Below are 126,039 nucleotides of genomic sequence, written 5' to 3'. Positions count from 1 at the left end.
GTGTTAGGGAGGTCAGTGCTGCTTGCTGAAGGTACAGGGCAGTGTGCTGCTGCATCTGCTTGATGGGAGGAGGAGAACCTATCTAGTGAAAAGTGAGTAAGAAGCAGCTGAGCCTTTTAACTCAGCAGCCCTGGATACAAAAGCGAAATCCTGACAGTATTTCAGAGCAGCAGACAGGGCTCTTGAGCGAAATCCCAGTGCCCTGGAGCCAGCCCTGCCCTTAATTCTGTGATGGCTGAACAACAGGGAAAGTGCTGAGTAACATCCCTCTGCCCTGGGCACCACTCCCAACTGTGTCTATTAACAGCAATATGGCAGGAGCTTCTCTTGAAGCTGAGTAACAGCCAACCCTTGTTAGACCTGGGCAGAGAGTTTGCCGTCGGCCAGTTGCCCACTGCCGTGAGCTGTGTCTAGTCTCGTGTCTTGTAGTTTATTGCTCGGCTTCTAGGCTTGAGTTCTGTGTACTGACTCCACCTAATCACAGTAAAAACATTTGCCCATGTTTTAGCCATGACTTCACAGTGTTTTTCCTGCTCCAAAAAAAAAAAAAAAAAAAAAAAAGCAAACATTGGGAAACTGCATCTTTCAAAACGTCAAATGATCACACACCCGGAATTAGCTTTCACATTGAGGGAATGGTGACTGACCCATTCTCTGTCATCCCATGGAGAAACTTCCCCAGTCATTTTGTACCATTATATAAATATATATATAAATATAAATATATAAATACAATATGTGAAGACATCTTATTGGTTTTTATTTGAAACAATTTTTAGGCTTGTTTTTGGGTATCTGTGCTGCCTGTAATGTATTGACCTGTTTTATAGGTGCCTTTTTATTAAAAAGACAAATTTCAAAACCTGATCCCTGTGCCTGTCTTCAGTGATCTGTGTGATTTTCTCCAGGGTCACCAGCAGGAGTGCTCAGCCCGCTCTCTCTGAGATCTCGTGTAGTGTCACTTGCAGCGGGGCGGCACTGACTGGAAGAGCTCAGCTGGCTGCAACACCAATACCTCTCTGTCAGTGAGTCGTTGTGTTTGAGAGGTGAGGGCCTCTTTGGAAAGGAGTTGTCTGTGCCTGAGTTATTCTGACGTGCATCAGGCTGAGCTTTTATTGCAGCTGAAGTTTCCTTCCTATGAAATTCAGGGCAGTGACTGTTCTTGGCAGCATTTACTGTTTAGTGCCACCTGTGGTCTGTGAAGGGTGGATGATTTGTATCGCTCCAGCTGTTTGCATGCTGGCTCCCTTGGGATCAAACAAGACCCTGCCACGCAGCTCTGAGTGGACTGTTACTGTATTGTGCTCAGAAGCTTGGGCAGCAAGTCTAAGCTGCACTGGCTGGACTTTCCTGTGCTCCCTTGCACCAGCACCTTCTCTGGCTTCTGTGCCTTGAAGTGGTTCATCTTTAACCAGCTGCAAACAAATAGCAGCCACGAGAGAAGCAGTCTCCTTTCCGCTCCTGCCTGCTGCTGGCCCCTTCCTCCCCACTGTAAATCCTGTCTCTCCAGTTCCTGAGCACACTAGCTCCTGCCAACCGGACTCCACAAGAGAGCTGCAAGCCCTCCTGCAGGGATAGGTGGGGAGGTGGGCCCAGCCGCCTGGCTGAGATACGAATGCCGCTCCCGGTGCTCATGGTCACATCTGCCGCAACTTTCAAGCAGTTGCTATGTGCCTTGATCTGAAGGAACGCTCCTGCTCTTCACGAGATGCTGTGGGCTCCTTGGGGGAGCTGGGATGCCTGCACTCTGCCAAGACCTGCCTGCGATCGCCATGAGGCTCCGTCCTAGCACAGCAGGGAGCGATCATCCCTCGTGGGTGGTGAGAGCCGAGCTCGGACCGGCCCTTCACGTGAGGCAGGGCAGGACAGTCCCTCCAGGTAGGTGCAGGGGAAGGCATGAGGCTGTTGGCATGGACAGGGACAGCCAGGCAGGGGTGGCTGCACCTGGAGCAGCCACACTGCACTCGGAGGCCTTGGAAGGACTGCGGAGCAGGGAGATGACAGAGGTAGGGGACGTGCTGCCAAAGCTGCCTGCCGGTTTCTGGAGCCACGCAGTTCCACATTGCTTCAGGCATTTTGGGCCCTGAAAAAGCTTGTGTGCTCCCTGGCCACTGCATGCTTGCAGAGCACCCCATGACACCAGTGGGGCAAGAGGGCTGGTTCCAAGGGTTCATGGGACCTGCCGTGAGGAACAGCAAAGGGCTCTCACTCACTGCCTGCATGCAGAGCTGGGGCAGTGCTGAGCTCTTCTCCAGGCAGCCGTGGGGGCACAGGGTCCAGGCGCAGGGCTTGGCACCCTGCCCAGGCTGCATGGCGCATGGCTCCCCTGTGGCACCGCACTTGCTGGAGGGGACGGGTCCAATCAACGCTCACAAAGTGCTATGAGGAGCTGCACAGGGCCTGTCAGCGCCAGTAACGGAGACAGGATCCCCTGGATAAATTCCCTGGGGAAGGGACAGTGTGTTTCCACAGAGGCACTCCTCAGGCCCGGGTGAGTCCTCAGCAAGCTGGTGAGGGTGGCAGGTGCCTATCAGGAGCAAGGCAGCTTCGCTGGCACACGGCCCAGCAGACGCATGGGGCTTTTGGTTGTACTTCTCTCTCACAGGCCATTTGAGAAGCAAATGGGAAGTTAGAATAGGCAGAAGATAAGCATAACTGGTCAACAGCCCTAGGCAACACATTAAACTGAGTGCAAGTTGCTGCAGGCCAGGTTCTCAAGGGGTTCGAGTGTGCCAGGAGATAGGAAATGGAGCCAGGTCCGGAGGTGCCGCCGTGCCTCTGAGCCAGCGTGGAGGCACACCCTGGTAGGGTGCTCACGGAGCTACTCCCAGCCCCTTCCGCGTGTACGCTGCAGCCCGGCAGGCGCTGACCCCTGAAGCTCTCTTGACTCAAAACTAGAGCTTGTGGCTCGGTGCTGTGCTTGACTAACTCGCATCTAACAAACCTAGCTGGGCTTATGCAGCTCTGCTGCGCGGGTGGGCCTGGTGGCAGCTAGAGGCCACCGAAATATGGTGCCTGCTCAGGTGGTGGGGAGATGGGGAAACGAGCTGTCTGCTTGTGAGCTGCTGCACCGTGCTGTAGGGGTGATACAGCTCCGCATGCTGTACTGGAGCCCGGGGCTCAGCCACCCCCCCAGCCCCTTAGTTTGTCCTTCGACCTCTCTCGGATGCACGTGTAGGGTTCTGTTCGCGGTAGCTGCAGGAAGGTTTTGTTCACAACTGCAGCAACCTTCGTGTTGTTTCCAGGTGACTGGTGAACCGGGGTTACATGGGGAATTTTTAGTGACAGAAGGCTGCGGGAGCTGTCTTCAGTGAAATGTGAGTTGTATTTCACAAGTTCTGCCACAGCTTCCTGCAGGACTTGCCCTATCCTGCACGCTGCCCAGGACCTGAAAACATGGGCCTTGGCAGCAGCAGTAGGGTGTGTGCAGAGCCACCTATGCTCAAAATAAGGAAGATATGGTGGTCTGCAGTACAGACACTGAAACGCTGGAGCAATGGTTTGGGTCTGGAAACCTGGGGTGAGGAGGTTTTTCCTTTTTCTTCATGAGGAAAATGGAACCGTGTTTGAGTCACAGCAGAGGGGACTGTCACATAGCAGAGTTAGAGCTGTCAGAGGGAGGGTGCAGGGAGAGCCCCTTCTACGCAGCACTCCCAGGCATGTGCTCATTCATGCATTCCCTGGTTTGCACTTGTTTGTGCACGCTTCACTGCCTGCCTGGGCCACATGATGACGGTGGGCAGCAGGATGCTCTGCTGAAACGCTGCAGTTATTTCTCTTAAGAGTCTCAGTTGCACCACAGGAAACACATGGCGCATCATATAGCTGTGGGAGGTGTGCTGGGACTGCTTCCTTGGGGTAATCCTCCGTGGGCTCAGGGCTCTCACTAGGCTGGCCGCTCCAGCCCTGTTTGCAGAGCATCGCCCAGGCCCGGGGTCACGCGGGTGTAAGCAATGGACTGCAGTGACACCCGCACCTCCCCGCTCCCTGCGGGGCTGCATCAGAACTGCTGTCTCCTGGTGTTCATCACCCCTTCCTGCAGGGAGCAGAGCCTCCCAGTCTCTCTCTGTGGTGCTGCGCTGGGTTTGGAGGCTGACGGAGGCTCCACGAGGGAGTTGGGCCATCTGTGCAAGGGCTGTGGCCGCTTAGGCAGGCAGCAGCAGGCCGACTGCCTGGGCAGGGAGTCCGGTGTGGGCCAAGGCACGCAGTGTGTTGAAAGCCTTGGGGAGACGCCGAGGGTTTTGCTGCATAGAAAGCCATTTCCCGCGCGGCGAAAGGAGAGTTCCCCTTGCTTTCTTGTTGCCTCTGTATGACAGGCCGGCTGCAGTTCTTCAGGTCCAGACCAGGACAGAGAGCAGGATCATAGTGTGTTATAGGAATTTGTTAATGAGAACTAAGACGTGGTCTCGTCTCAAGGTCCTTAACAAGAGCGCCCTGGATGTGGGACTTTTACTGCATGCCCATTTCTCCTGTAACTGGAAAGGGAGGCTTAGTGCTGCCGCAGGTTCCCATACACTCCTGACTTGCGGTTTGCTGCAGGAGGAGCAGCTGTGCACGCTTCCGCTGAAGGATCTACCTGGCCCTGAGCTAAGTCTTGCCACAGGCTGCCAAACCCAACTGCTCATTCCAGGGCAGGTTCCCACTATGGTTAGTGGATGCTGTAAAACCATGGCAGGAAGCGCTGCAGTCAGTGGAAGAGTCTCTGTAAAACAGAGCGCTAAATGCAGGTCTTGAGTGTCTCCTAACCTGAGCGGAAACCTGAGGAAGTGTTTTGTGTAGCCGTGCAAGGTCTGTGGTCTCTGGGCGCGAATGGGCACGCTTGTCAGAACCGTGTGATCAACCTACTTAGTGCTCTCTGATGCATTTCCCGTTCAAAAGTGACACAACTGCAGCCAACTGCTTACAAGCATGATACACGGGAAGAAGAGAAAAGACTTTATTTGACTGTTTATTATAGACCACTTAAAAGTTTACCAGGATGCCAGTACTAAGACCTACAGGAAAAAATAGATGCGTATAACCTGTTTACCCAGCTTTTGTGTGCAGATTTCCCTCTTACTTCATGGAAGCTGTAATAATTTACACTCTGACTGTTCATTTTCCAGTAACATTTGTGTGTAGACCTAATTCCTGTCTGAACCAGAGGGATGAGTGAGGTGCTTATGATGATACATCTGCAATTGCTTCACTGGCCAGTACTAACGTGGCAGTAGACAGGACTGACTTCGGAGAGCTTTTCTTCCTCTGCTGTGCATGCGCGTGCTTGGACAACCACAGCCACCATTACCCGAAGGGTTCAGCATTCAGAATGCAGCACTGCAGGAAATGGTGGGCTGTTCCTGGTTTGTATAAAACCCTTAAACATGGGGAGTTTTCTCCTCACGTGAGAACTTGTAAGCAGCTTACTCAGATCTCCACTTGAGCTGCCCTTACATAACAATTAGTTTTCTAGAGGGCCCTTGGATTTGGCGCAGTTAGACTGTGAGTGAGCATTTTGTTAGTAGGCTGAGCTACAGAAGTGATTTGAGCACACGACTCTTGTTGCCACGGTAGAATTAATACCATTCGGACTTGCTTAAAAGGTGAGGTGACGTGCAGGGCTGCTTTTAAAGCGTGCTTGTGATTCGGTTCACGCTACTGTGAAGGCTTGTACCTGTAACTATAACAGAGTTTGGGCCAAAGTCGTGTTTAGCTAAGGAGAAAATGTGAGGAAGTAACACTGTACACAAAACACCTAATAGGAAGCCGCAGGCTAAACAAGTCTGTTAGGGCTGCCCAGTATGCCAGCTTGCAGTGGGAAAATTTATGATGGCGTAAACCTGCCACCCTTATTGTGGAGCCAATGGTTATCATGAAGCCCTGATCTGCGCAGCTACGATACCCATGGTTCAGGGCAAGATCAGCACCCATGTTTGTTTTGTGCAAACCTGAATGTACCAAACTTCTAAAAGCCTTGTAGATGCAGGTAGAACAAGATTACCTGAAAGCACAGCGCAAAGCAAAGCAAAATTCCCTCTCTGCCTGTGAAAAACAAACAAAAATGATACAGATTAGCTCTTTTCCTTCTGCGTTCTGCCTTACTCTGGGGTAACGACACTCCTTGCTCTGAGAACCCACAAGAGCTGTTCAAGCTGCTGCAAAAGAGATATTACACCTTCAGCCGCACAGAGATAGGTGGTGCATCTTCTCTGTGCTCAGTCACAAGACTGAAGCCATCTGTTCAGACAGTGTTCGTCCTTAAAGGAAAACATCTGCGTAGCAGGCATTCACTTCAGTAAGTCCACTCACTGGAGCTGTTAACAGCGGTAAAACAGAGAAGGCAAGCAGGACGGGGCAGGCTGACATCAGGAAAGGAGTCTGTGGCAGTCAAATCTCTGAGTCGGCAGCAGGGCCTCTGGGCATGAGCCATGCTGGGAAGGTCAATGCGCCACAGCTGGGGGCTGCTGTGTGACAGGGCCGGGAAGGGGGACATCGTGCAGCGGGAGGAGCAATTTTCCAGCCAGAAACTGTCCAGCACCATGTGCCTAAACTACTGGAATTAGCTCTATGGCTCCTCTGGTCCCACCTGCACCCCTCGTTCCAACTACCTGTGGTAAGTGAGCCATGCTGCTTCCTTTGCACACATTTCTAATGGCCTGAACAGAAGAAACGGGCACCTGCCTTGCGTTTGTCCTCAGGCCTCGCTCACTGACACAACCCCACCTTTCCCTGGCTGCTCCTTTTTCCAGCTCCCTCATGGCCCAGTCCTGTGTCTGGCTCCACGTGCAGGGCTCCTGCAGTCAGTTCTTTGAGGGAGAGGTGGCAAAATCAAGTTTAACCTGCCTGGGTTCACCCAACTCTGTCAAAGTGACTGTCAGACAGAGCCAGCATTTGCCAAGAGCTGCCAGGCAGATTCCTCTGTGCACTTGAACCAGGGAGAGTGACTCACAGCAGTTTGGTGTTAAGTGGCTATTAAACCTCAGTTTCCTGGGGAGCGAAGAAAGTGGTGGGGACACTTGGGAAACTCAGGACTGAGACCACAGCACATGTGCCATTGGGAAGGCATGACTCAGGTCAGCTCCACCCCATACCCAGCCTTTCTCAGTTAGAAAGTGGAGATAGAGGTGGTATTATCAGACTCAATTCCACTGCCCTTCCTTGTCACCTCCAGAATCTCCTGCAGGGTCTCCTGGCTTATGCAGCTGAGCTCCTGCAGGATCCGGAAGAAGTCGTTGCGGAACTTGACTCCGATGAAGGCGTAGAGGATGGGGTTGAGACAGCAGTGGGTGAAGCCAATGGCCTCTGTCACCATAATGGCCGTGTCTAACTGGTCTTCCAGGAGGCAGTCCTTGCTGAAGGTTTCCAGCTTGGTAAGTGTATTCAGAAAGATGACGATGTGGTACGGGCTCCAGCAGAGCAGGAACACGCCTGTCACCAGAATGGCTACTCTGACAGCCTTTTGCCTCTGCAGGCGCTGGGACTGGCACAGAGTCCTCACAATGGCCAGGTAGCAGTAACACATGACAAGCAGGGGCACAAAGAAGCCCACTGTGTGATACAGGAAGCGGGTCGCTAGCCATATGTTGTTGCCATGAATCCCAGCCTCTGGAAAATAGCAAATGCTGCGGTTGCTCTCATCTGTCCAGACTTCCATGAAGATGAGATCAGGTAAGGTCAAGAGCAAGGAGCAGAGCCAGACGCCCATGCAGGTGAGGTGAATGGAGCGAGCTCTACGTTTCCGGTAGGTGTGGATTGCGTACACGATGGCCAGATAGCGGTCCACGGCGATGCATCCCAGCAGCATGCTACTGCAATAGAAGTTGATCTTGTGCACAGCGCTAAGGATCTTGCAGAGGAAAGTCCCAAACACCCACCCAGCCAAGCTCTCTACCACACTGAAGGGGAAGGTAAGCAACAGTGCCAGGTTGGCCAGGGTGAGGTGGAAGAGGAAGTTTTCAGTGGTAGTGCGAGACCGCTTGAACCTCTCTAGTATGACCAGGACCAGGGCGTTGCCTACAGTTCCCAACACAAACATCAGCAGATAAACGAGGGGCATGAAGATCTTTCTGAAAGGATCTCTCTGGTTGCCAACCACAGATGAGGCTGGGTTGAAGCAGAAGTAGCCGTCCAGAGAAGGGGTGGTGTTCTCAGCTTCATAGTAGCCACTTAACTCCACCTGGCTCTGGGGAACAGAGAGAGAGTCTGGTTACAGGAGGGGAGCTTCTGTGCAGAAAAAGTCCAGTCCATTGACTGCACCTGACAGGACTGGCAGGCAGGCATGGAGCACAGCATCCCCCAGTCCTGCCACCTGGCTGTGCTGCCTGTTGGCAGGAGGAGATGGTGCTTGCCCTCAGTGCAATGGCCTGGAGGTTCCTGCAGTGCCCAGTGCCCGGCAGCACAGTAGTGCGTGGAGAGGGTTGCCCTGATTTCTAAAAGTGGGGCTGCTTCTATCCCCTGTTGCTAGGCTTTTAACTAACATATTTTGGGATGTTCTGGTAGCTAGAGAAGCAGTTCGTCTTTTGCCTCTTGCCGAGCTGGCCCCTGGTGGCAGCCGCCTTGCTGCCCAGTGCAGAACTCTGCTTTTCTCAGCCTCCCCGATTTGTCCAGCTGCCGGTGGCACAGGCTGGGCATACCCGACTCACTCAGGTACTCTGATCCCTTCCTTTCTGCTGCTCCCTCTTCGCCCTTCTCTGACCGCTGTAGGGACTTTCTGAGGAGGGCTGTGCAGTACCAAGAGAAGCACACTGGGCTGCCGCAGTGTGCTGCCTCGCTTGCTCTGAAGGGAGCTCTGCTCGGAGAGGTGACCCTGGGGACCTCAGAGCTGCCAGAGGCAGCACTGCAGAGCCAGGACAGCAGCTGCACGTGCGCAGGAGTGCTAGGAATTGCTCTCCACCCATGCAGAGAAAGTCCTGGCACAGGTGTTCAAGCACGGCTTGGAGCAGTGCATCTGAGGTACCTCAGCTCCATGGATGTAGCGAGGAGAGAAATTTGCTGTCTTGGTAAACCCCGTGGTTGGGCACCAATCACAGACAGTGCAGTAAAGGCAGTCTGAAAACAGCCCCTCAGACTTGGGTAGACACCCGGCAAGGGAAGCGAGACGGAGCTGCCGCAGCTGGGATTTGCACGGGCCTGGGGTAGCTCCCAGCCAGGCAAAGGGTGTGCACTCCGAGCTGCGATGAAATGCGAGCCCAGCAGCTTGGTGAGCTGGCTGCCATGCGAGGCGAGACCACCACCAGCCGGTAGGTGCAGACCCTAGGCACTTTGCAGAAGCTGAGTACCCACAAAAGCAAAGGGCTGAGATGTCGCCAAGCAGGGAGAAGAGCAGCACTGGAGGCTCATGGCAGGTTCAGATGCTACTGACAAAATGGGAAGAGCTCCTCAGCAGTTACTCTGAGCTCCCCCACCCACACCCTCTCTGGAGACTAGCACTGAGACTACAGCTTCAACCACAGCGGAAGTCTCTGCTTGCTGCTTTCATACCTTTCACTGCCAGCTGTAGCCGCTTGCACCTGCTGTTCCTTCCCCCATCGGCCAAAGTTCCCAGCTAAAAATATTAGCCCCCCCTCCTTGAAACAGTTTTAGATCTAATTTTATTTATTTATGGGCACTTTCCCCCACCCACCCCAACGTGTGCTGGCGAGCCACATGACTGAAGAGCCTTGTGCTGCCCCAGCTGGAAAAGGGTGATGGTGTGCATCTCTCTTAGAAGGTCTTCCTTAGGCAGTGTGCTGGCCACCTCTGCATATTGTTGCCTGGGGTAAAGAAGTGGCATTGCTGAGGCAGTGTTCACCTCTAACTGCTTTGTTTTGCTAGAACCACTTACATGCTGCAGTCATATGCACAAAGAATAGCTATGTTTCCAGTTCATCTCATGCCTGTGAAGACTGGGGATTACTGCTAAAGGGAAAAGCCTTGAGAAAACCCTCCCAATCTCTTCTCTTCCTGTGCTGAGAGTGTTTCCTATCTAGCACCTACATAGGCACTGTGTTGGGAGCTAGCAATACACACAGAAATGTGGTGATTTGTTGGCCAGGGCAAGATCCTTGAACCCGAAGCAGGCCAGTGCCAGGGGACTTTCTCAGTCATCCTGCAGCTACATGACCTGTGGCTTGATAGAGGCATCCTTGGTGCAGCAGGGGCTCCTGTTTCTAAGCGTCTTTGGCCATGTGCAACAACAGCTGTTATTCTATGCTTGCGGTATTGTGGATATAGTGCGCCCGCAGCCGAGTGCCTTTGAAGTTCCTTCTCAATGATGTCCCCTCCCACCGCACAAAACCTCAAACCAAAAATCTTTGCAGTTTGGCACGGAGAGCTGCTCAGAGCTCGGGGGTGACCATGCTGAAAAACACCAAAGGAAATATGTGCTTGAATGAAAGCAGAGAGAGCCTGGAAGGTTCAAGGTCTAAAGGGAAATGGGAAAAGATGTGCAGTGGCTGGGCCAACTGCTGGAGTGATGCCCGGTGTTGCATCGGGCGCTTCTGTAGCACAGATTGCTAAGCGCCTTCATCTACGGAGCGTTTTGCAGCATCACCTTATAGTCAGAGCGGGAGAGGCACAGGCTCAGTGCCACTATCAGGCACCATCTGATTGCTGATAAGATGACAGGTAGGGCTTTTACTGTAAGCTACTCGCCTCTGTCAGGGGAAACGTGCACTGAGCTGTGTCTAAGACGTCCTCTCATGTGCATCTCCGAGCGACGAGTGTGGGTGGGAGGGGACAGACACTAACTTGAGACAAACATGAGACTGTAAAAAGCAAGAGTCCAGGCTGAGATGGGAAGGGCAGGGATCGAAGTGGCAGGAGAAACCCCGACCGTGACAAGCCAAGGCTTTGGTGCTCTCTGCTGTGATTCTCGTTTCTAGGACTGGAAGCAGGGGGTGGCTGCTGCTTGTGCTTGCCACTCGCTGCTGCTTCAGAGATCTGCTCTGGGATGGATCATACAGAAGGGAAGTGTGTGCCTGCCAGCAGGCTTTGCACAGGTCTCCTGCAATACAGTAGCAGCCAGAGACCGGGGGGGGGGGAGGAGGGGGCGCAAAGTATGGCCTTTCCCTGTAACCGAGCAGCACCGTGTATGCCAGGAGCCATGACAGTGGGAAGTACGTTCTTCCATGCTCTTTGTCCAGGGATCCTGTTTTTCCCCTCCAACCCACATTTCCAAGGCAGTCAGGTCTCTGAATGTCAGCTCTTTTCCTCAGTTCCCTGCAACTGCCAACAGCCAAAGCAGCTGGCTGTAAAAGAGAAGCACCTTGCACACTCTTAGGGATTTTCCACGTGACTCATTCCCTTCTAGTCGGTGCCAGGGCCTGGAGAAGCATATTTCAGTCCCAAGGAATTAAAATTGAAACTCCTCACATCAGCATGGAATGCTGCAAGTTACTGACAGTTTCTGTTCCTCGTGTCCCTGGCTGTTGAACTAAGGGAAATGGATGAAGAAAAGCAAAGCTTGTTGCAAAGCCACATCCCTGAAATGCAAGTGCCTGCATGGCTCTTGAGTCACGTCAGTCTCACCAGAACAAAAACTGACCTTCAGCACCTCATGGCACATTGTGAAGCTCTCAGTAGTCTTTCTGCAATTTGATTCCCTAACGTGCAGCTGAGAAAGGTTAAACTGGCAACAATTTTTTTTCTACAGAGGAATGGAGGTAAAGGTTTTGGTATGTCACATCTCCATAACGTTATGTGGATAACTAGTCCTGTGTAGAACCCGATTTTCAACTCGGCCCTTGCTGTATGTGCTGGGCAGTGCTGAGGTAAAGGCGCTTCCATTACAGCTGCTCTGATCGTTTTCATTCCACATTTGGACTATTGGTCAATGGCTCCTTTGCTGCTGGCATGCTGGGAGCCATATGGGGGAGGTTTATATCGCTGCCGTGATGTAACTGGCAGGAGGCCTTTGCTGCAGCCCTCTCAGGATGGGCTGTTGATGCAACAACAAAGTACAAGTAGGGCAACGTACAGCACTGCCAAAGCAAATGTGGCATGGCTCATGTGTGACCCACATAGCCTCTTCCAGAGAGGGAGACAAACCAGGTGCTCTCGGGAAAGGGAGAGGGGAAATGGGTGTTGCAAACTCCCAGCCTATGAGATCTGAGAAAAGATATGGAAATGTGCTTAGTGCAGCGCATGTCTGGTCACCCTTGGCCCCCAAATTAGCTGAATTTCTCCTTTCAGGTGGGGTCTCTTTTATAATTTGAAATGATTTACAGTGGAGGAAAAGCTGCTAACCTAAGGTTCTGGGAATATTGTACACAAGGAACAAATCCCAGCATTGCTTAATTTCCCTGTGTTCAAAACTACATTGTTTTGCCACGAACAGCTTCTGGTTTTCAGCCTGTGACATGCTGATGGCAGATGGACAGCCCAGTTAATCTCAGCTGATTTTCTGTTTGCAGGGCAGATTCCAGTGGAGAGTCCAGAGGAAGGGATGAACCCACATGGAGATGAGAAAGTGGGTTTGGGCTGAACCTCTCACCAAACAGTGCTGCCACTGAATGGCAGCGGAGCTCAGCAAGGATGCCCTCCGCAAAGAACTCCAAAGGAAACACGAATGCTTCACAGAGGATTTGTAGACTAGGTGAATCAGAAAAAAATGATGCTTCTAGGAGCTTCTTCTCACTCTTCTCCAGTGTGTGAGGAAAAAGAAGGGATAGAAAAACTGGGAAAACTTAAGATTACCTTTTTTCTTTCAACAGAAACTAAACAAAATTTGAGGTTTTCTGCAGAGAGCCACTGTATTAAAATACAAACTCTGAGTTGCCACATTGGACAGACAGCCTAATGAGAGCATGGCTGCATGCTTCCCCTTGGATAGCATGATATTTTCTAGAAGATACAGCTGTTGTCTTTCACTTATAGACTTAGGGGAGAGCACTACAGGGCAGACGGTATGGTGTTGTCAGTCCCGATGAGAAGTATTTGCAATTTATCTTCCCCTTTAAAGTTCCTCTCTTATAAATGCACTGTGTATTCCTCTTTCAGCAGGATCAAAGGCAGCCTGCTCCTGGAGAAAGCAAGCAGGGGTAGGAGCGTATAGAGTCACACAAAGGCTTTTCACACGCAGAGGGAAATCACTGTGGCTTGCCCTGTTATTCCTGTTATTTAAAGATACTACATGAGATTTCCAGGGCTTTGCACTGTGCACAGTCATTTATGGCACTGAGAATCGCTACAAAATGCTAGCGACTCTGAATCTGAGTGTTTTACGCCCACATTGTGTCGATGTGAATGACTGCACAAAGAGCAAGGCGACAGCCAGCGAAGACCACTTTCTCCGTCGGATCCTGAGGAGGAGCTCTCTCAGACAGGCTGGCAGCACAGGACAGAGCGTCCGGCCGTCCACATGACCCTTCTGGCCCTTCCGGCAGGGGCTGCCATCTCGGCCCCCACACGAGGACAGCGCTCGGGCTCAGCACATGTGAAAGCACTTTAAACATATGGTTCCAGTAGCTATGCAACTTCCTACAGGGGAATATCTTACATCCTTAGGCCATGCTAGCTACCACGGCATTACACTGGCTCAGCATCATTGCTTGCAGTCCCTCATCAGCCAAGTCCAGAATTAAGGGACACAAGCTCCAGTAGCATGGCGTGACTGGCTCAAGGTCCATCTCTCCTAAAAGGATGAGGCGGAAGCCAGACACGCAGAAAGTCTGGTCCCTGAGGCCACCCAGCTTTACCTGCTCCCCCAGCTATCCGCTCTGCCGAGCAGAACTAGGTCCGACTCACCAAGTCGTAGGTCTCTGAGGAGTAGCTGACAGGCCCCATGGTTTCAGGGGCAGGATCTCTCTCCTCCAGCAGTTTCAGCAAAAGTTCTTCTTTTCTGGGGTGGAGTTAGTCATTTAAGTGAGCGGGGAGGGACCCAGCCTGTAAGAATGGAGTATTTGCAAGGCAAATGAGCTCCACACATAGAGTGACCTATCATCTGATGAGAAGGTTAGTATCTAGCTTGATCATCTTTGGTTTAAAGTGTTGTACGTTGAGTTTTAGGGTAAAGCGTGAGGGTGAGGCGTTGAGTTTAGGGTAAAGTTGAGGTGATGCTTCCTTTGATCTCTAACAACGAAGCCCCAAAGCATGTGTTAGCTCTTCCATGCAGACATCAAGGGCTCATGGCAACTGCCTTCCTCAGGGCCTAAAGCCAGAAAAACCCGGCAGGGTTTGCAGAGCAAGGTGCTGAGGGGACGATATTACAAGAAATCTGCCCAGGTTCGGGCAACTTACTTTCTGGCACTATGCAAGATGGTCAAAATGCCCAAGGAAATGCAGAAGTCTGCTCTGCATGGCCATTGCACTCTGCCTCTGGCTCCTACTATCTGCTGGAGCCTCAGGGACCTGCAGCTGTTTTTCTTCTCCTTTTCCTGATGGGACTTCAATTAGCGGAGGAGGGAGCTCCTCTGGGGAGCACCATTTGATTGGATTTGTTCTTTGGGGAGCCGGTGACCCTGACCTGGCAGAGGAGCGCCCTGAGGCGGCTGTGAGCAGAGATGCGGCTGCCCTGGGGATGGTACCATCATTCCTCCCTGTGTCACGGAGGGTGCTCCGCGGGCACTTGCCCGTGCTCTGGGCAGCGCTCCGGCATGGGAGGACACGGAGCAGTGGCAGGAGGGAGGACGTGGGCGGCAGGTGTGCTCGGCTTGGCGGGGTGCCCTGCCTGAGCCAGCCCGTGGGACTGGCGTGCTCCACACAGCCCTTCCTTGGAGGGGGAGCCCATCCCAAAGCGAGAGGCACGAGCAGTTTAAATCATGATCACACAGTACACGGACTAGATGATTGCTGCCACACAGATGTGACCTAGAGGATCCAGGTGTTGCTGCGATGTGAAATGCAGGAAATGGGATATGAAAGAAAGAGCATGGAAGAAAAATAAACAAAGAGAAAGGAAGTTCAGATTTAAAGTCATGTCACTTCAGAGGATGCCAGTGGGTGGGCAGCATATTACGGAAGAAAAGCTTACAAGGGTTCAGAGGTAAATATCTGAGGGATGCTTTGGTGTTTGCCCGTGGGAGCTCCTGGCTGAGCTCTGGGTCTGCACCGCAGGTGCCTCTCATTGCAGAGCTGCTCTAGTGTTCCCACTAGCACAAAACTATGCCACCTTGTGTAAGGTATTCTGCTAACGCTGAATTACACAGATTGGAATAAGGAGGATAAACACACTCTCAGCTTGAATGCAATTGTTCCTCTGGGTATAATTGACACACATCTACTGACCAGCTTACGGCAACCTCCGTTGTCCTCCTGAGCTACGCTCAAGAAGCCCAGCTCGCCTCTTGCTGCTCAGTCTCCTCACACCTGATGGTTTCTGGTCATCTTACTCGCTGTTACCCTAACTAAGCAAGCCGTGCGCTGCCCACGCATAGTAAATATGTTACTCATATTTACTAATGTGCTACCTAGGTTGTCGTTTATTCTTTTTCTTAACATTACTGCAGACTGTATTTCCTGTAAATCTCATGGCAAAGTAGGATGCTTAGACCCGCCAGGAGTTCAACTGAAATGCTGCGCTGGCCACAGCAGGGTCTGGAACGCAAGCAGGCCCTGGAGAAATCAGCAGCGGTCCTGGGGGAAGAGGCCGCACGGTTCCTGCTGCTGGGAACTGGCCCCCAATGCATCCCTGGATTCTGCTTGGGCAAGGATCAGGCCACCAGGCAGCCAGCTGGCATGGTGTGGATGAGGTGAGGTACAGCCTGGCCTTCAAAGGCACAAAACCGGTCTTTTCAGATTTCTTTCTCTCTTGTGCTGCTTGGAACAGAGGCTTTACCAAGACGGAGGGACAAGCTCAGCTCAAGGGAGGCTGAAAACGCCCCTTCACACTACGGGAGCCCTCCGTACTCCAGGGAACGATGTCTGGCACCTTCCTCCAGCTGCAAGAGCACGCGGCAGCAGCCAGCTGAGGGCTCCTGGGGCCATGGAGTTGCCTGGGTGGTTGGCTGCTGCGGAAGCAGGGCTTAGTTCACACTGCCCCTCCTGCATGGCGCCCAGAGCTGCTGCTCCTTCCCAAGAGCAGCGGCTAATCCCGAATCCCAAGGAAGCTCAGCAGCTGGAAATCAAAGGGCAACAGGCACGAGCTGGGGGCACGTCCCATGCACAGAGGCACTCAGAGGCACCATTTCTATCAATACACTGGAGGGGAGCAAGAATTTTGGCTGCATGGTTTTGTAAAATTGATCAAAGACAAGCTGCTTCCCTTTGCATTAAAAGGAAATACAACAGAAGAAAGTCTGTAACTGAGATTCTCTGCTTCTGACTGACACTTTCATGGGGGTTGCACCTTTCTGGAATCACCATAGCTTGGCCCCAGCTACACTTGGCAAGATATACTAAAATACTTAAAAAAAAAAAAAAAAAAAAAGAAAGAAAGAAAAAAAAAGGAGAGTGAGAGAATTTTCATTGTTGTTATTTCACAGGGAGAAAACAGAGCAGCAGCACACTGTGCATGTGTTTTCCAGTTGAGCATAGGGACAAACACAGATCTAAAAATGGCTGTAAAATGTGATGGTCTGGAAAAAAACAGCAACATGAAGAAAACAAATGGGTTTCCATGTTTCTTTGTGTCAGCTTGGAAAAATTGAAACAAACATTTGGCAGGAAAAGACTGAAATAACGTCAGAATTGACAGAATTTTAGGCTAGTGTTTAAGATTACATTAATGCTGTGCTTCAATTCTTCAAAATCTTTGTATGAATACTAAATATAACAAAAAGAAATAACTATTTCAAACATGTAATATCTGAGTCTAGCTCCCACATGCTGTGGGTTAGTTTCCTATCATTCTAACAACTACATGATGAAGTCACATGAGGCTTTTTCTCAGGAAACAGATTTTTTTGGTAGCTCTGATATTAGGTCAGCGATAGAGTCTGCTTCTTTTAACCAGAGAAGTCATCAAGGCTAGTGGTTTCTGTTTTTGGTGTTACATTCCCCTCTCCTCCCTATTTTAGGGATCTGTAAATAGACAACAATACTTTGGTAGCTTCAGATGCAAGTGCAGCTTCATCATCAAAGCACTATATGCATGTGCAGTGCGTATAGGTGTTTCTCTGCTGTTCACCCCACCCTCCACCGCCTTTAGTCTTTTGGGAAGTTCAGTATCTCTGGAAGTGTCCCAAGACTGAATTAACCTTTTGCGTTTGCTTGTGGAAAGAATAGGTACAAAGACAGGATGGCTAATGAGAAGCGAGGATGTGGAAATGGAAATTACCATATCTGAGGTGGAAGCAAAATGCAGACTAACGGCTAGTGACTGTGTAATCTCTCTGCCAGAACACCGGAAGAATTGGAGCACAAAATTGCAGGTCTAGTAGCGATGATCCGTGTACCTCTCCGTGCAGGAGTGCTGCCGTGGGAGCCAAGAATAACAAATGAGAAGGCAGGCACCGTGATGTGGTCCGCCACAGACCTGTCACTCCAGTCCAAATAACACGTGCTGCTCAGAACATGTTTTGCAAACCGAAGAGCAGGGAACTGAACCAGCAGCAGTATCAAACGTGATCGACGTTTACCAAAGGTAGACGGTCACACGCTCACCTGCTGCTTCCTGCTTCCTTACAAGACTGACAGCTTCATAGCTAAAGGCAGTGGGTCTGGTCTTTCCAGATTTTGGCTGAACAGTGGGCACAGAGCCGTTTGGGAAGTTACTAGTTAAGGGTGGTAAAGCAGGAGTAGGGAGCACTGCTGAAGGAGAGGAAAGTCGATGGTGGCAAGAGGTGCTCCAAAGAGGCGGCTAGCGATGGCATCTCAAAGGAATGAGTTTGGAGCCCAGTCCTGCTTTGCACCTCCCCAAGGAGCGCAAATCGGTGGGTGCCGTTGGAAGAGGTCGGGCCAGAGTCGTGTTTCGGGAAGAACTGGGCAATTCAGAGGACTGGAGTACTGCATGCGGTACAGGACGCGGGCAATAAGAATTTCTGCTGTGAATAACAGGCTGGGCAGCTGGAGGCAGCCAAGGACATGACCGAGGTGTGCTGCAGGCAGGCAGAATGGCTGCGAGCCACAAGGGAAAGCGGCGGTGCCGAGCGCCCGCCCGCGGCCGCGAACCCAGGACCCCCGGAGCGGCGGGGCCGGGCATCCCCGCCACGCCCTCGCCACGCCCCCCGCTGCCGCCGGGCTCCGCCCCCTCCGCCCCGCCCCGCGGTGACGCAGCGGGCAGCGGCGGGGTGGGGTGCGCGCTTGCGTGCGTCCGCGCCGGCGGGGCGGGGCGGGGCGGGGCGGGGCGGGGCGGGGCCTGGCCTGGCCTGCCTTGCCGGGAGGGGGAGGGCGCACGGGAGGAAGGAGGAAGCCGCCATCTTGGAGCGTCGAGTCGCCATAACAAGGCATCAAGGGAGAGCGAGAGGATTTTATACCTGGGCGAGGGGGGAGCGCGGCTGGTGGCGGTGAGGACAGGCCCGGGCGCCGGGGCGGGCACGGGCCCGCGGGGAGTGCTGTGGAGGCCGTCGCCGCCGCCCGGCCGAGCACCGCGGCCTGCGCCGCGTCGCGGGGGCGGCGGGCCTGGGCCGGGCCTGGCGGCGCCGAGGGGCCGCGAGGCGGACAGCGGCGGGGCGGCGGCGCGCGCTGCCGCCCGAGCGGCGGGGGCGGGCGGCGCCGCGCTCCTGTTGGCGGGCGAGGGGTGCCGGTATGGCGCAGCCGCGCTTCGCGGGCGGCGCGGCCTCGCCGCAGGCCCGGGCAACGCCGCACTGCGGGCAGGCCGCGGGGGGCGGCAACAATGGGCGCCGCGGGGGCTCCGCGGTGGCGCCGGCTGCGCGGGGGCTTGGTGCCGCTAGCCGGGGCGGCGGCGCGGCCCCGGCGGCGCGGGGAGCGGTCTGGGGGCGGCCGCCGTGGGCTGCCTCGGCAGGGGAAGCCCCGCGCGCGGGGGCCTCTTCTGGGCCGTGCCGCCGGTTTGCGAAATGGTGGCGCTGCCCGTGTGGGGACGGTGAGGTGTGCCGGCCCCGGGGAGGCTTTGTGTTGCCTTCCAGGGCACGGGCACGACAAGGGACTGGAAGGCTCTCTCGAGTAAAAACATTGGGGAAACTTGTTGGTGTGTCAGGGGTTTTTAGGTGACTTCGTGGTTTCTCTTCCGACTCCTCCGTTTTGGTACAAAAGTAAGGTTAAGAGGAGCGTTTTTTCAAAGAATGTCTTGAAACCGTGTTTCTAGCCTGGAAGTGAACTGGGGGATCTCAATTCTAATAAGTTTAAAATTGCGCTATGAAACTCTAACCGATATACTGGGACAAGGTTGGGAGATTTGAGAAGAGTTTGAGTTCTTTTTCTGTCTATTTGACTAGAAGTGTAGCATTTCTACCGCTTCAAATTTCACGTACCACTATTGTTTGAAATCTGTATTTTGGCTGGTGAGGGAACATATATCTTTTTGGACACGGAACTTGATGATCAATAGTCTGCTGTTTTTCTGTTTGCATTATCCTAAGATGCAGATGCTTTGTAATGAGAAATTGTATGTGCAAGCTTACTTTTTGTTCCTCTGAAAAAGTTCTAGACTAGGAGTGTCTTGGCTTACTATTACCATCATAGGGAGAGTTTTTCAACATATATGAGATGTATGCTCTGTGTGTAAGATGCAAGCTTTATATTATCTGCTTACATTTTTGCCAACTTTTTTGTTAGGTAATGGCGTTAGCGTTAAGTTACGTGTTGTGAATGTTGTTTTTTTGGGTGCGATATGGATTGTTCAGTGACAGCTGGAATGTAACATCATGCGGAACATAAAAGCAGGAAGCTGCGTATCTAGTGTACATATGTTTATTCATTGTTTCGGACTGGAGATGAACCAACAGTTTAGGTGCAAACATTTAGGCTTAACAAAACAGGAAGCTGCTGTCAGTTCAGCGTGATAATGTCATTAGTTTCACTATCCTGAATGACTTGTAAACTTTTAAATTGGATATCAGTTTGAAGTAAGCTCACTAAACTAATTTTGGGGGGTGGTGGATGGAAAACTTCTGTTAGTTCTATGTGGTTTTTTTCTTTGGGTTGTCTGTTTTTTTTTTCCTTAAGATGATGTGCCATCTTTTCTACTTCCCTTCCTAGTTGAAAGGATGGTCAGAGTATCTTAAGAATTTCTTGAATTCTGCCTTTAATATCTGTTTGATATTTTGCTCTTGCTTTCTGTCATAAATGTCTGTGTAACATGGTTGTTTAGCATTTTATGGCTACTTTGCTGTGTCCCGAAGGTGGCTGCATTTCAAGGATAGGCAAAACAGCTGGGGTAGTTGATGCCTACTTTATAAGGGGGCTGGGTAGTATTTTTCAAATGATTAGTCACAGCAAGGCTACAGAGTGATCTCTGGTGACCTGTGATGTTCTGCTCAGCTTTATAGCAATGGAAAACAGTTTGGTGTGCTTTTGGTTCTTAAACTGAGGAAACAAAAGAGCGGGTACTTTGTGTTGCATATTGCCTGAGAAGAAATGATTTTTCAGTGCTATATGTTGTTGTAGGCCATTTTACAATATAAACAGGTAAAAATTCCGTAGACAAAAATTGCGTATTGATTGTTGTTGTCTGCTTCTCTTTCAGATTGAAGCAAGTGAATTCTGATATAACTCAACTTTGTTAGAGGGCTTTTTTTAAAAAAAAGTTGATCCACAGTGCATCAGAGCAAGTTACTACTTTACCTTTGAGTGACTTACGGGTGCTTGCCTGCATTGCAATAAAGGACTCATATATTGAGCAAGACTTATTTATCTCTTCATTTTGGAGAGTCTAATAAACTGTTATTACAGTTTCTGTACTGACTTTCAAAGTTTTGAAGTCTAAAAAGACATCTTTAAAAATAAAAACATGAGCACGGCCAGAACAGAGAACCCTGTTATAATGGGTCTATCCAGTCAGAATGGGCAGTTGAGAGGCCCTGTAAAACCCAGCGGGGGCCCAGGAGGTGGAGGCACACAAACTCAGCAACAGATGAACCAGCTGAAAAATGTCAACACAATCAATAATGGCACTCAACAGCAAGCACAGAGTATGACCACCACTATTAAGTAAGTATGTGTGTAAATACTGAATAACATCAGCGGATATAAAATAACATTTAAATTTAATGCATGGGAAGGTTTTTTGTTCTGTTTTATGATATTGGTGATAGGTGTCCTGTGACATGCATCTAAAAAAAATGTATTTTTCAGATGCAAACTTCTCTCTGACAATGGTCATAGTAATCTGTTAGTTGTGAAAATTGAATTTGGCATTTTGCTTTTCGCAGCATGTAGCAACTTGACAAAGGTAGCCCTACTGCACAGCATCATCCTGTTCTCTTTCCTTGTTGCAAGCAGTAGGAGAAGAGAGTTGGGGAATGCGAAGGAGCTGAATTGAGACTTAAAACAGAGGAGAAAATACCATGTAGCTTTAGTCCAGTTGTGTATGGTTTTCATTTGTTTGCTGCAGATGTGTCTCATGGTGAGAAATTCTTTAAAATCAGTTATCTTTTCTCATTGATCTTAAAGTCACTTTACGCATTAACTTGTGTGAGTTAAACAGTAGTGTGCACTCTCTGCGATTTAACCGTATGATTTTTTTCATTAATCAAAATCTGAGTCAAGCTAATGTGCTACCATTAGGCTATCCTATGTCACTTTATCTGTCCTCCCATCAAACTGTTCTCAGAGCTATAGTAATAAAACATGAATGTATTGGTTGGAAATTCTGACAAATTTGAAAGACTCATGCTGTAATGAGACTTCTTCTCCCCTCCCCCCACCACAACCCATGGTTATGCCCCAGAACAAAAAAAGCTGGTATTCTGTTTCTCAGGTATTTGTGAAAACAATGCCTGGTATAATTTTAGAGCACATAATGTAATATTCCAGTTTGTAAAATTTGCTTGACCTGCTTCCTTGGTTTTATGAGTTAATCTGAGTAAACTAGTGGGTTAAACTAATCAAAGCTCATCCTCATCTGGGAATGAGGAAGAAAAGATCTTGTCTTCTGTACATTACCGTGCAGTCTCTTTTGAGAGAGGATGAGTATCTAAATGCAATTGAGAGCAGAAGACAAAATTGATGAACTAGTGGTGCATGTGTGTTGCTTAATTTTCTCCCCAAAAGTGTTTTTATCAATATATACTACTCTTACATAAAAACTAGATGATCCCTGGGCAAGAGATTTTTGTTTTTCAGGGGTGTTTTTGTTCGTTTCCAACTGGTGAAATACTTACGTGGAGTTACTATAGCGAGTTTCTTTTGTATGATTAATTCAGTGCTCCATTTTACATCAGTGTTCTACTGTACTGATATAGTGCCCTAAAAATGGGACTCATGACTGGATAAAGATTTCACAAGCTTTTTTGTATTTGGCAGACTGCTGAATTTCTTTGGTTTCCTCCTTGTTGCATCCTGCTTAGCTCAGAGAAGACATGAGCTCATATATGTAGATGCTTTTAGTCCTCCAGAGGTGAAATACTACTTTTAAAACTGTTGCTAATGAAAGCACACACACACGCACACACACAAAAAAAAATATTTATTTATTTTGCTATAGACCTGGTGATGACTGGAAGAAGACTTTAAAACTCCCTCCAAAGGATTTGAGAATCAAAACTTCGGTAAGGATATTTGAATTGTAGGAATATATTTTGGAAAAAAACAAAAACATAGAAACTACACTGGCAAAATATTTCTTCTAAGCAGAGATTCAAAAGCAATTCATGTCTTGCTATTTTTAAATGAAGAATTAATGTGTTCCCCTACAGTTGTATGGGAGAGATGCTTTCCCTGTAAAGCTTCAAATTTGCTTTAGATTTAGGGGGGGCGGTTGTAGCATGAGATTGATTCTCAGTGTCTCCTGTAAGGGCAGATCAAAAGGTGTCGATGTATATTCACAGTTACCAGAAAGTTAATACTTTCTTCTCCGTGGTATGGTGTTGCATAGATGAGTGAGAATTTTTACATAGTTGTGGAACGTGCGTTGTGGTCTTCCTGCGTAAGTAATCTCTCATTGAGTCAGACCAATCTACAGCTGTAGCTTCTACGAACTAATCTTATCACTGTGCTTTTTTTTTTTTTTTTTTTTGATTATTCAGGATGTGACCTCCACAAAAGGAAACGAGTTTGAAGATTACTGTTTGAAACGGGAGTTGCTGATGGGAATTTTTGAAATGGGCTGGGAAAAGCCATCTCCTATTCAGGTTGTTATAAACAGACTAGTTATAAGTGACAGCTTAATTTGTATTAATTCATTGAACCTTTTATTCCCCCTTAAGAGTTGGGTAATCATGTCATGATTTGGAAAAACTGGGGAATTGAACAGTAAAGCTTGGCAATACCTTGGGGATGGGGAGAAATTCCTACACCAAACTAAATTGTAGCTCCTAAGTAACATAGAAATGGGACTGACATACACTTTAAAGAAATTATCTTGTTTTTCCTTTTTGCTGTAGAGGCATTAGTATTTTAATCTCCTAGTCAGTAGCATCCTTTAAACAAATGACTAGTCCAAGTGGTAACAGTGCTTTTCTGTACATTTTTTGTAAAAGTTAATGACTTGCAACCTATGGCAAGTCAAATAAATTTCCAAAGATGTCTGTGCAGCTTTATCACAGATGTGTTGTTTTTTTGTTTTGTTTTTTGTTTTTTTAACTCTTAAGCATCTGGAAGTATGCACAGTGGAAGATGGAAGACTGAGGTTAATATGTTAGCCAGTTTACCTTTCTGTACCTCCATCTGGCTTTTACTTTTAAGACTTGTTCTTAATGTTGCTGACTTGCAAACTTTGGGAGTTTTTGGAGTCTCTTTTAATTGCTCTTTGGAGGATTATTGTTGACACAGCTGTTCCATTTTATCTGCTTAAGGCACAGAAAGAGCCATGGCTGTTACTTAAGTGCTTTAGCACAGATTCTGAGCTCCTGCTCTTCTGATGTGACAGGGTTGAGAGGCTTGGGTTGGTTAGATCTTACTGTAAAAGAAAGCAAAAAGCAGAAGACTTAGGACTGAGTTTGGATGCCTGAAGTTTCAGAAGGAAAACCTGCTGGTTTTGTGGTAGGTATGTCCCAGAAACATGCGGGTTTGAAACTGCATGGGCTGATATGTTTCTTATATCAAAATATAGATGGTTATCCTTCTCCGTAAAAGGCGATAATGACTCTTTGCTGCCTCTACTTTTTTTTTTCTAATTTTCACTTTTTTCTAATCCATCAGTATGGGTTTACCATCCTTGTGGTATCTGATTGCTGGCTTTCTTATGACCAGATGACACAAGAATAGTAATTGAGATAGTGGGAGCAGAGCTATGGCTGTGTGGGAGAACTCTTTCCTGATAGACTTAGCTGCTTTCTGCCAGGAGGATAGAATACACAGCTGTAGGGTATTGTGTTTATGGAAAAGACAGCCTTAATGTGATACTGTTAGTTAGAGGAGTTAAGGACAGCCAAGCTCTTAAGTGAGCATGGCTTATGATTGCTCATGCACCAAATGTCATTGCATTTCAGGAGGAGAGCATCCCCATTGCTTTATCTGGTAGGGATATCTTGGCTAGAGCGAAAAACGGAACAGGCAAGAGTGGAGCCTACCTCATTCCCTTACTTGAACGGCTAGACTTAAAGAAGGACAATATACAAGGTCAGTTGAAATGGATTTTGTTTAGCTCCATCTGGGTAATGGTATCGGTATGTATTTAGCACACTTGAATCTAAAATTGCTTGTGTATATTCTTTTAGAGATGTAGGTTGTCTTCTTCTGGTATTTTCCAAGAAAGCTGTGGGGAATGGTTGAGGGAAGGAGGAACTGTAAAACTTCCACAATTGTGTTCACAAATCTGAAATGGAGGATATCCTGTGGACTTTACTGTCTTGTACTGGAAAGTGAATTTGGAGTAGTAAGTGTGGTTGGTGGCTGGGGGCCTGAGGCAGAGGGGGAATATGGAGAAATGTAGCACTCTTCCTGAAGTATGTATCTGTTCTAAGGATAAATGCTTAAGATACAAGGTGTTACTAGTAACTCACACTGAGATTTTTAACTTTCAGCAATGGTGATTGTTCCCACCCGTGAACTAGCCCTGCAGGTCAGTCAAATTTGTATCCAAGTCAGCAAACACATGGGAGGTGCCAAAGTGATGGCAACAACAGGAGGAACCAATTTGCGAGATGACATAATGAGGCTTGATGATACAGGTTGGAGCATTTCTGCTACAGTAAAGTTGCTGTTTGTTTGTGGTTTTTGAAGTATGGCAGTGGAATTTCTGCCTTTGAGTTATTCATGTGTTATTGTTTGCCTGTCACAGAATGGACTGTAATATCTCTTATTTGCTGTTTGTATGCAGTCGTTATTCTCTCAAACTGTTCATATAAAACCTGGCTGTGAATGCCAGAAACTCTTTGCATTGTTGTAGTCACCTAATCTTTTTGCTCTTCCAAACTTACAGTGCATGTGGTGATAGCTACCCCTGGGAGAATTCTCGATCTCATCAAGAAAGGAGTAGCAAAAGTTGAGCATGTCCAGATGATAGTACTGGATGAGGCAAGTTGCTCATGTTAAATGTTTTGGAATTTTTAACACTGAATTAAAGAAATGGTGTATTTCAGCAAGCCTCCTCATCAAGTACAACAAAAAAAAAAACTTTGGTTAGAGACACTACAAAGTTAACAATTTCTGAATTTTTTGAGGTGGTGTGTTGGCAGAAACTTTTATGCATCTGGATCTTCTGGGTGAAACTTTTAACAAAATAACTTAGAAAAGTTTGCCTTTCATGTATTCTTTGTTGTTATTCTGGAATAGGTTAACAGCCTGTTCTGAAGTGATGGAGTACACTTCACTTGGCTTCGGGTTATAAAGAATGAGTTGTGCTTGCAACATAATTTTATGAAAGCTGGAGTAGGAACATCCAGTAGAGCACAGGTTTCTGAATGAGAGATTGAGAAGGTAGCTCTTTGAATCTATTAGGAATCCTGGGGGCTGCTTTCAGTGTAGTATCCCATGCCATTTGTTTTTTCTCATTGATTCTGTTTAAATCCAAGTGCTGAGAACCAGGAAATTTAAATGTTTTTTTTTTTTTCTTACTCTGGGATAACCAAGAAATGAATCCTATCTGTAGGAGCTATTTTGTTTTTTGGGGAGGGGGGAGGGCGGGGGGAGCATGTTACAAGGATTTAGGGCTGTTGCTTCATAAAGACAGGTGGAATACTGTGTGTTTTTTTTTTTTCCCCCAATGAAATATGACTAGGAGATTGTTGCTTGCACCACTAATTTACTTTCTCTTCTCTGACAGGCGGATAAGTTGCTGTCTCAAGACTTTGTTCAAATAATGGAGGACATTATTCTCACGCTACCTAAAAACAGGCAGATTTTGCTCTACTCAGCCACTTTCCCTCTGAGTGTACAGAAGTTCATGGTAGGTATAGATATATTCATAGACGTACTGATTGTGATGACTTGTACATGAAATGTACAAAGGAACAATGCATAATTGTTAGTGCCCATTTACTTACGCATGCAGAGATTACCTGCTTGCCAGCCTAAATCTAGAACAGAAGTGTCAAATAGCTTTGGCACTTTATTAAAGAACAGTAATGGGAAAGCTAGACAAGCACAGTTCTTACATAAAGGGCACCATTTCACTTTTTATGTGGTTGTTACATGCAGTCTTTAGTGATTTGCTTCTAAGAGGTACCACTGTCTGGCCTGATGTGTTGCCTTTGATTTATAAATAATCCTTTGTAAAATTTTGCCTGCCCTGTCTGTTTTATGCATAGCCTGAGAGTGGATAGGTGGTACATACTTGCCAGGCAGGAGCTTAATGTGCTGAGGGTGAGAAGTCCTTAGCTGTTTGCACATGGCTATACCTGCTTTATCTTTAGCTTGAAAATCTCTCTTTCAGAATTCCCATTTGCAGAAACCCTATGAGATTAATCTGATGGAGGAGCTGACCTTGAAGGGAGTTACCCAGTACTACGCCTATGTAACTGAACGTCAGAAAGTACACTGCCTCAATACACTGTTTTCCAGGGTAAGCAACAGGATTTGGTAAGGAACACGCAGAAGCTTTTTCCTTCAAAACAAAGAATAAGGTTTACGGTAACAAAGATTGGCTAACTATGTATTTTTTGTTCTTGTTTTTTTCCCCTGTGCCAAAAAAGTGCTGATCTTACTGTATAAACTGAAGCTAAAAATACATGCTTCTTGTCCTGTAATTTCATGTTACGGAATGATACTAATTTTTCTCCTCTTGTGCAAAAATATGTACTGTTTAGGTTACCTGCAGTGTAACTGTTTTGCTGCCTCTTGGAAAGGATTTAGAATTCTTATGTTTTGGACTGTTCATTAGTAAAATGCTGCATTTACTGAACAAGCTACTTTTATGTTCAGCTCCAGATTAACCAGTCGATCATTTTCTGCAACTCTTCTCAACGGGTTGAATTGCTAGCCAAAAAGATCTCCCAGTTGGGCTATTCCTGCTTCTATATCCATGCTAAAATGAGGCAGGTGAGTATGAAGTTAAAAGTTTTTCTCCCTCCTCCCCTTCTAGTCTGTATCCGAGGTCATTCACTTTCCAGACTACTTAGTGTAGCAGGCCAGTCAGCATTTAGGAGTTCTTCAGGTCAGGTTACTTGAATCCCATATAAACACAAGCTGCTGCCAGAAGGCACAGTTTTTACTGCTACTGTTTTCCTGTTGCTAGCATGAGGAGCTGTCATGGATGACTTGGTGCTTGGTGTGGATGTGCAAACAGTAGATTTTGCACAATGTGTAAAAGGGAATCAAATAAGTCAGGGCAGTGGCTTTGATCAGAAATTTTGGTGACAACCCCTACACGACTTACACACATTACTTTGATATAAGCTATGCAAAATACCAATGCAGCTTAACTAGTGCAAGGGATTCCTTTTATTGGAGATTAGTTCTCCTGTTCTCTAGCTTCATACTCAGCTACCTTGCTACCAGCAAGTACACTATATGACACTGGCAAAAGGTTGAAATGCCACAACGCAATAATACTTTGAAGTATTTTCGTGTTTATAAGCCAGAGTAAATTTAAATGAGCGCTTCAGAGGAGATCTAGCTTGCTGTTCACTGGACTGACAAGCCAAACAAATGTTTCCTGGGCTGTAAGCAGACCAGTAATTAGTCAGAGGAGACACGGGTATTAAGAATTTAAGAATGGTTTTCTTTTTTTGGTTAGTCATTAGTTGATCTTTATGGCAAAACGTGTGAGGTGTATTTGCTCTTGAAGGCTGTAGTTTGTTCATTTCAGGTGTTTATTTGGCTCTTTCAGAGTGATAGGATTTAATCGTAGTGTGGTCAAAGTGACTTGTTTGTCAGGAGGGAGAGTCTGTAGAGACAATTGACTCCTCCCACCCCAAATTCTGAGTCAGTTGTAAAAAAACACTCCATGGAAAACAAAGTTAGTGCAAAATTTGTTGTTGTTTTTTTTTTTAGAAGAGAAATATTTCTATATTTAATGCAAATGGTCACAAATTTAATTCTAGGACATAAAATGAATAAAGCACATGGAATTTAGCAGGGGGCTGGAGGGGGCAGACAGTAGTCAGAATATCAGAAATGAAAATAAGATTTGGGTGTGGGGAAACTTCTTTGCTAAAACTGGATTTCCAGGGAGCTAAGTGTCATAAAACTCCTAGCTGATTTCTTGTGCTTTCATGTATGCTAGTTCCTGTACCTAATGCTGGCAGAAATTGGTGTAAGATATTTCTTACTGGGAAGGAAAAAGGCAGGGTAGTTACTATAGAGGCCTGTTTGTTATTTGATGCCATTCCTATTAGTACAAGTTTTCAGTTACTTTTATGTACGTTTAACTGAAAAGTTAAAATAATCCTATTTTGAGATGACTGACGGAAATGTACGAGGGTTTCGAACCAATTTGGTGTCTTTGTCTCAAAGTGGTACCTACAAGGGGCTCTTTAGCCTTTAAGGCATACTGATGATAAGTCCTAAGCAATATGTGTTAACAGCTTTCTTGCAACTCAGTTGTTCTCAGTAAGGACAAAGAGTAAGAATGCACTTGATTGAAATTCAATGTTTGCGACTTCAGTATCTACCTGAAAGTTATAGCTGAGCTTTTCTTTGTTTCCAGGAACACCGCAATCGTGTGTTCCACGATTTCCGAAATGGCTTATGCCGGAATCTTGTTTGCACTGGTAAGAGTTCCTAATTTTTTGGGAGAGGGGGGAGAGGAAGGGGGAGAAGGTGGCAGTAAAAGGTGAATTAGCCATTAGCTTTTACATAAGGGATAACTTGATTGAAATAAAGCAAAATAAAAGGTTTAGATAAGAGAATATGGTCAAGCTTGTGGGTAGCAGGGTGAAGCTATTCTTGAGGAATATACACTGTGTTTTTTTTTTTTTTTTGACAAACAGTGAAAGTGCAACTTGTTAGCAAATCTTGTCATTGTAATAGTTCCACCTGCCATCAGTTATGTACTGTGTTTGTTTTCACTTGTGAAAGCCCTTTAAGTTGTTGGGCTGAAGCTTTATGAAACAGCAGGACTGTAGGCAGGACTCCTAGCCTGTGACTAAGATCATCAGGGTACACTTTACAGTTTCTTTGGCTGTTTACAGCTCATCTTTTCTAAAAATCTTTGCGGTTTTGATTGGCTTGTGTATTATCTGATTTTTTCGTTGCACAGCCTATTTGGGTAATAACATGGCAGTGTGTGCTGATAGCTACATGTATCTGGGTGATCTAAATAAAAATCATTAGTAGTGTGTGTGTTGGGGGAAACAGTTTAGCTAGTTGCATGTAATTCAGATCTTGAGCTTGTTTTAACAGTGGCAATGTACCTCATGGATGAGGAGATGCTTTTATTTTTTAAAAGCTCAAAAATAATCTAACCTGGAAAATGGACTTGGTGTTACTTACTTTTCCTGTGTACATGTGAAAATCTGGCATGTATATTGTTTTTTTTTTTTCTCTCCTGTTATTTCTGCCTAAAAAGGATAAAGAGTAAGAAGAAGCCAGAACAGAATTCTATGGAAAATGTCATGATACAAGAGAGGTTTATATTTAGAAACTAGTGCAAGCTACTGTTTGTTGTTGTTGATCTTTCCACCTTAAATCCTGCCACCATGGGATCTTGTTGAAATTAACTTTCTTCATGACCTGGATTGTTTTTCAGATCTGTTTACCCGAGGTATTGATATCCAAGCTGTGAATGTGGTAATAAACTTTGATTTCCCAAAGCTAGCAGAGACGTATCTCCATCGTATTGGCAGATCAGGTGAGAGAAGAAGCATCTTTTAGGGAAAACTTGACCGATCACTGTGACTTTCTTAGGCTTGGATTGGCTTTTGCTTTCTATTACCGTATCTGAGAATTATTTTAAGCAGTTCAGATTCTCGGGCAAAATTCTGGCACCATGCTTTCTTCAGAGGGACAGCAGTTCGTATTTTCAGGTATTGTCTCGGGTGATTATTTTCACAAATAATCTGAATAAACGCTTGAAACTGGCCTGAAGAGCTTAATGCAAAAATTAGATATTTTGCTTTAATCTCAAGAGACTTACTGGTGCTCCTGTTTGCAGTTCAGGAAAATTCTGTACTGAGAACTGAGCTGCCTGGTATCTTAAGCATAGTTTTCTTCTGCAGGTGTTCCAAAACGCTTCTAATGTCTGGACAACGCCAAAATGCTTTACTGAGAAAGGCATATTTGTTAGGGCAGAAGAGGTGGAAAAAGAAGAAAGCACCTTCTGAGAAAGAACAACTTTTCTGTTCAGTGATTATGTTATATAGCAGACAAGAACACACCCACACTTTCTTGCAGCAAGAGTACTTGCTGTGGGGTAAAGGCTGACCTTGCATACTCTGGTACTGGAAGGCTTTTAGTTTGTATTTAATGGGTAAATTCCATTGGAGCATCTGTAGCCTCTGGGTTTTCGCGTTCTTACGGCAATGTGAAACTCCTCAGCAACAGGTAATGTGAAACTTGCAGAGCGCTGTGGTAGAGTCTGGATTTGCCCTTATCATCAGGGAACGATGACAATCAAGGACTCTTTCAATGAAGCTTTTATTCAGGCTTTTTGTTTCTCTTCCCAAGGTCGCTTTGGCCATCTTGGCCTGGCCATCAACTTGATCACCTATGATGATCGATTCAACCTGAAAAGTATTGAGGAGCAGTTGGGAACTGAAATTAAACCCATACCAAGCAACATTGACAAGAGCCTGTATGTGGCAGAATACCACAGTGAACCTGTAGAAGATGAGAAACCATAACCATGTGCGTATGTAAATGCCTTCCTGAATGCAGAAGATGTGTTGGATGAAAGAAGAGCTGACAAATAGGAGTGTTTTGGGGAGAGGAGGAGGGGAAAGTGATGTGCTAAAGAGGGTCTGATTATGAAAACAAGTTTGAGAGACTGTATCAATGCAAGGGATTCTGTGAGTGTGGTGAGGGGAGGAGGAGTAACTTTTAGTGGCTTTAACTGAAATGCTGAGCATATATTAAGGATTAGACTAAAAAAGAGGAGGTGAAAAAGCCAGGATGATGTCCAGTAGCCTCATGAATTCTTTCTCTATGGCATAGATAAAAGGAGAAATAGCTGAGGGACAAGCAGTCATGAGAAGGGTGATTAGTGGAGGCTGCTGGTTTGAGAACATAGCAGCAGCAGCAAAGCCTAAGCACCTTATCAGTTAAAAGGAACAAGTTCAGGCTAAAATGTGCTTATATCATTTGACTCGGGCTTCCTGCAAGTAAAGGATGGGTAGCAAGGGTGGGTAGCAAAGGTGTAATTCATCCCTGTTGCCACTTGAGGTCTACTTACCTTGAAAAGATTGTGAGGTTTCACCATAGGGTACTGTTAAGTGTGACTTCTGATAACTTTTGGGCAAGAACTGCTGAGTCAGTTCCTTTTTATTAGAAGAAAAAATGCCCTGGATTGCAGTGAAGCAAAAAAAGTTATTGAGGGTGTTTCAGCTTTTTTTGGTTAAGACACTATTGTGTAAGATGATTTAGCTTGGGCTAAAAGAATTTTGTGTGTACTTGTTTATTAGAAATCATGAATCAGAGAATCCTGAGAAGGCTGCTGAAATTTTTGTCAACTCATTTTTTTTTTTTTTAAAAAAAGTTCATTTTAACTAAATTCAGCAGCCTGCTTTTGCAGCAACTTATGTCCTTCCTCTGGAAGCCCTAGGAAAGCCCTGGGAAAAGGGCTAAGCCCTTTAGGGGAAAGCCCTAACCAGTCATGCCAGGCTGACTTGCAGCCTCTGCTTTGCTGGTTGAATTGTCTCTGAGCGTTTTTCTTTCTTTTAATTAAAACAAACTTGAGAAGGGTTCAAAGGTTCTTGGGTGCCTTACTGTAAGGACGGGGTGGGGGGGGTGGAGCGTTATGACCTTGTCTGAGAATTAGAAATATACTGCTTTCTTAAGGAGGCAGATGAGTGAGTGGTCAAGTCCCATAGGGTATAGTTGGATAGTTGCTCTTGTTTGAGAGGGCCTTTAAGTTGTAAGGTTAATTTTGTCTTGAAACAGATTTTATTGCTGACAGACTTGGCCTTAGATATTGTGTCGTGCTACAAAAGTTCTTCTTGTATTCGTTGACTTGGCTGCTGGGCTGCACTTGCTGTGCACAGTAGCATCCCCTCTGTTGGCTGGAAGAGTGTATCCTCAGCACTCACTGTGCTGTGATTCTGTGGGGCAGGAAGCATTGTTGAAGCCAGACTGTTCCAAATGATTCAGCTTCATTTTGCTTTTCCAAAGCTACTGCATATGTAGACGATGTGATTCATTTCTTAAGTTCCGGTTATAGATAAAAAGGATTTAACTGTAGGTGTTGTGGGTTGTGTTGTTTTTGTTTTGTTTTAGGCTTTGATTACACATGCCAGAAGGTGAAGCCCTTTGATCCAGATCTGTGACACATCGTTTCTTTGGGGATACCCTTCTCTTTGTGGGTTTTTCTTCGTCTTTTCATTTTGGAACTATGAAGACTAAAGAGCTTGGCCTTTTTTCTTTTTAAATTTGGCAGCAAAGAAGAAAGAAGATAAAAGGAGGAATATCTTTTTGTTTTTTCCACTTGTTTGCACTGTGTGCTGATTGAACATTAGTTGCACTAACTGCTGGTTTTAAATTCTTTTTCTTTGGGTGGGAGGGGCAGCAAGGGAAGAAGAGAAACCCTAAAAAGAGAAGAATCTTGATGAACACAAGCTTGTCTGCTATTTCAAATTCTCCAGCCACCGACTGAGTGCATTTCAACTTCTCCCTGGTTACTCATCTGTTTTTAAGCTAAACAGCTTGTTACTTATTCGTGCAAAGTGCCTTATGCTATGAGACCATTCAGAATATTCCCCTTTCCGACACAGCCCAAGGAATCAACAGCTGTTTTTTTTTTCAGGTCAAAGTTCCCATTTCTTCCCCTTCTCCTCCCCAAATACTCAAGCCCAGGGCTGGGAGGTGAAATGTATTGGTAATACTACTTTTCTGTTCAATTTTTTTTTATTATTATTGTTTGGAGGAGTTGATATGCATCTGCAGTTCACCCACACTGTAAATACCTGTATTTAAAACAAAACCAACTAAAAATCTGGGCTGATTAGGTGCAGTATCATAGCTCCAGAAGGAAAGAGTAGCCTGTTATCCTTTGCAGGAGCCATAAGAAAAGCCCTATGCTCTAGCAGAACACTAAAGACTGGTTTCCATAAGTCTCCATTAGTAGTTACAGCACTTGATATGTAGACTTGTTTCAGAGCCATGGCCCTCTTTCCTCTGGTGCAGTGTGTCCCATAGAAAATCAGATGTGTATATTGTACAAACTTTGTAAATACGATTTTTTTTCCTGTTTGGGTTCATATATAACTTTTTTGATGAAGGTTGCTGGGGTTAAAGGGATTTGACTGATTATGGGAGCAGCTAAAGATGAGAGGGGCTCAGTTTTCTGCAACACTAAACAACAAGAAGTGCTCTGACCTCTGTGAAGAGCAGACCTCTACAAGTGTCCCTTGTCAGAGTGGGTTTGCTCAGATGTTGGCAACACTGTCCTGTACCGCTCTTACGGAAGAGATTACTTGCAGGCCTGCAAGGCCTCAAACTCCATAGCTCAGCCTGTTTGTGATGCTCTTCAATTTCCCCCTTAGAAACTTCAGGAATTTTTACAAGCTCTGAAGGGGGCCAAGATCTGTGTTCCACCATGGCGTGAGGGAAATCCAGCGGGTGTCAGTGTTGCTGAGCAGTATACGCATAAGACATGGATTTGGGTTTAAGAGAAACCACAGAAAAACCAATTTACATGCATAAACTGACAGTTCTGGAGCTTTATGGAATTGATTCACCTCCTGCAGTGTTGTGCATTTTCTGCCCAAAACAACCTCTGTAGAGACTTGTAAGCAGGTTAGGGCGAGCCCCTGTTCATGTCAGAAGCTGCAGAAAGCTGCTTGCCATGTTCTTTGTTTTGGCATGAATTGCTCTCTGTCATTCTGCATTGTATATTGCTGGAAAATGCTTTCTGGTCAAGTAGTGTTGCTTTAAATTGTGCCCCTCCCAACATGCTTGATGTTTGGCCTGATCTACAGGCAAAAGGAGTGAGGCAAATCAAAAACCGTAAACTTTTTAAATTCCCTTTTAGCCTGTTCAACAACACTGTTAGGAGGCACCTGGTGAATGCAATCCCTTTTGCTCAGTCACTTATTGTGTGTACAGATGCTGCACTCACACCATGCTTGCTTACCTGGATGCAGGAATCAATTTTCTTAATTTCTCCCCACTTTGACTTTTTTTTTTTTTTTTTTTTTTTTTAATACAAGTAAAGCTGGAACTACCAGGCAGACTTACCCACCAGTTTCCTTGAGGATCATAAGTAGAGACCAGGTGCCTCCTGGCAGCAGCTTTTCAAGATGGAAAGGGTTTTTTTTTGTTGTTGTTTTGTTTTTGTTTTGGGTTTTTTTTTGTTTGTTTTGGTTTTGTCAACAGTGACTCCATAATTGTAGCAAATGCTGCACTAGAGTACAAACTCAAGAGCTTGGTCACAGACACTCTGTGAGCCACACAGCTACGTCTGACTGGCAGGTACTAAATGTATACAGTTTTGGGGTGCTTTTTGGGGTGGGGGGGTGGGAGTTTGTGGGTGGTAACTTTGACCAAAAGTAAAATCTTGCTCTTGTACTGCAGCCAGCTTATGATTTTTCCAGTGAGAGAGAAGAGGGATCATTGTAGTGCAACAAAGACATGGAAAATGTAAATAAAAGTTTTGTATCTTGTCAGGGCATGCACATATAAGAACAAGATAGCTGTGTTGAATCAGATGTATGTGCTCTGCTTGGATTTGTTGTAGGTTAGCCTGGTGCCATGCTTTGATGGTCCCTCTTGAAGCACAGAACTTTTCAATTGAAAGTATTACTTTAAACTTGGCCTCTAATTGAGGATTGGCACTTACCTAGACTATCGGGGGCACCATTTTTAGGTGGCTTCCAGTAAAGAAGGAAGCAGCCTATTTTTGGTGTTAATAGGCTATCTCTAACAGATGTGATCTTGCAAATGGAAAGATGCTCCAGATGACTGGGATAATCCTAGTCTGTTTTGTTTTGTTTTGTTTTTTCCCTCCCTTCTCCCCTTCCCCTTGCCCCTTACCTGTATAAGGAGTTGTGTATAAACCTTAGCTTCCTCAGAATCCTGGTGACCTCCTGTTTCTGCTTGTCACCTAGCAGCCATTACGTTTATGTATTGATTGGAACCAGTCTCTGCCTTCAGTGATGAGCCCAAGGTCAAATATTTCCTCTGACCAAGATGAAGTTGATCAGATTCTGATGTACTCTGCATTTCTTCCCCTCAGAAGGCTAAAAGTGTCACCCAGTGAATCTGATGAAATGGAACTTCACAGCTGAGTGAAATGACTGTGAAGAGGGTGATGCAAATCTTCAGTCAATTTATTCTAGATAAACTATAGGCTGGCCTCTGGGTCCATGCTCTCAGAGTGCACTACAGTTGCTTAGAGGACTTTTACCAAAGGGAGGGGGGTGGGTTGGTCTCAAATACGTATTTTAATTTCCAGAATGAGATGGGAGCATCTTTCCTTTGCCCTCTGACATTTTAGTGGGTAAAAACATGGAAGCTCAAACAAATGTTGTGTACGTGTTGGTATCAAATCATCTCATTCTGATCCTATGTTCTTTATTTTTACTGTGGGATGGGGGAGGGTGTCTGCACCAAGAATTTAAAAATGCTTTGCACTCTTGTGGTTTCCATATGACTGGATGCAAATGTGAGCAGGCGGCTGTCCTGCATCTGCTCCTGTTCTAGAGGTTACAGAACTAGCATGCCGCACCTCCAGTGTCACCTTCACGGTGAGTCTTGTGTGGGCGCTAGACTGGGTAGTGCTGTTGAGGTCAAGCAGCTGTAGGTTTCTGATGGCAAAGTGAACTTTGTTCCCAGGAACTCTAGCAGGATGACTGCCGTTGTAAGGGCTGGCAATAGTAGTCTGTGCAAGGAATGTTTTGATTGCTATGAACTTCCAGTCTTCTTTTTGAATCAGGATTTTTCTTCATAGTAAGCCAAGTCTCTGAAGTCTCTGGAGCAGAGCATGCATCCAAGCTTAAAAGATAAGGCTTTGGTGGATATTTTCCTTAGGTTTTGCTCAGTTCACTATTGCATTGCTAACACATCCCCATGTGAAAGCATTGTTAAATTCTGCTGTAGACAAGTCAGGGAAGGGTAAGGAGGGGTGGGGGGGAAAGGGGTGGGTTTATTAAGATACAGCTTTGCTGTATTTTAACCAATAATTATGGGAAAAGGGTGTCAGGAGAAGAAAATAGTCACTGTTCCCTTTATTGAAAGAAACTGAAACTTTATTTCAAGAAGAAAAAACTGTGACTCAAGTGAGATGTTACAATCCACTGGTCCCTAGTCAAGAAGTTGATATTTTACAGATAACCAGTGAACAACATGGACTAGTCCTTCAGAACATTCAAGGGAGGGAGGGGAAAATTGGCTTTCTGTTAAATCAGTAATTGGCAAACTCTCCAGTGGAGCTGGAATTCTGTTGAGAAGGTGTTTCTGTGGATGTACGTGTGTCGCAACACTGACTTGTGAAGAGCTTCATGAGTTCAGAGTGCAGAAAAGATGAATGGTAAAATCCTGATTTTGTTAATGAAACTCAATAAAAGCTCCCTGGAACTCCAGATTGGTTTGAGTATTCCTTTCTTTTACCTTTGCTAAGCAAAAGGCTTTTTCACCTTTTCTTGGTGCAGAAAACCTCCAAACCTGTCTGTGAATGTTCAGAACTGACTCCTCTGTCTGACGCATCTCTCCAAAGCTAATCTTCAGAAAAGGAAAGGCTCTGCTAGCTTGAGTGATGACACATCTGCAAATGGAATTTGTTCTTTCTTTGTACAAGCCATCTAGCCTAGATGGCACATGCCCTTCCAAGGTACGGTCCCTAGAAGGTACATGCCCCACTGTATTAGCCCTAGCTTTCACAATGTGAGACTTCTTTTTTTTTTTTCCTTCCCAGAGGTCATTGCATGGTGCTCGGTTTGTGAAATAGATTGAATTGTAGGGGATGGGATGGCTGCCTCAGCTGCTAAACCTGAATAAATAAAAAATGAATTGCCCTGAAGCAGACTCCGCCAATCTTACAAAGCAGCTGGGTTACACATGTGAAATAGACGTAAATCCTGGTAAAACTCCATGGCACCTCTTTAGGCTGATACACTGTACTCCTGGCCACAGACCTTGTGGAGGAGCTGATTTGAAAGTGCTGAATGGAGCTGCTTGACTGGAGAGGGAATGGGCAAGGGGCTCTGGGTAGTCACTGAGCACTTCCCCTTGGAGGGCATCGGGACCGAGGGGGGCTTCTGTGGTTTCTACCTCAGGGCTTTCCAAAAGGTTGTGCATGCTGGTGCGCTAGAGTAACGATGAGAGATGTGGACTTAGCCCTCTGGGGGAAGGTTTGGGCACAGAGCACACTTGCCATCACCTTCCACAGAGAGTTGTTCTCAGCCCTATTAAAGCTGCTCTTGGGCCATGCCCCTCTAGAGAGCAGGAGCAGCACTGCAGAAGTCTTGGAGCTGCTTCTTACCTTCACTGGTAGTTGCCCCGAGGTCTGCCCTGTTGCCTGTTCATGCTCCAGGGAACTTTACCTGCTGTGGTGTGCAGCCCTGGCCATTGCTCATACACAAACAGGACGGCTGTGTGAGTTGGTCTCCTGTGGATAAACAGGGCAGGGGAGCGTACTGGGCTATTTCTGGCTAGTGTGATGTTAAGAAGAGTAAATGTGCAATCTCAACGTAAATACTTCCAAAAAGTGCACTGCTTTTTAGTCACTTCGTATAAGAGAAACCCAATTAGAAAGGGCTGAAAAATTGTCGCCAAGATTCAGCACGTTAATAGCAGATTCCCAGACCATTGTTAGATCCTTTATTCCAACCAGAGCAGATGATTTAAGCAATTTTTTAAGTTTAAAATGTATCATCATTTAAACAAAGAGCCAGGTTAAAAACAGTCAGATCTCCTTCTGAAAGAGGCCTTATACCTGATGTGTGGAGATGAAGTGTGGTGTGAAAAGGCAGGGCGAATTTCAGAAGCAAGGCTGCAGCTTTTGCTCTGTGACCTCTTTAAGTGAGCAGGTAGAGGGGAAAGGGTTGTCCAAAGCCGTATGTGAACCTTAAACTAGCAGTGCTGTGAAGGCTCTGAAATAGTTTGTAAACTGAGCTCAAGTCTACGTGAAATGCAGTAGTGTGCGGCCTTCCTAATGCTTCTCAGGTATTAACATGTCAGCACAAACACAGCAGTAATTCTGTATGTTGTGGTGTTTGTAATTTAGTTAGGTCCTGGATTTATTCCATCTGTTGGATTCTTGAGCTAGTACCAGCTTAAACTGTGGTAGCTGTACTCAGGGAGCGTGGAGGTGTCCATTGTGCTGCTTGTGGGAAATGAGGGGCTGTGCCACAGCGAGACAGCATGGGAGGGAGGGGGCTACCACCTCCCAGCAAGCAAGTGGAGGAAGGTGCTGTTGGGGATTGCACGCTGTGCCGCTTCCCCGCAGCCCATAGTAGAACCCAGTAGGGAGCATCCCCACGGCTGGCAAAGCTTCCCCCACCGCTTTGGTGCTTACTCTGTGCAGGCAGCACAGCTGATGGGGCTGCGCTGTGCCAAGCTGCAGCCATGGTCCAGGCCCAGCAGCCTGGGAGGGGAAGAGGTGTCTCACAGCAGAGCCTGCCACTGGTTCTGCTTCAGGCTCCTTGGGCCTCTCATCCCTGGATGTTGCTAGGTGGGGGAGAAGGGAAGAAACTCTTCCTGCCCCTTCCACTGGTGCAGTCTCCAGCTGGTGCCACCCAGGCCACATGTGACGCCAGCACCCCGTAAGTCACAGGGAGGAGGCTCAGCAGGAGAATGTCCCAATGCCTGCCCAGCTCTTGCTCTACAGGCACTATCCCACAGGGGCAGGCTTTGATTGCAATACATGGTCACACTTCAAGGCACAACAGCCCTCCCTTCTCCCTCTTTTGGTGAGCTTGTGCAGGTTATAACGGGCAAGCGAACCAGTGCCGCCGGGCCAGATCATGCTTCTGGGCTGTGGGGCATTGGTAAAGTTAGTGACAGCTGTGAAATCAAGCTGGAGTCAACACATGCCCTTTGGCAGGTGACCTCTCAAGCAGGGCCAAATCCAGGGAGGCAAGGGGAGCTCCAGGAAACAGTGGGACAGGGTCTTGTATGCAGTTTCCCATCTAAAGCTCTGGCACAGTGCGAGTATGCACCCCTGCTCCACTACATCACCAGCACCCACTGGGGCCAAATGCCCTCACATTTGTCATGGGCCTGTTGCGGGCAGCATGTCCACCTGTGGTAAAGAGACACTAGCTACAGCCAAGACCATGCTGCTCCCAGGAAAGGCCCTTGTCATTACTGGGAGCACAGCTAATTGGCAGTGGCGAGCCATATGGGCTGCCCGCACCTCGGCCTCTGCTGAAGAGCGAATGCGGCCCTGCACCCGCCCCTCCAAGCAGTTGGTGTTGGTGTTAGTGTTAGTGATGTCGCTGCTGCTGGACCAGGCGCCACCGCGGCGGCTCCGCATTACCCCCACCCCCGGGGCCCCCGCGCCGCACATGCGCAGTCTCAGCCGCGGCGCGCGCCCGCATGCGCCCTGCCCCGCCTGTCACGTGAGAGGCGAGGGGCGGGGGGTCGCTCACGTGACCGCTACCAGGGCCCCGCGCGGCCCCAAGATGGCGGCGTATCTGCAGTGGCGCCGTTTCGTCTTCTTCGACAGGGAGGTGGTGAAGGAGCCGACGGGGCCCGATGGGGCCGGCGGGAAGCCCTTCGTGCTGCCCCCGGGCATCGCGGTCTGCGACTCGGGCCGAGGCAGCCTCGTGTTCGGCGATATCCTGTGCTGCGCCGAGAGGCGCTTTGCCGGGCGCCGGGGCCTGCGCGGGGATCGGGCTGCCCCGCGGGGCGGCGGCCCGGGCGTGCTCGGGCGGCGCAGCCCTGGCACTGCGGTGGCTCTCTGCGCTCTTCCGGTCCCTGCACGCTCAGAGCTGCCGCTGGGTGTTCGGCGCTCTTTGGCTGCCCTCAGGATGTCAGGCTAAAGGGATGTTGTGCCTGACTGGTGCAGTCATTCTCGTAGTGTCCAGATGCCAGGTGCAAATTCACAGCTCTAGGGTGCCAGTCAGTCTCTTAAATATGCAGTGATCTGCCTGCCTGAGTGCAGTACCCCTTTGTATAAACAAATTGCGCTAACCGTGTTGGATGCAACATGATGCCAGGGCCAGAATCCCTGTGAGATCTAGAAGGGTCTGTTTTCTGTAAAATAAGTCTATTAACGATGCTATTTTTCCTTTATTTTATTCAAATAGCATATTCAAATAACAAGCCTACAGCTGGGAGGGGGGTCAGCAACAGGGAAGTATGAAGGTTTGGATTATGACATGCCTAGAGGTGTGTTTTTTTGTCTTGATGTGACTTAACTATGACCTACATATGGAAGGTCAGATCTGGTTTTTGCCCCGCTCCCTTCAGCTTACTAGTTTCCAAGCTTACAAGCTAAGGGTGACGCACCTGTACCAGCTGAAGCAGCACAGTATCCTGGTTTCTGTTGGTGAGGATGAAGAAGGCATTAATCCTTTAGTAAGTCAAACAGCTAAGAGAAGAAAGCTCATTTGTATTATGAGTCTTTATAAAGACTATTGTGATTCCTTTGGCAGAGCTTCGTATCTTAAATAGTTTGCTGATCCTTGGCTCTGTGAACTCTGATGCACGTTCTTCGCTTCCGAACACCTGATGTTTTGCCTATGCCTCTTCTCTTGTTTGTAGGTTAAAGTGTGGAACCTGGAGAAACGAGATGGTGGTAATCCTCTTTGCACACGGATTTTTTCAGCAATACCGGGTAACAAGCCCACAGTTGTATCCTGCTTAACCGTCCATGAGAATCTTAATTTCATGGCTATTGGTAAGTAAAACTTAACAGGAATAGTTAAAGAAAAATCTTATGGTACTAAGATGCGGGAAGATTGAATGGATGACATAAAAAGTCAGGATTGAGCATTCTGACTACTTTTTTTTTTTTTTTGTTCTTGTCCAGTTTTTACTTGCAGAGATATTGTGTATCTCACTGCTGGAGAGCTTGAGAAGATAAATGTATATGTTTAGTGTGCATCTATACATATTACTGTATTAACTTTGATATTTGGAAGAGGGGCCTGTATTTTTAGTTAATGTAGTTTTTTCCTATACATCAATAAGGTTTCAAGTGTAAAGAACTTACTATGAAATTCAGTGTTTATGGTGGCACAGAAAAAATCATGGATTGCCTGATACCTCAGGTTGCAGAGATGTTTGTTTCTCAGTTACTGTGTAGAAATTGTTTTTTTTTTTTTTTTTTTAAAGAAAGAAAGAAAGAAAGAAAATAGTTTCTTTGCTTGGATTTAAATGCTGCTTTATAGTCTTTGTTGCTTAAACACTGACAGAATAAGACCAGCAAGAGTTGTGAGTCTACAAGCTATTTCTATGGGTCGATCCCTACACTGAAATCAAAGTTTCCGTATGTGTATTGTGGCCTTTCTTCTTGAAACAATTTGCAGGATCAGGGCCCTAAGCAAGTTGTAGAAACCTAGTGTTTTACTCAGTTTCAGGAATTTTTTTTTTGAGTGTTTTGTATATTTTAAATGAGCAAATTAATTAAACTGGTAGTTAGAATTGGTGGATGAGATAGCTGTTCTTTTAAAAATAAATAAATAAATAAGTACAAAAGAACAAAGGAAAATAACCTGCAAGTGAAGAAGTTTGTATGGGGAAGACAAGTTGAATGTCACTGAAAAATGGCATCACGTGTGCAGCCAGGAGACAGCTATGGACTATATAATAAGACTAATCAGGGATAGTCTGGTACGTGCTGTTTGAAGTGAGAACCTGCGGCAATCCCATTCTTTAATATCTTGCTGGCTAGCAAGGTGTTGTTACTCGCCAGAGCTGCCATTACTCACACTGAATAGTATTTAAAGTGTGCCATTTGAGTAAACAGTTTTGTCCCCTTCACCAGGTTTTGCAGACGGGAGTGTCGTACTTACAAAAGGAGACATCACTCGAGACCGGCATAGTAAGACCCAGATCCTCCATGAGGGCAGTTACCCAATTACTGGCCTTGCTTTCCGACAGTCTGGCAAAACAACACATCTGTTTGTGGTGACCACAGAGAACATCCAGGTGGGAAGCTATGTACTAAAAATGAGACTCTGACTTGCAAATTGCATTGGCTTCAGGGTCGAGTTCAAAGTGATTCCCAAAATCTTGCATCTCCTTTGTAGTCTTATACACTCTCGGTGAAAGATTATCCTCATCTGGAGTTGGACAGTCACGGTTGTGGATTGCGCTGTTCTTCTCTCAGTGACCCCTCCCAGGATCTTCAGTTCATTGTGGCAGGAAATGAATGTGTGTACCTTTACCAACCAGATGAACGTGGCCCGTGCTTTGCCTTCGAGGGACAAAAGCTGATTGTTCACTGGTATCGGGGGTACCTCATCATTGTCTCCAAGGACCGAAAGACTTCTCCAAAGTAGGGCTCCTTGGAACAGATGAGTTCTTTTCACTTGTGCAGTTTCCTGATTTCCCTTCTTCCCTGTGAGGCTTCACGGTAGGGGCTGATTGCAACTTTGCCAGAGGCTGCCAAAATTCATCCAAACCCCATACATCATTAACCTCTATTGAGGGAGCAGCACAATCAAGTATGCTGAACTAGCGGGATTTTTTTTCCAGTCATATGAATTGGTCTAACACGCAGATGAAATTATTGCATAAGTATGGGCCCACTAAGTTTAATCATCTCAATGAAACCCACTTGTCTTTCTCTCTGGGCATTCCTAGTTTGTATAAGTATCCAAAACAATCAAGTCACATTCTCCTGATTTTCTGAAACTTTCTTCTGCTCTCTAGGTCAGAGTTTGCTGGGAGCGAGGCACAGAATTCAGACAAACAGATCTTGAATATCTATGACTTGTGCAACAAATTCATTGCGTACAGCTCAATCTTTGATGATATAGTAGATGTCTTAGCAGAGTGGGGGTCTCTGTATGTACTGACCAGAGATGGGAAGATTCATGTCCTGCAGGAGAAGGATACACAGACCAAACTTGAGGCACGTAAATCTATTTTGTTGTTAGTCTCTGCCTTATATCTGCAAGATTGTACTGCCTTCACAGATTGAAAAGTTGAACAGCCAATATTCAGGTGAGTGACATAATGAATGACCAGATGGCTTCTGTGCATAATCAGTGTTGTAAGCGTTTCATATTTAAAAGCCCGCATGCACTTACATGTGCAGCACTGGAAAGAAGAAAAAAATTACTTTCCAGGCATGTTTTAACCTTGTTTTGGGAATGATGTTTCCCTCATGCTGCTGTTATCCCATATTTAACAGATGTTATTCAGAAAGAACTTATTTGAAATGGCTATTAACCTGGCCAAGAGTCACCACCTGGATAGTGACGGTTTGTCAGAGATTTTTCGGCAATATGGAGATCATCTGTACAACAAGGGGAACCATGACGGAGCCATCCAACAGTATATCCGGTAAGCAGGGGTTATGTGAAGCCAAGATAATATAGTACAGATAGGTGGTGCAGAAGCCTTGATATGTGCCTCAGCCCAGAAAAAAAGACATTGGCTGAAGGTGAGGGATTCTGCTGGTGGAGAGAGGCATATCAATCTGATTAAAAGTCTCAGAAGAGTTACTTGGAAGTGACTGCCTGCACCTTAGTGTGAACTACTTCCCTTTGATTGTATCATAAATTGTATCAGTATAAACAAAGGATTGTCTCATCTGGGATTTTGTGTGCTATTCCAGCTATCTTGTGTCCAAAAGCATGCTGTCAGACTGTAGAGGCTCACAGAAACGTGACAAACCAGATTTAAGGGTCTGTCAGGTCTTGCCACTGAGGCAAATACAAAAGATGAGTTTTTCGTCTCCTACTGAGGAGAGGAGAGCAAATGAGCAAATGCTAATGTGATGCAAGGAAGGTGTAATAGAGAGTGAGTGGTTCAGGACCATCTGTTCTTGTTATCTCAAAGCAGAAGGGGACACAATTCAGTGTAATTTCAAGATGGTATATTATTTGACTGATAAGAAAAAAGCTTTTTATGCAATGCAAAAATAGAATTCTGATAACCCAGCATTAACTTTCTTTGCAAATCGTGGCATAATTGGGTACTCATGTAGCCACCAACACTATCTGGAAAAAAAATGCTATTTTTAAATGTAGGCAAAGCTTTTGAAGAGCTGACAAGAAAACTGTGTAGTACACTGAGCCTTACAGCTATCACAGGAGGCAAGGATGAAATTTTCTTCTGTTGCTTGTCTTATATCTTTCTTGGAAATACTAACTACTGGCTGTAGTCAGAGCCAATGCAGTAGATAAGATGGATGATGTGATCTGATCAGGAATGGCAGTCTTGGAAGACGCTCAAACAGATCGACTGAAGTCTGTTGTAAAGTTTCTCAGGTTTTACAAAACTTCTGACACTGTTTTGGGGCTTGCTAAAACTTAACATCCGGTCTCTCTAAAATGTGATGAAGTGCAGTATTCATCTATAACTGAAACTTTGCTCTGTGGAGTCTTAACCTTTGGTAAGAGTTGGCATGTATTTTATTGTGGATTTGTGTTAAGCGTCAGTGTAACCATGGCTAAACTGCTCAGATGTCAGCAAGAATTTTGAATGCAAGGCTTTGAGTGTCAGTCTGAAATTAAGGAAAATGTGGCAGCTGTTCCCCTTTTTGGGGCTTCCTGGTTGGTTGTGGTCAGCGTAGTCTACTGTTTCACCCTTTCCTTAAAGGAACATAAATTCCTCGTGTGCTGCCACCATCATTAAAATTTGCAACCTTTGTTGCAGAGGGGATTGGTTGTTTCACTGTACATACAGATGAGTGGTCTGGTTACACCATAACTGGTTGTTTCTTCTGATATGTAGCTGAGTGCTCCCTAATTGGTTAGTGTCTACTGAAGTTGTGTTCTGCCTGCTCCATTATTAATTTCTTCATTTGTGACTCACTGCCTATCTGGACTCTTGTAAAATGACTCTTTCCCCTCCTCAGAACTATAGGAAAGTTGGAGCCATCTTATGTTATTCGGAAGTTCCTGGATGCTCAGCGTATACACAACCTCACTGCTTATCTGCAGACTCTCCACCTACAGTCCCTGGCCAATGCAGACCATACCACACTTCTGCTGAATTGTTATACCAAACTCAAAGACAGCTCCAAACTGGAGGAGTTCATCAAGGTAATTATGGAAGGCGAACTAGTAACTATGCAAAGTTGTTTGGCTGCCATGGTAAGTGAAAAGTGGTAATGGTGACAGAGTAAATTGGATCCGGCTGTATTTATTTAAAAAAAAAAGGGGGGGGGACAGGGGGAAGGCAGACGGAATGGGACTTGTTTCTCAGTACCTTTGTCTTTGCTCCTTTATTTCCAAACTCTCAGCTTCATTCTGGGTTTGGCTGGCTTGCCATTTAAGTTTGGAGCATGCTGGCTTCAGCCAGTGTGACTAGCAGTCTGCTGAGAGGTGGTTAGACTATCTCCTTTCTGCGTATGTGACCTTTCCCTTGCATGAGAGGTGATGAGTCTTTGCTATTTTGGTTTTCCTCCATCCACGTAAATGATCGCTACTTGCGGATTATGGGAATAATGGGGGGGGGGGGGGAACTCCCTTCCTGCTTCTGTTCTCATAGACTAGTGAGAGTGAGGTCCGCTTTGATGTGGAGACAGCAATCAAGGTGCTTCGTCAAGCGGGTTACTACTCCCATGCTGTGTACCTGGCAGAGAAGCACGCGCATCATGAATGGTACCTCAAAATCCAGCTAGAGGACATCAAGGTGAGGCGATGACACTGCTCAGTTTCTTACACCCCTGATAAATCGTATTCTCACTAGTGAATTCTCTAGGACTCCATGGATATGGACTCCTATAGGATTATTCAGGCAGCAATGAAAACGCCTGCTGTTTCTTACGCAGTGGTTCTCTGCTTCTGGCTTGTACATTAGACTCTTGAGAGTGGAAATCAGAAGAGTTAAATGTTTTATCTCAGAGATGACTTTTTCTGAACCACTTAAGAGAACAGAGGATCTTTAGTGACAAACTGATCTAAATCACTGTTGTCTTCCCATGGGCCATGGCCAGTATTCCTCACAGAGGAATCAGCAGGAAAATCAGCAGGAATAGTGAACTAAGTGGTAATTCGGAGCAAATTCAAAAATGGAGTATACCTTCATGGTATACTTGCAGCATGTCTTCAGTGCTCTCTGTGGCCCAAGGTGAGGTGTGACCTTGAAGTGGATAACAGGTGCTAGTGTCATGTGATTCTTGCTGCCTGCCCCCACAGAATTACCAGGAGGCTTTGGGGTACATTGGAAGGCTGCCTTTTGATCAGGCAGAGAGCAACATGAAGCGGTATGGTAAAATCCTGATGCACCATGTCCCTAATGAGACCACGGAATTGCTGAAGATACTGTGCACTGATTACCGGCCTTCAGGAGACAAAGAAGGCCTTGGGATGCTGGAAGGAAAAAAGGTATGGTTTGCACTGGCTGAGAATTGTTGCTCTAGAGTAGCAAGTTTGCACCAAGTGGATGTTTCCACGTGCTTTCTGGTGCAGGCCTGATGTCTTCAGTATAATGAGCAGACCTGCCCTGGTGTTACCACTAGAGACAAGAGACTCCCTGATGCTATTGCTCAGTACTGATTTCTGTGTTAATTGGAATTCTGTACCGAATAGTCGTCTTGTGCCAGAGACTCTGGAAATGAGTGCCTTATGTATTGGGAAAGAAGCATCTGTCTGTCTGTGGCTGGTCTGGGTGCTTAACCTTTTCTGGGCTGTATTACAGGCTAATTCTGAGGAGTTCATTCCGGTCTTTGCAAACAACTCCCGAGAATTAAAGGCTTTTCTGGAGCACATGACTGAAGTGCAGTCTGACTCCCCACAAGGTGTCTATGACACATTGCTGGAACTTCAGCTTCAGAACTGGGCACATGAACAAGATGAACAGGTTTGAACTCCTCCAGCTTTGTATTTTGAGAGGGAACTTTGGTGTCTGGTGAAGCTATTTGCACTCCTGCTGACCTGTAACTTTTCCATGGGGGGGAGGGGTTAACATGAAGCGATAAGTGTGCTGTCCTGGACAAAGAAAGAAGTGAGAAAGCAGTCTGCTGGGAGAGGATACCGTTTAATAAGGCTGAGCTTGTTTTCTGAGAGTCTCATTCAGACATGGATGCCAGAGAATACAGCCTCTGTGAGCATCCCACAAAACAAGCTGTGTATGCTTGCCTTGGCCCCTGAGAGTATTGGTTATTTGGGCCAAAGAAGTTGTGTCCTGTTTGCTTAATAGGGCTAGAGGATGAACGAGAGCACTTTTCCTTTGCTTTAGAAGAGCTTCAACTTGTCACTGGGTCTTACTGCAAAGCGGTCCATGTGTGTATTTGTTCTGCCTTGCCCTGTTTCTCTACAGATAAAGGAGAAGCTGCACAATGAAGCCATCACCCTGCTAAAGAGTGGAAGGTTCAAAACGGTCTTTGACAAGGCCTTGGTCTTGTGTCAGATGCACAATTTCAAGGATGGTGTCCTCTACCTCTATGAACAGGGCAAGCTGTGAGTGTTGCTCTTCTCCCCATGTTTTTTCTTCCCTGTCATGGGGATAGCTGAGCCATAGATAAGCCTTCCTGCCCTAGAAGAGTGAAAATCGTAGATCGTGGCTTAGTTGAAAATCTCATATTGTTATAGCAAGGCACTTATGCAGAGAATGAATGACAGACCAGTCTTGGCTTCTGTGGCAATGTCTGGAGATTGCATGGCAGGGTGAAAACCTTGCATCTCCATAACAATTCAACAAGTGAGGTGATTGTATAGCTGATCTGCTTCCTTTTCCTTTAGTTTCCAACAGATCATGCACTACCACATGCAGAATGAGCAGTACAAGAAGGTGATTGAGGTGTGTGAGTTGTATGGTGACCAAGAGGCTTGCCTCTGGGAACAGGCTCTTGGCTACTTTGCACGGAAGGAGGAGGACTGTAAGGAGTATATTGCTGCAGTGCTAAAACACATCGAGAGCAAGAATCTTATGCCTCCACTGCTCGGTAATACTGAGATGTGGCACCAAAAAACTTGGTTTTATAGTGTTCTGTGTACACTAGAAGTCTGAGAGCTGTCAATGAAGTTTGAGTCCAACATTCAAATTACTAACCTGCGCTGTAGGGAACAGTGGTGCTAGTGACAACTCCCTAACTGGGGACAAACATATGCAGTTTCAAACACATAAATGCATGTGCATCTCTGATTTGCCCTATCGATGTGGAGAGGTGAAGGACTTGCCTTAACTCCCGCAGTGGATTGATTGGGAAGTAGGAACAGAAGCTGATCTGACTGGGGTTTGTCCCTTTGATCTGAGCTATCCAAATGTGTTCCCAGTCACCTGTTTCTGGAAGCGCATTAGTTGCTGTGGCCCTCAAGTGGTCACATTTAAACAAAGTCTTTAAATGAGGTTTGTGATCTGAACCTTTTTGCCTGCAAGGGACCTCTTCAAATAAAGTGGTCCATCCAGGTAAGACTAATGTAGCTGCAGCTTTTTACTCACATTTAAACTAACATGTTGGTTGTCTTCAGTTGTGCAGACTCTGGCTCATAACTCCACAGCCACGCTGTCTGTGATTAAGGATTATCTTGTGAACAAACTGCAGAAGCAGAGCCGACAAATTGAGCAGGATGAGCAAAGAATTCAAAAATACCGAGAAGAAACCACGAGGATCCGCCAGGAGATTGAAGAGCTAAAAGCAAGGTGCAGGACTTTGTGGTGTCTTGTCTTATACAGGGTAGAAAGTTATTTCACTTTATTAAGAAGAAAATATACCTTGTTTTTTTTCACCCTTCTTCTTTTCATGGTCTCAGTCCCAAGATTTTTCAGAAGACCAAGTGTAGTATTTGTACTAGTGCCCTGGAGCTGCCTTCAGTCCACTTCCTGTGTGGTCATTCCTTCCACCAGCATTGCTTTGAAAGTTACTCTGAGAGTGATTCAGAATGTCCTACTTGCATGCCTGAAAATCGCAAAGTGATGGACATGATCCGAGCCCAGGAGCAGAAGAGGGATCTGCATGACCAGTTTCAGCATCAGGTAGGGTAGCATGCTGTCTGTCCTGCAAGTTTAAATAAACAGGATTTAGCTTTCTTTGCAGGCCCCTAAGGCTGGTAGAGAAGGGTAAGGTAGAAAGTTACTCTGTAGACGAGGTTCTCTTGACTGAGAATAATGAGGCATTAAGAGCTGGAGTGACTGGCTTAAGCATAGGGTAAGAGGGATTCCTTGATGCTCTGCGAAGATGGAGGGGAAGCTGTTTATCTCAGCATGTGGACAGTACTGCTCCAATGCATTAGAGGCAGTGCTTCCCTGAGGACTAAACAGTGTTCAGAATGGGATGTTGGCTGGAGCATGCTTGTGCATTTGAAAAAAGCTAGAGCAGCTCAGGCAGTGTGCTTTTGGTAGCTTTTGTACTTAGAATAATCTGTCTAATAAGCTTCTCTGTGCATGGCTCAAATGGAAGAGGGAAGCCAGAATAGCTGACTTCATAGAAGTTGAATGTCCCAGTGGATGGAGGAAAACCAAAATAGCAAAAACGCAAGGGACATGGTCATACTGTTGTACCTGTGCACTTTAAGTGCTGCAAAGTGTACAAGTGCACCTGTAACGCGAGGGGATGCAAAGGAAGGCATCCGGCTGCAGCCTTTTCCTGATTATGCCGCTTTGTGTCCTGCAGCTCAAATGTTCAAACGACGGCTTCTCTGTTGTCGCCGACTACTTTGGGCGAGGTGTCTTCAATAAGCTCACCCTCATCACGGACTTGCCCGGGAAATCGGCTACGACGATCGAGGCCGGCCTGCAGCGGGAGCTGCTCGTGCACGCCAAGCGCAGTACTTAGTGCCGCGGCGCGTGGCTGTGCCCCCGCGGCACCTGCACCTTCCCTCACTCTCCTTGATCCCCAGCCCCTAATAAAGCGGCCTGCCCGGCGGCGACGCGGACGGCAGTGTGTCACGGGGGCGGGGCCGGCGGCGGCGGGCGGGGCCGGCGGCGGCGGGCGGGGCCGGCGGCGGCGCCATGGAGCGGAGAAGGGAGCGCTGGGAACGGAGAGGGGAGCAGCGCTGAGTGCGGAGGTGGTGCGATGGCGGCGCCGGGCCCCGTCGCTGTGAGTCGGGCCGCGGGGTCAGGGCGCGGGGAGCCCGAGCAGGAGCGGCCGCTGCCCCTGACGCGGTTGTTGCCGCAGGACGCGAACGGCGTGGGCGGCAGGGCGGTGCGCGTGGGCACCCGCCGGAGCCAGGTAAGCGGCGGCGCGGCGCGGGCGGCCGAGGCCCGGCCGTGCCCGCCCCGGGGACGGGGCCCTCTGGCCCGAGGCGCGGGCGGGGGTCGCCCCGCAGTCGCCGAAGACGCGAGCTGTGCGCTTGCGGCCACCGGGAGGGAGGCCGGGCTGCCGCCGCGCGGAGCGTCGGCGCTGGGCCGGCGGGAGGAAGGTCCGCCCGCCTCGGTTGCTCCGGCGGGGCTGCGCGCGGGCCTCGGGGCCCCGGGCGCGAGCGCCTTTCTCTGGCGACAAGGGTCCTGCTGTGCACCTTAGGTGTGCAGGGCTTGGGCAGCCCTTAAAGGAGGGCAGGGAAGGAAAAGGCAAATTGCTTCGACTCCCGCAAAAGTCCGGGAGGAGGGAGGCCCGAGATAGCCTGGGTATCTTTTGCCATCCAGCCGCGGCAGGGAGGAGCAGACTTGCCAAGGGGAGATAAATGACCCTCAGGCTTTTGTTCCGAGATAAACTTACTCATCCTGGTAGTGAGTTCTAGGAAGAATTCACTACTTCAGAGAAGGCATTACGTGTGGACTTCAGGGCAAGGGGTGTAGCACTGCATGTGCACTATCTCCATTTCCAACCTGAGGCTCCTGTGGCCCTTTACAAAGGGAAACAACTACTTAAACTCATTGTGTATGCTAGCGCAACTGCAGTCTTGTGGACAAAAAGTTAATTGCCCTAGGCTACATAGCTCGTCATGCCAGAGCCTAAAACGTCCATTTTCTATGCAGCTGCGATTGCTTGACTCTAGTGCTGCTTGTATTAGTACAAAGTTTCTCTGCTAGTAGCATACTGGTTCTATTTTACTTCTGCTGCTATTGTATAAGGAAGAGGTCTTCCTGTATTTTACTGGTTTAAGACCTGTTGCTTGCTCTGTGTACAGACTTGAGCTGTTACTTTCTTTTATCCATAGAACCTCCAAACAGCTTTGATCTTACACAGCACAAGTAACTCATATTTGCCTGCAGTACAGACTTTCCACAGGCAAAGTGAAATCCTTCTGGCTCTTTACAGAACTTGCAGCATTGGTAAAACTTACACTCCTAGAAAAAGCAGATAGTACCTTCCATGTGATATGACTTGTTCTTTTGTCAGCAAGTGGCAGCAGGATGGTTTTGTTTGCTTTTCTGCTACTTGTATGCATACATCTGAAAGCAGAAGTTTTTATGTACCTTAACTTTAAGAGTGAAAAAATAGCAACATATCTTTAGCATCATTCTTTCAGCAGTGACCTTCCACAGAGAAGAAACAAGGCGGCCTAAATTTAGGTACATCTGCACGTAAGGATACTGAGATGGTATACAGAAGTAGGATGTCTGATTGAAGGGGAACTACTGACTTAGTCGACACAGCTGAAAGTAGAATGTGCAAATCCTGACATGTAGTCATTTGCTCTAGCTGCCGTTTTTAGCTAAATAAATTCTTTGCTGTGCCTTGTCAAGTACATGCTTAGTATATGGAGTGGGGTGCTCTGGCCATAGTACAGATTCAAAGGGTTTGTACATATGGGCTATTTTGCTTGATGCTACTTGTTTTTAATGCTTATGTTTTAGGGGATGTAATGGTTATGAGTGACTCTCACAGAAGGCTAAAGACCTCCCTAGCTACTTTATCAATGATGCACTGTTTGCTTTCTGCTTTGTTGCAGCTGGCCCGGATTCAGACTGACAGTGTAGTTGAGATGCTCCGTGATCTGTATCCTGACCTCCACTATGAGATTGGTAAGTTTTCTTGGATGCTGCTCTGAGGTAGACAGCTGCAGGAGCCCACTGCTTATCTTTGTGTGCAAAATGTGAGTACAGAACACTGTCAGGAGGAGGAGGATTAGCCTCCACTTATCTAGGAGTCCAGTCTGAGTTTAATTAGGTTGTATGGGCGAGCAGCTGCTGCTGCTGTCTTCCAAGGAAGAAAGATGTATTTCAAAAACTACCAACAGTTGAGGATCTGACTACATAATGTAGATGGCATTACATTGCTGCAGTTTGAGAACCTAGTGTCAGTCTGGCTGCACCCTGGACTTCAGTGTATGCGCTAAGGATGTTTTCCTGTCTGGGGCTTGTGGCGTTCATCAACATAGAAAAAAACTGGGAGTCCAGTCTTGCACTGCAGAAAGCTACTGAGTATCTGCCAGCACTCCAGAGAAAGATCTGAGCCTGCTTTTCCCAAAATATACTCCCTTTTCCTCCTCTGCATTTTTCAGGATAGTGGAAGAAATCTATTTTTTTGCTTGCATTCAGTACAACGCATGCTTAGAAGTGAACTGCTGTCATATTTGTCCTGAGTCTCTATTCACACAGCAGTGTATAATGCTATACTACTCTGTGTCGTGTTACGTGGGCATTCCTAGTCCAGGCCTACATGTGCTGACCGTGCCTTACATTTTGCCTGTGCTCTCTTGCTGAGCAGTTGCCATGTCAACAACAGGAGACAAGATCTTGGATACAGCACTTTCCAAGGTAAAGGATCTCTCTCTCTTTCTTGTTATTGTTGACTTTTTCTTTTTTTTGTTTTGTTTTTTTTCCCTAAGTGCATAATAATTGTACGTGATGATACATTTGCAAATTTTTTATTGTGCTTCATGTTCCTTCATTCATGTTTAGATTGGGGAGAAGAGCCTCTTCACCAAAGAGCTGGAAAATGCACTCGAAAGAAATGAGTAAGTCCAATGTTTTCTCCTTTCTTACCTGGCATTCATGGTGCTCTTTGGACATCTTGGCCTTGCTGCACATGCAATCTATTTTTTTCCTTTTCTGCCGTGCCTTAGTCTAAGAAAGAGGTCCTTTTGGATAAGTTGCTGTGTTTTTTTTACTGCCTGCTCTAGATTTAAGCTGTATGTTTTGAAGCAAAGCTGTTATATTACAAGGCCTGTCCAGTTTAGGTTGGTTCACCTATGTGATTTGTGTGTTACATTCGCATCAGAGTAGATGTAATCTGATCTGCTTCCTGCTTACAACTACGTTATTTTGAAGCCACTTGGCCTAGTAATTTTACTTGTTGATAAGCATGCTGGAGAATTGGACATGAGGGGGTTGTGCTGGTTTTTACGGTATCTTCTTTCTGCCGAAAATCTCAGTTCAGACTCATATTGGTGCTGAAGGAGGTTATTGCTTTTTTTGTAATATCCTGAGAAAAGTTGCTGTGGTGCTTGTGGCTTAGTTAAAGTGGGTTTAAGAACAAAGACTTTCTTTAGCATCTCTTACACATAGACATATGATAACATTTTCCAGTAAGATCAATGAAAAAAATTCTGTAGGCACAATCATTTATGGTTTTGTTCATCGTCCTTGTAACGAGGCAGATGGCTTGTAGTTTGGCTAGCAGTTATTTTCACACTGAAGTGTAATACCAGTGTAATACCTGGTTCAGTGAATTTCTCCATGTGCGCTTCTCCATCGTCTTCCCCTGATTCAACCTGATTGTTGTAATGTGTCTTGATGGGAGGAAGGTGTTATCCTAATTTTACGAGTGGGAAAAGAGGGACAGAGAAAGGTGAAGTGAGCTTGCTGATGTTACACTGTCATTCTCTAGTAATTCTGGCTGTAGAATCCTGAAATCCCCCTCTCTTTTTCCAAATTAATTCTCAGTGTGGATTCTCACTTCTCTGTACATAACCTGCAGGGCTCTCGTAGGTACTCATGGCCCTGACCATCTCATCAGTACTCTGATTGCTGTCCTCTGATTTTTAGAGTTGACCTGGTGGTTCACTCCTTGAAGGATCTGCCAACTTCTCTTCCTCCTGGCTTTACCATTGGCGCTGTCTGCAAGTAAGTGTGGGCACAAGGCTTGAGTCTCTGAGGGACCTGCGTTTTAAAGTGTGGATAGAAAAGGCAGATTGGGTTCTGTTTAGGAAAACAACAACAAAAAACAAACAAACAAACAAAATAACGCAGCTCTGTCAGGCCTGGCTCTTGCAAAGAAAATTGACTATGCAGTTAGTCCCATTAGTTACTTCCTTTTTCTTCACTGCCATGCTTAAGCTATTACAAAGATGTCATGTTTGGCACAGGTGAAGCATTGCTCCCACTTAAAACCAGTGGGGAGCAATGGAGCAGTTGTGCCTAAGGGCTGGCTTGCACAAGGCTTGGCAGTAAGACCTCACTCTCATTTAGGTCACTAGCTGGAACCTGCTTTGTTTTAGTAACAATTAAAAGCTGTTTTAATGAAACATCTTCTGGGTTCTTGTGCCATGGGGTGATTGGTGTCCATGTACGTCACTTTGCAACAGTGCTTGTTACCATTCTGGCTGACTTGGGAATAGGCAAAGCGGGAAATGGAGGGAGCATGAGCCTGTGAGCATGCACAAGGCCCATAAGAGATATTGTTTCCCCTCATCCTTCAGTGAACCCTTTCAAGTAAGGATTAAGCACGTCAGCAGGTTATGCCTGCCTCTTTCAAGTTCACCCTCTGATTAGTCTCTGAATTGATGGAACAGCTATAGCTTTCCTAGAAATATGTGGCCAGCTTTGCCTTTACAAGGATAGGGGGCCTATTTTGGAACAGGGGACAGCTCCTGTGAGGACTGAGAAAAGAACAGTTGAAGTTTTAACAGCCTTCTGTTAAATGATGGTCTCGCTTTGTTTTGCAGAAGGGAAAACCCGCATGATGCTGTTGTCTTTCATCCCAAAAATTCTGGGAAAACACTCAGCCTCCTTCCTGAAAAGAGGTAAGCGGAAAGAAGGGGAAGACAGTAAAGTGTAGAAATGAAAAGCGGTTTCTTGATATTTCCCACTGAAACATTGATGTACTCTTTGTTTTTTTCTTTAGTGATTTTATGTTGCATTAAATTAGCTTTTAATGTACATTATATTGAACTCGCTTGCTGGAAAGAGCAACACTAGCTTGTGAATATGCTGTAGAGTAACTGAGTGAGGTTGGATCTCACCAGCCATCCTTGAGATTCAGTGTTTTCTCAGGTTAGACCCTTCCTTATCATGGCCTCCAGAGTGAATTCCTCACTTTCTCTACAGTGCTCACTGCAGGGGAAGGCATGCAGTCTGGACAGTGTGTCAAGTGCATCATTAAGTTTGTACTGGCCTGAATCATGCTCTTGTTATTCTCACCCAGGCAATTCTGATTTCTTCATTGGTTGTTTTGCCTCCCTTCTTTGTGGTTCTCTGTGAGATGAGCAATTTCTCTGTTTTGAGTTACTTGACTGTTTTTTTGTGCCTCTTTATAGAGGTTTGGGGATTTGTTTACCTGAGACTGCTGAGTGAAATTACTCATATTAAGATAACTGTGTTAGATTTTTTTTTTTCTGTGTTAAAGTAAAAGAAACAAAGTGGCAGTGTCGCAAATGTAGATTCACACTTCTGTGCAACTAGGTAGCTAGAAGATCATATCTGGGTTAGATTCCAGGGTACCAAGAAAAGTGAATAGCATATATCATTGGAAAGGAAATACTTACTATCCCAACTGGCAGCTTTCCATGGTGTCTGGTTATGCACATTGCTGTTTCCAGAGGTTCTCCTCTGGTTGTTCTCAAAGGTTCTCCTCTGTCATCTTGTGTCATTTAGGTTGGCTGGCAATGTCTGCCTCACTTTGGGACAGCTGAGTCTGTCCTCGGTGACAGCTTTCTTCGTGGACTGCCACTGGAAATGATTTGGTTGGAGGTGGTCATGTTCTTTAAATGAAGTTTCATCAATCCCTGATGCTGGCTAACAGCTGCCTTCCAGAAGCATCTCCTGTAAATCAGTCCCTTGGGAGTGGCCTTCTAGTTTCAGCCAGACTTTGTACTAAACCTCACCAAGTAGTTTTTTTTTCTGCCAAGAAAATAAAAATTGTAGGCAAGTTCTCAATATCTTCATTTCCATTAGAAGTTAAAAAGAAAAAAAAAATTGTAGGCAAGTTCTCAATATCTTCATTTCCATTAGAAGTTAAAAAGAAAAAAAAAAAAAGTATGTTTCCTTGAGACTTCTGACATATCTTTGGCTGCAGGAGTATTCTGGATTTCACTGATTTGATTTTCCCAACAGTGTAGTTGGAACCAGTTCACTTCGGCGAGCGGCCCAGCTCAAAAAGAAGTTTCCTCACTTAGAATTCAGGGATATTGTATCCTTTCCTGGCAAAAAGCGGGAGCTGTATAAAGCTGCAAAAAGGAAAATAGAACTTACTGTAATGCTAAGTTTAGAATCAAGACTGATTCTTATTGTCTGACCTACAAGAACAAACCCCTTCCCCAAAGGCTGTCTCCTCCAATGTATTCTGAAAGCAGTATATAATGTACTGGAGCCCACTCTATCCTCTTTCTTCTGAAGCTGTAAAGGGGGGGCCTGGCCTTATTCTAGCTTTGAAGATGTAGAAGCATTTCACAATAAGTAATGTTCTTGACAGATGCCTACTGTGTGTTTGTTGCAGTGGTGGCCGGCTGCTGTTTGGTCCCCAATACCTTAGACAGGACTTGAGCTACTGAACTAGTGGTAAGAGGCAGTGTTATCTCGGTCCTGGTAACCCGGTTCTTTGCCTTGCAAAATGAGTTGGTGTCAGGTGCCAATAATGCATCTTCTTAAATGACATGGATATCTTTCAAGTGTCAGTGCATGGATGAATATTCCATAACACTGAGGAAAATTCTATTTAAAGATAATGGAACAACTGTCCATGCTTAACATTTGTTTCAGAATGGTACCCTGACTGATTCTCATTTAGAGGCTGTCAAGCTCTATGCATTCTGTAAACGCTCTCAAGAGAAGGGCTATAGGACTGTTGGCGTGCTGTTTCTATACTTGCTTAACCACTTCTGCAGAGAGGGAATTTAAACACCCGCTTGAAGAAATTGGATGAGAAGGAAGACTTTGGTGCCATAATCCTGGCTGCTGCTGGGCTGAAGAGAATGGGCTGGGAAAATCGCATCGGCCAGGTAAAGAGCAGCAGACCAGAAGATAGCACTCTTCTGAACCGTTAACTGCTTCTCTTTCAGGCCTAGTACTAGTCCCATCGCAGATGAGCACACAGCCTGCTGAGTCCATTTCCACCTTAGCCTGTGGTTTGATGCATTTCAGGCATTTTTGTTTCTTTACGAGTACAAATTCACCATGCATCTTCCTATGGCGCAGAAAGAGTTTGCAGTCTCCCAGCATGTCACAATACTTGTGTCCAGCAACAGAGCAGTGAGCAGCCAAGGTATTTTTGATAACTAATTAATGAAATGTTGCAATCCAGGTGAAGGAAAGTGGGTTATCTCGTATTAGGGATGGAAACACTGAGGCACAGGAAAGAAGAGGTGATATTTTCATGGTCAGGCACACAATCAGCTGATTTTAGACGTGAGCATAGAATTCAGCTCTCACTTTCTCTATTTTAAACAGTGCAACTTGAATTAAGTCTGACTTTACTTTCCTCCAGATTCTAAGCCCAGAAGATTGTCTGCATGCTGTTGGACAGGTATGTCGCAACTTCTGTGTCTGAAGCCTTACTGTGTTTTGAAACCGAACAGCAGTACAATGTGTCAGAGCAGGTAACTGTGACAGCCAAATTTTCCGTCCTTTGTTGCCGAAGAGCTACACTGGTCTATTCTGGTGGCTGTTAAACTGCTTATTGACAGTATCATCAGCATCATCAGTAATGGAAAAATTGTTAATAAAGGCAACACGTGACACAATTACACTGGGGTGTCTCTGCAAAAATTAGGGAGGCCCTGGCAGGGGTAGTGCTGAGCTATACCAGGCTAATTGCGGAGAGGCACTGAAGTGCCTCTGCACTGTGACTGCCCCTCCTCTCCCCCACCAGCTCCCAGTATCCTAACCCAGCAGTGTGGAGCTGAAGCATGTGGCTTGGTACGTGTTCCAAGTGCACTTGTTTCTAGGTGGGAAAAGTGTTCCAGCCCATGCTGGCCACCTGGCTGTGTTTGCACAGTCTTGCGCTGCAGGCATCGAACTTGCTAAACGTGATGGGGTTATGTATTCGTGACTGCAAGTATTTCTGCATATGTGGTACACTTATCCCCCAGTCTGGATATGGTACCAGGGGGACAAGTAAGAGTTGGCCGGTTACTTCTAGGCTGGAAAAGGTGGTCTGTGATGACAGCCCTCCTTTAAAAGAGTCCCAGAGAGTCTGACAATAAAGAAATAGTCAGTTAAGAGGAAGCTGCAAAAAATCAGTCTAAAATAGTGATTTTCATCACATTTGTCAGGTATTGTGCTGTTCCTCTTTTTTTTTTTTGGAGGTGGGGAGGGGTGGTTTGTTTCTTGTTCTCACTTTCAGTTTGGGAAAGAATTGGTTTATTACTCATTCAGCATTTGACCTGTATCTTGAGCAAAGGTTGGCGAGTTTAGCTGTATTTAACCTTTCCTATACTGTAGCGAGGGGACATTGGGGTAGGTGTTTGTATACATGCTCTCCCCACTGGAATGGGTACTGGCATGATTTGGGACCAAAAAAAAAGGATGTCAGATGACAGCTTGATCTTGAATACTTGGCTGAGGGAAGTTCTAATCTTCCCTTTGGAGCAGCTACTTCAGTACCTTTGCAGCCAGTGGATTGTGCCCAGATTTATTTCTATAACTGTGCAAACTTTGCTACCTAAGTCAAATGCATCCAAGCCTATGAATTTTGTTTCATGACCATGCTGAGTCCACACAGAGGTGCATATATATAAAGCCGAGGATTTCTTTTTTTGTTATTATTTTTTTCTTGTAGGGTGCCTTAGCAGTGGAAGTTCGTGCCAAAGACCAAGAGATACTGAATATGGTATCTGCCCTGCATGATAGAGAAACTGTGCTGTGCTGCATTGCTGAGAGAGCCTTTATGAAACATTTGGTATGTGTGGCATTGTTGGTTGTTCCCATCCTGCAGGAGCAGTAAATATGGCTCCGCTACAGTTAACCTGAAAATATAAGACTTTTACACTTTCTTCAAACTGCCAAATAGATTGTGTGTGTAAGTGACTGAAGGGCGATAGCTAGTTGTGTGCAGCACAAATTTTGCAGAAACTTCTGTTTTGAATGTGTCAGGTAGGAACCTCAGTGTCAGCTGCTTTCTGTTTTAGGAGGGTGGATGTAGTGTTCCTGTTGCGGTCAACACCATGCTGAAAGATGGCCAGGTAAGGAATACTTTGTATTTTTCTGGGACTATTCCTGATAAACTGTTCCAGTGTATGCCTATTCTCTGATACTCCCGTGAAGCTAACTCCAGCAGACATCTTTACAACTGAGTAGGGCAGATAGGGTCCTGCTTCAACTTTTCCAGGTTGCTGACTGAAGTAGGTCTATGAGAAGGAATCTAGTCACTGAAACCTTGTTTGTTGGAAAATGCCCTTATGATCAGACTTTTCCTTCTCTAAAGGTAGTGTTACCCTTAGGTCTGAAAAAATCTTATATCTGACTCCTGAAATTGCTGTTTTTACACAACAGTATAATCATCAGGAAGACAGAAAGCTGGAAAAAAAAATCTCGGCCTTTTCCTCAGGAGGTCACATCTTTCCTAATGGATTACTTTCCTTACAGCTTTATTATATTTCTATTCCTGCTAGTCCCAAAGGGCTATGAAAGCATTCTCCTCCAGATTTGGCTGCATATTTTTTAAAGGAGATGCTTGGCTCAGGTTGTTTTTGTTTTGTTTTGAAGTATTATTAAGCCTTTCTGTGTGTCTTTCTAAGTTGTACTTGACTGGAGCAGTCTACAGCTTGGATGGTTCTGATAGCCTGAGGGAGACTATGCAGACCAGCGTTAATTATCCCCAACAGGTATGTGAACTGCGTTTTGGCTTCAAAATCCAAACCTGAAGCTGGATGACAAAACCAGACCTTTAGAAATCTGTTGCTTTTGAGACTCTTTGAAGTCTCAATTTCTTTTTATACTCCTTCCCTGCCTCGTTCTGATAATGGGGTCCTGGAAATTTAACAGGACACCACTGCTGTAGACTCTTCAGACCACACATTTTACCCATTCAACATATGGGTTAAGCAATTGACTGCCTGCTGCCTTACGTTGAGATATTTGTTTTTGCAGAATGAAGATGGACCAAACGATGATGTGCAGCATGTTGGCATCACAGCCAAGACTGTTCCTCGTCAGGCCCAGCAAGCTGCAGAGAACCTTGGTGTTGAACTCGCTAGTTTACTTCTGAGCAAGGGAGCTAAACATATCCTTAGTGTAGCAAGGCAGCTCAATGATGCCCTCTAAACTTGTGGTGCAGTAGGCATGACTGCTACAACTGTTGCTCAGGCTGCTGCAGCTACTGTGTCATCATCCTTTGTGGGAAGGGATTTATTTAAACATTCACATCAATCTCATCTGATGTGTGGTCATAAAAACTTGAAATAGAAAGTTAATTTGTGAGGACTTAGCTTTTCAGGGATTTCATCCCTCTACGTTTCTCCAACTTGCAAGCTATCTCTTTGAAGCTTGTTTCAGTGATTTGATTGGGTTCCTAGAAAGTCAAAAAGCTTGGGAAATGTTCTGCAGCATTCAGGAATAAGGAACTGAATACAAATTATAATCAAAGACTAAGTTGTGACAGGACTAAAGAAAATAATTTTGGTAGTTATAGAACTTGCACAAACATTTGAATACTATTTTTGAATATTATTTCAGCCTGTTTGCTCATCAGAGTGTACTGGGTTCCTAACACAGGGTTCTTCATAGTAGAGCTCCAAGGAGACTATGTTCATCATAGGTCTCAGTTAAACCACTAATTAAGTGTAATCCGAAGTACCTTAGATGGCCAATTTATCCCTGGATAGATGTAGTCTTGAGACAGTCACTTATATACAATAACCAATCAAGAGGGGAGAAAATGGGCTTATCATGCCTTTTTCTGTAACTTGTTGGCTACTTCCTTATGGTGAAGAGGTGACATGTCCAGTTCCATTTGCAGATTCTCTCTCTGAAGAGAGGACTTCTGTATTAGTGCCTTGTAGGAACGCTGACATGGCATCTTGTTGGGGTATTGTTTTGGAAATGAAGCATTGTTTATTCTCTTGGCAAAGCCCAGTAAATGTAACAGCCAATAAATACAGTTAACTTAAAGGATGCAAGTGGCTTCAAGGAGCACCGCTTGTATTTACAGTGTATTTAATTGTAGGGGAGTGGCGGGGAGCGGGTGTAAGAGTTTCACTTCGTTATTGCCAGGGGCCCCCACTCCCCCCCACCCCCGCGCAGAGGCCAGGCAGGCAGAGTGCTCGGGCCTCGCTCCCGCGGGGCTCCAGGCAGAGGCGGTAGGTGGGGCGAGCGCAGCGAGCCCCGCGGCGCCCCCGGCGGCCGGGAGGGCGCCGCAGGCCGCCGGGCGGTGTCCCACACCGCCTCCAGGCACTGCCGCGGCCACAGAGGCGCCCCTTTCTCCCCGCGGATCGCAGCTCTCCCGCTGAGCAATGTGGGTGGCCCTGAAAAGGGCCTTTGTGTGGCGTCGGTGGGGCTCGGCCGCCCGCCCTAGTACTCCTGCGATTGCTGGCCGCCGCCCTTCTTGCCGGCCTTGGCAGGGCCCGCGCCGCCGCCGCCCGTCTTCTTGGGCAGCAGCACAGCCTGGATGTTGGGCAGCACGCCGCCCTGCGCGATGGTGACACCGCCCAGCAGCTTATTGAGCTCCTCGTCGTTGCGCACCGCCAGCTGCAGGTGACGGGGGATGATGCGCGTCTTCTTGTTGTCGCGGGCCGCGTTGCCCGCCAGCTCCAGAATCTCAGCCGTCAGGTACTCCAGCACGGCAGCCAGGTACACGGGCGCGCCGGCGCCCACCCGCTCCGCGTAGTGCCCGCGCCGCAGCAGCCGGTGCACGCGCCCGACAGGGAACTGCAGCCCAGCCCGGGACGAGCGAGACTTGGCCTTAGCCCGGGCCTTACCGCCGCTCTTGCCACGGCCAGACATGGCGTCTCGCTACAGTGTCGCCTCACGCGCTCCCCGCTGCAGCTGTGCCGCGAAATGGGTCGCGGGGCCCCTCACCCAGCCTCTTTATAGCCTCTGCCAAAGGAGGGCCCAGCTCATTGGACAGCGCCACGGCACCTCGCTATTGGTGCGTCGCCCGGAAGAACCTTTCTGCTGACTGGTCGGTTTTGCGATCTGATGGGGCTCGCCTCGAGTCCATTGGTGGCTGCGGCAGACCAATAAGGAGGTAAGGCGCCAAACTCGTACCGTGCGGCGGCGGTTGGGCAGGCCGCTGGGGGAGGGGCGCCGCGCAGTGTGGAAGCGCGCGGGGGCAGCGGCGGCCCGGCAGTGCCCCCCAGTGTAGGGACCGACCATCTCGCCGAGCGCCGTTTGTGCCTCTGGACAGCCCTGGGGCAGCAGAAGCATTTACTGCACAACCGACAGTAGCCCCGAGAAGAGAAATGTGTCAGGTTTATTTTTGGTCAGAGCTAACTATGGCACCTTGCCTGCAGGGAACAGTTTTAAGATCAGTGCAAAATAACGGGCTTTAACCATGTCACCTATTGGGTTATGTGAATAAGGGCTAGTCACAGTACCTCAAAGGGATACTAGGACTCTGGTGACCCTGTTAGTGTGATGCTGCTACAGCTGGACTGCTCCTGGAACCCTCCAAGAAGGTGGTGGACCTCAGGGCCTGGGTCCTGGCCCGGGTCCCCTCTGGGAGTGACGCCTCCAGGATGAGTTAGGGACTCGCAGCACAGAGGCTGAGGGTCCCTGCACGCATGAGTATGGGATTCACAGTGGGCTACTGCGAAAAACTGTAAGAGATGTCCAGAACTTAATGTGCAGCCCTTTTAAGGAGATTGTGGGAATGCATGAGACTTATTACGGTGGTTTAGCAGAAAGCCTAAAGATGAGGAAAGGGAGAGGTCAAAATGGATGGGAGGAGCAAGCATGCAAAAATACTAGGTGGGAGAGGAAAGTGTCACCTGTATTTATGTTGCTGGCTGGTAGACCGTGGCCTTTCTTGTTCTCTTATTATTTCTAGCTTTTTCTGGGGTGAGGGGACTCTGTGCATCTGTGTGTAGGGAGGTCTAAGTGCCAGCTGCCAGAGTCAGATCACTGGCCAAAGCGGCTCATGTGTCTGTGGTACCAGCAACTGGGGAGACCGGAGTATATGGGGGGGGGGAGTTGTTGGGGCAGGGGACTATGTCAGTTTGTGTAATCCTTAGTGCAGATCAAGTTGCACTAGCCAGCAAGTAACATGAGAGGCTTCTGAGCCAAGTTATTTGGGATCAGATACTGCAGAGATCAACAAGTTACTTACAGGAGGTAGGTCTGAGCCAGCTGCTGGAAAAATCACGGTGGAGGAGGAGGGTGTCTAAGAGTCAGCTACTGGGGAGGCCATTGATCTTGACCACCTACCAGAGATCTACTTGTGTGTGTCTGTGTGTGAGGTCAGAGTATGAGCAACTAGAGTGGGGCCACTGGCCTCAGGGATTCACATGCCCTGCTGCCAGTGACTGGGGACACCAAGGAGTCCAGGGGCCAGCAACTGGACAGAGTGTCTAAGGGCAACTACTGAAGGGAAAGTGTGTGTATGTGTGTGTATATATATATTTATACATACATATATATATATATATATATTCTACTAGCAGATCGCTATCTTCATCAGCTGGGAAGCAGCATTAAGCCACTTGTATCATTCATGTTTGAGTGCTTTGTTCATCTATGTGGCTGGCCATGTGCATTTGTGCCTACTGGGAACACATTCTCAGCCTTACTACTGGCTGGACCTGGGGACATTAAGATGCAGCAACCTTGCATCTGTTAGGATTCCAGGTTTAACAACTTCCAGTGTCACCCATCTCAGTGTCCCTATCTTTGTAGATGTATTATTCTGCATTTCATTCTCATCAGTCTCATGTAGAATCTTTAGCCTATTGATGATGCTTCAGTAGTTCACATGTGTTGCTCTGTCAGGTAGGTAGCAATTCTGAATGCCAGAAAATGCTACATGAATAATTATTTGGGTAAGAAAAATTAAACTGCAGCCTACAGGGTCTCAGTCCCAGATTAATATAAGGCTTTTATTGATGTCCTGTGCTATGAAAGGACATGGTGACCCTTACTCTGCTAGCCTTAGAAATGTTCTAGTCCAGGAAGGAAGACGGATGATAAAACCCTTCAGTGGGAATATTCTCAGTTGCTGTGAAAAAGGAGGCAGTCTGCCGTAGAAATTAGTGGCCCCTAGCAGGGCAAAAGGCCACCTGGATGTATCACACTATCTAGTTTCACTGTATGTCAGTATTTTTCCTGTGGCAAAGCACTGAAGGGAGAACTGTACCGTAAGTTATTTTATTCTTACAGTGCTCTGAGTTCTGGGTATGATTTATAGCATGTTATTCTATGTTCACGGACCAAAGATAGGACTGGCAGAGCCAAGAGGAGATTCTGATTTACTTGTTCTGCTATACAGAGTCCCAGAGAAATTAAAGGTGCTGTCTTATCTTTCACGAAATAGTGACCTGCGTATTTGTTTATAGAGCTTTTGTCTCTCCCACTTTCCCTAAGCACGCTGAGTAGAAGATCTGGGTCACATATTTCCGCTATGGAAGCTATTCCCAGTAGGAACGACGTTTAAGTAGCAATGAATTGCTTCTGTCAGCAGAATCAGACAAACACCTTCTTGTACATGAAAACAAGATCACAGTTCAAGGTTGGCTGGCACAGAGTAGTTGCTTGCATCCTAAAAGGAGTCCTGAGGTTCTCACAGGGCCAGAATAAGATCACTCTAAAAATTTGGTCAGCCACCAGAGGAAGTAAGAGATCAACTGGAAGGTGCAAATCTTTTCCCTGCTCCTCACAGCCTAGTCAGACATCATAGAACAAGCGCACTAGCTGGTATCGGATTGAAAATGCCATTATGCTGCCCAGGACCTAGGTATAAAAAGAAAAGAAAAGAAAGTTGAAAGCTTATAGTGTTAGCTATTTTACAGGCTGGTAGAATCTTCTTTTGCACAAAAAGAAGCACTTTGTATGTGCTGGCTGCTGTCAGGCATTATTTATTTAACTAAATGACAATATTAAAATATTTAAATGTAGCATGATGAAAAGCAGAAATCTGGCCAAAGTTCTCAGCCCTCTGTATCAGAATCGGAACTATCCATAGGGAATTTTGTACGTGTCTGTGCACGTTTACATCGTCAGAATATGCAGAGGAGATGAACAGTTGGAAATAACGTTTTCCTTTTTAACAAACCTAAATTTGAGTGTGAACTCTATTGTTTGTAATGGGAAATGCCTCATCGCAAAGCTTTAATTCAGCATCCTTTCAAAAAGCCACTATCAAAACGTCTCAGATGTGACTGGGATCAAGATGAAGTTGTCCCTGATGTAGTCAACCTAAGCCCTGTTCAGTCTCCAGGCTTGCTTATTGGAAGTCTTCCTCCTGAATGGGAATTTGGCCAAATATCTCTTCTCTTTCCTGATGAGAGTCTCTCTCAAATGATGCATGAAATAAAGAACTTTATTATGGGCAACTAAGCAATACAGGCCTCTTTAAAAATTATTGCCTATAATATTAGGCAAAGGAGTTCACTTGATGAATAGAGGTAGCAGACAGCAGTATCTGTGAGGTATGTTACCTTTGTAAGTTGCTTCAGAAAGCTACCACATCCCACTTAGAGTCTGTATTTCACTAAGATACACAACAAACCTATGTAAGGCCATCAGCTGGATGTAACACTGGTACTGTGTTATTTGGTATGACTTAAAAACAGAAATGTGCAAAAGGCTGTATTAGGTCAGACTGACAAGGCAAGCGTATAGTGATACTTTTCCTACTGTTTTTCCAAGCATCTGGTCATTTGTGCTTTGGGGATCTTCTCAACCTATCATTGGGACTTTGTATTTACTAGCTCTCAATGAACAAAGTCTGGGGAAAGAAAGTCTTTCCTCATTCAGCTATGTAAACCTCTGAATCTCCTTGAATCCCACAGCTCATTTACTGCTTGTGTGGAAGTATGATGTTTTATTTCCTCCATTCTCTAGAACACTTGGGACTGACTGGAGTCTGTTTCTGTTGCAGAGTACATCTTTCTACCTGAGAGACCGTTTGCTGACCTGGATCAGTAGCAACAGGAGAGTGAGAATTCGCTCATGGGTTGGTCCAGTCAGCTTTATAACAAAGTTAATAAGTGTCATATTATTGCACTCGGTGTATTCACCATCTTCATCCATTCCACTCCTCACATCTACTATGTGCAAGATCTTTGCTGCCTGGGGAAAGAAATATTGCACGCTATTTCATTAGGTACGTTTGCTGATCGCCAGTTTGTTTTGCCCATGATCCCTTTTGCTGTACCATCCCAGTGGTCTGACTGACGCCCTTGCAGAAAAGACAGGATAGGCTTATGAGGGTCCCGCAACCACTACTAGGGTACCAGACCATTTTCTTCTGGATTTGAGCTAGGAATAAACCAACGTACGCAGAAGTTCTGTCTTCCCTCCCATCCTGTTCCTCTTCCATTTGATCACTGCCTCAAAATATGTCTGGATTTCGCTAGTCTTTCTTGTATTACCTTCAGAATGTATGTTCCCAAGGCTGAGAGGCTCCTAGTTTTGAATTTGGAGTAGCTCATCTCCAACTTCCCTGTACTAGGATTGAGCCTAAAAGAAACATTAAAATTTTAGGAGCAAGGAGACAAACTGGTCCCTGTGTAATCAGATACAGATTCATACCTGGGTAGTTCAGAAATCAAGTGGGGGAAAAAGCAAAAATAATCTGGTATTCATAATTGCAGCTGCTGATATCTGGTCCCTCAGTTCAGGCAAAGTTGAGAGAAGATGCCTTTCCCCTCTGCTTCCCCCAAATGTTTGCAAAAAGTTGTATGATTTTAAAAATAAATCAAAAGTGCAGAGACAATCACTAATACGGTATAGTACTAAAGAACACCTGCTACTATGAAATCTTAACAGATCATACTCTAGTACCATTGACAGTATCAATTGCCTAAATTAGTTTCTCTCCATTTTGTAGCTGGGAATAAATCATAAGTCTAATAATGTTAAAGATCAGTATTCTATACCTGGAAAGGAAATTATTAATGTCTTAAGAGAAACCTGTATGACTTTGTAGGACTCAACCATAATTGACAGAGTGAGGCAGCTACTTTTTTAACTATACAATCTATTTTGATAGGTTTTTAAAAAGAACATCTACCCACCATGGTTCTGTTTCTTAGTTAGTGTTGAAGATAAAAGGCACCCATCTCTGGCTACATTACAGGTCAGTCATGTACATTACCTGGGCAGCCGGTGGCGGGGACAAGGAATGATGTGGAAGAGTTGAGGCAACGAGTAGAGGAAGTTAAGCACTTGTGGGATGAAAAAAAGCAGCATTGTTTTACTGAAGTGTCCCACGATCCCCACCACAGCGAAGGTCATGCCAGCAAAGTAGCAGAAGGTGTCCCCAACAAAGACTCGGGATGGGTACCTGCAATCCACAGGGCAAAAGAGCAAAGGTCTGTCAAGATCACTGTTGCCATGAGAATGACTATAATCAGTGCATGTGCATTTCCATGTGGCAGGTTAGGAGTCAAGAGGGAACTGCAGCCCCAACTGGCTTGGTTTCAGGTAATGTAGACGATTCATTCCCTGCTAAACAGAAGTGTAATAATGACTTCACACTACACTAATGTAATTGCTGCTAGCATAGTTCTTTTGCGGAAGATGGGTGAAGCAGTCTGCCAGTACACCACATCCCAGAAGCACAGAGAAATTTCCCAATCTGACATACCTTCATGCTGCATAAGCAACAGCAATTTCCTTGGACAATATTACCACTAATGCCTGTCAGTCACACAATAGCCTAGAGCAGGACGCAAGAACTGCATCTGCAATGTTGCAGCTGGTCCAGGAGTTTAAATTTGGAATAATCTGAGCAGAGGTCTTTTTCAAATACTGACCCCTCTCCCTTCTTTTTGGTCAGGCAGATCCTAGAACAACAAGACTATAGCGTGCAAATCTCCGATCTGCCCTAAGGAACACAGCCAAAACAACTGTTGCAGGTATGTATGCTAGAAACTGTGCGACTGAAACCCACAGCCTGACTTGCAGAGAAGACAGTGTGTAAATATGGTTAGTGAGGTATCTATCTGAGGCGGAGTACTCTGCGGTTTAGTGAACCAGTGTGACCTGAATTGTTCAAGTAGCTGTCAATGGATCAGTGTTTTGCATTTTTGGTACTGGCAAGAATTTTGTCTATGCTCCAGTATTCTACCTGCATGGAATTCCTTCTTTATTTGTTTGAAAAGGGAGAAAGTAAAGATAGAGGACATTCTCTGAATGTCCATCTTCTTACCAGTTGTGGTAAAACAGCCCCAGTGTGGTAAAAAAAAAGGGAATCATGATGTAGAGAGAAAAAATATGATCATCTCGATAATCCCCTGTAGAAGAAAGAAACAAAATGAGTTTGTGCTAAGTCAGGAACAGTTTACTTTTAGTAATACCAGATGCTGAAATCTAGGATTCTAGCTCCCTTTGCTCTTTGTACCCTAAAAATATGTTAGGGTTCTTACTTACCGTTTAACTCTACAATGTTGAAGGTGATAATGGAAGCAGCAATCACCAGAGATTGTCCTGCTTCAATCCCATTAATTCCAGCAAGAATATTGATGGCGTTAGTGCAGAACACGGCCAGCATGCCCATGTACACATAGTAGAAGATACCTGCAGATTAGAGTGAGCCAAGTCCTTTAACATTCATATTTGACGCAGGCTGTGGTGCAATGTGCTAAAGAAAAGCTCTACCCTTGTACAACAGTGTATTCCTAGCAATTTCAGCAAATGTCAAAATCAGTAGCTTATTAATAAATAACTCTCTTGTGAATCTGATGTCACGTGTATGCACATGTACAGCATGGCAACTGCTGCAAAGGGAGCATGTGTACCAAGAGTTGCGAAATATCAAAGGGCTGTAGCATTCTTTCTGTGCTTCGATCATTTTGTTATTGGCACCTGTCAGATGCACATGGCGCTAAGATGCCAATACCCCATATGCCATATACCCCATCAGATGCCCTACCCCCAAAATTCTGCAGAAATCTTTGGCATCTGTCTATGCATAGATAAATGCCTGCTGGGTTTCTACATAGAGAGCTGGGCACTTTCTAGCCCAGCGCTTAGTTGGTGTAGTTATGTCACCTTGTTGCTTGCTTAAGCAGATCCTTCATGAGTTTCTTCTTCTGCGTGAAAACTGCTGTCTGCTATGTGTCACAGTTTCAAGGTGACCACTTCCACCTGTCATTTACTGCTTAGGCAATGACTTACCCAGGTCCAAGTGCATGCCCAGTAGCACCCGGAAGGGCTTAGGCACCACAATGGTTGTGTTCCCAAAGTTGGTGAAGTAAACCATGAGCAGTGGGAGGGAAGCCATGGTAGGAAGAAGCAGCTTGTGTCGCCAGCGCAAGTTCAGTACATCATCAGCAAAGCCCAGGAAAATCATGCAGCAGATAGCAAGGAGCGAGCCGATGAGCTCCACGAACTGCAGGACAGAGCACAGGACCCTGATCACCGGTAGCCGCTCCTTGCCCACGCCTGCCACACACCTGGGGCTGGGCACACCTCACCTCATCGTGCGGGAAGGCTGTGCACTGCTTATCCACGAAGCACCTCAGAAAGGGCACGGGGATGAAGCAGAAGAGGATGATGAGGAACACGACTCCGCTGATCACGCCCTGCGCCTCGGGGCTGAAAGGAAGGGGAGATGGGGAGTCGGCCCGGCCTGGCCCGGCCCGGCCCGGCGGGCACCGCTACTCACATGGGCCGCCGGGAGGCCTTGTTGAGGTCTTCGCCGAAGAGCCTCGCGGCGAGGAAGTGATCCTTGAAGGCCGGAATCAGCGAGAGCGTAGCCACGAAGCCTAGCAGCGACGCGCCCAGGTTGATGAGGAGCGGCACGGTGGGTGAGCCGGCCATGGCCGCAGCGCGGGCACGGAGCGGCGCCGAGCCAGCAGCGCCTCCAGGCGCACGTTTCCAGCCGGACGCGATAAAAGGAGGCACTGGGGGCGCGCGTGCTTCCCTGGTCCGTCAGCGACGGGGCGGGGGCCACGGCCGCCATCTTTGACCCTGGCAAGAGCCGGGACCACTGGCACTTTCGGCTGCGCTGAGGGCCTGTGTAGGCGTCTGTGCCCCGCGCCGGAGCCTCCGCTGGGTGTCGCGCGCCTCTGCAAAACGCAGCGCCCTGCGCGAAAGACGGTCCCTGTTCCAGCGGAGAGCGTCCCAGCAACGGGCTCCGTACCGCTACCGTGCCCGCAACCACCATGGCCGGATGGGCGCCTGCCGAACGGCACGTCACTGTCGCGTCGGCGCTGAGTACGTCATTTCCTTGTCATGCCGCGTGCGGGCAAGTCGCGACAGCGGGGTGCGTGGGCCTCCGGTAGCGCCCCGAGGCGGCGGAGCTGCCAGCGCCTGCGGCGGGGTCGGCCCAGACAGGGCCCGCTGCGTGGCGGCGATGTGCGGGGAGTCGGCAGGGCCGGGAAGGGCCCTCGTGGTAGCGGGGGGCCTTGACGGGAGCAGCCAGACAGCGGGTGCAGGCAGAAGAGCTCGTCGTCTGCCGGGGGGTGGAGGCACCGGCTCTCAGCGACGCCAGAGACTCTCCCTCTGAGCAGCCTTTAGGCTCAGCAGAAGTGCACCTCGCCGAGGTCCCAGATCCAGCAGTTGTGGCAGCTGTGGGTGGCTTCTGGGCAATACCGTCCCCTCCATCCTCTGCTGCGTATTCACTGGTAGATGAGCAGTGAATCATGTTACTTAGGCAGCATACCCGAATCTAGTACTAGCTTGCTGTGTAAGAGTAAACCATGGAGGGGCTTGTGGTTTAGCTGCCCCCACAGTTCATCGCTCGTTGAAAAATAAATAAAATGTGATACTCATCTTCACGGACCAGGAAACCTGTAACAAATCTCCGATCTTCAAGTGAATATTTCTGCAGGAAAGACAGAATAGTTGCAACCTCTGTTCCTTGGCATTGCATGGGAATATCTGGTGTTAGTCCCAAGAGGGCAAAATGCAGCAGAAGGGGCGGCAGCAGCAAGAAGCACCTGCTTCAGTCCTGTGCCTGTATTTTGGTGGGGGTGGGGCGGGGTGACCCGAGGTGGTTTTGAGGGCTTTTTCTGCACTGATGAGAGTGCTGTGGCTGTGTTGAGAGAAGCCGTTTCTGATCTACTGCCTGTCGGACGTCTGTAAAAAGGAGTTCGTAAGCTTTAGTGGAGGCTGAAATAAACTTAGAGGCAGGCATGTATTGCTCAGAGGGTGGCAACTGCAGTGCAAAGGGAAAATGGTTGGGCAAAGACCCTTATGTGGCTCTAGCTGCTGTCTAGAAGCTGGCGCTTTAGAATGTGGCTGTTCATTTTACCGGCCCTCTGCAGTGAGCGTCACCTAAGCCAGAAGCAGGCGGAAGATGGATGCCAGCTCTGTAACGGACTGTGTGCCTGGGGTGAACACACCAGTTACTACAGATGGAAAAGAGCACGACCTCGAGAGAAAAATGTTTTTAGTCAGAACTTGGAGAGCACTCAACGAACTTGCCGTCTAGGCCGTGTGAGCACCGCTGTTCCAGACAGCCGGGAAGGAAGGCTCGCGGCAGCAGGTACGAGCGTGTGAGCAGCCGAGGGGCGGCTGGTGCGCGACACCGCGGGTGAATAAGCTGCCTTCAGGCGCGGGAGGGGAAGGCGAGCGGGGCCGCGGGCGGGGGCTGCGTCCGCGCCGGGCCGCGGGAGCCGCGGCGCGCTGGCTCCAGGGGCACGGGGGCGGGCGGCGCGGGGCCTCCGCCCCTTGCGGGGGGCTGGCGCTGGGACTGCGCAGCGCCGCGCCGCGCCGGGCCGGGCCGCGGCGGCCGCCCGCCACGCATGCCGGCGCGCCGTGCGGCGCCATGGGGCTGGATGCGGGCTGGGCCGCGCTGGTGCTGCTCTTTGCCGCCTCGCTGCTCACCGTGGCGGCCTGGCTGCTGCAGTACTGGCGCGCGGCGGCCCCGCGGGCGGCGGCGGCGGTGGAGGAGGAGGCCGGGGCGCGGGCGCTGCTCGCCGCGCTGCTCGCCCTCCGGGCGCTGCGGGAGCAGTGGCGGCGGGCCTGGGTGCGCGCCCTCAACGGCCAGGCCCGCCGGCACGGGGTACGCCGGGGGCGCGGCGGAGCGGGGCGGGCAGCGGCGGGCGCGGCGCGGGGAGGCGCGTTCGGCAGCGGCGCTTCCTTGGAGAGGCCGGGGCCGGCCGCGGACGTGAAGACCGGCCGGCAGGGCTGCTTCGCGGCTCCCGCAGCAGCTGCTCCTGTTCTTCGGGGGCTCGCACCTCTCTAATCGCCTGCTCTACTGCCGCGATGAGCGTTGAATCTCGTGAAGGGGACTCTGCTTCTCGGGTCTCACGAGGAGATAGTCCCCGAGCGGCTCGCGGCCTGCAGGCTGCCAGAGAGCCACGGCCGCGGGTCGTGCTAGGCTGCTTCCTTTTGACGGGTGAGGCAGATGGTGACCCTTTCTGTTAAGTTTCGTGGGAAAACCAAGAACTCCAAAAGGGCAGGTGAGGCTGCTGCGCTTTAACAAAAAGAAATTAAACTCGTGAGGAGTGTTATGTGAAATCGTGCCCATACGGGAACAGGAAACTCTCATTTTGCCAAAATGCATTAGATCTTGAACAAGAGGCAAGGCAAAGAAGTGCTGCATGAGAGCATGAAAAATGCGGGGGATTGCTGGAAGAGGGGAGGAAGGAGAAATGTTTTACTCTTCCCCTGCCTTCTTAATTGTTGTTAATTGTATCAACGCAGCATGCTTTATAAAGCTTAACCTCAGCAGGAACATCATGACTTTAACTCTTTAACTTTGTGGATGTTTAAACACTAGTTTTTCCAGTACAGGGTATGTAGTAGTTCATTCCGCTGCATTTTCCTTAGCCTCAGCTAAGGTGAGAACTTACTGGAATGAAATGAGGAAGACGGACCGTTCAGGAAGGCGAGTTAGTTGTAACACCAGAGCTGTCAAATCCTGTCCAACACAGGAAAAGGCACTTGTCTTGTTATGTCTCACCTGAGTTGTACTATTGTCTTTTTCAGGGAAGTTCTTTTTTAGTTACACAAAGCAGTGTACAGAAGGATAACTAATTTCTTAGTGAGTTTGTAAAACCGAAGAAAGCAAAGTCACTGTCCCAGGATCCTACTTAGGTACAGAGCATGCCTGCATTATGAAGAAATGTATGTGTTTTTTTTTCTTTTTTTTCTTTTTTTTTCTTTCCCTGAAGCAGTACAGGAAGCAGTTTAAGTTACATCCATGCAATATAAGCCCTTTGCCTTTTTGGTTTGACTGACTGGGCCAAGTTTGTGCAAGGTTGAGGAACCACTTAAAACTCTGTGGAAGCGTCGTATGTCTTTCCACCTGATAGTTGCTTTAAATAGTTAATTGTTTTTCAATGTACATCTTGCTGATAGAGTATATGTTGTGCGGTCGTTAGAAGATCTAGTATTAATTTAGAGAACAGACTGGTTGGGTAGAAAAGGGTGGTGGTGGTAAAAGGGCATTTCTGATGTACTGCTCTGTTTGATCTAAAGCTTCTGAATAGAAACCAGGAGCATGGCATGGTTGTACTTGTAAATGCTTTGGGGGGCAAGCGGAGCTTGTCTCTGGAGTGATATACGCCTTTGGAGCTGGCATATATTTTACTTGAGTTTATAGAGGGTGTCGCTAAGGACACCCGTAATCTCGGGGAAGAGAGGAGAGGAGGGCAGCTACCCTTGAGCCCTGAATAGAGTGCTCAAGAGAGCACAAGCCAAACTTACGCAAGAGAAGCGATGGGTACTGCATCTAGTTACTTAGAAGTGAGAGTTACACTTGGTTCTGGTTGAAAACTGCCCTCTATTTGTTTGCTTTGAAATCGGTGAAATGTATGTGAAAATTTATTCGGACTCTTCTAAGCAAACTCCTGCAGGAATTTCTAGGCTTTGTTAGAAAAGTGGCTGTTGCAGTTGATGTCATCTTGTCTGACATTTCTTTCTTTTATCTCTGTTGTAAATGCTGATGTCCACAAACTGTAGAAACAGGAGAGTATGAGTTCTTTTTGATGTTAAATAATTTGTTTTTTCTTCTTTATCAATTTTCTTTTTTTTCCCCCCTGCTGCTCCCCCCCCCCCCCCCCGCCCCAAATATGTTTGTATACCTGTCTGGGGAAAGGTTGGTGTAGTTTCTCATTCATTACTGTTTGTGGCAAGTGAAATTGTGCTTTTCAATAGGGAACCACAGTGGGTTCTGACCTCTCTTCTCTGCCTTGGTTCTATTTGGCTAGCATCTGAAAATGAGAATAGATATTTATATTCCTGTCTAGTTTCTGGTGGTGTCAAAGGACAGAGTATTCAGAGCTATTCCTTGGTTTCTGGGTAAGTTTATCCTCTGCCTGATTTTCAAGAGGTCAAAAGTGCTTTGCTCCCAAGAAGTCTGTGAGAAAAAGGGGACTTTTTGCAAAGGTGCGTTTAATCTGCCAGACATGGAGAATAAGATCAAGGCGTCAAAGCAAGTGTATGCCACCTGTTTTTGTGAATTCAGCTGGTCCTTCTCTCATGATGCTTTCTGGCTCTTAACGTTGCATATTGTTGTTGATTCCTTATGCCTGATGGTTGACTACAGAGAAAATGGAAATGTTCCCCTTTCAAAAGAGGGGAAGAAGTTTTGATAGAAAAAAATCTGACAGGCCTCATTGTTCTGTTCTTGCCCGTTTCATGTACTGGTTACTTGGAATGAGTTCAGTAGCCTTCATCATACTTTAGGAAAGCTAGAAAATAGTCCTTTAAATATACTAAGTGTAGGAAGAGTCAACTGATTGTGAGCAGTAGCTTAGTGAATACTAACTGGACAGTATTCTTGATCTTATAAGGTGAGGTACAAAAAGAATGGGGAGATGATGCTGTATAGCGTTGTTTTAGGACTGCCTGTTGCAGGCTGTTGGAATTGAGTCTTTTGGCTGGACCTAAACAAGACTAGACTACCTACTGTAAAATTATACCCTTGGTAATTACACTGGGTATGGGAAGATACGTGAGGCCTGATCGGGTGTGTAATATGTCAGCTGATAAAGCTCTTCCTTTTGCTTCCTCTCTTCCTTCCCTCCCAACTCCCCCTTGTTTTGCAAATAGCCAGATTCATTGTTGATCCTGAGATCAACAACCTAAAAAAAGGGACCCTTTCATTGCGGGAAAATTATTCTGAATGTCAGGACGTGCTTGGCTGTTGTATTGCTTGGAAACTGGAGCCCTGCAGAGTCTCCTGGTGTTGTATCCACCAAGCCAGCACTTTTCTTCTGTGGCTGAAAGTAATCACCTGTCATCGAAAATATCCTAACCTTGTGGTAAGAAGCTTCCCCTGTCACCTCATCTGTGCCTTTGCGCCTAGGATACAGGGAAATGATATAGGGCCAGATATTGCTCTTTGCAGTTGACTGCAATTCCTTCCCTGTTCCCAGTCCAACTTCTTCCATGATCTCCTTTCTAGATCCTGAGAGGACTCGAGGATAGATTTTTGCTAGAAGCAAGTGATCTGATTTCCCCCCAGGTAGACTTATTTTTAGCTCCTTCTGCTATCATGTTTTTTTCTTCTGTCAGCTGAGAAGAAGCCACAAGGTAATGCAGCTCTGCAAGGCTGGATTTAGTAGCAGAATTATTGTGGTGGAGTAGGCGGCCATAAGCATTTCAAGGTCTCAGTGTGAAAGCCGAAGGGCGGAGGATCTTGCCCCTTGGGTTTATAAGCCTACTTCCACAGTCTTGTTGGTATGGCTGGGGAAGAACTATAGATTCTTCTCTTTGTTTTGACTGTTCGGTAGCTGTCCTTACATGTGGGAGAATTGCCATGCTCCAAGTTGCTTTTATAGTTTTAAATTCTTCAGCATTTTCAGATATTTCACATCCTCTGTGCTTGCTGTCTTATTCTCCCTTGTGTATAGTCCCAAGAAGGGGAAAGGAAGATGCAGAAATCGGGGCAGAAGTTTCATGTTTTGCTGTAAAAGGATAGCAAAGGGAGGATAATGTTCCTGAATTCTAGTCCTGGATAAATGCTACTTCCTTCCTTCCCCTTCATAGTCTGTTTTCTTCTGTAGTTTTGCTGTTTCTGCATGGCTTCTTTGATCTTGGTGAATTAAAAAAACTCAACAACAACAAAGTCCTAATCTCATTCAGGTCTAGCTTGCCTTTATTTCCTCATGTAGTGACTTTATAAGAGCACGTTTGTAGTCAAAGTACACCAGCATCTGAACTAGAGTGGGTTCTGGAAGAGCAACCTGAGGAAGCAATTGATGGGCAGATGAAGGGCAGTCTGCTTCACAGCCATCTATTATTTGCAACTCTGGTACTCAGGAGGGTGGTTTTAGCCACAGAGTTTTGAGTTTTTTCTTAGGTGTTTAAATGTTAGGAGCTAGTACTTCGTATTTCCTTTTTTTTCAATTCTGAGTTACTTGCCCCCGGTGACTGTGAAGCTGAGTACTGGCTGCTGTTAAAATAAGGGGCACAGTCAGCCCCATTGGACAGGCAGGACATTTCTGTCACTGAGTAAATGGAGGTGATGGTGAGGCTGGAGGTTGACTAGGCAAGAAAACAAAGCAGTGATTTGATACTTCGGACTGATCTAGTCTAATGAACACACAGAATGGGTGAAGGAGGTTTGCAGGGAGAAGAAATGGCTACCATTGCTAGTATGAAATGAAAAGATGCCCAAGCCAGTGCTGATCAGCTCCAGGGGACTTTAGGTGTATGTGAAGGCTGAGGGAGACGGCTGTAGTGAGGGAATGTGTTTCTGCTCTCCTTGTCCTTTCTTCAATGCTGGGTATAGGGAGGTGATCCAGACTGATGGCTGAAGAGTTGTGGCCCAGTTGTCTGAAAGATCTTCACCTGACATTGTTTCTCCACTGGTTCTTAAGGTTTTGAAGCTTGCCTGCTGGAGAGATGCCTCATGTCTGTGGAGGAGGGCCCGTGCCTTGACTTGTGTTTTAGTGGACTACTAGCTCTTTTGATCATAGTATGTATGCCTATCAGACAAGTATCTGAGAACCCTTTCCACTTCCGTTCTGCCCATCATTTGGGTCTGCCTGTTGCATGTAGGTGGTAGCGCAGAGTCTCATTCACATGAGAAAAGAGAATGCAGATTCCCAAGCCTCTCCCCACCAGTCAGTGACCATGACCCTAAAACACCAGCAGCATGGCAGATGGACACGCCCTTGTGCTCAAATTGCCTGCTGAAGGAAGGAGTCTCTCTACCTCTCTTTGCTTCTTGTGAACAAAGGGAATCTTTGAGGGGTAGGTCTCCTGCAGGGGTGCTCTCAGCTCTTTACCTTGGTCTTGTATTTCATGAGAAGAGTCCTGTGTGGAGAACTGGTCCTGTTATGTTGGGAAATCCACAAATAAAGAAGAGGGACAGTGGAGCTTGTAATCTAATAGGTCAGGAGAAGATGGGGAAAGGCAACAAGTCAAACACATGAGCTGATGTATCATAATAAGGATTTGTTGTTGCTTTTCTTCTTTTTCTTCTTTTTCTTCTTTTTCTTCTTTTTCTTCTTTTTCTTCTTTTTCTTCTTTTTCTTCTTTTTCTTCTTTTTCTTCTTTTTCTTCTTTTTCTTCTTTTTCTTCTTTTTCTTCTTTTTCTTCTTTTTCTTCTTTTTCTTCTTTTTCTTCTTTTTCTTCTTTTTCTTCTTTTTCTTCTTTTTCTTCTTTTTCTTCTTTTTCTTCTTTTTCTTCTTTTTCTTCTTTTTCTTCTTTTTCTTCTTTTTCTTCTTTTTCTTCTTTTTCTTCTTTTTCTTCTTTTTCTTCTTTTTCTTCTTTTTCTTCTTTTTCTTCTTTTTCTTCTTTTTCTTCTTTTTCTTCTTTTTCTTCTTTTTCTTCTCCTTTTTTTTTTTCCTTTGCAGTAGGGGCAGAGTTAGTCAAACAGAGCACAGAAGACAGAAAAGAAACAGCAAAGCTTCTATGATTAAGAGTTAAAGCCGCCTGCCTTATGGTTGACTGCTTCCCGAAATCACTTTCTGTTCTAACTTGGAGTCACCTATTTGAAATTAGTAATAGCGTTCATGAGTCTAGGCAAACTGTGTTTCCTTTCTCTGTCTGGACATGCTCAGCTGGGTTGAATTGAGATGTGGGCAGTTCTGCCTACTACTTGGATTCATGGAAATTCAGCAGAATGTCTCTGGGGCCCCTTACTGGAGTTGCACATCCTCATTGAAACTGCCTGGTATACCTTGACCACTGGGGACTAACAGAGTTCTCTTTCCACAGAGTTCGGTGCAGATCACATTTGAAGAGGGTCCTCAGTTACTACCAGCGGCAAATATAAGTCATGTGACATGCGAGGGCCAGTCAGACCACAACATGGTAAGGTTTTGCCCTTCCGTTGTACTTTGTGAGGTTTCTTTGTTAACCAACAGTGCGTCCTACAGAGATTGCCAAGGCCTGTGTGATGGCCAGGACGGACCTGGGGGAAGTTTTGGCACAGGCTGTGGTTCAGTTTGGAGGCCTGTCAACAGACCTGTGAGATTAGGGCTCTAGGGTAGTGTTGGACTGTGAATGGGTGAGCTCTGGGAAAGCACAGCAGGGGGATGTGCTCGTGGAGCTGAGGTGTACAGTGCTGGGCATGAATGTCAGGGTGCTGCAGTGGAGAGGAGAAAGGATCTCCCATCACTGATACATCTTTACGGCCTTACTTATGGAGTTGGGAAATTGCATGTTCTCAGTGCAAAAGGGACTGGTTGTAAGCCTGGCATTCATTTCTTGCCACAGCGGGTCAACCTATTGCTTTTACCAGCTTTTCCGTCGCACATCTGTTCCTCACTGAGGATATAAACCTATCTCCTCTCTTTTCTCTGTAGGTGCTACACTGCAGTCTGTCAGCTGAAGCTGTGAAATTCCCTGTCTCTGTTACTCAGCAGTCACCAGCTGCTGTTTCTGTGGATACGTATCATGTCACCCTGGCTCTGCTGCAGGCTCAGGTAACAGTTGTTAAAAGTTTGTAGCCGAACTTATTCTTCCACCTGGTCCTAGGCTGACTGAGGGAGGAGGACTGGACTTAGTGCAAATAAAGGCTCCATTGTGCCAGAATGAGAATTGTTCTGTCGCTGATATTTGGCAGTGTGGCAAATATTCCCGATCTATGTACCGAGTCGTGTTTTGTGAGTGTTCTCCCGCAGATCTGGCCTGCATAATACAGGCATAGCAAAATCCAGGACTGGAGATATTTGGGGCATAGTTCTATACTGTGTTTTTGAGCAGCTGTTTTAGAAATAGAAGGTGCACACAGTTCAACATCCCTTGCAGAATTCGAAGCAGGGGAGAAAAGCACCCCCTGAAGACAGAGGGCATTCCTGACGGTATACATTTGTTCTGGCTCAGGTGGAGGTCCACGTGCAGGAGATACAGAATGAGGGTCTCCTGGTGTCATGGACATTCAAGGACAGACCGGACCTGAATCTCTCGGTTCTTCCGAGATTTCAGCCTCATGAGGTGAGCAAATGCTGGGAGGCTAGATTGAAATAAAGGAAAGTCAGGAGGGGCAGAAACAACACTGCGCCAGGAAGAAGGACACTGAGGAGGGGAAAGGTTGGCAGATCACCATTGCATCCACTCTAGGCAAGGAAAGGGATTCTTTCACCCTGGAAGCAGTGCTAGCTCGGTTGCACCAAAACAGAGCAGCCTCAAGAGAGCCAAGGCAGTACCAGTGCCTGTTGTCTGAATTTCACATAATATCTGAATGGGAGTATGCGTAGCAAAAAATGCTTTCTGTCTACGTAGATACTCACGCCACTGTTGCCAGAGTTGCAAAGATGAAAGATGAGCTGCTTTACTTTTTTTTTTTTTTTTTTTTTTCTTCCTTCTTGCAAAGTTAGTGTGTGCAGAGCCCATGGGTATTAGTGCTTTAACAAACTGAAGACAGATGTGCTTACGTTTCCATAGCATGTTCAGTTCAGGCCCTTGGATCCAAATAGGTGTTTTTACTGGCACCCTCGCTGCCTTGTTCAGAGTAGATATAAGAATTGGGTTGCTATTCTGAAAGTGCAGTAATGGCATCTCACAAGTTCTGAGGATGTGGCAAACTGTAAAGGCTGTATTGTCAAAATTTGCAATGGGATAGACTACAGATGTAAAGGCTTAATTTGTCCTGCTTAGGCAGCTTAGGTATACTTGAAGGTGTTAACGCAGATGCTTTAGGTGCTGGTGAGAAAGAATATAGCATGATACAGGAAGAGTGTGACCCTGGGAGAAAGGCTATGCAGAACCTAGGTGGCTTTGAGAGGCAGCTGGAGAATCAAGCTGTGTAAGGAAAAAATATGTCTGCCTCTTTATCACTTTGCTACATTTCCTTTTGATTTATGGAGAGAAGAATGAAGGGAGAGTGGATCTGTCCACCATAAAGGATCTGATTGAGGATACCATTGTCAGCACACAGCCAGCCATGATGGTGAATCTGAAGGCCTGCACTGCAGGGACCATTGCGGTAAGGCCTCTCTCCTTGTCTGTCTTGTGCCTTGAACACTGCCCTGGTGTGCTTCTGGGGACTGAGGCTTAGGCAGGAATCCAAGGGTTGAATCTTGCCCGAAGGATGGGCAAGAGCCACAGGAATTGGGTGTTGTGACCCAGAGAACAGGAAGACTTAGAATTGTTCTGAAGAGCAGTTGCATTTGTACCTTGTTTCTGAGCTTTGGGGGCCAGGCACTCTGAGGTGAAGCCACACTACCCGAGACAAATTTGTGCTTTTGCAGTCTCTGTTGTGCTGAACACTGGGGCTTCGAGGCAGTGTTTACAATTGTGGAACAGTGCAAAGACTGGTTGAAGAGGGGCAATAGAGGGGAAATTTGGACTGAGAAATCAAGGAGCAAATGCAGGTGAGCACAGGAGAGATCCTCAGCGGTATAGTCCTTACTGAGCTGAGTGTGTTTAGTTTTCTTCACCTCCCCTTCTAGCAGCCTGCAAGCTGATTCTTGACTCTCTTTTCCTGTCTGCTTTTTATAATATCTGAAAAAAATAGTGGGCCTGCTGCAGGTTAACAGCTCTGGAAACCTGCAGCTTCTCTTGAGAGCTACTCAGGTATTCCTATGTGTTGGTGTGAGGAACCAGTTAGCAGCTGCAGAAGCTAACGCTGTGCGTCTTGCTGCTGTCTGCTGCTGAGTGAATGATAGTGCATTGGTCTTGCTCTCATCATTCCCCAGGTATCTGGCGATAAGGTGACTCAAGAGCCCCTGTGCAGTGTGGCAGCCCCTCTGGGGTCTCAGCTATTGCTCCGGAATCTGCAAGTGCTGAACTTGGGCTGCATGGGGAAGGGAGGTAAGCATGAAGGCATTGCTAGATCTCCAGCGAGAAGTGCGGAGATTTTGAGGTTAGAGGGGTGGAAGTTTCAGATGGGTTTGAACAGAAAAGATGTGCCTTGTGTTGACAAGTGTTGACTCTCTTCTTGTGTTGACTCTCTTCTCCTGTGGCAGGAGTTGGGGAAATACACTGTGTAGTGGAGCTAGACAGCCCTCTGCAGCAGAAATGCACAAAGCCGGTGAAAGCTGGTGTTGCTGGTGCTGCTGTAGCAGAGATGGAATGGAATGAGGAGCTCTTTCTGTAAGTGGCATCTCTCCTTCTGACTGGGGCAGCAGAGGCAGGCTGGCACAGTCTCTGGGTGTCATCACCTCTGTGCAGTAACCGATGCAGACAAGCGTAGAGGTGAAGTCTGCATGTCAGGGCAGCATGCATCTGTGCTGCCCACATGCTGGGCTGCCAGGTGGTTCTGCTGATTGGCTTCCGCCCGCTTATCTAGTCCCTTACTCTCTTGGACACTGTGTGTTTTGAATGGATAGGCAGAAGTGCTGATCACAGGAGTGTGGGGGAGTGACAGAGGGTGAAGGCCTGGAGTTCACAGCCTTCCAGAGAGCCTTTTTCAGCTTCCCTAGACAGTCTGCACAGTGCTGCATGGAACACGAACTTGAGTTCTCTTCTCTGCAGCATGTCCAAAGCATGTGGGTTCGAGGGTGAGAAAATAGGCAATGAGGTAGTTTACCCTGTGGCAGTTCTGCAAGACCAGCCTCTCTGTTTCTGTTTCAACAGGGAGTTGGGGCCTAAAAGTAAAGAACTGAAGCTACGAGTGCTGGGGAACAATGACAGAGGGGAGAGTGAGTATGGGCAGCCATAAAAGGAATTCTGCTACTGGGAGATAAAGAGCCTAAGGGACTTTGTGCTTTGAGTCTGTGGGTCTGCTGTCTTGGTACGATGTGTTGTGAACTCTGCAAAGGATGTTTGTACCTCACCTTATATGAGCCTTTGACTGTGTGAAGTAACTCTCAAGTCTGTTCGTAGTTGCATGCTCTTCCTGATCTTTCTAGTACCTGGAAGGCTCCCACAGCCTGTAATTCTCCACCCAAAGTGGAGAGAGGGATGAAGAGGTTTTCCCCCTTGCTTTGCAGAGGGCTTGTTATTCTGTTAATTTGTACTCAGTTGGGGACTAGCTGTAGCATCTGTTTTTGAAGAAAGCCACAAAACTGAGTGAAAACCAACCAAAACTCAAATGGTTTGTGTATCAGTAAAGCAGAGAGGCCCCTGCTGAACCTGGGAGCTACTGGAGTCTTGGGATCTGCTTTGGCGGCCTACAGGGCTGCTTCACAAGAGCAGGACGAGTTTGGAAGAGGTCTGAGGTGCTGAGGTTCTGCAGCATGTTTTGTTTTCCCTTTCCCTGTCATAGATGTGCTGCTGGCACATGCTGCGCTTTTGCTCGACTCTTTGGGCAAACAGCCATCTGGGAGACAGGTCTGCTTGCTGGCCCCAGGAGCTGGACAGTCCTTGGCAGCTGAAGCTACTATTATGTTGGAGGTGAGCCGATGACTATATAAGTTCTGCAAATCCATGCCCCAGAATCCTTTATGATGCTAATTCCTCCCCAGAGAATAGCATGATAAGGCCTGGGCATGCTGCAGGGGACTGGCAGATCCCTAGGCTGAGGAGGGGTGTCACCTTGCACCCTGCTTTCAGATGCTGAGTGCCCCTCTGTTCAACTGATACTACAGTGAGGCTGGCTTCTTGGTGCCTGGCCTGGCTGGTGGGAGGAAGGGTGATGTAGCGTGAGAGGTGTAGGTATCTTCCTGGCTAAACATATTGCCTGGGGCCACGCCACCACGCTGATGCGGGTGCTAGTTGGAGTCTTTGTTGGCTACGGGAGATGGACTTTCCCTGATCTCCAGAAAGGGCAGGCTTAGTAGGTTGAGACTAAGGTGCACGATGGCTTGTGGGACTATCAAAAGTATCGAGCAGTAGCTTTCGTCATCCGTATTGCCTGCCTTTCCTGCTGGAAGGAGGAGAGCCTCATTTAACTTACGTTTTACTCTTTGTAGCTGCTGTACCAGGAGTGTCCTGCACCTCTGAACGCTCAGCATGCCACATCTCTGCGAACGAGCATCACCCCCACCAAGAAGGTTGAGATGGACCGGACCATCATGCCCGACGGCACCATCGTGACTACTGTCACCACAATTCAGTCCCGGCCCAAGCCAGACTGCAAGCTGGGTAAGGCTGCCCTAGAACAGGCATCTTGTACGGACGGCTAGGGGCGGGGGAGAAGGGTACACAATTGGCTGATATTCTCTAGGCTATTCACTCAGGTGGCAGTCAGCCTGCCTAGCCATTTACAGTATGGTTGCTGCTGACTTGCATCTTCAAACAGTGTATGGGTGGGCAGTATTTTTGGCTTCTGGTTTGGCAAGTGACCATCATCGCTGTTTCTTTCCTTTCCTGTGACTGACTGGAAAACTGTGTGTAGCCCCAGAGGAGGAAATTGATGTAGCACAATGTTTAGGGGGAGACATGAGAGGGATGAGCCTCTCTGACATCGTTTGGTGGCAGGAGGCCCTGGCTCTAATTTTGCATCTGCTGCTGCTGCAAAACTTCTGTGTGATGTTGTGCTAAGCAGCTAAAAGAAGTTATACTCTGCATAATGAATGTGGGGCTGAAAGCCTGTTGAAGTTCCTGAATAATGGTTGTTGCTGTTTGCAGTCCAAGATCCTGGTGAACGTGGTGCTGGATGTTCTATGGGATAGGTTTGGGAAACAGCATGAACAGGACCTTGCACCAGGGATGCTTTGTGAATCTTATTCTAGTAGCCTTCTTACTATTTCGTTGTTACGAAGCCACGTGGAGTCAGCTGCTGCGGGCTCTCTGCATGTGCTCGAGGTTGTGTGAATTCCGTTCCATAAGGTGGTGAACTTGCCCAAGCTTCATGTCTACTTACTGCTAATCTTGTGTCTCTGTCTCTCTCTCTCTCCCCCTCGCCACGAAGATTCACCATCAAGGTCACCATCCAAGGTGGAAGTGACTGAGAAGAAGACAACAGTGCTTTTGGAGAGCTGCTGTCCTCGCAGCACCTTGTCCAGTGGTAGCTGTAAGTGCTTGGAAGCCTGAGGGTCTTACTGGAGCCGAGATGTTTCTTAGCCTATCTTGGAGATGGGGTTGGTAAGGCGTATTGCCTGTGTCCCTGTGTGGGTGACTTAACTCATCTAATTTGCTGTGGAAGAGAATATCCAAGTGCCTGAGTAGAGTGGAGAGAGGAGTTAAATCCCACCTTGGCTCTCGAGTCCCTGACTCTGAATGTTCCCTTGCTTGACAAGAACATCCTCGAGCCATCTGGACCCAAAGAGCTTTACTACCCGTATGCTTGGGTGACTGATTGACTCCAGGGCACAGTGCTGTGGCTGTTTTGACAGTTTGCAACAGAGGCTGCCTGACCTCTAGGAAGTCTTTGGAAGTCTCTGTTTGGGGTAGGAGAGTAGTGATGATGTGCCTGGTGGGAGCCACACTTTTCAAGTGCCTGGAAGAGCTGAGAGCGAGGTGGAGCTTCCTTCCTTCGTTTGACTCGGGCAAATCTGGTGACTACTGTTCTCTACCATCATGCAAAAGAAGTTGTCCATTGAAAGCATTATGGTCAGCGAGCGACCTTTTGCCGCTGCTAAAGGATGCTGTTTGTTTCCTTCTGTTGCTTAGGGGACAGCCATATGCCCAATGGCTTGGATCCGGTGGTTGAGACAGCGATCCGGCAGCTATCAGAGACAAATAACAAGCCTGCCAAGAAGACCCCAACAAAACGTAGCACACTAATCATCTCAGGAGTTTCCAAGGTAATTGGTAGCATGGAGACTCCATTTCCAATCTGGGAGGTTGTTTCTAAGGATATGTTTGTGAAAGCAGTCCCTCCTGTAGGGAGCGGTGTGGGAGGGCTTGCCTCAGCACAGAAGACTTGCTCAACAGAATCATTCTGCTGCTTCCTTGCAGCTTGCTGCTGCTTCCCATCGGGTGTCAAAGGTACTTTGCTGGTCTGCAGTGCAGCTGCAGGTGGGAGTTTGCAAAGGACAGCAGCAGAAATGGAAGCTGCTGTTGTAGCCAATTGGGAGCCTCATAGAGAATCTAAGGAGTTATCTTGAGACTCGCCTATGGGAGTGAGGGAGGTGCTGCAGAATACTGTGGAATCTGATACGTTCCAGGATATTTCAGCACAAAAGCGGAGACTGCGCCGCTGTACTTTTTAGCACTGAGGAGCTGAATGGGACAATCTGTATGTTGGTATGGATGGAACAGAGGGGACAAATTTGATCTTTCAGGCCCTGTCTTCCTTTTTATTTGCCCATTAACCCCTTCCAGGTACCTGTTGCCCAAGATGAAATGGCACTTTCTCTGGGTTATGCTGCATCCATGGAGGCAGCGGCATATGGGAGTCCTGTAGTGGCAGATGCAGCTGACCGCACGCACGATTCTACCGAATCGTCGCAGCTATTGGAAGCGTCGCTGTCAGGACAAAGGGCCAGTCAGGAGCTGGATGAGACGACACGATCGGACATCTCTGAGAGACCGTCGGTGGAAGACATTGAGTCTGAAACTGGCTCCACGGGAGCCCTTGAGACCAGGAGCTTGAAAGATCACAAAGGTGAGAGTGAGCTATTGGATGGTAATTAACATCAACCTGCTGTGCTTAAGGGTGAAGTGATGGCTGAGAATCCTGCCAAAGTGTGGGCCTGCTACCAGCTTTTTGGCTTAATGATGAGTGGCGTCTACCAGAGCCCAGGAGGAGCCCATCTCTCTTTCGTTCTCTCCTTTGGAATGGTCCCAGACATCTCTATTTGCAGGTGTCCAATTTCTTGAGGATCTTAAGATTTCTGTGCTCCATTGGGTGGGAACGTTTTACAGCTTACATGTTACCAAGAATCCGTTTTGACTCTCTGGCCTCTCGCTGCACAGATCAGGTTTGGGTACTCGTGTCTGTGGATATGATTCCTCCCTTGAATTCTGTTGTGTGTGTGGCACAGAATGAGATGCCATGCAAAGTAGATTGTGTAGACCTAGATGCCCTCCATTTTTCTTCATAATCAACTTTGTTAGCATCGAAGTAGCTAGCACCTCTGACCTGTAATACCATAGGAGGTCCCCATTAACTCCCTCCATAAGCAATGGAGCAGGTCTGCCCTGATTGAGCCACTGTTCTAGACTTCCTGGGGCTCTCAGTTGGGCAGGCCATATGCCTTGGATTTCTTTGCTTGGAGCCATGACAGCTGCAACTAGTTACAAACTTATATAAAGAAAAGCAACCACAAAAATTCAATTTCTCAGAATACAGGGATGGGAGGGTCTCCAGTGTTTTGCAGTCTTTGTCTTGGTACAGTTTGAATTGTGTTGGTCCCGTCCGTTGTTTGCATGTCAGCAGGCAAAAAGATGTGCAGCCCAGACTCCAGAGAGACCAGGTGGGCAGGGGGATGAAAAAGAAATTATTCTTCTCTATAGGAAATGCTGTTGCAACATTGTATCATGTGGGGGTTTTGGATATGCCTTTTTGCTCCCTTTTGGAGCTGACAGTGATCAGTGTCTCCATCCTATCCCACTTCTGTGAGTTATCAGGAGCCATCGCTGTTTTTTGTCTCCAGATATGAGTGGCTTGTGAGTTGTGCTGGAGGCTTGATGACGAGCTAATATGAGTGCCATTAGCACAGGCCAGTCTGAGAGGCTTTTTCCGTGCTGCACGTTCCTGCTGGTGCCTCTGCACCCACACATTTCCACTCATTTTTTATTCACGCTAATGTTAAAATCCTTCTGTTACGATTCTCTGCAATTCTGCAGAAGTGAGGACCTTGTTGCAAAAGGAAGTTCAGAGTGGTGGAGGACACGTGACAATGTGTTCAGTGAAACAGCTTGTTGGTGTTGCCCTGAACGTAGGCTTTGCTTTGCGTTTGGGAGCTGGGACACGCTGACTTGCTGTTTGCTTTTACTAGTTAAGGTGTATGAGGTCTCTGATTACCACTCACCGAGAATGGCTGAAAAATAATGGTCGTTGCCACTGAGACTTGCCAAGGGAGGATACCAGTGTGCTTTCCTTCTGCTTCCTCTGTCTCTGCAGTTAGCTTTCTTCGGAGCGGTACCAAGCTCATATTCCGGAGAAGGAGCAAGCAGAGGGACGCGGGCCTAAGCCAATCGCATGATGATCTGTCGAATGTCAGCACCAGCTCTGCCACCAGGAAGAAAGCTGGCAGCTTCTCCCGCCGCCTCATCAAGCGCTTCTCCTTCAAGTCCAAATCCAAACCTAAAGTCAGTGACAGCACAACAACAGGTGAGAACTGAAGGAGGGAGAAGCCAGTCAGACAAATTGCACAGAAATCCTTTTCTCATCTCTCGTCTTCCCACTCCACAGTACCTGTGACCTACAGTCTGTTTTCTTCCATTGTTGGTTAAGGGAAGACACCCCAGTGCTTTACACTGTTTGGGGAGCAAAGGTGTGGTGAACCTAGGGCTTAGGCTGCTCATCTGCCTTGGCTCGGCCTTCTCTGACTGTTGTGACATGCTGTGCTCTCCCGAGAAATCCAGCTGGCATGCTAAATGTCACGGGGGTCCCAGGAGCTGCAGAAGTGACTATGCGTGGCCGTTCGGGCTCATCAGACCCTTCCTGGAAAAGGGTGGGACCCCTCACGTGACAGCCTCACAGTTAAAATTTGGGAAACTACCAGGAGAGCTGCCTTTTCAAGCAGTGCGGGATGCAGCCCTGTTTGATTCCTCCGGTGAGAGAGAATTGTGCAGTCACTGGCAGTCTGAGTGTTTGCAGTACTTCTGCTAGGTGCAGAGGCCGTAACCTGACTGAGGTATGACATAGTATGGGGCAAGGTATTCCTGGGCTGCGAGCTCTTGTAGAATGAGCTGTGGTTCTCCACCCAGCTCTGCTGTTGGAAGGGTCTCTGGTTCAGAGAGTGCTGAGAGGTACTTGCTTTCCATTCTGTTCTGATGAAGAAAGGAGTCTTTGAGAAGAAGGAAGTCTTGCATGATAGGCAAGATTCTATAGAAGACCAAGTCCTTGCAAGAACATCTGGTCACTGCTGTCAGTGCCACTACCCTCCGACACCACTCTTGTCCGTGTCCGTATTCAGGAACGGGGAAGGGGGGCTCTGCTCCCTGTGTGTACCAGCCGTCTTCCTGTACGAGTGGGTTCTTCTTCCTTAGAGGTGATAGGGGGCATTGCTGGTGCATCACTGAGTAAGCAGATGCTGTCTTTTGAAGTGCCTGGCTTTGCACTCCAGCAGTTTTAGCGCTGACAACCAGCATCACGCTGCGGAATGGATTGTGGGTGACATGCTGATGCTAGCAAAAGGGCAGTTTGCTGTGGAACTTGAAGCCATATGGTGGAAAGAGGCAAGAGTTTACATGTTTTCATTGACAGACGTGCTTCCTATAGTAGAAGGAACCTTTCCCAATTGCTTCGGATACTAGTCTGGCAAATCTGATTGATTGTGTTCAAGCAGGGTGTATGTCTGTGGTGAGTTTTTCTTGAGGAAAGTTGCACTAAGGAAAATCAACTCCTGGTGTGGGAGGAGGCTTTTTCCTTTTCAATGCATGATTTTTCCACCACAACACCCATTTTTGCATATCTCCTGAGGCCCTGTTTGGATCAGTGTAACAACAGTGTTTGGGAGAAATGCTTGCATCTTGTAGGAGCAAATGGTTTGAATCAAAGGTCTTGCTCTTCTGTGGGATGTAGACTCAGTAGAACAGGGAAAAGGGAGAAAATTATGGTGAAGAGCTCACCTAGGCCTGCCTGGATTCTGTAGCTCTGCTCTCTTATAGTAACTCCTGAGATGGGGAGTATCGCTAGTCCTCGTGTAGGATGTGACCAATTTAAAAAGCAGAAGTTCTCTGAAGTAGTGCATGAAACAAGTGTTGTGTGATTCAGAAAGACCAATCCTGGTTTACTGATGCAGCCATTACAGGGCATTTTGGAAGACTGGAAGAGGCTTGGTGGCATGCCACCATGGAAGGATTTACAGGTGGGAATTTCAGGGCCTATCTTGAAGGTGTCTGGAATTAGGAAAGGCCAAAGTCACCTGAGGCTTGGACTGAAAGTACTGATGTGTGCCAAATGAAGGGACTCTCATTCCTGTTTTTCCATCTGATTCCCTGCTAGATTGGATGTGCATGATAAATCAGACTGGTCCAGCCAGCTGACCAGGAACCTCTTTTACATCTATTTTTTGGTCCAGAAGTCTTTCTGTCATTCCTAACTCCTTAATGCTTCCCTCCCCCCCCCCCAAAAAAAAGAAACCCCAAAATCCAACCCCTGTTTTGTTTCCTTTCTTGCGAGCAAACTGCTGTGAGTAGGCCTTTATGGCTTTACTTGCAGTTTTTTTGCTACAGATGTCAAAGTGCTCACTACTAGCCACTGAAAATGAGTTTTCTTGATAGAGTTGGCCGGTTCCTGCTGCAGTACTGTCAGAAATTGGCAGTTTGCATCTAGGCTGTAGTAACTCAGCTGCCAGTTTGGAAGTAGGCTTCCTTCTCTGGATCAGTGGTGTGTGTCATGCATGGCAGTGTCATTCACAGGTGCACCCTTGTTCCCAGAAGCTCCAGAATTTGGTTCTAGTTTTGCATTCCCTTTTTCACCATCCCTGCTATGAGTCTGCCTCTGCCACTCATGTTGCTTGAATTCTCTGTTTCATTTTGTTAGATTTTGAGTTTGTTTTCAATGAAATGTGCTGAACCCAGACAGTGCTGCATCTCTAGTGGGATGGCCATGAAACCTTGCTTTAGAAATGCTACCTTGAATTGAAGGGAATGTTAAGAGGACTCAGCAGCTCTCCACTTATTGATTTAGTGTTTGACCTTTCATGATTCAAATTCATGATTTTTTTTTTCTTTGAATGGTGAGCAGAGCGAGCTGTCTCAGCACGTGGAGCAGCTGGTGATGAATATCTGGAGCTCACACCTGCACACCTAAAACTCAGATACAGCATTTGAGTACATCACAAGGGCTGCCAGAGATAGTGTGTCTTGTCCTCTTTGGTATAGACCTGAGGTGGAAAATGTCAACAAGGTTTGCATCTGACAAACACATACCTGGGGTGTAATCTGAACATTTTGGTCTGTCTCAGAGGAAGGAGGCAATAGGAGACCTAGAAGCAAAACCAAAACTAGAGTTCTTCACCAACCTCAGGAGACTGAAGTTCTCTTTGAAGCTGTGTTAAATGCGCAATTCCTGCAGTACATATGTGGGGTTTACAATACATACTGAATTTATTCCCAGTTAGTTGGCTCTGGGATACTCCTGCAGATGAATTGCAGTGGAATTGTTATTTTGATTTTGAGCTCTGACCTGACAGAAGACTTATCGGCAAATATCTTGCACCAGAGTCTATGGAATGAATGCAACATTGGATGTACAGTAGTTGGTGTATATTTCCCCTTGAATTCTGAGCAGTGCCTTTTATCGTGGGCAGTAAACTGAACCTGAAATTTTGCATCTAGTTAGGTTGCTTGCAAAGGAAAGGATTGTCCTGAAGTTCAGACAGAGCACTACCCCTAACATTAATTCCTGCACATCATCTGTGCATTCTAGTGGAGATGTAAGTTGTGCTATTATGATTACTTCTCAAATTTCTGCATTGTAGAACTGATACTGCAATCTCTTATCTACTGAATGTTCCCTGTGACTGCAGAATCTTTTTCAGAGTATCTGGGTAAATGGGTGTTTGAGGAACAGAGGGACAGGGTGAACAATGCTCAATTGTGTACGCTTGGAGTTTTTTTTAGTTCTGGTGTGTTCCTGGTTAACGTGCTGCTACTTAATCTTCATATCCCTGAACAGTTTCCTTTCTCTCATGCACTTTTTTTTTTTTTTTTTTATCCTCCAAGGAGTACATGGCTGGTTTTGTTTGCCCCAGCCACCTGAGCCTGTGTGAATCTCTCGGGTTACTGAGCCCAAGAATGGTAACAAGTCTGCAGTGTGGGGAGGTGTGATTATTGGCATGCCAAATCGTTCTCCTAACCTGATCTTTTTTCGCAAGGAAAAGGAAGGTCATGTAAGTCATTGCCCTCTGAAAACTGCCGTTTCCTCCCTAAAACTGGTGCGTAAAGAAGTCTCTCGTCTGTTTAATCTCTGTGATTTTTGCTTTAGGACAGAAGAAATTCTGTTTGAAAGTTTGAAATCTGCTGTTCCCTATTTAACTTTTGTGTATTTGCGCCCTCATCTCGGTGCCATTGCAGGGTCTGTGGCATTTTGTAACAACAGAGCATGAAGCAACTCCAGCGTGCAGAGCAGCCTGCCAACTGACTTTTAGACTGAAATGAACTGCAGGTGCTATGTTGCTGCCTCAGGGTAGGCCCAATCCTTGCATGTCGTGAGATCAGTCCTTGATCAAATATGTAGAGGAAGAGGAGTGGCAGGGAGGTGGACTTGAACATAGAGGGGTTTCTGAAACAGTTCAACCTACTTATGAGGGCCTGTGTTTCAAATGCTGCACTTCACTGCTGGCTACGCAAGTTGGCTGTTAAATGAAGCCAAAGTAAATGTTTTGGTTTTTTTTTTTTATTATTTATTTATTTTTTTTATTTTTTTCCTGTTTTGGCTGAACAGAGTTACTAGACTTTACGTGTACTGTGTACTTTTACTTCTCTGAAGTAAACAGATTTCTCTAGCTGCATGCTTGTAATAATATTTCTGTCTGGACACACATTCTTCTTGTGTTTTTGTGAGGCTTTTAGTCTCCCTGGCAAAAAAGCCCTTGGCATCTGCCTGCAAGGGTTATCCTCCTAAGGCAAGAGAAATAATGCATGTGAATGAAGGGAACTGCAAAGACCTCAGTGTTTTAGGGGAACCATAGGCTTTAGTGTGATGGATCTTTGACTGAGGCCTGATAGTTGGAGGAGAAGTTCAAAGGCTGCTTATTTGGGGGCAGAGGGGTGGGGTTGGGGACAGTGTGCACATGGGTTGGCATTTGCACGCACTTGTAATAGAGCCTCTGCTTTGTGAAGACCTGTCCTGGTCACAGTGGGAAGTGACTGAAAAGGAGAGTGACCTTAATAGCTTCTGTGATGTCCATAAAATAAATTCAAATAGACCTTACCAGAGGTGAGCTTGAAAAAGAAAATCCAGCTTTGGCATCTGCTAGACCCCTCACACTGCTTATGTAGTTGAGGATGGGTTTTTAAACAGATTGGCTGAAGTACAGGAGAGGGAGGGGAAACTAGTTGTGTCGGGTGGAGAGCGAGTCCAGAAAACATAGTTCAGCAGGGAGAAGTATTGTGAAAAGTTCAGATTGATTTAAGGGAGCAGTGGGCATGCCCTGCTTCTAGACTAGACGTGTGTGTGCATATGGCCATATTTTTGTTCTGCTTTCTGTCTTTAGTGACATTGCTTCCTGTGACAACTGCTCTCAGTTCATGACAACTACTCTCAGCTCATTGTTTGCTGAGCCTACATTTCTGTAGGCTGTTTAGATCATTTTTGGGCAGCTGTCAAAATACTTGAATGTTGGGTGGGTAGCGTTTGTGTGCTTTGGAGTCTTTTGCCCTGTTCTCCCCTTCCTCCCCCCTAGTTCACAATGAGTATAATAATCTCAGTGGTGGACCAACTTCTGGAAAAGGCCTTTGTATATTTGTGATATCACAGCTCCTTTTACAGGCATGACTGCTCAACAACACCTCTCATCATTTGTACAGGTGCTGGACCAGTACCCATGCTGAGCCTGAGTTAGTGCCCCACATGTGTGTGCTCTTTTGTACTTGGATGCCTTCTCTCTGGGTGGATTATTCTAACCCCAGATTGTTTAGAGGAAAAAATAGGAACTGTTTAGCTATTTAAGAGATGATAATAAAAAAAAACTTCATTACAGACTAAATGAATGAAATTCAGCACCTTTGTAAATGTTTAAGAAGAATTCCATTGCTGTGTAATGGCTGAACCTGTTAACTTATTAAACTATATGGAAGTTGCAAACCTGATCTCGAGTCTTGCTTCCTACCTACTAAAGTGTAATGCAGAAAGCTTCGGCTTTCTAGAAGGCCATAGATGTGGCTGATCTGTTGCTCCAACCAGCCCTGTTCTCAGAAAACAGATACACGGGTTTACAGTCCACGAGCCCTAGGGCAAGAGATGTAGCCTTTGTGCTGCTTTCAAGAGGCAAGGGACTCCCGAGGAATCGTGGCCAGCCCTGGAAGGCAGGATCTGTGCCAAAACACCCAGGATGGGCAGGCAACGGGCTGCTCCCCTGCGAGACCAAGGCACCAGTACGGAACCCCAGTTGGCATGGGGCCTACTGGGAGCAGCAGGCGGAACTGCCTCTGGTGCTGTTTCTCTCGGGAGCGGCGTGAGCGAGTGGTGTGGCCATGTTTCTTCTCACTGTTGGCAGGCAGGCGAGGCACAGGGACACGGAGAGGCGAGTGCGTCCCTTTGGAGACCCTGGCCTGCTGCCGGAGGCCAGGTGCACGCAAGAGAGAGAGCTGTGCGCAGCCGGGGCCTGGCAGTGCCCCCGGTGGGGCCGGCAGGGCGGGGCCTGCCTCAGAGGCTGCTCGCCGTCCCTTTCCTTTGTCTCTTGCCTCTGAGTCCGAGGTGAGCAAAGGAGAAACAGCCAAGTTCCCATGTCAGTGGCATCAGAGAAGCCGTGGGCCCAGCTAAATGCTGCTAATGCATTATGTGGGTAAACTGCCCTACAACGAGAGTCGATGTCAGTTTTCATTTGTCATCGTAGATGTCTCTTCAGGATGGGTCAAAGACTTTCCACTAAAAGGGGCACAGCCAATATACCTGTGAAAATACTGTCTAAGGAAGTTAGCTGTGGAGCCCTGGCTGATGGTAGAGGGTAGGGGGGGTTACACGCAATGTCATTCAGACCTTTGTGAACGACTGCAGGGGCGGGAATAAAATGAGGGCTGCACATATCCTGCCACCTGTAGTCTGCCTGAATGAAGCACATTGTTAAATAGTAGCCCTAATAAAATAGGGACAATATGCACAGCATTGGCCAAGAAGCTACCCTTGATATTAGCAGCTTTAGGGCGTAGTGTTAGATGAGGTGCTGTTTACAACGATGGCATGTTATGTTTGGACAGGTTGTGCCCTGGTGGCCCAATGCGCGACACCCTAAGGATCCTGAAGGAGATCAGTGTGAATGGGTAAAAACATTACAACAGGAAGAAGAAGAAGAAATTAAGGACCTGGTAAAGCAGCAAGAGTGACAAAAAGGGGAATGGGGGGAAATGGGAAATGAACATCCAAGTTTGTATATGATTTCCAATATAGGGACCAAGTAGTGTGTTTGAGCATGGATGAAAATCAACATGCCTTAGAGCCAAAACAGTAGAGGCCCTATTACCTTACCAGTAGGACAAGTCCTGTAACACATTGACTAGGTGAGGACAGTGGTACATATAAGTGGGTTTGTGTTTCTCGGCTGTCCCCCTGCAGGGATGAAAAATGACGGGCTCGAATGTGATTTTGCCAAGAAGGTGGACAGCTCCTGAAAGAGCATGCTTACGCCGTTTAGTTTGACTCCCCCACCCTGCTCCCAGCAAGCTCAAAAGAAATCCCATCTCTGAGAAGCAAAAGAGGAAGGTATAGCTTGCTCTGCTCAGTGCCTTGGCCCTAACATCAGGTGACATGAACACAAGCCAGTTGGGCTATGAGTTGCAGAGATACTTCATTGACTTTCTATGCCGCGTAGTAACAATTTTAGCAATTGTATTGCGTTATTGTGTCATTGTGCTATTATAAGTGGTGCAAATTATAGACCTCCAGTGTAAGTATAGTATAATTGAATTAATAATGAACATAAGCTGTCTCTTTGAATGAACATTGCTTGCGATGTATGTCTCCCCTGACTTGATCCCTGAGCAGGGTAAGAGGAATTGTCAACAGCGTAAGTGCAGAAAGGCTGGATGCCGCTCAGCGGGGGACTGTTTTTGCGAGCTTTGTCCTTTTGCTCCTGCATCTGCCTGTGGAGGGTAAATGATCTTGACCAGTGAATCGGCTTCATCTCATCTGGTTACTGAGGTAAGAGATGGGAGCCTGGGGGAAGAGGGTAGGAGAACCCAGGAGTTTCAGAACACTGTTCTGTTGGATCTGTCAGCGTGTTTAATCTGCACACGCATGAATGAGAGGCATCTCTATCATCCACACGTAGGTTATTAAATCACAACTACTGTGTTGGAGCAATATTTGAGAGGTCGTACCAGAACCTCAGTTGCTCCTAGGCATTCGTAAAGTTTCCAGTTTTTGAACGAAACAAGTTTGTGAAGCCTGCAAAACAGGCTTCTGATTTTATCTTGGCTTTACACAGTTCTGAGGCCTGTGTTTACACGAGCCCCTAACTGTCCCTTTTAGGAACGGTCTGAGTTACAGGATCAGAGGATGATTTTTTTTCTCCGTGCATCTTCTTTTGTGGCATCAGGGGAGCAGCCAGCCTGTCAGCCTATCCGTTAGAGCTCTTTTGGAGAATGACCTGCTCTTCGGCCGATCTGCTGGCCAGCCCTTGAGGAGCTTTGGCACATGAGCCTTACAGTTCTCCCTAAGCACAGTCGGTACCTTTTCTCCCTCAGCCTTTTCTCAGAGTAACTATGCTTCAGTTGTACCGAAGAAACTCGTTCATTCTTGTATGTATGGCTTTTTTGGGTCAATGTTTAACTCTCGCTCCATCCTGACGCTCGAGCTAAACCTGTGGGTATTGTTCATAGCCAGTGATACCTCAATTCTGTACAGTTTCCTGTTTCCCTCCCCTCCCCCCCATGAATCTACATGTCATGGTGTGTAGGTGTCTTACCTTATAATGTGGCTAAAATACAATGATCGATAATTCAATAACGCACATAATTAGTTTCACAACTGGGTACATAATAAGGTTGAAAACATGGTTCCCTTTTGACTGCCATCCCTTATCTATGCCGTCAGAGCACATTCGGTGAGCTGTTCTGCCTGCTATACCGTGCTCTTCGGTTCCCCCGATCGTTGGCCATGTTTCCAGCTGCTTCGTTAAGAATCTTGGGGAAGAGGTACGTTTTATGCACTGATTATTGGGTAAATTGGATCGTTTTCGTGGTATGCATACAAATATAATATCTCACACAAGCAGTCACAGATTGACTGGAAAGTAGTGGAACAAGTTTATGGTCACGCTTGGTGAAAACACACTACAGTTTTTGAAACCTGAAAACTGTTGCCGTTGTGTATATAACACATATTTTGCTCTACTGCTTGCCAGATGTATGAGACCATCAAAAACATTCCACGTCGTACACCCAGGAGGTACTTGTGCTGTTGTGGGGTTCTTGCTTTGCATTACTTGAGGGGGCTATGCTGAGCTGTTGAGCACCCCCATGCTGCTTTTTGATGAGGGATGCTTTGAATTCATATTCGCCAATGTGATTGCATAACTCCTGATTCGTTCCTTTTCTTGGAGCTCCTTTCTCTTCTGCTGTCCTGGTTCCTCCCTCCTTGAAGCCAGCTGATTCCAGTAGTGTTTGTGCTCTCAGGGCAAAAGTCTTTCGTGACTGGTATTTCATAGACATGCAGTTGTTATACTTAGGGTTTTGCTGTATCAATTTACTATGTATTTCAAGAGCCGGTTACAAAAGTAGCTGTGCCACAGCAGAGAGGCACTTGTGTAACACAATAATACTACAGTCTACAGTACCTGTAGCACAACAGTTGGACAAAATAGTAACAACTCTGGTGCTGTAGAACTGAAAGATGGTTGTTTCTGCTAAATACGTGCTAAATACGGCTTTTGACATGTGCTATTATGCACCTGAATCCAGTTCTGACTGGACACGCAGAAAAGCAAGTTCCTTTTTGTTAAGCAGGGTTTTCAACTTCAAAGCGTGTTCCTTTTTGGAAAGATACTGCATACTGCCATGCTTCTTCCAGACTTGAGAAGATGGTCCTCACATCAAACAGCTTCTCTGCAGTGATCAATATCTACTGCTACTTTCCCAAAACAGGAGCACTGGAGCTGCACGTGTTTACAATTCACTGGTCATTGCAGCAACAGAAATGCCTTTGCCATCAAGTTAACTCATGAATACGCGTTGTGCACATGTGATTTTTGCAATGCCCACAATCGAGGAACCTCTGTCTTCTGCTGTGTGTAATTTTCTGTTCCTCCCAGGGCAAGCTGTATTGAAATCTCAATGCTGAAAAGCTGTACGGTCCATTCAAGTACAGTGTGCTGTAGGAGGCTTTTCTAGACTTAAATGATTTACCTTGGCTTTTCTTAGTTCTCTGAAACGTAACTATGTTTTGTAAGTACATGAAATGATGGCTTTCTCCATATGTGTACATTTTCATGTTACATGGGATGCTGTCTTGTTCACTGGTGATCTGCTAGTCACCACAGCCAGTAATAACAGCAGGGACATACATCATTAGCGAGGGAAACCGGATTTCTCTTGCTCGGAGGTGGAGGCGCCTGTAAAGTGGATTGCTTACTTGCTTCTGGTCTCTTGGTTCTTTTACATCTTGCTATTCTCTTTACTTTCAGCCTCAAGAGTTCATCTTAAAAGAAAGTATTACATGTTTCCCTTTTCAGATATACATATATGATTAAAAAAAAAAAAAAAAAGCCAATGAAAGCAAAACAAAGCAACCTATGGCTAACAATATCCGCAGGGTTAGAATGGATCACTTAGTCTTCTCTTCTGCTCGTGCTTTTTATTAACACTAGCTTTGTAATCTCAGCTAGAACTTTAGGATTCACTCCTCCTAGATTCCTTCTGTAGTTAGGCACTCACACGGAAGAACGCTACCACAAGCAACGATCATTACGTTTACAAGTTTCTCTTTTGAGTTGTCATCGCCCTTGGGAAGATTACCCTGTGACACAAATGGAAAAGACCTTTCAGAGCCCATTAGATTATTATGGGCTCTGAAAAAGGAAATTCCTTCAAAAAAGGAATGAAGTAACTTAGTGTTTTCTGAGTATGAGAATCTCAGTTCCAGTGTGAAAGACTAAAGAAATAAGCATTTTTGAACCACTGAAACATACACAATAAAGTGTAATAAAGTGCAAATATGCTTACCAAAAAAACAAAAAAAAATAGTATCTGAACTGTGCCTGGAATTTATGATCCCCCCCCAAAAAATAAAGTTAAAAAAAAAAAAAAAAAAAAAAAAAAAAAAAAAAAAGCTTTAGCTGTGATTGATGAAGCTGCTTGTTACTACTATGGCCTACTACCAGAAGGTTAAGTATGTTTACAGTCAACAGAAGATTTGCAATCTCAGACTTGTATTAGAGTTTCTTATGTCCTTTCTGTTGCAGTAGTAACCTATTCTCCTTGGTCAACACCTTTAGGTTAAGGCATTACGACCACTTTTTGTGTTCATGTATTTTGTGTTTTTTTCTTCTTGAGGAAGATTTCGGTAGAAACTTTTTTTTACAGTTTCACAGGTATGATTTTTGTTAGTGTTTGTCAGTTTTGTCAACTTTTCCCGTGATGAGATTTCTTGTAGAAAAAAAAATATATAATTGCAGTCGTTGGTTGATAAACATGTAAAATATTCTTGTAATTTCTTCTTTGTGTGTGTGTTGTCACCACTGCTAGCCAAAACTTCTGCCTCAAGTTGTATAACAAGTGGAAGAAGTCCGCTTCGTCACATGTCGCACGCTGTCTGAAGGTGAAACAAATGTCATGGCAAGGGTTTTCTTGGAGGTGAGCAATGTGGGGGAGTTACAGCTCTTGACAGAAGCTAGGATATATAAAAATCATGTCATTTAGACTGTTGGCATTGTGATTTTTTTGATTATTTTTTAATAACAATTCTTGGCAGTCCCTGCCTAGAATCTCTCGTACAAAGATTTTAGAGAGATTTTTGGGTGAGTAATGGCTTGCCTAGGTTTGTTACCTAGCTTCATTGTCATAGCTTTTCAGGAAGATCATACTTGAGATCAAGTGCATTTTTCTTTTTGAACATTATTGTGAAAAGTGTATGGTTGTGATGTTTACAAATAATCGCATGGCACCAGAGCAGCATGTGTAGTGAGGACTAAATGCCATAATACCTCATTTTGTTGTTATCCTTGTCTAGAAAAGCATTTAGAGCAGACTAAAATGTTGATTGTACTGCTTTGCTTATTGGCTGGACCATGGAACTTCAGAAAACCTTCTGTGAAGGAGATCCAGTGGTCAGATCTCTTGCATTTGCTTCTCATGGTGCTTACACTCATATACACGTGTTCTTCCCAGGAATGATCTCGCTTTTTTCTTTTTGTTTTTTGTTAAAAAAGAAACGAACACCACCACCACCGTCACCTTTTTGAGACAATAGCAAACAACGTGGTGGATGTGCTTCTAACGCTAATGTGGTATCACAGGAGACAGCTGAGAGCAGTTGATAACCCTGGTGTTCTAGACATTGAAAGGCAGGAAGAAGTGGACTAGCTACTGAGCTTTCCTTGAGAGCGGTGAAAGAGGGAAAGAATCCAAATGGGAGGTTGTACAGTCTAACTATTCTTGAGGCTTTGCCTTGTGATGTGTTCCTCCTGGTATGCTGAGACACTCATTATCCATAGCAGGTAAGGGCCAGGACTACCTTGTGCTTGAGGGGTTTGGTGGTACCAGAGAGGTAAGGGTGTCCCTGGAGTGGCTATGGGTGCCTGGGTTTCTCCTGCTCGCATCATGGCATGGGTGTAGGGAAAGGAAAAAAAAAAAAAAAAAGGCAGAAAAAGCAGGGGGGTTCCAGGGACCTGGCACCATGAGTGCATGGGGTAGGGTTTGCCTGGAATGTGTATTTGACTTTTTTTTTTTTTTTTTTTTTTTTTTTTTAATATGCCCATCAGGGCTAAGGTTCCTCTGCAAAGCAGGCTTCTATGTATGCCCTCGCTCATGGAGATGCAGATGGCCTGGTGCTGTGGGGAGAAAGGCCAGCCCTTGAGCAGAATTTTTGTGTGGTGCCCCAGGGAGGCATAGTTCCTGTGTACCTCCTGTCCCCAAGGGTGCTGATAAGTGACAAGATCATAACAAGTGGCTGGTCAGTTACAGACTAGCTGTTCATCTGTCGTTCCCCTTAATAAAGGAAAATCAATTTACAGATTGTCTTTCACAAGCAAAGACAAACAATGTACCTTTCTTCCGGTCTGGTGGGGGGTTTCACAATGCATCTGCAATAACACATGATTGTTGTCAGAGAAGGGTTGAAACAGTTGATGGCGAAGAATATAGATAAGGTGTTACCTTACATGGGCAAAGCTGCAGAAGAGGTGCAAGAGCGAGATAGACGAGTCTTAAAAATGCCTGGACGGGACAGGATTTAAGGTCAGTTGGGTACAGAGCAGAATTAGTGCAGCCCCAGGATCACTATACGGCTATTGTAATTGGGAAATGGCAAGCTAGCAGAGGAAAGGCTAACGCTGCAAGACTTTGTGCAAAATAAAGGGTCCTCCCCATCAATCCCGAGTAAGCGTCTGCTCCTTACAGCAGCGTATCTGTGACTTCACATAGCAGCAGTGTGCGAGTTACGGGAAAGGATGCAGGAGCAGAGCGGGCACAAGGCCACGTTTCACCTTTCCCTGAGTGGACAGAAACAGCTGCAAGCCTGCTCGCCATGAAAGCACGAGGTCCAGGGGAGCTCAGGCAGAGCACCTGCCCCTGCGCCCGGGCTGCAGGCGGCGGTCACCCTGCGGCCTGCTCTGCTGGGCGCCCCAGCCCCGCCGCGGCGCTGATGGGCCCGGTGCTGCCACCGACTGAGCGACACGGGCAGCGCATTGTGTCCCGCCATGGTCCGCTGCTGCAGGACACAGGACCGGAACCGGGAAGCACCGGGGGGGGGGGGGGGGGGGGGCACAAAAGGATAGACCAGGGCACTGGCGGCTAGCGCATGCGCACGGGTGCGCGGCCCGCCGCTAGGGGCGGGCACAGATGCAACCGGGGCGCGGTGTCACGCATGCGCAGCGCCACCGTGCTGCTCCTTACTGTCCTCACATGCCGTGGAAGCAGTACTGCAGCGAGGAGGCAGGCGCATGCGCACAGCACGGTCGTGCTCACTGCTGCACTCCGGGGACTGTAGCCCATTGCTGCAGGCAGCGGCCGAAGCCACGCGCAGTGCGTTCGCACAGCTCGTTGCTGCCCCCGGGTGATGACACACGGACACTGCAAACTCTGTTCGCCGGGCTCGCTGCTGCCCTCAGGTGACAAAATTGCGGTATTGCCACAAGACTTTACAGGCACGCCCGGTGCCGCAGGAGTCTTCACGATAGCCCTCGCCTGATGAAACGCCGGTTAGAAGCCGCGCAACGCTTGCACAGTGACGCCGAGGCGATCACTGTGGCCCTCACATGACTGAAGTCGGGCAGAGAGCTGACGCACGCATGCAATGTTGCGTTGCCCGGCTTACTGCTGTCCTGGCTGGATCAAGCACAACACCCACTTTCAACGTGCATGTGCAGAACACTGCCGCGCTCACAGCGGCACTTGCATGATTAGAGAGCAAAATTGCAAACAAACGACGGCCGCAAGAGTAGTGACAGCAGCCTGCTCAGTGATGCCCTCGTCTGATTAAAAATGCAGGCCTGCAGACTGCCGTTTAAAAAAAAAAAAAATACACGCGCCCTGCTAACCTCGGGTGTCCGAAAAGCAGTACGGCAACCGAAAAAGGGAAGGCGCATGCACACTGTGTTCCGTCGCCCTCACTGCTGTCCTCCCCCGTCCGAAAAGCGGTACTGCCCCCGCACCGCGAGCACGTATGCACTACGATCCACCGCTCTCAGTGCTGCCCTCGCGTGTTGGAAAACCAATACTGCAAAGGAAAGGGGAGCGCTCATGCACAATGTGCTTCGCCGAGCTCACTGCTGCCCTCACGTGCGGGAAGGGCGGTACTGCACAGGCAGGCCAAGCACATGCGTGCTACGGCCGCCGCGCTCACTGCTGCCCTCTGGTGTCGACAACGCAGTACTGCACCCGAAACGGGGAGGCGCATGCGCACTGCCTTCCGCCGGGTCACTGCCGCCCCCTTGGTGTCTGCGTAGCAGTACTGCACCCGAAACGGGGAGGCGCAAGCGCATTGTCTTCTGCCGCGCTCACTGCTGCCCTCGGGTGTATGCGTAGCAGTACTGCACGCGAAACACAGAGGCGCATGCGCACTGCCTTCCGTCGGGCACACTGCTGTCCTCTGCTGTCTGCGTAGCAGTACTGCACCCGAAACGGAGAACCGCATGCGCACTGCGCTCCACCGGGCTCGCGGCTGCCCTCGCGTGTCCACTAGCCAGTACTGCCGCCGCGACCGGCCTCTCGCGCGGGCGGAGAATACGGCCGGCAGCCGCCGCACACGCGCGCAGTGCTGCTCGCCGTGTTCGCCGCTCTTTCTCCGTTCTTTCGCTCACGGGTAAGCGCATGGGCCCTGCTCATCGCCCCTTCCTGGCGCTCACGGGCCGGTTGCGCAGGGAGCTTTTCCTTATCGCTGCTTCTCGGTGTCGCGGGGACGGGCAGTGCCGTTCTGGACCTGCTCCGCGCGACTCTCGCACCGGGGCAGCCCCAGAGCCTGCTCGCTGATCGCCGCTGGTCTCTCGCCGGCCGCGGGCACGCGAGGGCGCTTCCCCCGGTCTCATTTCCACATGTCCCCCCGCCGCAGGTCTTCCCCCCCCCCCCGCCCGTCCCGCTGCAGCCGCCGCCGGCGCATGCGGGGTGCTCGGCCGCCAGGCAGCTGCTGCCGCGCCCCGTTCGCGGGCGGCGCACGCGCGGCGCCGGGAAGCAGCATGGCGGTGAGCACGCACGGAGGTGTCTCGCGGCGGCGGCGGGCTGAGGCCGCCTAAGGTGGAGGGCCGGGGGGGTGGCCGTGAGGCGAGCGCGCCCCTTCGGGTGGCCGCGGGTGTCGGGCTGCCGCCTGCCCGCTGAGGCCGTCGCTGCGTGGAGGCGGCGGTGCGGGGCTCGGGGCGGCGGGGGCTGGGGCCCGGCTCGGCCCCGCCGGGAGCGCCGGGCGGGGTCTGCGCGGCGCCGCGTGTGCCGCAGCGCGGGTCTGACTTTGCCTTCGTCGTGTGTCGCCTTTAGGGCCCCGGCTCCTGCCCAGCGCGGGCCGGAGCGTGCGCTCGCCCCTGCGGACGGAGCCTGGAGGAGCTGGGCCGCGGCGGGCCCCGGAGCGGAGTTGCGGCACGGAGTCGGCGGGAGGTCGGCTCCTGTTGCGGCAGGCGTGGCCCGGAGCGCTGGTGAGTCCCGGGAAGGTGGAACCCTCTGGAGCAAACCGGCTGAAGGAGGGCTTGGGTCAGGTGTGATTAGCGCAGCCCCAAGTTATTTCCTTGAGAAGTGTGGCCAGGCGAGCAGGCGGATGGATAGAAGAAAGATGCTCCCAGACACCCTAAGGGGTCCCCTGGTGCCAGGCACAGCTGGAGAATGTTGATGGGTGCAGGCACAGATGGCAAACAGATGTTTCTCTCTTCTCTTCCAAGCTACCTCTCAGAACCATCCATACGCCTGTGTGAGATGTGGCTGGTCTGGGGTAACTCTGCTGAGCACAGTGCTTAAGGGGAACATTCACCTAAAATGGCAGGCTAGTAGGAATAGCCTAATAAAATACAAGGCTCAGGAAGAGCCTAAGAGAACACTGATGGGCTCTGGGAAGCCCCTGGAGTACTACAGAAAACAGCCTGGCTTTCAGGTACCTCCCAGGGCAGGAGAAACATCTGACTAGCCTGTGGGTGAATGGGTGTTATTAATTACCACCTTCCCTTACTGAAGCGTGGTGAAAGCTGAAGGGAGTAGAGAGGATACGTAGTGAGTTACAGACTTGACGCAAAGTTTAAACAAACAACAGTCCCCTCTTAAAGTGGAACCAATTTAGTCCTAAGTAATAGCTTTGAGCAGTAGCTTTGAGTAATGAGAGGAGAGGCAGTTATGTCAATCACTCTGAAAGCCCTGGGGCAGTCATGTCTAGAACCTGATACCCTCCTGGTCTCATCAGCCTTTTTGGTTTGTTTGGCAGGGCAGCCCCTCCAAAGGGGACATCTTGAAGACAAGCAGCCAGACGTAGTGATCTAGGTGTTCACTTTGGTCGTCACCTGTGAGGCAAGCATCTGAGCATAAGAGGAATCTGGGAGCTGCTTCAAAAAGGTAGTACTTTTGAAACAGACAGGCAAATCGAGTGCTATCGTTATTCCGCATAGTTAAAGATCAAGGAAATTGTCAGTTAAGCGTGCATACGCAAAGGTTTGAGAAAGGGTACTGAACAGTAACAATAATACAGAAGCAAAATTAAAAAAAGTTTTCACGGAAGATGGTGCAGGTAAGTATTAGGAGATGGGCCTGCATGTCTAATAACCTAGCCCTAATTGCTGTATACAATGTTTCCAAACAGTTTACCCTGTAATGTATGATGCAAAGTACTGTATTAAGTCCTTTCCGTTAAGGAAGGAGAGGAGGGGGCATCAGGAGTAACGCCAGGCATACAAATAGACAGCAGGGGATCATCTGTCTAGGTGGCTCAGTGGGCACTCATCTTAACAATGGGGATTTACTGTGCCAGGGTTACGGAAAGGGGATCTTCTTGTGCCTGTCTGATTTGATTGAGGAACAGAGCACAGCTGCGCCAAAAATGTGGATGCAGAAGGCTTCTGAAAGCTTAATTCCTAGCAGCTGCTTAGTCTAACTTCCCTTTCACAGCAAGCCTGAGTGTTGTCATTGCTTCCAAAGCGGGGATAGGGGAAGCGGTATTTGAGGGTTGCACATTCCCCGTTTACCTTGCTTGTGTGTGTGTGTTAGAGCTGCTTTTGTGCTTATAAACAACTTTGGATTCTTACGGTTTTCTGCAGAGCTTTGATTTTTTTTCCTTTAGTTTTGCTCTGCCCTGTACTTTTGTAGGGTGATGGATTTCACTGTGCCTCCATTGACAAGTGCTGACTCACAAAGTTACAATGTCCCAGTGGAAACTCTTAGGCAATGCGGAGGAGTTCAGAGAGAGGGCCTGCCAGAAGAACATCACCCGAGAGGGGTTGCTAGCCTTGAGCTATAGATGCTAATGCATAGGAATTGTTGTCAGACACAAAGAAGTTTTTTTTGGCTGCAGAAGTTTTAGCTTGGCTTTATACCGTATAGTAGTAGTATTTATAAACTGTGTTAATCCTAGGCATTCAGAACATCTGTGTTCGGAACGACTGTATGCTGCCATGAAGAACTATAGGCTACCACCCTCAGATCTTTGTAAGTTATCACATGTCAAGAGCAGCCAGGAGGATCCAAATGCCAGTGGAAAGGTTCTCCTCCCGGTCCCAACAAGGAGCTTTCGGCTGTAGGAAGGTTGGCCGCGTCCTTACCAGACTTGTGAGTAATAAACCACAATTCACGGACCAGGAAAGGAAGGGGTGAACAGCGGCGGGTAGCCCAGTCATTGTGGCATTGCTGTTGCTAGCAGGGCCACTAGGTCTGTGTGAAGCCTCAGCTGCCTCTTTGGAGCTTTATTCTGGTTTGTTTACCTGGAGGAAGCAGTGAGGCCTAAAATAAGAATTTTTGTGGCTAGATGAGTAAGCTGTGACCTCACATGTCTTTGCCTTGCTTTGCTGCTTTGTGTCGTAACAGCAACTTGAGACTCCAGGATAAAAACTGTTACAGAGCTTCAGGGAGGGGGGGAGGAGTCTGCATTTGCCCAGGTTAGGGAACTATCATTAAAGCTCTGGGAGGGAAAAATCTCTAAACTGAGAGTCTCCCAGGGACCTTGGTGGTTTGATTCACATAGTGGGTCAGTGTCAGGGTCTAGCAGTCTCTGACGAGGTTCTCTTAGATATTCCATGCATATGGAGAGCACAATGTTTGATATAAAGATTTCACTTAAAGGTATTTTTGATTTTTTTTTTAAGAGGAGTGATAAAGTAATAAACTGAAATCACAAGTGTAATTGGTATTACCAGTCTCTACAATGTGCTCATCGTCATGACGCTGGTCACCCCCACTTTCAAGGAAAGAATATGTGGGTTGAAGCCAGCTCCGGCCAGTTGCTCTCTTCAAAAATTTCTTCGTTAGTTGTTCAGGCTTCATAATCTGTATTGGGCAGAGCCATGTATGCACTTCTCTCATGCTGGTCTGGCTAATCTCAGAGAGACATTCACATTCTGTGCTGAATTTAGATAGAAACGTTTTCACCAATATATGGTTACTTATCTAAAGCAAAGGTTATCCTCTGTCTCCCTTTGTGCTAAGGTCAAGTCAATTCTCCGTGCAACAGTTGGGATTTCCAAGTTGCATCTTATACCATTCCTGAGTGTCAGGGCATCTTGCCTGTGTTCATCTCCTCTGAGCCTTCTTTCATTTAAAGGGATTATTGGTCGGTTACAGTCAGCCCTAGTTGTGGACTAGGGAGTAGTTCTAGGAGGGCTGTGCAGTTGCCTGGCCTCTCGGTAACTGTTCTGGCCTCTTTGCAGGTGCTGAAGCATCGTCTCGCAGTTGAAAGAGCATTGTCACAGCTGGGAGCTCTCCGCAGAGATCTGTGGCTGGCTGCAGAAGATGAGCCCCGAATTGCAGCGTGGACACAGCTAGGTCCTGGGGCTGCGCTGTATGTGAGCAGGGCTGGGAGGTTGCAGGTGGTTTGGCCCTTGGTGGTTATAGTTGTCACTGGCTGTGGATGGTTGCCCATGGAGCTGAGATAAGCAAAAATATTAATGGTCTGTAACAGAGAGGAATTACTGCTTGCGGTGTTTAGGTATGTTTGGTGTTAGCACAGCTTAGTGCAGTCCAGTGACATGATTCTTGCACGTGCTCACATTTGAACGGTGGCTAAAAGCTAGTCTATAAACAGCAACAGTAACAGGATTCTGGTGCACACCTTCCTGTTCTGCTGCCCTTCTAAATGAAGGGGAAACATCTTTCCTTGCTTAAAGCTAAGGGTTTGGACTTTTTCACTTGAGGTTTATTTATTTTGTTGCTGAGGGTCTCTTATGCAGGGGTTATGGTTTCTTACTTTATTTTGTGGGGTTCAGCCTTTAGCAGTCAGAGTTCACAGGTCGCTCATCTAGCGATCAGGGTGCAGGATTTAAAATCCAACCTCATCCCTAGATTTTACAGCCTCAGCCACTATTTGGGTGCCAACATGTGCAGTTTGTCACTTAAGGTTCAGGGCTTAGGGCTTACTGATTAATGAAAAATCCATAGATAATAAACTGTACGCCCTGAAGCCTAGGCAGCCTAAGGCTACAAACCCTCGTTCGAGGTTTCTCATCTTCCCCTATACCCAGTGTTCAATTCTGTGCACTGACACAAGGTCTGGGTTTCGTGTGGTCCAGGTCCATCCATTGGGACTGGTGACGTGACAGGCGAGCTGAGAGCTGTGGAAGTGTCCTGCAGGGCTCTAATCTGGGGCAAGGCAAAAGCACAGACAGGTGAGATCAAGCATAGTCTTCTAAATTCTCAGAGTTGAATCCTATCCCTGAAGGAAAAAGCAGAAAAGGAAAAAGCAGAAGGGGTAGGCCGTCAGCTACGCAGACACCTGCCACGTCAAGGGCAGCAGCAGGAGCTGACCCTTCCCTGACGGACGGACGGATGCTGGTGATGACTCTTCAGGTGTTACAGGGTAAGGGGAAGCATGCTGGCACCCAGCTCCGTGGCAGACTCACTTCCAGGTCATGTTTCTGCACAGTAAAACAATAAATAGTTGTTTTATTCTTTGCACTCGCGTCTCTGGTTCCGGATGTGCCTTTTCCTGAAGATGATGCCCAGGGAAGGAGGCTACACATTGTGCCTGGGGCCAGTAGCTAGTGCCCAAGTCCCTTGTACTTTGGAGTGCCTGTGTGGTTCCCAGGGAACTCAGTGCTGTTCACGGGGCTATGGGGAAGTTCCCTTGCACTGCATCGACCCTTGGGGCTCTTGGGTGTGATTCCTGTCATCCTGGGGGAAGCCAGGGCCCCTTCAGGGTTGTGTAAAGTGGCCAGACTGATCCCGAATTTGCTTTCTGTACTCTGCAACATCCCTTGTGTGCCTGGGGCCAGGGCCTGTCTGCTTGGAGCTGGGAGTCCCCATGTGGATGGGGGGAGCCTGCAGGCACCGTCCCAGTCTGTCAGCTGCATTGAGCCCTGTGATGTGCCTTATGGCCCCACTGGTGCACACAATTTGTATTTTGGTTTGCCTCAGAGTCCTGTGTTAATCCTCTGATGCCCTCAGAACCCCTCAATTCACGTTTTGGGTTGCCCCCAACACACCCATGTACCTTATGGTGTGCCCCTGGGCCCTGTGTTTGCTTTGCAGCATGCCACAACATTCTGTTTAGCTTTTTACTCTCCCTCTCTCCCAGAGTTTTCTGGGTGCCTCTTGGTGTGCCCCAGGGCTCTCCCTTTGTCTTTTGGTGCCCCCAGAGTCACTCTGTTTGTTTGCTTTTTCATTGCCTTTTTTAACTTTTATTGCACCCATAGCTCTCATTTTTTTTCTCTTGTCCCCTGAATACTCTTTTCCTCTCTGTGCACCCCAGGGCTCTCCACTGAGCTTTCAGGAAGCTGCTCTGAGGAGCCAGGGTGCCTCTGGTGCCCTGGCAACCCCAGCTGTCCCTGATGGGCTGCAGCTGTGCACCCTGAGGCTGGGACGAGTCCCAGGTGGGACGTGTTGGGTTGATTGCAAAGGCAGGAAGTGGTCACACTCTGGGAGCAGGGTGTGCATTTGGGAGAAGCTCATGCTGGGGTCGGTCTGGCACAATGGAGCTGTTGCTGAGCAGTGCCTACTGGGACCGGAACAGCAGCTGCACCACAGAGGAGGTGAGCGGGGCTGGGGTGGGGGGGAGGGTCTGGGCTGCAGGTCCTGCACATGCTGGAGGTTTCAGTGACAGAAGCGTCCTGGGCAACATGGCACAACTGAGGTGCTCCAGGCCAGGGAAAACTGCACTGGGGCTGGGGATGGCCATGCAGTGGGGGTCAAGGACAAGGTGGGGAAGAGCAGTGCACCAGGGCTGTGGAGTAGGGGGAGGAAGGCGGTGCGCTGGGGCTGGAGGAGGAAGACAAAGGGCTTGCACCGGGGCTGAGGGTGCGCTGGAGGAAGGGGTTGCACTGAGGCTGTGGTGGAGTTTAATGCGCAGTCAGATTAGCGCGGGGAGGGATCCGGGGTCAGATCGGGGCCGTGTCAGGGAGGGGCAGGAGAGATCCCCAGAGAAGCTCTGGAGAGAGTCGTGTGGGGCAGGGGCAGTGTCAGAGCTGACCTGGAGCCGGTCGTGGCAGTGTTGGGGAGCCCGGGCCGGTGCTGGGGAGCGCGAAGCAATCTGGGCTCTGCGAAGGTTTCCGGGTCGTGTGTGTGTGTTTGGGATGGAGGAGGGGGGCAAAGCAGCCGTCACAGGGTGAAACCTCACCGAGCACTGCGGTCCCCCGGCATGTAGTCTTCCGGCACCGGGCTTCCGGGGGGGGGGGGGGGGGGGGGGCGCCAGCTTGTTTCGCGCGGCCTGCCGGGAGCAGTAGTCTTCCGGCACCGGACTTCCGGGGGGGGCCAGCTTGTTTCGCGCGGCCTGCCGGGAGCAGTAGTCTTCCGGCACCGGGCTTCCGGGGGGCCATCTTGTTTCGCGCGGCCTGCCGGGAGCAATAGTCTTCCGGCACCGGGCTTCCGGGGGGCCATCTTGTTTCGCGCGGCCTGCCGGGAGCAGTAGTCTTCCGGCACCGGGCTTCCGGGGGGGGCCATCTTGTTTCGCGCGGCCTGCCGGGAGCAGTAGTCTTCCGGCACCGGGCTTCCGGGGGGGCCATCTTGTTTCGCGCGGCCTGCCGGGAGCAGTAGTCTTCCGGCACCGGGCTTCCGGGGGGCCATCTTGTTTCGCGCGGCCTGCCGGGAGCAGTAGTCTTCCGGCACCGGGCTTCCGGGGGGCCATCTTGTTTCGCGCGGCCTGCCGGGAGCAGTAGTCTTCCGGCACCGGGCTTCCGGGGGGCCATCTTGTTTCGCGCGGCCTGCCGGGAGCAGTAGTCTTCCGGCACCGGGCTTCCGGGGGGCCATCTTGTTTCGCGCGGCCTGCCGGGAGCAGTAGTCTTCCGGCACCGGGCTTCCGGGGGGGCCATCTTGTTTCGCGCGGCCTGCCGGGAGCAGTAGTCTTCCGGCACCGGGCTTCCGGGGGGCCATTTTAGTCTGCCACGCATGCTGGGAGATATAGTCTTCCTGTTGGAATGCGGCTGTGCAAATCCTGGGAGAAGGGAGAGAGGATATCGTAAAACTGTAATGCGAAAGACAACCAGTTCCAGCAGAATAACAGAGAGTAACCTATAACTTCATTAAGGCTTATTAACATACTAATATATTACTGTCTTTTTCTCTGCATATTATGCTAATTAACAGGAATGTAAAAGTGCAAGCATGGAGTTAATGGATGATGTGATAAAATTGTAACCAATAGCAAAAATCATATAAAGTACTCCCTGAAAAACATATATATAAATAAAGAGTGAGAAAAGGAGAAGAGGTGCTAGCTTTGTGGATCTACCACTTAGCACCCATCTCTGCAGAGAAAGGAAATAAACAAATATCTCAACCCTGTGTGTCTATTGGTTCCTTGCACACTGTGTAACAGAACCCATTTTTGGGACAACGTTCCCATACTGGGCTTCTGGGGGATCATGTTGTGCCTCTCGAGGTACTGGAAGGCGTGGTTCTCTGCCAGTGGGGCTCCTAACAGCTAGCCACATTGTGCTTGGTGGCAATCAGGAGCTGTAGCTCCAGGTGCCTCTGCCTTCTCAGCCCTGCAGCAGCAGCCTGCTGTGTCTGCTCCTTACTGGATAAGTGCTACTCATACAAGAGTCCCTGTAGGTCACTGGGGCCAGTGGAATTTTCCTATTTTTCCCTGGTGCAGGGCAGAAAGTGTTTTCCATCTCTGGTGCAAGCATGCAGGTTGTCCCAGGGGCTGAGGCCTTCCCTCTTGGCAGTGGGGGAGGCAAGCAGGAGTGCAAGGGGTGGTATGGGCTCCTGGTAGTCATAGCTTTGCTCAGGATTGGAGCCTCTTAGACAGCGGTGGTGCTGGGAAGGCTTGGTACAGAGCTGTCCTGTTATGAAGCACAAGGCAAAATCCTCAGGGAAATGTGATCACTGCTGTTTCTGTCCAAGGATCCTTGAACAGCCTGAGAGACCCTGGAACAGCCACATTCAGGTACTTTTAACTGTGTGGAAAGAGCCTGCAGGAGCCCTGGGTACAGATAAAGGGAATCCTCACTCACTTGGAGCTATATGTACTTTCTTTAGAAAGATATGATCTCTTGGATGCTTTGCTGCTGCTTCTGTGTTGCTTGGTGCCCAGGACTACTCCATTTAGATCCACTCTTCTTGTTGCCCTCTGCTCTATCAGAGCTGCTGGCCAGACTAGAAGGGATGTGCAGCTAAGAACTAGGCCAGGGTGTCTTAGCTGCCTGCTATAGGACAAATGGGAGGGGGAATCAGCAGTGACCAGACATGAAAATACATGTGGATGAAAAACAGCCGCTTTCAAGGACTAAAATGTGGGGCAACTGAGAGCAGTGGAAGTAGCAGCAGAAAATGATGATGACAAGGTGTGTTGTTAGAGGCAGTACAGTGGAGAAGAGAGGGAAAAAAATGTTCCTATGATGAAATAAAAACTATCCTTAAGAGATATTTGTTTCTTACCCTTCAGGTTATGGATCTGCATGATTCCCTGAGAACTGTTCTCAACACGTGGTGTTGCGGGTCACAACTACTTGGGCAGCGATCCCCAACTTGCCTGCCAAGACTGCCCAACAGCTGACAGCTGCGTGTGGAATGAAAGCAAAAGCCAGCTTCTCAGAGGTAAGAGGCAGCATTCAAATAGGAAGATTACAGCAGATGAGTTAATGCCCCAGAATCTTCAGGTTTTCCCCCTTGTCTCCTCAGGACTCATCCATTTACTCCCTACATCCCTCAACACCTATCCGTTTGCTTTTAGGTGTACTCTAAGGCACTCCATTAGTTCTCTTGTCTCTTCAAAATGCTTTGTTTCTTTCTAGTTCCTGTAAGATTACTCTATTTGCCTTCTAGTAGCATCAAGACTGCTATGTTTGTCCTCTTGTCCTATTAAGTCCTCTTTCTTTTTCCTTTAGTCCCCTCAAAACCTCTCTGTTTGCTGTTGGTGCATCCCAGAGCCTTTGTTTTTCCCTCTAGTCCTCTCAGGATGCCTCTGCTCTCTGAGCCTCTTAGGGCCCATCTCACTGCCCTTTAGTCCCATCAGAACTCCTCAGATTGTTACACGCTCCCCTTGGGACTCCCGGTTTTGCATTGGGGAGACCCCAAAATCCTATGCGTTCATTGCACCCTTTCAGTGTGCCCTAGAGTTCTCCTTTTCCATTGACTACAGAGTTCTCTCTGTGATCTATCCCTATGACCATTTTGTGTGCCTTCTATCCCATCAGGACCCCCTTCCTTCTAGTCCCTTCAAGACTCCTCTGTCTTCCTTTGTCGTCCCTCAGAACGCTCCATATGTCCTCTAGTCTGGTCAGAATTGATCCATGTGGCATGTAGTCTCAAAATGGTGGGCCTTCATTGTGCTCCAGCGCCCCTGAAATGCCCTCAAATCCTACTTCAGCTCCTACTTGGGAGTTCTCTGTTTCTCTCAGATATCTTTGTTTTGCCTCTTAGCACACGCCATATCCATTTCCTTTCAGTGTGCCTCACATCCTCTCAATTGCTCTCTGCTCCCTTCAGAACCCCTGTGTTCTCCTGTTGTGCTCCAGGCCGCTGCACCCTAATCCTATCAGGACCCATCCTTTTCCATTTTGGTGTGCCCTGGTGCCTACTATGTGCTCTCTCTTCCCCTCAGGACTCCCACATTTGCCCTCTAATCCTTACAGAATGCTTCCTTTGGTCCCTTGGCTCCCTAACAACCCCTCTCCACCCCTGCCATGAGCCTTTGGTGTGTACTAGAGAAAAGCAATCCTAGAACCAAATGCGTGCCCTCTGATCTTCTCAAGACTCTTCTATTTTCCAATCAAATGAACTTAAAACTGCTCCCAAAGTCTTCACTGTGCCCTACAGGCTTATGATGTCTAGTTCTCTTGGACTGCTCCACTCCTCTCAGAAGTCCTCCATTGGCCTTCACTGTGCACCAGAGTCTCTCTTGGGCATGTAGAATCATTAGGATCCCTCTAGTACTCTCGGAAGCCCTCCTGCAGCTTTCCTAGTGCCTCTAGAGCCCTCTTTTGGTCCAACACCTCTTGTAGGACCTATCTAATTCTCTCAGTACCTCTCTTTTGGCCTTCATTAGGCAGAAGCCCTTTGCTAGTCCCTCTACTTCTATCAGGACCCCCCCCTTTTGCCTTCATTGTGCCTTATAGCTCCTTTTCTTTTCTTTTTGGCCTCCTAGGCCCCTTACAAGTCCCCTAGTCCACTCTAGATGCCTCTTGTGGCCAAAACTGTGGCTAGAGCCCTCTTTTGGCCTGCTAGCTCTCTTAAGACCTCTCTTTTGCCTTAGGACCCTTTGGGACCATTGTTCCCTAGAGGCTTCTCTTGGTCCCCTGAACTTCTTAGGATACCTCTAGTGAACCCTGGACCCCTCTTCTGGCCTTCCTTGTGCCCCAGAGGCCTATTTAGGCTCTCTAGAACCATTAGGACCCCTTAGTTACCTCCAAATCCCTCGAGACCTTTGTTGTGCCCCAGAGCTGTCTTCTGGCTCCCTAGTCTCCTCAGAACCCCTCCAGCTATCTTCCTTGTTCCTCAGAGTCATTTTTCTGACCCTCAAGACCTCTTAGCACCTCTCTAGTGTGCTCTGGATGACTCTTTCTGTGTTCTTTGTGCACCAGAGCTGTCTTCTGGCCCTTGTGTCCTCTTAGGACCCATCTAGTCCACTCAGAAGACCTCCCGAGGCTTTTATTGTGCCCTGGAGCCCTCTTTTGGGCATCCACTTCCCATAGGACCCTCATCTGCCCCTCAGAGCACTGACTTCTGTCTTGGTAACCAGTTTTTATTTTTTGGCCACCTAGTCCCCTCAGGAGCCCTCTGCGCTGCTCAGCTCAGAACACGATCTAGGTGCTTTTTGTACTCCAGAATTATCTTTTGGACTCCGGGCTCCTTAGAAACTGTCCAGTCTCCTCAGAATCCCCTCAAATCCCCCAGATTTCTTCCTTCTTCCCCAGAGTCTTTTTTTTTTTTTTTGGCTAGGTAGACCTCTTAGCACCCCTCTAGTGCACTCTGGATGACTCTTCCTGGAATCTTTGTGCCCTACAGCTCTGTCTTGGTCCTCTAGACCCCTTATGACCCCTGTAGTCCCCTTAGAATCCCTCCAGAGCTCCTCTTCCTGCTCTGGAGACCTCTGTTGGTGCTTCAGTCCCTTTGGCAACCCTCTACTGTGCTTTGTCCTTTTATTTGGCTTTTCCTTTTCCACCTGCAGACCTCTGTTGGCCCTCTAGTCCCCTTAGCACCCTTCTAGTCCCCTCAGAACCCTTCCAAAGCGCTTTGTCATGCCCCAAGGATGTCTTCTGGCCTGAAGTCCACTTAAGATTCATCCTGTCTGCTCAGAGGCCCTCCTAAGACCTTTGTTATACCCTGAAGCCTTCTTTTGGGCCATCCACATCCCATAGGATCCTTCAAATCCTGTCTTGTTACCCAGTTTATATTTTTTTGGCCTCCAGGTTCCCTTAGGAGCCCTCTGGTCTGCTCAGAACACTTACTGAGTGCTTGTTGTGCCCTGGAGCTGTACTGTGCCCACTCCCCAGCTCCATTAGAAATCATCTAGTCTCCTCTGAACCTCTCTAGGTTTGTTGCTTCTTCTCTATAGTTACTTTTTCAACCAATTCGACCACTTTGTACCCCCCTAATGTGCTCTTAACTATTCTTTTAGGCTTCCCTGTGCCTCAGATCTCTTTTATGTCTCTCTAGACCCCTTAACACCCTTGTAGTTGCCTCAGAAACCCTTTCAAGCTGCCCCGGAGCCCTCTGTTAGTGCACCAGCTGCTTTAGCGGCCCTCTGCTATGTTTTGGCCTCCTGTTTTGACCCCCCCCGACCTCTGTTGGCCCTCTAGACCCCTTGGCACCCCTCTTGTGCACTCTGCACTACCCTTTCAGCCTTCTGTGTGCCCCAAAGCTGTCTTCTGGCCCCCCAGACTCTTTAGGAACCCTCTAGCCTCCTCAGAATGCCTCCAGCTATCTTCCTTCTTCCCAGAGTCATTTTTCTCACCCTCTAGACTCCTTAGCACCTCTCTAGTGCACTCTGGATGACTATCCAAGTCGACTTTGTGCCCTAGAGCTCTGTCTTGGTCCTCTAGACCCGTTAGGACCCATGTAGTCTGCTCAGAAGCCCTCCTGAGGCCTTTGTGCCCTGGCACCCTCTGTTGGCTATCTGCATCTCATAGGATCCCCTCCTGTTCCCTTAGAGCACCTCCTGACTTCTGTCTCGTTAACCAGTTTTTATTTCTTGGCCACCTAGTCCCCTTAAGAGTCCTCTGGTCTACTCAGAACACCTCCTGGGTGCTTGTTGTGCTCCAGAGCTGTCCTGTGATCCCCCAACCCTATTAGGCATCATCTAGTCTCATCAGAATTTCCCCAGATTTATTGCTTGTTCCCTAGAGTTTTTTGCACCATGTAGGCATCATTGCACCCCTCTAGTGCACTCTTGACTACTCTTTTAGGCTTCTTTGTGCTCCAGAACTGCCTTCAGGTCTTCCAGCCCAATTAGGACAGCTGTAGTGACCTCAGAATCCCTCTGGAACTACCCTTCCTGCCCTAGAGCCCCTTTAACAGCCTTCTCTTCTGCTTTGGCCTCTTCTTTTGACATTTCATCTTTCACCTGCAGACCTCTGTTTGCCCCCTAGACACCTTAGCAATGCTGCACAGTGCTCTGGATGACTCTTTCAGTATTTCTTGCTTCCCAGAGCTCTCTTCTGCCACTCCGGCCACCTTAGGAGCCATCCAGTCTCCAAAGAAACTCTCAAGATATCTATCTTGCTTCTCAGAGAATTTTTTGGCTATCTAGACCTCTTAGCACCCCATTAGCGCACTCTGGGCTACTGCTTTTCCTTGTGCCCTAGAGCTGTCTTCTAGTCCCTAGAGTCTTTTGGGGGTGCCCTGGACACTGTAGGATCACCCCGGTGCACTCTGGACTACTCTTCCAGCCTTTCTTCTGCCCCAGAGCTCTCTTCTCGCCTTCTACACCATTGAGCACACTTAGAGTCCCCTCAGAATACTGCATGAGGGGAATCCTTCTTCCTGCCCTGGAGCCCTCCGATTGGTGCTCCAGTCCCTTCAGCAGCCTGCTGCTCTGCTTTAGAAACCCTCTTCGGCCTTTTATTTTCTGTCCACTGACCTCTCTTGGCCCTCCAGAACCCTTAGCAGCGCTCTAGTGCACTCTGGACTTCCCTTGCAGCCTTCTGTGTGCCCCACAGCTGTCTTCTGGCCCCCTCAGACTCCCCATGCACCCTCCACTCTCCTCAGAACGCCTCCAGCTATCTTCCTTCTTCCCCAGAGTCATCTTTGCCCCCTGGAGTCCCCTCAGAAACCCTCTAGTGCACTCGGGACTACTCTTTCAGCTTTCCTGCTGCCCCAGAGGTTTGTCCTGGTGCCCTCTAGACCCGTTAGCCTCCCTCTTGCCCGCTTAGAATCCCCCAGGAGCCCTTCTTCTTGCCCTGCAGCCCTCAGTTGCCGCTCTGGCCCCTGCAGCAGCCTGCTGCTCTGGTTTAGCCTTCTATTTTCCATCTGCTGACCTCTGTCGTTCCTCTAGACCCCTTAGCACCTCTCTCGTGCGCTCTGCACCACCCTTGCAGCCTTCCTTGTGCCCCACAGCTGTCTTCTAGTCCGTGAGCCTCTTTAGCAGCCCTCGACTCCCCTCAGAGCTCCTCCGCAGGCCTTCCTTCTGCCCCGGAGGACTCCTTTGGTCCTCCAGCCCTCTCGGTGACCCTCTGCTCTGCTCCGCACCCCTCTTTTGACCTCTACGGGGCCCCAGAGTCTTCTCCTGGCCCTCTAGAGCCCCGAGGACCCCTCTTGGGCTCTCTGGACACCCCTTTTGGATGGAGTGGCGGCCCGAGGGCAGGCCTCTGCCTTTGCGGACCCCTTCAGAACCACCCAGTCTTCTCAGAACCCCTCCGGATTCCTACCTTGTTCCCAAGAGTCTTTTGGGGGCCCTCTGGGCACCTTGGGCTCTCCCCAGTGCGCTCTGGACTACTCTTCCAGCCTTTCTTCTGCCCCAGAGCTCTCTTCTCGCCTTCTGCACCATCGAGCACGCTTGGAGCCCCCTCAGAATCCCCCGCGACACCTGCTTCCTGCCCTGGAGCCCTCCGATTGGTGCTCCAGTCCCTTCAGCAGCCCGCTGCTCTGCTTTAGAAACCTCCTTTGGCCTTTTATTTCGCATCTGCACACCTCTGTTGGCCCTCCAGACCCCTTAGCAGCGCTCTGGTGCACTCTGTACTGCTGTTTCAGCCTTCTGTGTGCCCCACAGCTGTCCCGTGGCCTCCCCAGCTCCCTCAGGAACCCTCCAGTCTCCTCAGAACGCCTCCAGCTATCTTCCTTCTTCCCCAGAGTCATCTTTGCCCCCTGGAGTCCCCTCAGAAACCCTCTAGTGCACTCGGGACTACTCTTTCAGCTTTAGCACCCTAGAGAGCCCCGAGGGCCCCAGCGACCCCTCTTGGGCTCTCTGGACACCCCTTTTGGATGGAGTGGCGGCCCGAGGGCAGGCCTCTGCCTTTGCGGACCCCTTCAGAACCACCCAGTCTTCTCAGAACCCCTCCGGATTCCTACCTTGTTCCCAAGAGTCTTTTGGGGGCCCTCTGGGCACCTTGGGCTCTCCCCAGTGCGCTCTGGACTACTCTTCCAGCCTTTCTTCTGCCCCAGAGCTCTCTTCTCGCCTTCTGGCCTTGGGCCCCTCCGATTGGTGCTCCAGTCCCTTCAGCAGCCCGCTGCTCTGCTTTAGAAACCTCCTTTGGCCTTTTATTTCGCATCTGCACACCTCTGTTGGCCCTCCAGACCCCTTAGCACTGCTCTGGTGCACTCTGCACTGCTGTTTCAGCCTTCTGTGTGCCCCACAGCTGTCTTCTGGCCCCCTCAGACTCCCCACGCACCCTCCACTCTCCTCAGAACGCCTCCAGCTATCTTCCTTCTTCCCCAGCGTCATCTTTGCCCCCTGGAGTCCCCTCAGAAACCCTCTAGTGCATTCGGGACTACTCTTTCAGCTTTCCTGCTGCCCCAGAGGTTTGTCCTGGTGCCCTCTAGACCCGTTAGCCTCCCTCTTGCCCGCTTAGAATCCCCCAGGAGCCCTTCTTCTTGCCCTGCAGCCCTCAGTTGCCGCTCTGGCCCCTGCAGCAGCCTGCTGCTCTGGTTTAGCCTTCTATTTTCCATCTGCTGACCTCTGTCGTTCCTCTAGACCCCTTAGCACCTCTCTCGTGCGCTCTGCACCACCCTTGCAGCCTTCCTTGTGCCCCACAGCTGTCTTCTAGTCCGTGAGCCTCTTTAGCAGCCCTCGACTCCCCTCAGAGCTCCTCCGCAGGCCTTCATTCTGCCCCGGAGGACTCCTTTGGTCCTCCAGCCCTCTCGGTGACCCTCTGCTCTGCTCCGCACCCCTCTTTTGACCTCTACGGGGCCCCAGAGTCTTCTCCTGGCCCTCTAGAGCCCCGAGGACCCCCCTTGGGCTCTCTGGACACCCCTTTTGGATGGAGTGGCGGCCCGAGGGCAGGCCTCTGCCTTTGCGGACCCCTTCAGAACCACCCAGTCTTCTCAGAACCCCTCCGGATTCCTACCTTGTTCCCAAGAGTCTTTTGGGGGCCCTCTGGGCACCTTGGGCTCTCCCCAGTGCGCTCTGGACTACTCTTCCAGCCTTTCTTCTGCCCCAGAGCTCTCTTCTCGCCTTCTGCACCATCGAGCATGCTTGGAGCCCCCTCAGAATCCCCCGCGACACCTGCTTCCTGCCCTGGAGCCCTCCGATTGGTGCTCCAGTCCCTTCAGCAGCCCGCTGCTCTGCTTTAGAAACCTCCTTTGGCCTTTTATTTCGCATCTGCACACCTCTGTTGGCCCTCCAGAACCCTTAGCAGCGCTCTGGTGCACTCTGTACCGCTGTTTCAGCCTTCTGTGTGCCCCACAGCTGTCCCGTGGCCTCCCCAGCTCCCTCAGGAACCCTCCAGTCTCCTCAGAACGCCTCCAGCTATCTTCCTTCTTCCCCAGAGTCATCTTTGCCCCCTGGAGTCCCCTCAGAAACCCTCTAGTGCACTCGGGACTACTCTTTCAGCTTTAGCACCCTAGAGAGCCCCGAGGGCCCCAGCGACCCCTCTTGGGCTCTCTGGACACCCCTTTTGGGTGGAGTGGCGGCCCGAGGGCAGGCCTCTGCCTTTGCGGACCCCTTCAGAACCACCCAGTCTTCTCAGAACCCCTCCGGATTCCTACCTTGTTCCCAAGAGTCTTTTGGGGGCCCTCTGGGCACCTTGGGCTCTCCCCAGTGCGCTCTGGACTACTCTTCCAGCCTTTCTTCTGCCCCAGAGCTCTCTTCTCGCCTTCTGCACCCTGAAGCGCTCCTGGAGTGCGCTCAGAATCCCACTGGAGGTCGTCTTCTGGCCTTGGGCCCCCCTGGTTGGTTCTCCGGTCCCTTCAGCAGCCTGCTACTGCCCTTTAGCAACCTCTTTTGGCCATTTATTTTCTACACTCAGACCTCTGTTGGCCCTCCAGACCCCTTAGCACTGCTCTGGTGCACTCTGTACTGCTGTTTCAGCCTTCTGTGTGCCCCACAGCTGTCTTCTGGCCCCCTCAGACTCCCCACGCACCCTCCACTCTCCTCAGAACGCCTCCAGCTATCTTCCTTCTTCCCCAGAGTCATCTTTGCCCCCTGGAGTCCCCTCAGAAACCCTCTAGTGCACTCGGGACTACTCTTTCAGCTTTCCTGCTGCCCCAGAGGTTTGTCCTGGTGCCCTCTAGACCCGTTAGCCTCCCTCTTGCCCGCTTAGAATCCCCCAGGAGCCCTTCTTCTTGCCCTGCAGCCCTCAGTTGCCGCTCTGGCCCCTGCAGCAGCCTGCTGCTCTGGTTTAGCCTTCTATTTTCCATCTGCCCACCTCTGTCGTTCCTCTAGACCCCTTAGCACCTCTCTCGTGCGCTCTGCACCACCTTTGCAGCCTTCCTTGTGCCCCACAGCTGTCTTCTAGTCCGTGAGCCTCTTTAGCAGCCCTCGACTCCCCTCAGAGCTCCTCCGCAGGCCTTCGTTCTGCCCCGGAGGACTCCTTTGGTCCTCCAGCCCTCTCGGTGACCCTCTGCTCTGCTCCGCACCCCTCTTTTGACCTCTACGGGGCCCCAGAGTCTTCTCCTGGCCCTCTAGAGCCCCGAGGACCCCTCTTGGGCTCTCTGGACACCCCTTTTGGATGGAGTGGCGGCCCGAGGGCAGGCCTCTGCCTTTGCGGACCCCTTCAGAACCACCCAGTCTTCTCAGAACCCCTCCGGATTCCTACCTTGTTCCCAAGAGTCTTTTGGGGGCCCTCTGGGCACCTTGGGCTCTCCCCAGTGCGCTCTGGACTACTCTTCCAGCCTTTCTTCTGCCCCAGAGCTCTCTTCTCGCCTTCTGCACCCTGAAGCGCGCCTGGAGTGCGCTCAGAATCCCACTGGAGGTCGTCTTCTGGCCTTGGGCCCCCCTGGTTGGTTCTCCGGTCCCTTCAGCAGCCTGCTGCTGCCCTTTAGCAACCTCTTTTGGCCATTTATTTTCTACGCTCAGACCTCTGTTGGCCCTCCAGACCCCTTAGCACTGCTCTGGTGCACTCTGTACTGCTGTTTCAGCCTTCTGTGTGCCCCACAGCTGTCCCGTGGCCTCCCCAGCTCCCTCAGGAACCCTCCACTCTCCTCAGAATGCCTCCAGCTATCTTCCTTCTTCCCCAGAGTCATCTTTGCCCCCTGGAGTCCCCTCAGAAACCCTCTAGTGCACTCGGGACTACTCTTTCAGCTTTCCTGCTGCCCCAGAGGTTTGTCCTGGTGCCCTTTAGACCCGTTAGCCTCCCTCTTGCCCGCTTAGAATCCCCCAGGAGCCCTTCTTCTTGCCCTGCAGCCCTCAGTTGCCGCTCTGGCCCCTGCAGCAGCCTGCTGCTCTGGTTTAGCCTTCTATTTTCCATCTGCTGACCTCTGTCGTTCCTCTAGACCCCTTAGCACCTCTCTCGTGCGCTCTGCACCACCCTTGCAGCCTTCCTTGTGCCCCACAGCTGTCTTCTAGTCCGTGAGCCTCTTTAGCAGCCCTCGACTCCCCTCAGAGCTCCTCCGCAGGCCTTCGTTCTGCCCCGGAGGACTCCTTTGGTCCTCCAGCCCTCTCGGTGACCCTCTGCTCTGCTCCGCACCCCTCTTTTGACCTCTACGGGGCCCCAGAGTCTTCTCCTGGCCCTCTAGAGCCCCGAGGACCCCTCTTGGGCTCTCTGGACACCCCTTTTGGATGGAGTGGCGGCCCGAGGGCAGGCCTCTGCCTTTGCGGACCCCTTCAGAACCACCCAGTCTTCTCAGAACCCCTCCGGATTCCTACCTTGTTCCCAAGAGTCTTTTGGGGGCCCTCTGGGCACCTTGGGCTCTCCCCAGTGCGCTCTGGACTACTCTTCCAGCCTTTCTTCTGCCCCAGAGCTCTCTTCTCGCCTTCTGCACCATCGAGCATGCTTGGAGCCCCCTCAGAATCCCCCGCGACACCTGCTTCCTGCCCTGGAGCCCTCCGATTGGTGCTCCAGTCCCTTCAGCAGCCCGCTGCTCTGCTTTAGAAACCTCCTTTGGCCTTTTATTTCGCATCTGCACACCTCTGTTGGCCCTCCAGAACCCTTAGCAGCGCTCTGGTGCACTCTGTACCGCTGTTTCAGCCTTCTGTGTGCCCCACAGCTGTCCCGTGGCCTCCCCAGCTCCCTCAGGAACCCTCCAGTCTCCTCAGAACGCCTCCAGCTATCTTCCTTCTTCCCCAGAGTCATCTTTGCCCCCTGGAGTCCCCTCAGAAACCCTCTAGTGCACTCGGGACTACTCTTTCAGCTTTAGCACCCTAGAGAGCCCCGAGGGCCCCAGCGACCCCTCTTGGGCTCTCTGGACACCCCTTTTGGGTGGAGTGGCGGCCCGAGGGCAGGCCTCTGCCTTTGCGGACCCCTTCAGAACCACCCAGTCTTCTCAGAACCCCTCCGGATTCCTACCTTGTTCCCAAGAGTCTTTTGGGGGCCCTCTGGGCACCTTGGGCTCTCCCCAGTGCGCTCTGGACTACTCTTCCAGCCTTTCTTCTGCCCCAGAGCTCTCTTCTCGCCTTCTGCACCCTGAAGCGCGCCTGGAGTGCGCTCAGAATCCCACTGGAGGTCGTCTTCTGGCCTTGGGCCCCCCTGGTTGGTGCTCCGGTCCCTTCAGCAGCCTGCTGCTGCCCTTTAGCAACCTCTTTTGGCCATTTATTTTCTACGCTCAGACCTCTGTTGGCCCTCCAGACCCCTTAGCACTGCTCTGGTGCACTCTGTACTGCTGTTTCAGCCTTCTGTGTGCCCCACAGCTGTCCCGTGGCCTCCCCAGCTCCCTCAGGAACCCTCCACTCTCCTCAGAATGCCTCCAGCTATCTTCCTTCTTCCCCAGAGTCATCTTTGCCCCCTGGAGTCCCCTCAGAAACCCTCTAGTGCACTCGGGACTACTCTTTCAGCTTTCCTGCTGCCCCAGAGGTTTGTCCTGGTGCCCTTTAGACCCGTTAGCCTCCCTCTTGCCCGCTTAGAATCCCCCAGGAGCCCTTCTTCTTGCCCTGCAGCCCTCAGTTGCCGCTCTGGCCCCTGCAGCAGCCTGCTGCTCTGGTTTAGCCTTCTATTTTCCATCTGCCCACCTCTGTCGTTCCTCTAGACCCCTTAGCACCTCTCTCGTGCGCTCTGCACCACCCTTGCAGCCTTCCTTGTGCCCCACAGCTGTCTTCTAGTCCGTGAGCCTCTTTAGCAGCCCTCGACTCCCCTCAGAGCTCCTCCGCAGGCCTTCGTTCTGCTCCGGAGGACTCCTTTGGTCCTCCAGCCCTCTCGGTGACCCTCTGCTCTGCTCCGCACCCCTCTTTTGACCTCTACGGGGCCCCAGAGTCTTCTCCTGGCCCTCTAGAGCCCCGAGGACCCCCCTTGGGCTCTCTGGACACCCCTTTTGGATGGAGTGGCGGCCCGAGGGCAGGCCTCTGCCTTTGCGGACCCCTTCAGAACCACCCAGTCTTCTCAGAACCCCTCCGGATTCCTACCTTGTTCCCAAGAGTCTTTTGGGGGCCCTCTGGGCACCTTGGGCTCTCCCCAGTGCGCTCTGGACTACTCTTCCAGCCTTTCTTCTGCCCCAGAGCTCTCTTCTCGCCTTCTGCACCATCGAGCATGCTTGGAGCCCCCTCAGAATCCCCCGCGACACCTGCTTCCTGCCCTGGAGCCCTCCGATTGGTGCTCCAGTCCCTTCAGCAGCCCGCTGCTCTGCTTTAGAAACCTCCTTTGGCCTTTTATTTCGCATCTGCACACCTCTGTTGGCCCTCCAGAACCCTTAGCAGCGCTCTGGTGCACTCTGTACCGCTGTTTCAGCCTTCTGTGTGCCCCACAGCTGTCCCGTGGCCTCCCCAGCTCCCTCAGGAACCCTCCAGTCTCCTCAGAACGCCTCCAGCTATCTTCCTTCTTCCCCAGAGTCATCTTTGCCCCCTGGAGTCCCCTCAGAAACCCTCTAGTGCACTCGGGACTACTCTTTCAGCTTTAGCACCCTAGAGAGCCCCGAGGGCCCCAGCGACCCCTCTTGGGCTCTCTGGACACCCCTTTTGGGTGGAGTGGCGGCCCGAGGGCAGGCCTCTGCCTTTGCGGACCCCTTCAGAACCACCCAGTCTTCTCAGAACCCCTCCGGATTCCTACCTTGTTCCCAAGAGTCTTTTGGGGGCCCTCTGGGCACCTTGGGCTCTCCCCAGTGCGCTCTGGACTACTCTTCCAGCCTTTCTTCTGCCCCAGAGCTCTCTTCTCGCCTTCTGCACCCTGAAGCGCGCCTGGAGTGCGCTCAGAATCCCACTGGAGGTCGTCTTCTGGCCTTGGGCCCCCCTGGTTGGTGCTCCGGTCCCTTCAGCAGCCTGCTACTGCCCTTTAGCAACCTCTTTTGGCCATTTATTTTCTACGCTCAGACCTCTGTTGGCCCTCCAGACCCCTTAGCACTGCTCTGGTGCACTCTGTACCGCTGTTTCAGCCTTCTGTGTGCCCCACACCTGTCTTCTGGCCCCCTCAGACTTCCCACGCACCCTCCACTCTCCTCAGAACGCCTCCAGCTATCTTCCTTCTTCCCCAGAGTCATCTTTGCCCCCTGGAGTCCCCTCAGAAACCCTCTAGTGCACTCGGGACTACTCTTTCAGCTTTCCTGCTGCCCCAGAGGTTTGTCCTGGTGCCCTCTAGACCCGTTAGCCTCCCTCTTGCCCGCTTAGAATCCCCCAGGAGCCCTTCTTCTTGCCCTGCAGCCCTCAGTTGCCGCTCTGGCCCCTGCAGCAGCCTGCTGCTCTGGTTTAGCCTTCTATTTTCCATCTGCCCACCTCTGTCGTTCCTCTAGACCCCTTAGCACCTCTCTCGTGCGCTCTGCACCACCCTTGCAGCCTTCCTTGTGCCCCACAGCTGTCTTCTAGTCCGTGAGCCTCTTTAGCAGCCCTCGACTCCCCTCAGAGCTCCTCCGCAGGCCTTCGTTCTGCCCCGGAGGACTCCTTTGGTCCTCCAGCCCTCTCGGTGACCCTCTGCTCTGCTCCGCACCCCTCTTTTGACCTCTACGGGGCCCCAGAGTCTTCTCCTGGCCCTCTAGAGCCCCAGCGACCCCTCTTGGGCTCTCTGGACACCCCTTTTGGATGGAGTGGCGGCCCGAGGGCAGGCCTCTGCCTTTGCGGACCCCTTCAGAACCACCCAGTCTTCTCAGAACCCCTCCGGATTCCTACCTTGTTCCCAAGAGTCTTTTGGGGGCCCTCTGGGCACCTTGGGCTCTCCCCAGTGCGCTCTGGACTACTCTTCCAGCCTTTCTTCTGCCCCAGAGCTCTCTTCTCGCCTTCTGCACCATCGAGCATGCTTGGAGCCCCCTCAGAATCCCCCGCGACACCTGCTTCCTGCCCTGGAGCCCTCCGATTGGTGCTCCAGTCCCTTCAGCAGCCCGCTGCTCTGCTTTAGAAACCTCCTTTGGCCTTTTATTTCGCATCTGCACACCTCTGTTGGCCCTCCAGAACCCTTAGCAGCGCTCTGGTGCACTCTGTACCGCTGTTTCAGCCTTCTGTGTGCCCCACAGCTGTCCCGTGGCCTCCCCAGCTCCCTCAGGAACCCTCCAGTCTCCTCAGAACGCCTCCAGCTATCTTCCTTCTTCCCCAGAGTCATCTTTGCCCCCTGGAGTCCCCTCAGAAACCCTCTAGTGCACTCGGGACTACTCTTTCAGCTTTCCTGCTGCCCCAGAGGTTTGTCCTGGTGCCCTCTAGACCCGTTAGCCTCCCTCTTGCCCGCTTAGAATCCCCCAGGAGCCCTTCTTCTTGCCCTGCAG

General features: G+C 48.5%; 7 protein-coding genes and 2 long non-coding RNA genes across 22 annotated transcripts; 6 read left to right on the top strand and 3 right to left on the bottom strand.

Moving 5' to 3' along the window:
• Positions 1 to 7,084: 7,084 nt before the first annotated feature.
• On the bottom strand, positions 7,085 to 13,743 carry CXCR5 (C-X-C motif chemokine receptor 5). The gene is made up of 2 exons (XM_062594643.1): positions 13,705 to 13,743; positions 7,085 to 8,161 (listed from the first exon to the last, which is right to left on the bottom strand). The coding sequence occupies exons 1-2, from the start codon at positions 13,741 to 13,743 to the stop codon at positions 7,085 to 7,087; spliced, it is 1,116 nt and encodes a 371-aa protein (XP_062450627.1).
• A 4,484-nt stretch (positions 13,744 to 18,227) lies between these two features.
• Positions 18,228 to 37,004, top strand: DDX6 (DEAD-box helicase 6). Of its 2 annotated transcripts, XM_062594474.1 has the most exons (15): positions 18,228 to 18,341; positions 20,480 to 20,943; positions 22,439 to 22,502; positions 22,980 to 23,084; positions 24,384 to 24,513; positions 24,918 to 25,064; positions 25,316 to 25,410; positions 26,159 to 26,281; positions 26,768 to 26,896; positions 27,256 to 27,372; positions 28,982 to 29,045; positions 30,023 to 30,124; positions 30,940 to 31,119; positions 32,704 to 34,896; positions 35,532 to 37,004. In XM_062594474.1, the coding sequence occupies exons 2-13, from the start codon at positions 20,744 to 20,746 to the stop codon at positions 31,113 to 31,115; spliced, it is 1,452 nt and encodes a 483-aa protein (XP_062450458.1). In that variant the 5' UTR covers positions 18,228 to 18,341; positions 20,480 to 20,743; the 3' UTR covers positions 31,116 to 31,119; positions 32,704 to 34,896; positions 35,532 to 37,004. The 2 variants fall into 2 exon arrangements, with proteins under 2 accessions (XP_062450458.1, XP_062450459.1); XM_062594475.1 differs by lacking the exons at positions 18,228 to 18,341; positions 22,439 to 22,502 and having other exon boundaries at positions 20,863 to 20,943.
• Positions 37,005 to 40,031: 3,027 nt separating this feature from the next.
• VPS11 (VPS11 core subunit of CORVET and HOPS complexes) lies at positions 40,032 to 50,363 on the top strand. Its single transcript, XM_062594552.1, has 16 exons — positions 40,032 to 40,200; positions 40,796 to 40,944; positions 41,131 to 41,266; positions 42,356 to 42,519; positions 42,621 to 42,868; positions 43,246 to 43,447; positions 43,730 to 43,881; positions 45,401 to 45,587; positions 46,036 to 46,179; positions 46,686 to 46,874; positions 47,188 to 47,349; positions 47,809 to 47,948; positions 48,231 to 48,433; positions 48,960 to 49,131; positions 49,242 to 49,464; positions 50,102 to 50,363. Exons 1-16 carry the CDS (start codon positions 40,047 to 40,049, stop codon positions 50,261 to 50,263), a joined length of 2,787 nt encoding a protein of 928 aa, XP_062450536.1. The 5' UTR covers positions 40,032 to 40,046; the 3' UTR covers positions 50,264 to 50,363.
• A 43-nt stretch (positions 50,364 to 50,406) lies between these two features.
• HMBS (hydroxymethylbilane synthase) lies at positions 50,407 to 61,632 on the top strand. 3 transcript variants are annotated; one of them, XM_062594548.1, is made up of 13 exons: positions 50,407 to 50,659; positions 52,323 to 52,395; positions 53,081 to 53,130; positions 53,275 to 53,330; positions 54,361 to 54,438; positions 55,260 to 55,337; positions 56,647 to 56,722; positions 57,417 to 57,530; positions 58,016 to 58,054; positions 59,309 to 59,359; positions 59,658 to 59,711; positions 60,267 to 60,353; positions 60,619 to 61,632. In XM_062594548.1, exons 1-13 carry the CDS (start codon positions 50,504 to 50,506, stop codon positions 60,790 to 60,792), a joined length of 1,086 nt encoding a protein of 361 aa, XP_062450532.1. In that variant the 5' UTR covers positions 50,407 to 50,503; the 3' UTR covers positions 60,793 to 61,632. The 3 variants fall into 3 exon arrangements, with proteins under 3 accessions (XP_062450532.1, XP_062450531.1, XP_062450533.1); XM_062594547.1 differs by having other exon boundaries at positions 50,408 to 50,659; positions 59,309 to 59,428; XM_062594549.1 differs by lacking the exon at positions 50,407 to 50,659 and having other exon boundaries at positions 52,317 to 52,395; positions 53,022 to 53,130; positions 59,309 to 59,428.
• LOC134150538 (histone H2A) lies at positions 61,573 to 62,513 on the bottom strand. Its single transcript, XM_062594551.1, has one exon. It carries the CDS (start codon positions 62,467 to 62,469, stop codon positions 62,038 to 62,040), a length of 432 nt encoding a protein of 143 aa, XP_062450535.1. The 5' UTR covers positions 62,470 to 62,513; the 3' UTR covers positions 61,573 to 62,037.
• Positions 62,514 to 64,538: 2,025 nt separating this feature from the next.
• Positions 64,539 to 70,503, bottom strand: DPAGT1 (dolichyl-phosphate N-acetylglucosaminephosphotransferase 1). Its single transcript, XM_062594546.1, has 9 exons — positions 70,292 to 70,503; positions 70,101 to 70,221; positions 69,802 to 70,015; positions 69,055 to 69,201; positions 68,834 to 68,918; positions 67,778 to 67,966; positions 67,053 to 67,140; positions 66,595 to 66,750; positions 64,539 to 65,409 (listed from the first exon to the last, which is right to left on the bottom strand). The coding sequence occupies exons 1-9, from the start codon at positions 70,444 to 70,446 to the stop codon at positions 65,344 to 65,346; spliced, it is 1,221 nt and encodes a 406-aa protein (XP_062450530.1). The 5' UTR covers positions 70,447 to 70,503; the 3' UTR covers positions 64,539 to 65,343.
• Positions 70,504 to 71,913: 1,410 nt separating this feature from the next.
• C2CD2L (C2CD2 like) lies at positions 71,914 to 95,106 on the top strand. Of its 8 annotated transcripts, none has more exons than XR_009960663.1 (16): positions 72,398 to 72,634; positions 78,748 to 78,843; positions 79,338 to 79,457; positions 79,858 to 79,968; positions 80,846 to 80,959; positions 81,672 to 81,786; positions 81,942 to 82,068; positions 82,552 to 82,616; positions 83,183 to 83,310; positions 83,829 to 84,000; positions 84,770 to 84,871; positions 85,471 to 85,604; positions 86,125 to 86,407; positions 87,869 to 88,078; positions 91,642 to 91,808; positions 91,904 to 93,729. XR_009960663.1 is itself a non-coding variant. In XM_062594481.1 (15 exons), exons 2-15 carry the CDS (start codon positions 78,841 to 78,843, stop codon positions 91,686 to 91,688), a joined length of 1,731 nt encoding a protein of 576 aa, XP_062450465.1. In that variant the 5' UTR covers positions 71,914 to 72,115; positions 78,748 to 78,840; the 3' UTR covers positions 91,689 to 93,729. The 8 variants fall into 8 exon arrangements, 6 of the variants coding, with proteins under 6 accessions (XP_062450465.1, XP_062450462.1, XP_062450461.1 ...); XR_009960664.1 differs by having other exon boundaries at positions 93,448 to 93,462; XM_062594481.1 differs by lacking the exon at positions 72,398 to 72,634 and adding an exon at positions 71,914 to 72,115 and having other exon boundaries at positions 91,642 to 93,729.
• Positions 95,107 to 97,498: 2,392 nt separating this feature from the next.
• Positions 97,499 to 100,951, top strand: LOC134150503 (uncharacterized). Its single transcript, XR_009960665.1, has 3 exons — positions 97,499 to 99,426; positions 100,002 to 100,289; positions 100,554 to 100,951. It is a non-coding gene; the product is annotated as an uncharacterized LOC134150503 (long non-coding RNA).
• Positions 100,952 to 102,994: 2,043 nt separating this feature from the next.
• LOC134150641 (uncharacterized) lies at positions 102,995 to 108,354 on the top strand. 4 transcript variants are annotated; one of them, XR_009960700.1, is made up of 5 exons: positions 102,995 to 103,093; positions 103,756 to 103,910; positions 104,689 to 104,811; positions 105,824 to 106,017; positions 107,112 to 108,354. It is a non-coding gene; the product is annotated as an uncharacterized LOC134150641 (long non-coding RNA). The 4 variants fall into 4 exon arrangements; XR_009960697.1 differs by having other exon boundaries at positions 104,684 to 104,811; XR_009960699.1 differs by lacking the exon at positions 102,995 to 103,093 and adding an exon at positions 103,430 to 103,469 and having other exon boundaries at positions 104,684 to 104,811.
• Positions 108,355 to 126,039: the final 17,685 nt, after the last annotated feature.

This window comes from Rhea pennata, chromosome 24 (genome assembly GCF_028389875.1).
Source record: "Rhea pennata isolate bPtePen1 chromosome 24, bPtePen1.pri, whole genome shotgun sequence".
Taxonomy (NCBI): Eukaryota; Metazoa; Chordata; class Aves; order Rheiformes; family Rheidae; genus Rhea; species Rhea pennata.
Note: the sequence above shows the minus strand (reverse complement) of the source record. Positions and strands in the feature narration are given on the sequence as shown.

What these genes read in the sequence shown, in the direction of transcription:
- DPAGT1 (XM_062594546.1), bottom strand. Translation starts at nt 70,446, where the DNA reads ATGGCCGGCTCACCCACCGTGCCGCTCCTCATCAACCTGGGCGCGTCG. An exon ending in CAGCCTTCCCGCACGATGAG is followed by an intron (nt 70,016 to 70,100) that starts GTGAGGTGTGCC and finishes TCTGTCCTGCAG; the next exon opens with TTCGTGGAGCTCATCGGCTC. An exon ending in CCCCGCCACCGGCTGCCCAG is followed by an intron (nt 67,141 to 67,777) that starts GTAATGTACATG and finishes TGTTTCTTTTAG; the next exon opens with GCTCAATCCTAGTACAGGGA.
- HMBS (XM_062594547.1), top strand. Translation starts at nt 50,504, where the DNA reads ATGGCGGCGCCGGGCCCCGTCGCTGTGAGTCGGGCCGCGGGGTCAGGG. An exon ending in GTCTGCATGCTGTTGGACAG is followed by an intron (nt 58,055 to 59,308) that starts GTATGTCGCAAC and finishes TTTTTCTTGTAG; the next exon opens with GGTGCCTTAGCAGTGGAAGT. An exon ending in CCATGCTGAAAGATGGCCAG is followed by an intron (nt 59,712 to 60,266) that starts GTAAGGAATACT and finishes TGTCTTTCTAAG; the next exon opens with TTGTACTTGACTGGAGCAGT.
- DDX6 (XM_062594474.1), top strand. Translation starts at nt 20,744, where the DNA reads ATGAGCACGGCCAGAACAGAGAACCCTGTTATAATGGGTCTATCCAGT. An exon ending in AAAGAAGGACAATATACAAG is followed by an intron (nt 24,514 to 24,917) that starts GTCAGTTGAAAT and finishes TTTAACTTTCAG; the next exon opens with CAATGGTGATTGTTCCCACC. An exon ending in TCCATGCTAAAATGAGGCAG is followed by an intron (nt 27,373 to 28,981) that starts GTGAGTATGAAG and finishes CTTTGTTTCCAG; the next exon opens with GAACACCGCAATCGTGTGTT.
- CXCR5 (XM_062594643.1), bottom strand. Translation starts at nt 13,743, where the DNA reads ATGGGGCCTGTCAGCTACTCCTCAGAGACCTACGACTTG. An exon ending in CCTCAGAGACCTACGACTTG is followed by an intron (nt 8,162 to 13,704) that starts GTGAGTCGGACC and finishes TCTGTTCCCCAG; the next exon opens with AGCCAGGTGGAGTTAAGTGG.
- LOC134150538 (XM_062594551.1), bottom strand. Translation starts at nt 62,469, where the DNA reads ATGTCTGGCCGTGGCAAGAGCGGCGGTAAGGCCCGGGCTAAGGCCAAG.
- C2CD2L (XM_062594476.1), top strand. Translation starts at nt 72,398, where the DNA reads ATGGGGCTGGATGCGGGCTGGGCCGCGCTGGTGCTGCTCTTTGCCGCC. An exon ending in CGAGATTTCAGCCTCATGAG is followed by an intron (nt 79,969 to 80,845) that starts GTGAGCAAATGC and finishes TATGGAGAGAAG; the next exon opens with AATGAAGGGAGAGTGGATCT. An exon ending in TGGAATGAGGAGCTCTTTCT is followed by an intron (nt 82,069 to 82,551) that starts GTAAGTGGCATC and finishes CTGTTTCAACAG; the next exon opens with GGAGTTGGGGCCTAAAAGTA.
- VPS11 (XM_062594552.1), top strand. Translation starts at nt 40,047, where the DNA reads ATGGCGGCGTATCTGCAGTGGCGCCGTTTCGTCTTCTTCGACAGGGAG. An exon ending in TGACCACAGAGAACATCCAG is followed by an intron (nt 42,520 to 42,620) that starts GTGGGAAGCTAT and finishes TCTCCTTTGTAG; the next exon opens with TCTTATACACTCTCGGTGAA. An exon ending in TCCAGCTAGAGGACATCAAG is followed by an intron (nt 46,180 to 46,685) that starts GTGAGGCGATGA and finishes CTGCCCCCACAG; the next exon opens with AATTACCAGGAGGCTTTGGG.